The sequence below is a fragment of the Amblyomma americanum genome, chromosome 1 (genome assembly GCF_052857255.1).
Source record: "Amblyomma americanum isolate KBUSLIRL-KWMA chromosome 1, ASM5285725v1, whole genome shotgun sequence".
In the NCBI taxonomy this organism is placed as follows: domain Eukaryota; kingdom Metazoa; phylum Arthropoda; class Arachnida; order Ixodida; family Ixodidae; genus Amblyomma; species Amblyomma americanum.
Window position 1 is genome coordinate 279444173 of NC_135497.1, and position 144179 is coordinate 279588351.

General features: G+C 47.8%; 2 protein-coding genes across 3 annotated transcripts; both read left to right on the forward strand.

Moving 5' to 3' along the window:
* The first annotated feature begins 25649 nt into the window (after window positions 1-25649).
* Window positions 25650-76857, forward strand: Ass (argininosuccinate synthase). 2 transcript variants are annotated; one of them, XM_077649432.1, is made up of 14 exons: window positions 25650-25844; window positions 25912-26141; window positions 55600-55668; window positions 56480-56725; window positions 58119-58193; window positions 62218-62288; window positions 64279-64400; window positions 65965-66049; window positions 66808-66872; window positions 67408-67481; window positions 68208-68265; window positions 70953-71109; window positions 71806-71871; window positions 76532-76857. In XM_077649432.1, exons 2-14 carry the CDS (start codon window positions 26040-26042, stop codon window positions 76569-76571), a joined length of 1230 nt encoding a protein of 409 aa, XP_077505558.1. In that variant the 5' UTR covers window positions 25650-25844; window positions 25912-26039; the 3' UTR covers window positions 76572-76857. The 2 variants fall into 2 exon arrangements, with proteins under 2 accessions (XP_077505558.1, XP_077505559.1); XM_077649433.1 differs by having other exon boundaries at window positions 25650-25838.
* Window positions 33092-35486, forward strand: LOC144115183 (uncharacterized). Its single transcript, XM_077649434.1, has 3 exons — window positions 33092-33422; window positions 33518-33655; window positions 34074-35486. The coding sequence occupies exons 1-3, from the start codon at window positions 33230-33232 to the stop codon at window positions 34559-34561; spliced, it is 819 nt and encodes a 272-aa protein (XP_077505560.1). The 5' UTR covers window positions 33092-33229; the 3' UTR covers window positions 34562-35486.
* Window positions 76858-144179: the final 67322 nt, after the last annotated feature.

Below are 144179 nucleotides of genomic sequence, written 5' to 3' on the forward strand. Positions count from 1 at the left end.
AAACCTTGTATTCAGTTCCTTGTACGCAGTTTGTAGTACCTGATGTATTTGAATGCGTTAGCATTTGAAGCCCCACCATGAAAAAAGTGTCCGGTGTTGTCCGGCGGCATTGTGGGTTGTACACTTGACTGTCGCGACCTGGCTGGTGGAAAGAGCCACATGTCACTACCTTCCACCTGCCATGGTTGTCGTGGGAAAATGGGTAGGGAAAAGGAACCCTCTGCACTTGAAAGTTAGAAGAAGTAAGTCCAGAAGGTGGCTACCATGGGAAGGAAAAAAAAAATTGATACGAACTAGTAATGACTATAATAGGTCAGCAAGATTAAAAATGACAAACCACTGAACAAAGAGTGTGGCGAAGTTGCTCAGCAGTTTGAAAGCAAAGTATTAAAAACAATATACAAAAACATAGTCGAATTAAAGAAAAGCAAGGCGCATACCCAATGCTAGCGCACTGCCACCGCGTAATGATGAATAAGCGTGTCCATAATATTTAGTGTCGGGCTTATTGGCATTCCTTCAGAGCTAGGGGGAAGCACCTGTTTATATCTCCGTTAGATGACAGCGTGTCTGAGTGTGATTTGCCAAGTAACTGTGAAGTCCAACGTGGAGCATCTTCAGTTTCGCTGCACTTGATTGACGCCAAAAAGCATTGCAGTGACGCATTGTGCTTTCAGTTGTCCATGCATCAGAGGCCTCACTATGTTCTCAAAGGGAAAAATATTTTCTTAGTCTGCTGGATTAGCAATCCCCATAGATTGCTGGGGAGTTGAAGACAATCTTGGGAGGACAACTCTGTTCTTTTGGGCCAGATGTAACTCTTCTAAAAGAGCCCAACGTTCCCAACGGTTGCATTGATGATAGTGGGCTTGTGCAATGATTCGTTAATGTTATCATGCCTGCAGGTTTGTGGCAGCATCACCATTATAGAGTAGCAGCAATGTGCTGCACCATTCTGAAACCAGGAATGTAAACCCACAAGGATAGTGAAGTATAAGAAATTAGGGTGGTGGGCAGAATACAGGAAACTGATGCTCAAATAAATTGTCAGTAAAACAATAATAGCTGTAAGGAGCAGTTGCTGACTGGCACTTGAATGAGGATAAGCCAATTTTTAAAATGGCCTTGCACCAGGGCCTAGACCAGAAACTGAAAAAAAGGCATAATTCAGGGGGCCGTAATAATAAAAGTTGACTTCGTGGCAAACCTTTCAAGCTGTAGAAGGTTAACCGGAGTGAGTTTTGGTATACATGTCCAATGCTCTTGTACAATAGTTCTGAATATTGAAAAATTGTTAAATGCTGTTATGGAAAAATTCAAAATAATGGTTCAGTCTTCGGATGTGTAACAATCTTTCTTTTGGCGTGTTTTCATCGATCGCATTGAATACTGCAAAAGAAAATTCAAGACTGCCGTTGGGTGGTCGGCAGATGTTTTTTGATCGGGATGCTGGATTCCTACATTATATGAATAAATTGCGTTCGTAAACTTTTTCCTCACATAAGCGCTCTTGTCCAGAATTGTTGGGCATGGATCCATTGACAGATTTTTAAAGCCTGCTGTGAAGTATAACGGTTGTGGACGATTTTTGGGAGGAAACATTTTGAACTTATGAATCTCACCTTAACGCCCTTGTTTATGAACCTCACCCTTAACGCTCTTGCTCATGTAAGCGGGTAGATTGTCTTGAGGGCTGTGCCTGCTTGACCCCTCTAATAATCGCGTGGAATATGCATGGTTTAAGCAAGTTTATTGACGTAGTCGCCGCTCTCACCTTTCATGCGCCTAGCTGCAAGCAGTGCGGTTACCGCGTAAACGCGTGTAAGGGTCGCACCCGTGTATGGGGGCGCACTCCGTTTTCCCCAAGGAAATATTACCAAAAATATCCTTGTAAAGGCCGCACCCAAGCTTTCCGTGACCTTCGAAATGCACGCGCCGTGGCCTCGGCGATCAGCTCCGGCTGCGAGCAGCGGTGCGCATGATCGCGGAGGCTACGCATGCGCAAATGAGCATCCATGTACCGCTCACGGATGGCGCCCGAGGCGGCCGCTTATCACGGGAGCTATCCATATCGGCATCAGTATCACTAGCTCCATTGTGGCTCTCAGAGGCACGGGACTTTGTGGGCGCACCCGCCGCGGTGGCTCAGTGGTTAGGGCGCTCGACTACTGATCCGGAGTTCCCGGGTTCGAACCCGACCGCTGTGGCTGCGTTTTTATGGAGGAAAAGCGCTAAGGCACCCGTGTGCTGTGCGATGTCAGTGCGCGTTAAAGATCCCCAGGTGGTCGAAATTATACCTGAAGCCTCCACTACGGCACTTCTTCTTCCTTCTTTCACTCCCTCCTTTATCCCTTCCCTTACGGCACGGTTCAGGTGTCCAACGATATATATACAGATACTGCGCCATTTCCTTTCCCCAAAAACCAATTATTATTATTTTAAGTGGGCGCAAGTGAAGCCACCGGAAGCTGGATGGCATGTCCCGGAAGTTCGGTGTCTGCTGTGTATTTCAATGCAAAAAGTCGCGTCTTTCACCCTCCCGTCCTCAGTTTTTCGCATTGTTTTCGTGTAACGTCTACTGTAATATCAAAGGAATAAGCAAGCTGAACGTGATAAATGTGAGCATTGTTTGGGAAACATTGTAATTTCAGAGGAACCGAAGTGAACAGGCATGCATGTCTCACCATGCCGCGGTAAAGGGATACGTGCATTAAACACTATTTTCTGACCTGGTTCTTGTCTTCCGAGCGTAATTAGGACTAGTAGTGGAATGAAGATGAGCCTAGGTCATCTTAAAAACAAATTTTCGTGTAGCAAAGAAAAGGCAATGGCGCGGAAATCCTGACACTCGAAGAGCCACCCGTTATACAGCTGCCGCTGTTTCAATTTCGGGTTAGTGGCGGACGATGTCTCTTCTCATCGATGACATGTGATGTTTATCGCTTTAGTGTGCCATTTACCTTCCATACGTGCTTTTAATCTAACTCTATAACACAGCCACATTTCATCTACACAACACGAGAGAAACGACTGACGAGAAAGACGAATGCAGCAGCGCATGTAACAAGCGCTGTTAGAAGTCAACTGCACCAAGCAACGCGAATAAAAGCCCAATCAGGCATAATCTGCGACAGTACGAAACAGTACTTGATACGCTCTGTCGAAAAAGCAGTACCATATACACTTTGGACGCGCTAATGTGAATCAGCAGAACACCGACGGCAGCTCACTAGATTGTGGCCCCGCCCTAGCTCGTAGTGGTTCGGTCTCAACTTAATTCGGTAAAATGGTCACTGCAAAGTCGGCTGCCTAATGAAGGTTTCCACCTATTCTTAAATTTATCCCCCATTGATGGCATAACTTGGGCTTGGAGCGCGACAACGTGCATCACAACAAAGAGCAGAGTTGGAGACGCTAGCGCTACAGGACGACTCAGTTGAGCAGACGAGGCTCCGTACGTGCTGTGTGCAGCGACGTTCTGTCGTCTGCTAGTGTCGTCCCATAGCGATGCAATGGACCCTTATTTTTGAAACGTCTTTCCCGAGGATTTTGCTGCTCTCCTCATGCAGTTGACGGCGCAACAGGTAGGCATTGTCACGAAGAAAGACGAGAACGTCGAAAAGACAAAATGCTAAGCGGAAACGAAAACAAACTGAAAAACCGTGCTGAGGTCAGATTTCGTGCACTGCCAAAGGCTGACTTCCGGGACATGCCGACCAACTTCCGGTGGCTCACTTCGAGCGCCCGATGCGGCATCCAGCCCCCTAGTGGAGATCAGTGGTATCAAGGCCATTCGAGCGGTTTTGGCGTTTTGTTGTGATTAGCGCGAAGTTTAAATTCTGCCGACTTGAATGACGTGGTGGTGGTGGTGGTGTGCTACAACTTCATTGCCACAAAATGGAAGGGATTAGTTGGGGCTGGGGCGAGTCCAGGGTGGCCTCCAGTCGGGGGCGACCTCTTGAGATCGCGTGATAAGGGCCAGCTGCGTTCTTTTTCTTGAACTGGCCAAGACCTTGTCCCATTCCTCCGCCGAGATAGCTGGCAAGTTTCGTCGGAAGGGGTTTTCTAGCGCATTCCCATAATATATGGCCTTGGGTGGCGTGCGTCCCGTCACCGCAGTTGGGGCATGCAGGGTCATATTCACCGTTTGTGATTGAACATAATCGGTAGGGGCTAAGAATGGCCTTTGTTTGTAGGCGTCTGAGTGCCGTGGCTTGCGCCCTGTCCAAGTCGGGGTGAGGGGCGGGATACGTGCATCTTAGCTCTCCGCGTACGAGCGAGGCGCCTCCGCGGGGGCGCCCGTTCCCGAGAGGTCTCCCGTCCCCCGGTTGGTTGGTCGGGCTAGACGGTCGACCCCCTCGTTTCCGGAGTTACCCGCGTGAGCCGGAACCCATACGAGATTCATGTTGGGATCAAGAGTTCGGTTCCACAGAAGTCGCACTGCGAGCGCGCTTACCGAGTTTTTGGCGAAATTTTGAATGGCGCTCTTAGGTCGCTCAGAATAGTTTTGGTGCGGGGATCCGCGATGGCCAGTGCGATAGCTACTTCCTCTGCCTAGCGTGAAATGTTGTAGTGGTAACTGTTAGCGAGGGCTGACTATGGAGTGGCCATACATGCCACGTATGTTCCGCCTTTGATGTGTTGAGCTGCATCTGCGTACACTGCTCGTGGTTCGCTCTCGTACTGTTTTTCAAGGGCCTTCGCCCTTGCTTTCCTGCGGGTGTCGTGTCTGCCTGGCAGCATGTTCTTGGCTGCTGGTTTAACAACTAGTCTAATAGTAACGTCGACAGATAAATGTGATGTTGCACATACCTCCTCAACGGGGTGGATGTGGAGTTTGTCGAGAATGACGCGTCCCGCAACAGTGCGCGACAAGCGGGTCACTTGTGCCGTCTTATGGGCTTCGATTAGCTCAGCGAGCGTGTTAAAAATTCCCAACTGCAGCAGCCGATCGCCAACTTGAATGGCGTAGACCACCACTCAGCCTGCCGCCAGAGCATCAAGATCCACCCGAACCTGCGGTTTTCTTCAAAGTTTGATATGCCCAAGCATCTCCTCACCACGTCACTCAGGCAGAAAGAAATCGTCTGAGTTTGCGAGCTATGCACGCAAAACTACAAAGTATAGGTGGTGCATGCCCAAACTACGGCGGACATTGCGTCACGGCGAAGTTTCATCACGTGAATTTGGACTTCCTGGTCGTTCCTGCGGTTTTGTTTGTATACGCGTTGCTTGCAGACGTGCGGTTTCGACCTTTTTTTCCTTAATACCAACGCTCACATCGCTGTAAAAAGGGTTTTTTGCGCTGCCTCAAACTGCACCAACTTCACTGCAACGGAATGCAACATGTTCCGAGTGCCATCAAGTAGTGAACGGCGAAAACAGTACGCCGTTGCGATCCGCTGGCAGACTGCCTGCTACGAGCTCCATGGACAACTCTTGGCATTGCTTCGAGCATTTCGTTGGTGGTATTAAACGTTCCATAGCGTTGTGGAAGTTTTGGAATTTGGTTAAGTAGGCTGTGTTCTCTCCTTTAGGAGCACCAATTTCTCGGACAACTTCCCCACGTCCGTTCTCGCATGACGGCGGTAGAACCGCGCGGTCGTAGGTGTGCAGATATGTGCTATTCGGCCTCCGTCACTACAGCTCGACAAGATGTTAAAGGACAGAACGATTTATTCCTCAGACATTGTGCTGCATGCGAGTTGCTGGAATTGATAGCTAACACTTCAGGCCTATGCGATCGCAACCATCAGCTGCTGAAACGGCGACACCGGCCACGTGCACGGCGGGGTCCCGTTGCCTGACATTGCAGGTCGCAGTATATGTTTACGAGCACTTTCAGTATTTATAAATTGTTATATGAGAATATATTTGCTAACTTCATGCCCAAAAAGAAACATATTTTCACCAGCAGACCAGTCGACATGTGCACACAGCAGGTATGGAAGAATTATACGCGAGCTGTTACGTTAAAGACCGACAAACTGATCACATTACAAAGTGAGAAGAATTATTCACCACCATTCTTTTCATACTCAGAGGCAGTAAGTTATGAGAAGCTTCACTTCAGGATAACCGAACTCAAGAAAAAATATAGCATCCAACATAGTCTAGCTGTTTATCACCTTTCATTGCACAGCACGCAGGAGAATTGACATTTGAGACGAATGTTATAAAAACTGAACTGTCGCTGCGCAGCAAAGCATCATTTGAAAACTGTTATAGGTGATGAACATGAATGTGAAGTACATAAATGTCTGCGTCTCTAGCTTACGTGTGATGCATTGCATGGTTGCATATAGGAATATTGCACTGATGTTGCACTGACGTGACGTTGGCGATTTCAAGAAGTGCAGAATGCTGCAAAGACTGCAGAGGCTGGTCTGGTGGTCAGCCGGGTCAGTTATCCATAAGGATAAAGAGTAATAAACATGCTATAGAATTGCTTGTTTCAAAAGGCCAAGGAACACCTTGTGTTCACAAGCATTCCAGATTTTTTGGCATCACTAGTGCCTTAGGCCCGGTTTACCAAAGTCAGTTAACATACAATCTATGCCGCAGTTGTTCACGCCAAAAATAAAACTGGACGAGAATGCCCTTCGTTCAACAATGCACAAGACTTTGGTCAAAGGAACTTGTAGGAAATGCTGAAAACAACTCGGAACAAGCCTCTGTGTGTGCTGAAAAAGCCGAAGCATGGTTTCTTTAAGTTGTACTATGCTGTGACATTCCTTGGGTGTGCTACGAGGTACATTCCTTGTGTGTGCTACGAGGTACATTCCTTGTGTGTGCTACGAGGTTCCGCGTTCGACGGCGCGGCGTAGACGGAGACCCAGATGACAGCGGCATCAATTACCCAGCCATGCTCTTTGAGTGACGACCAGAACGAAGGGACCCGCCGCCGTCGCCGCGGGGAAACGGGCTTATCTTCCCCAATTGGCGTGGCGGTTCCAGGGGCGGCCCTCGCGAGCACATTCCAGGACAAGGGAACTGTCAGCGGGCCAGAGCGCGCCTTACCTTGAGGAGCGAGTGTCAGTTGATGGATGGAGAATGGAGGCCGGTGACCCGCGGGAACTGTCTTCGAGGTAGCGCATAGCGTCGGCTGTGGTAAGGCGCGCTCTGGCCCGCTGACAGTTCCCGCGGGTCACCGGCCTCCATTCTCCATCCATCAACTGACACTCGCTCCTCAAGGTAAGGCGCGCTCTGGCCCGAGTGTGATGACCCCCATAATGCGCAGGTCCACACGGGACGGAGAGGCAAAGAGACACCGTTTGGCTCAGTTTAAACAAACAGGTATATTCAATAATTACACATGATTAAGATTATACATCAGAGGCTGGGGCGTCCGAGCTTACGTGCCGACGACTTCATGGGGGCGATGGAGTGGCTCCGGAGTTGGGCTCGAGCGGTTGCTGGCAGAAGCTGCACGCCGTCGGGCTTCGGCGCTGAAGGCCCTCTTGGCGAACGATGTCGTCCTGAGCGTCCCCCTTCCGTACTGCTTCTCGATTTTTATATCCTCTTCTCCACACTCCCTAGGGTGAGGACTCCCACGCCGGAGGGGAAGGAGGGGGGCTAGGGCTTTCACTTGGGCGCACAAACATACCACCGCACTTATTTTCTCGCCCCCCTTACGTGTTGAGTCCGAGGGAAAGAAGGTTGTCTTCGCGGTAGCGCATAGCGTCGGCTGTGGTAAGGCGCGCTCTGGCCCGCTGACAGTTCCCGCGGGTCACCGGCCTCCATTCTCCATCCATCAACTGACACTCGCTCCTCAAGGTAAGGCGCGCTCTGGCCCGCTGACAGTTCCCTTGTCCTGGAATGTGCTCGCGAGGGCCGCCTCTGGAACCGCCACGCCAATTGGGGAGGATAAGCCCGTTTCCCCGCGGCGACGGCGGCGGGTCCCTTCGTTCTGGTCGTCACTCAAAGAGCATGGCTGGGTAATTGATGATGCCGCTGTCATCTGGGTCTACGCCGCGCCGTCGAACGCGGAACCTCGTAGCACACACAAGGAATGTACCTCGTAGCACACACAAGGAATGTACCTCGTAGCACACACAAGGAATGTACCTCGTAGCACACACAAGGAATGTCACAATGCTATTTATTATAATTTACTATTTGTCACTCAGATCTGCATTAAAATCATTACATGCTGTGCTGTATAAAATGTGCGTGCAAGAGTTATTGCAAGAGAAAGGTTATATCAGATGTTATTACCCACATTACAAGAAGAGTTCCCAGTTAACAGCCAATGAACTTTCTCATTTTGCAGTTCAAGAGTAAAGCTGCCTATGTGAAGAGTTAGTTCTGCTTTTGGCTGCGGCCTGCTTTCTGTTTTGTCTTTGTGCCTGACTTCGTTTGTGTTGTAGTGCCTGTAGCGAAGCTGTGTAGCAGGCTTTGATGCTTTGCTTTGGCTTGAGGTTTTCATTAAGAAAAACCCAAGGCAAGCTAATCTTGTGCCCAGCTGTTTGCATTATTACTTACCTACCTTACCTTGAACACTTTCCGTACAATGCATAAGTTTTATATTTCCACATTTATGAACATATGCATCAACAGCTGATGTATCCGCCATTGGGGGCATCTATCCGCACATTGGCTGGTGGTTCTTCTTTGACTAGGCTCCGGGCACTAAGTACACGGCAGCAAAATGGCTGCCTCTGTTTTGATGGGACGCCACATTGATTTACTTTCCGAAGCTAGTGAACATTCAAGAGATGCCATAAAACAAAGCATTTCTTTTAGTACTTCTTTTTCATCTACATAATGCAGCAACTAGCAATGGGAAATCAAGCACAGGAATTCCTACCATTCAGAGCTGCATGTTATATGTAAATGGCATGTAATGTCCCACACCACCATATGCACGCTGTGAAATGCATTGCGTGATTAATTCTGTGTGTGAGTGAGGTTCTTGTGCACGCACCAAAGCCTCAGTAAATGGGTGCACCTCTCTTAGTGCTGGAATACCTGCCATGTCACTTCCTCTATTCATGCCCTTGACGCACATTAGTAGAGGTTTTCAGCGACAAAGTCTCGGCGCATGCTCGCTGCAATTTCCAGTACTGGCAGAAAGAATACTGTAGGGCTGAAAATGCAACACATTTGTCATGCAGTTGCATTTTTGCATTGCAAACTAAATTCCAGTTGCTTGAGATAGTTGTTATGCATGCCAGCTTGTGCAGTAATTATTCCATAAGCCATAGCAAATATTCTACAAAGCAGTTGAGCTGACAAGAACACTAATCGACAGCAAAACGGAATGTGCACCTTTGCTAAGGTTTTGGGAGGAGCTCAACGCGCCGCATGTGCCAATTTTAGCTCAACTAAAACGCGGTCAACCTTGCTTGCAGGCAACGACAGCTCCGGTGATACCGCGTGGCAAGAAACACTTGCAGCTCCGATGCAGTGCACGTGAAAGCTTTTGTAAAGACTAGAAAATCACAAAATATTGCAAATCGCATGGTGTTACGTCTAGAAGCGCTCCGTAGTCAAAGGCGCCGGATTAGTTTAGACGGGTTCTATCACACAGCACATGGGCGCCTTTCGCACTTCGCCTCCATCGCAACGCGGCCGCCGAGTCCCGGATTTAACCCGTGTCCTCCGATTCGGTAGCCGAGTGCTTTAATCACTAGGCCACCGCGGATGGTGTAGAAAAAGCACCGCAAGTACTCAGAGGATTTGCATTATGCAAGCTCTTCGCCGTCGTAGCCACTCTGCTACAATGTGCACAGCAGTGCGCTCGTACGTAATGCTAAGCTACGGTTGCTGGTAGTCCAAATATTCAGCGCCTGGTAGCGTCAAACCTCTCGGAAATATGTACCCTAACATATGTGAGATCAATGTAGCAGTCTTATGATAATAGTAACAACAGGAGAACTTTTTAGCGAGTGAATGAAGCGCCCTAAACTTCTGCGCAAACAGACGACGCACGCCGAAAGGTTCGTTTTTTTTTGCAACGCTTTTTCGCCATTAATTCAAATACGGAACGTCGAGCGCGTACAAAGTAATGCACGTACAGCATGCTGACCTTTTTTACGACTTCATTCGCGCGTACTAACGCATGAAGTGCCAGATTCAAGCTTGTCAGTTCCGGCTTTCAAGCGAAGCGCTGTACACACGCATCTCGCCGAACGACCCGGAAGTTTGAGTACCCAGCATGCCTTGCGGCCAGTTAAGATTGGGCACCACCTAAGTATTGCAGCTCCATTCGCGTTTACCAGAAGCGTAATCAACCTGACGGTCCGCTGAGCAGTGGCGTCACCATAGGGGGGTGCGGGGGGTTCGGTCCGCACCGGGCTTAGAGCTCTAGGGATTGCAGCTGCAACAGAGGAAGGGGGACGCAGTGACTGGGGCGGTGACGCTAGGCTTGTCGAAGAGCCTTATTTTTGTCGGAATTAGCTCGGTGTGGTAGAGGAAGTAAATAAAGCCTTAGGAGCAATGCAAAGGGGGAAAGCAGCTGGTGACGATCAGGTAAAAGCAGATCTGTTGAAGGACTGAGGGGAGATTGTGCTTGAAAAAATAGGCCTTATGTCCTTGAGCGTACCAGAAGCTTGGAAGAACGCTAAAGCCGTCGTAATTCATAAGAAAAGAGACGTCAAGTCAAGTACTTGAAAAATTACAGAGCGATCAGCTTACTGTCCGTTGCCTACAAGGCATTTACTAAGGTAATCGGTAATGGTCAGGGCAACCTTAGAATTTAATCAGCCAAATGATCAGGCAGGCTTCCGTGAAGGATATTCCACTATAGATCATATTCACACTATCAATCAGATGATAGACAAATGCGCACAATATAACCAACCTCTCTATATATAGGCTTGATTACGAGAAAGCATTTGACTGAGTGGAAACCTCAGCAGTCATGTAGGTATTGCGGAACCAAGGTGTAGAAGAGTCTTATTCGAAAATACTGGAATATATCTATAACGACTGCACAACTACCATAGTCCTTCATAAAGTCCGCAATAAAATTTCATTAATGAAGGGTTCCAGGAAGGGAGACACGATCTCGCCAATGCTATTCACCGCCTGTTTACAGGGGGTGTTCCGAGGCCTGGATTGGAACCAGTTGGGGATAAGAGTTAATAGAGAATACCTAAGTAATTTATGATTCGCTGATGACATTGCCTTGCCCACCCAGGAGATGCACTGCAAAACATGATCAATGAGTTAGTAAGGCAGTTCAGAACGGTAGGCCTAAAAATTAATATGCAGAAAGCTAAAGCATTGTTCAACAGCCTCGCAAAAGAACAGCAGTTCACGATGGCAGCGAGGTGCTGGAAGTAGTAAGGGAATACGTCTATTTAGGGCAGGTAGTGACTGCTGATCCGGATCATGAGAAGGAAATAACTAGAATAACAAGAATGGGGTGGAGCGCATATAGCAGATTTCCCAGATCATGAATGGCATGCAGTTTACTAATATCACTCAAGAAAAAGCATACAACAGCTGTATCTTACCGGTACTCACCTACGGGGCAGAAACGTGGAGGCTAACGAAAAGAGTTCAGCTTAAGTTAAGGACAACGCAGAGAGCCATGGAAAGAAAAATGATAGGTGTAACGTTAAGAGACCGGAAGCGGGCAGAGTGGGTGAGGGAAGAAACACGGGTTAATGACATCCTAGTCGAAATCAAGAGAAAGAAATGGGCTTGGGCAGGGCATGTCATGCGAAGGCAAGATAACCGCTGATATTAAAGGGTAACCGAGTGGATTCCAAGAGAAGGCAAGCGTAGCAGAGGGCGGCATTACGTTGGGTGGGCGGATGAGATTAAGAAGCTTGCAGGCATAGGGCGGGCGCAGCTGGCAAAGGACAGGGTTAATTGGAGAGACATATGGAAGAGGTCTTGCCCTGCAGTTGGTGTAGTTAGGCTGATGATGATGATGCTAATAAAAATGGCAATTCCGGAACTCACAGTCTACAGTCTACAGATGACTACAGTCAGGTACAACTCAAGAACGAAGGGGCAAATGTCCTTCAAAGGAGTCCCTCCAGGCAATAGCGTCGAGCGATTCTCCCTCTTAACCGATCCCCTTGGATCTGCTATAGCGTGAAATCGCACGAGGTGTCAGATGAATTGGGTGTAACCACTACTTAATCTGACTAACCACGGCGTGATGAAAATCGGTCGACGCCATTGGCTGGAGGGCCTTCTTTGAGGGGCATCTGCCGCTGCGTTTTTGAGTTGCATCCGACTATAGCTGACTGGCAGGGCACTTTGCATCTAAGTATCTTGTCTATGGAGGCACCTCAAAGCAACTGGCATAGTGAAGAGGCAAAGCATTGGTCCGCATTGCACTTCGTCACAGTCATCACTGAGTGGGATTCTATTGTCCCGCACAACATTTTCACTAGACCTCCAAATATTCCTGAGCATATCTGTCGGTGGCATCATGAGAGAGGAAGGGGATTGTATTTTGAAACCTATCGGAATCTGCTTGGCATCTAGAATTGGAAAGCCTACGTTCTCAGGTCTTGCAGCATCATTAGTTGCTGAAAGTGAACAGGCAAAAAGCATTAGCGTTGAGGAAACGGAAAGGAAGTCCGGAAAAGAAGATTTTGATTTCCTGTAATTTTTCTTCCTGCATACATGCCTAGTGAGCGAGTATGTTCACCATGTGCGTCCGAACTTTCTACATCCTTTAATTCGTGACCAGGACAATACAAGGGGTGTCCACTAGGTGGTCTACTTGAATACGAATACAAAGTTTTAAAGCAGATTAAACTTACTACATATCAATACATATCAATGTAATCCCTCTTGACATCAACACACAAATTTCCACCGCGCTTGCTTCATAGTATGGTTGCCCTCACAACAGCAGGATACTTCTTGCTGTTGCGGGAAGCCTGTTTCTGCTTCTTTGACTGCATTATTGTCGGGAAATCGTTGGCCGTGTAGAAATTTGTTCAGAGTACGAAACAGAAAATAATCCCCTGGACGCAGTTATAAACAGCAGGAAGAATGGTTAAGCTCCATGAAGCCGTATACCCTGGTAGCAGCTTGTGATTTGCTCGACTTGTGAGTTGGCGCATTGTCGTAAGGCAGCAACACAGTTGTCGACAACTTCCCAAGGTGTTTCTCTTTGACTGTTGACGCGGTGCCTTCATTACTGAATAATAGGTGGTTCCAGTCATCGCCTTGTGTGGCATGCACTTTAGTAACAAAACGTCTCCTGTATCCTAAAAAGCTGCTGCCGTAAAATTTCCCGCTGACATCTGCACACGACATTTCTTTACATTTATTACCAGTCTCCTTCCATTGCATGGACTCTTGTTTGGACTCCGGGTCGTCAGGGTGGACAGACGTTTCATCACCCATAAGAATTCGAGAATAGAAATCTGCCGGATTTTTTTTATTATAAGTATGTCTGAATTCTCTAGGCTATAATTCTGGCGACATGCTCTCTGTTTTTGATAAGGTATAGTTGTTTGGGCGAGTTGGTTACTCATGACGGTAAATGTAGCACTCGTAAAACACATAGCCCATGTGGTGTCCTCTTCGTTTGGTCCTGCGTTACGAGCGGTTTATCGTCATAAGCTTTCTGTGCAGGCGTCAACTTTTGTAGAATCTGTCGGGAACTGACCTTTGACACCATCAAAACATCATGAATAACACTGGAAACCATGCCTACTGAAATGTCTAAATCATGAGCTATAACACCGTCGAGATTTCAAAATCATGTCCTCCACATTATGGCGATCATCTTCAATTGATTCCCTACCAAGTTTAAACTGCTTGTTCCAAAAATTTACTTGGTAGTAGGAAGTTGTATCATGGCCATGCGCAGCATTCATCCTTCCATAGATTTGTTCTTTTTTTCTTTCCTTTCTAGGGAATTGAACTGTCAAAAGGGTAGCGGATCGGGCTAGTTGGTGCAGATTTGACATTTTCAGAAGCGCTAAAACACCGAGGACGCGCTCGTCCCTGTCTGTTCCCTCTGCGTCCTCGGTGTTTTAGCGCTTCTGAAAATGTCAGAACTGTCAAACAAAGTTCGAAATCCCTTGCTTTCTTTCCCACACTTTACTGCGCCTGCCATACTGACACTTCCCGTGGTTTAATCATGCTGAACTGCTGCTATGTGTGCATTTCCGGGATTGTTTCAATCTGCACAGACAAACTCAGCTCTAACACTGGCAGAATATGCTCAAGTAGAAAACTCACCCAACACCCCTCGCACATGCGTCAAGTGACGTTCTGAATGTACGTGTTTAATTTGTCTTGTTAGATATTTGTACCTTTCCATTCTTGCAAAATATACTTTAAGTGTTTTCCGGTATCTGGGAAACTTTCCTTTATTGGTTGCTCGCACACGTAAAGTGACGTTCTGAAATTGTTTGTTTTGCCTAATAAATATGAACACGATAGTGTTAAAAGCCCCATTACCCAGCAAATCCGGCGTCGGCGGTCAGCGAAAAATCACGAGCATGGCTCTGGCAGCTGACATGGCCGGGCACAGATTGGTCGTAGGACTGTGCGACGTCACGCGACATGGCCGATTTGGGAGGAGCTGCCCACTTGGGGTTCTCAAATCAGATGGGAGTCTGAGGGGAATCGAACCCTCCAGCACCCTTCCATCCTGAGTCGTATACATGCTCCCCCTAGGTCACGCAGGCACGGTCGTATGGGGCTTTATATGGGCGTTAAACAACTAAAGCTATCGCGTCATACCCTTAAGGCGGAGCTTAAGTGTCTCCTCCAATTTTTTGTACCTTTCCATTCTTGCAAAACATACTTTAGCTATTTTCCAGTACATATGAACTTTCTTTATTGGTTGCTTATTTGTTTTTGGTATTTTCTACGGATATATTTTCAATTGTTTCCTGCATGTTCGAATGGGCCTTGTGCCATTCGCCACTTTGGTTGTCCTTGATCATTCCTGCGCAATCACCTCATGCGTTTTCACATGCTCTGGCAGTGTTTGCATTAGTTGATAACTGGTTTGTCTGTAGCCATTTCACCGGGTACCAATTAAGTTTTTCAGTTAATTTTCAAACAGTTTCTGGCTGGATGCCGTTTCAAACTCTTTCTAAATATTTATATTCCTTAGGTTGTAACCTTTATAAATACTGACACAGTACGTCGAAATCTTAAATACTGATTTGTTTTTCTTTGCTCTCCTAATTTTCACACTGTTAATCACCACATTCATTCATATCATAAAACATTGTTGTGCTTATCTCTTCATTAGTGCTTCTTTGTTCTCTGAACAAATTTCACGCGATTGTAGTTCTGCTTGTCCTCATATGATTATGGAAATACATTCATGAAAGGCTAATTAGGTTTCCATATGGCTGTTTAGTGAATTATCTGCTCTAGGGTATGTAGCGAGCTCCACATTCATGCAGAGCAGGCGAGGGTAGTGAACTGTGCTTGCAGCTGGGCTTGGCGCATATTCAGGAAAGATCATCAACCTGACAAAGATCTCTCCCATATCTTTCCAGTTAACGCGGTCCTGTGCCAGCTGTGGCCACCTTATTCCCGCAAATTTCCTAATTTCACCCGCACACCTGACTATATGCCACCTCCTGCAACGCTTGCTTTCTCTTGGAATTACCTTGAGGGACCGTCGTTCATCTTGCCTTCGCATTACATGGCCTGCCCGTGGCCATTTAGTCTTCTTGGTTTCGACTAGGATGTCATTAACCCGCGTTTGCTCCCTGACCCACCCTGCTATCTTTATGTGTCTTAACGTTACACCTAACATTTTCCTTTCCATAGCTCGCTACGCTGTCTACAACTTAAGTTGAACCCTTTTCGTTAGCCTCCACGTTGCTGCCCCATCGGTGCGTCAGGAAAGGTACAGGAGCATCCGCTCGCTTCGTCCGTGTCCCTTCTTTGCGCGCCTGTATTTTTCCTCAATAAAACAGTGAATTGGAATGGTAGGGGGAAGAAGGGCAAGGGGGGGACACGGAAGATACGCACTCTTTTGCAGCAAGGCAACACCAGCCAGAAGTCTATACACACATCGCTATAAGGGAGAAATGTGGCAGTACCTAAACACGAAATCGAGCTTCAACACCCGGGCGGGCCGGATTAAGAAAAATTAAGGCCCCGTAGACCCCCATCGCCCTCTCCATTTCCCCTCTCTTGTCACCCCCCACCCCCTGCTGCACTACCGGAATGTAAGCAAAGTTTCATTTTAACGGCGCCAAATAAAAAAAAAGAACAAAGTGCGATCAATGGGATTCATGCGACAGTAATGCCTTAGCTTAGTTTAGGGGGGTTTAACGTCCCAAAGCGACTAAGGCTATGAGAGACGCCGTAGTGAAGGGCTCCGGGAATTTCGACCACCTGGGGTTCTTTACCGTGCACTGACATCGCACAGTACACGGGCCTCTAGAATTTCGCCTCCATCGAAATTCGACCACTGGGGCCGGGATCGAACCCGCGTCTTTCGGGCCAGCAGCCGAGTGCCATAACCACTCAGCCACCGCGGCGACGCCATAACCACTCAGCATTATCTCTTTATCCTTTATTGAAATTCAACACAAGCATCAGAGAGCAGGAATCATTAAAATTTTACACAATACACGAAAGATTCGTGATATATTCAGTACTTAAGGCAACACAAACATGATAAAGTGGGCACTAGACTGCAGATGCAGATTTCTAACTCTAATTACAGAACATACTTGAAAATGCCTTCGTTGAAAATAAGACAAGCAAGGATGACAGAAAATAAACGCGGTTCTGACAGAAGGCCCTTTGTAATGAGTTGAAAAAGAAATGTCATGGAGTATCAGCAGGCTTAATACCGCAAGAACAACAACCAAGAGACAAACAACGAAGATTTTCATTTTTTGGACTACAGCTCAGAGTTTCATTGACACCAGGGAGGCTGGAAGACGCCACATAGAACAAGCTCATTGCAAAGCTTCATGTATAGCGTAGACAGTCCTCTTTTAAAATAGCATCTTCCGAGCCTTCACTTTGGCGAAATCAGATATAGTTAGTTCGAAATACCGACCGTGGAGAAGGTCACTTTATTTATTTATACCCTCAATGTATACAGCACTGGAGAGGGAAGTGGGTTGCGTGACAATTGGTACATCATATTGCCGTATTGCAGCATGCAAGTAATAACTGTGAATGCACACATAATAATAATAATAATAATAATAATAATAATAATAATAATAATAATAATAATAATAATAATAATAATAATAATTTCGTCCAGGAATTTCGTTGTTGCATCGTCTTAATCTATTAAGTGAGTGCTGTGTTTAGAAATAGTAAAAAGTCAATAATTACGACGACGGAAGAGGGAAGGTAGTTTGAGTTTCTCGTCATGTGTGGGATGAATGAATCGGATGAGGCTTTTGTGCGATTCGCATTTATGCCTACCTTATGCGCATGATCCAATCTTGATTACACATACGCAGGTGGAATGAACAGTTCACTGCGCAGCTTGCTGCGATGATAAACCTTATGAAAGAGGCACAGACGTGCAGCTTTGCGACGGGAATGCAAATGATGTTAAACCCAAGTTGGATTTCATGCTTGATACGCTGGATGCGCGATGACAGTTTCAGAACATGAAGCGTGCCACTTTATTCTGGAATGCCTCTAATTGGGTAATAAGAATGTCAAGCCCGCAGGTCCCATAATGATTAGGCGTACTCTAGTTGTGAACGAGTGATTTTTGTGTTAGTAGGAGCCGAGTGAAAGTTCTGTTTTAGGTACCCTCCATATATAGAGTGCGATTAGCCTTGTTAACGACGTGCTCGTTGTGTGCTTTCAAGGTAAGGTTAGAAGTGATTTGAATGCCGAGGTACTTGTAAGAGTCAACAATGTTCGTATGCTGGTCAACTGTATTGTATTGCTCAAGTATGTTGGTAAGCTCTTAGACCTGCGGGAAATGCGCATGACTTTACATTTTTAAACAATTAATTCCATTTGCCACGTTTCGCACCTCATGCAATGGCATATAATATCGGACTGCAGTGTGTCTGTGTCAGTGTTACTTGCTATTTCCCGTGAAAAAAAAAAACTGTCGTCTCGAAAAGGTGCATCGGAGAATAAAAGCAGTTAGGTAAATCATTAATGTAAATTAGAAAATGTAGGAGCCCGAGTATGGTGCATTGGGGAGCACCCGAAAGTACAGGATACGTCGAGGAGTTAACGTTGTTAGCAGGGACAAACTGCTGATGGTGCGTTAAAAAACGTTCAGTCCAACTAAGAACGTTAGTATCATTGTATGTAATTTTTGGTAACAAAAGTCGATGGAAAACTTTGTTGAATGCTTTGGCAAAATCTAAGGAAATACAGCTTGCGATCGAACAACGATCAAGAATGACGAGTATTTTGTGAGTGAATAAAAGAAGTTGCGTCCCGCATGACTAGGACTTAGGGAAGTCATGTTGAACACGATGAAAAAATGAATTCGAATGCAGAGTTAATGATGTGTCAGAAAGTAACATGCTCTAGAATCTTGAATAAGACGCTGGTGATGGATATAGGCCTGTAATTATGTGGTGAATGTTCAGTTGAGGATTCATGCACTGGGACCACCATCTCATTTTCCAACCGGCCGGTAGGTCACCGTCATCTAAAGACTGTTTAAAACTTTTACCTAAAATTATTGAGGAGTATAACCGAGTGCTTTTCAGGAACTTTGTAGGAATGTGGTAAACACCGGCGGCAGAAAATGTGTATATATGTGTCAATATAACTTTAGCATTTCCTCCAGGGTCAATAACCACACAGTGCGTCGGTAAATAGTTAGGGAAAAAACAACTGGAAAACACATTGTTCAAGACGCTCGCGCAGCCACTCTCTGCAATCGGCGCTCATTATGGCTTAGCAATTCGTGAGGTGTTCGCTGGATTAACTACTTTCCAATTATTTCTGGGGTTACTTAACAGCTTATTTGGTAATGCATTAGTAAAGAAACGTATTTTAGCAGTTCTGAGAGCTGTATTTTATACGTATTTTCTGGTAAGTGATATTGTCACAGGCCAGACGAAGAACAGTCGTAGACGTAGAGGGGGACCGCAGAACGGCCGAGGTTTTTAATCGCCCAGAACAGAGCCAGCTCGAGCGCGCCTCACGCGAAGGCGACCACTTCGTCCTCGTCACGGCTTAGCGCGCAGGTAGCTCGAGCCAGGTCCGTTGCATTAGTCCCCCGAAAAAGAAGGGCATCGTCCCGATGCGAGGGTATGTACAAAGCAGAAAACGAACACAGTTTAAAGTGGAGCGTCATCGCTCTCACGCGAGAAGTATGGCTTAAGTCGCATTACATGCACAATGTCAGTCCGTGGTTGCCGACGACTGGTAGCCACAGTTCCACGTGGAACAACCTCATAATCCACGTTTCCAACACGACGGAGCACCTCATAAGGTCCGAAATATCGGTGCAGCAGTTTTTCGGACAATCCCTTTTGGCGGACAAAGGTCCACACCCACACACGGTCACCGATGTTGTAGGTAACCTCCCTGTGGCGCCGGTTGTAACGTCTGGAGTCCGTGTCTTGTTGAGCTGTGATGTGCAAACGAGCAAGCTGGCGAGCTTGCTCGGCTTGTTCGACAAAGGAGCCCACATCTGGTGTCAAGTCATCATCCACGCACGGGAGCATGGCGTCCAGCATCATCCGCACTTCTCTGCCGTAGACTAGACGGAATGGTGTAAAGCGGGTTGTTTCTTGAGTCGCAGTGTTGTACGCGAATGTGATGTAGGGGAGTATTTGGTCCCAGGTTCTGTGCTCCACATCCACGTACATGGAAATCATGTCGGCCAGTGTTTTATTCAGGCGTTCTGTGAGCCCATTTGTTTGGGGATAGTATGCTGTCGTTGTTCGATGGCTGGTGTGACTCAGCTCAAAGATGTCGTGGACAAGCTGAGCTGTAAATGCCTTCCCTCGGTCTGTGATGACGACGGACGGAGCGCCGTGTCGAAGCACTATTGCACGCATAAAGAAGTGCGCAACTTCGAACGCTGTGCCTTGAGGGAGAGCCTGCGTTTCGGCGTAACGCGTCAGGTAATCGGTATCCATCTGTTTCCTCCCGACGACAAGGGAAATGGTCCGAGGAGGTCCATGCCGACTTGTTCAAAGGGTATGTTAGGAGGCATGATAGGTTGCAACATGCCAGGCGGTTTCAGAGGCGGCGTCTTCCTACGCTGGCACTCACGGCAGGTCCGAATATATCGCTTCACACATGAGGCAAGGTTGGGCCAATAGTAGTTCTGCCGCACTCTGGCAAGTGTGCGCGTGAATCCAAGGTGCCCAGAGGTCGGCTCGTCGTGGCAGGCGAGGAGGATCTCGTGGCGGAGGGCGGCTGGTATAACCAGAAGGTAACTCTTACCACTGGAGGCGGAGTTTTTCTTATACAACACTCCGCCTCGAAGACATAGGGATGGCAGCCTACGAGCCAGGTGGGAGGGTATCGAGGGATGGTGACCTTCTAGATGCTCCATGAGCAGCTTCAACTCGTCGTCCGCACGTTGTTGTGCGATGATGTCGGACGACGTGACTGCACCAAGGAATGCTTCGTCTTCTGCGTTACCTTCGTAAGGTTGCACGGGTGAACGCGACAAGCTGTCAGCGTCGGTGTGCTTGCGACCAGACTTGCAGATGATCGTGAAGTCAAATTCCTGTAAGCGTAATGCCCAACGTGCTAGGCGGCCACATGGGTCCTTCAAGTTTGTCAACCAGCACAATGAGTGGTGGTCAGTAATAACCTTGAACTGCCTGCCATACAGATAGGGGTGGAACTTTGTGATGGCCCATACTACGGCCAAACATTCCTTCTCAGTTGTAGAGTAGTTACACTCTGCACGGGAAAGTGCACGGCTAGCATAAGCGATTACTTTTTCGACACCGTTCGGACGCTGGACGAGAACCGCTCCAAGACCGACGTTGCTGGCGTCCGTGTGAATTTCAGTGGCGGCATCATCGTCAAAATGGGCTAGTACTGGTGGTGATTGTAGCCGACGCCGTAGATCGTCAAAAGCAGTTTGCTGCTCGGCACCCCACAAAAATGGTTCCTCATCTCGTGTCAAGCGCGTCAGAGGACTGGTCAGCTTAGCAAAGTTTTTTATGAAACGTCGGTAGTGCGAACAAAGGCCTAGAAATCGTCGGACGGCTTTTTTATCAGTGGGAACCGGGAAGTCATACCTGCTTCTTTTGTGAGCCTGCAAAATCCCCGGATCCCGAAGCCCTTTCACGGCGGATACTCGGAGGACGCCCAAGACTGGCTTGATCAGTTCGAGCGCGCCTCACGCGAACGCGACCACTTCGTCCTCGTCACGGCTTAGCGCGCAGGTAGCTCGAGCCAGGTCCGTGGCAATATAATGACCAGCAGTACGGAGTGTGTGATGGTGTTACAGATCGGCATGCGCGTTTTTGTCTATTTGACAAGCACTTAAAATGTTGCAAGTAATTACACGAACAGCTATAAGACTGTTAGTAAGCTCAGTAGCTTTCTTCTTGAATGGTGACCTATTGAGTTCAGCCCAGCTATTCTCGAATCCGACTATAAATATGGTGGAAAAAAGCGCGTGAAGACGACAACAGGACGAACCAGAAGGACGAGCGCTTACTCACGCGCTTTTTTCCACCATGCATATTAACAAACTCGCCCAACTTTCTGCTCTAACCAACCATAAACGATGTCAGAAATGGCTCAAGTTCGCGGTCAATTTCTTTAAAGTCAGCACGGTGATAACTGCGTAGTGCCTTAATACTCCTAACTGCTTTCTGCAAAGGAGCTGAAGTTGAGAAATTTAATGCAAGATCGCTTAATTTGGGGAGCTAAGTTCTTCAACAGCGTTCCGAACACGTTGTCAGTATTAAGTTCAATGTTCGCTGCTGTTTTTGTGACCCTGTAGGTTGAGTGACAATTTGTGTGAGGTTAAGAGTTCGAAAAAAACTCTTGGCTCACGAAGGAGGATTGATCCCCAGGATTTGCCGGAACAGACCAATTAATTACTAGAAGGTTAAATGAAAGATTGGAGATGTTGGGTAGCGTGTTATTATGGTGTCTATCGCACAGTGAAGCTCAGTGGAAAATATAGGTGAGGCATTACGAAGGCGTCAACAGGCCCGGCGCCTATGATATAATTCGCTCATAGCTTTGAGCAAACGCCTCGAGTCATTCACTCTGTGCCCTGGCGCCTATAGTATAATTCGCGGACTGTCGTTTCTTCCGTTGAGATGGCCTCATGATGGTGCCGACGCTGATGCATTCAGCAAGATGATTGACTGCTGCAAAATAGTTGCCGTATCCAATATGTGGGTAATCAGTGTTCTGAACACGCTCTCAACAGTTGTGTACTTGCGACGATGTCAACTGTTTCACCTTGCACAGTAGTGCCTGCATATTAGGGCTTGCATAGTAGTGCTTGTATAGTAGTGCTTGCATATTAATGCCTGCGGCATTAACCCGAAACACGATGCTAACTATACTCTACTACGGATGCGAGAAACTTCAGGCCTGTGAGCTTTCCGCAGATGGTCCGTGCTTCGCGTCTCACACCGCGGCCTGCTTGTTGTGACTCAGCCATCTCAAGAACTGCGTCGTGGAGCTCACCTGTCCGCATACTGGAGGTGGTATTTTGGGTCCGACTGCCGCAGCTCTTGAACGAGGGCAGTCGACGTGATGAGGGCGCCGTGATAAGCCATGCGAAAAAAAGCTGGTCATGAAGTCTAGCTAAACGCTTCAAATGAAAAGACGCGAAATGGCTCGGCACTGGTTTGGGGATTCGATAGGCAGTGTGCTGCACGTTTTCCGCACCAGTTTGCGTGCGCCTGCCCAGTCAGGCGGCGCCTTGACGCGTCGAGGAGGCTGTAGTCGGATACAAGTGAAGCACGAAGCGGCAGATTCCTCTAATAGGAGGCCCTTCAGCCAATTGCGTCGAACAGTTATCGTAGTTAATCCCCATACACTTGGTACCTTGACATGGTAGGGGCTGACAGGTGTCAGGGATTATCCACAGGTTAAGGGATTAACCGACACATCATGGCAATAGGCCGACGCCATTGGCTGGAGGGAGTCATATATTTGCATTTGCCGCTTTGGACCTAAGTTGTATCCGACCATAGAGTGTTGTGGGCTGAATTTTTCGATTACGCGCCAAACTGTCGCTTTGCGCGGCGTCTCCAACCTGACGTATGCGCCCTCCAACGGGACTTCCCTTGTTTAGTGGAAACTTAGAACGTGTGCACCTATATGCCAGATCGGGACGGCATTGGTTCGCCCGAATAAACAGTTTTGAGTTCTACGTAGGCCTACCTCCACGGTCAAGGCATATTATCCCCTGAAAACCCTGTGGTGGTACGAGACACTCCTTCTTCATCCGCTGGAAAAGCACCCTCTGACTTGTCCGTGAGACTTTAAGCACTGCGAGGCTTGGCGTACTGACTGCCTCATTATTTCGGTTCTTATTGCCATGCTTGCACTTGAGTTTTGTGAGAATTACGGCTCTACAGGCGTAAAACTTGCTACGGGAACACAGTATTTAGTACTGTGAGTGGTGCCGAACCACAGGCGCGCGCTGTGGTATCGTGCTCGCGACACACTCGCGTAAATAACGCGTTGCTGAAGAGGAGCAAAAACTGAATTTAGCTGGAGCACCATGCTGCTGAATATTTATAGAGACAAGTTCGGAAAGGCCCTTCAAAAACGGCGGCAGACGTCTGCGCTGACTCAGTCTCATACCTAGTTCTCTCACAGGTGGCGTGGCCATGCCAGCAAAAGCGGAAGCTTTTCGTTCGAGTAGGAAGATGCGCCTGAGAAGCTGTTATTAAAGCTCAGTGCAAGCATGCAACTGCGCTGTGCTTTCGTGTGAATGGTTACGAAGGAAATTCATGCACCAGCCAGCCCCAGAAATGGGGCAAGCCAAGTAAGAAGGGAAGTGGCGGCTGTAACAGGGTGTTCTCACATCCTGCTACTGTTTAACCGGTGCATCGCGTCCCTCGGTGTTGTCTAGACTGCTGTGGCAGCCCACGACGCAGCCCGCTGCTGTCGTTGAGAAAATGCCGCTTCGCTCAACCCGTGCACCATACTAGCGGAGCGGCGTCCCCTCGTGTGCCCCGACCGGACTGCAGAGCGGGTGCGCGTGCGCGCCGCCGTCAAACCGGCATTTCCCGGGCTGCGTTCCAATACTCTAGACGTCTAACAAGACGTATAGTGTGACGTCTAGGAAGCCGTCTACATGTCCATGTATTGGAACTTGTCTACAGCTCACGCCGCCTCGCGGCATAATAATGTAACTAAAGCATATGAACAGTTGTACTACAGTTTTTCTCAAACTGAGCAGTAACGATCATTAAAAACGTGTTTTCAACAAGTTTGCACATTTTTTTTTGCAATGAATTTGCGCGTAAACTGGACTGGCGGATGTGCCTATTGGTCAGTCTACTTGAAGCAGACCGGGCCGCTCTCCGAAGACGACGATAAAGAGATATACGATTAATTTTTCATTATTGATGCTAAACTGTACATGCTCCTCGAACGTGCTCGTCCAGACGGTCCTGTAAACATAAGAAAGAATGCGAAAGGCTGTAATAAATATGCGCGAAATGCGATACGGCTAATATACACTGCCACAGGAAAACACATATGCGTGCCATTAAACCTGCTGTCTGCCGTGCGTGGTACTCGGAGACGGCGAGAAACCTAAAGACAGCAGCGAGCTTTAATCCTGCAAAGACTAAAATCTGTTCGCAACATTCCGGTGTGTTTGTTCTGAGAGTGTAGAGATAAAAGAGAATGTACGCGAAAGAGTTGATGCAACTAATACAGCAACGGAAGAACACATTTTTTAACCGTCACGCCAGCCGTCTTAACGCCCGCCGAGGAACCCAACGACAGCGACGAGTATTAATCTCTAAATTCAAGGTGCCAATTAAATCCGGCATCTGACGATGCCGGATCACGTAAACAGACCACGTAAACTGACCTACAGCGTCCGCTGCAGTAGCAAAGCTCTCAACTGCACGATTTTCTCCTGCGTGATTCACTGCTAGGAATCGCACGTCCACGAAGATTAATTAGCCACTAGTTTGCGTAGCAATTAACATAATGAAATGACTCACATTTTTCATTTCCTATACTCCGTGTACAATCTGACGCCCGCAAGAGCACGACTCGTTCATCCGCGTACATCAGCTCCGCCATCTTTAGATAGCAAGTTAGCCTGCATCGATGTGGACTTCGGCGAAGCAAATGGAACGCGTCCCAAGGTGGCGGCTGTCCGGCTGGACGTCTAAGTAGCCGTCTACTTGGGAGTATTGGAACGCACCCCCGGTCGACTGCAGGTCGCCGCCAGGGGAGAAATGCGGCGCTGCCGTCGTGCGACAAGACTTGAGCTTTGGTTTCCTATGTAGTAATTGTTGGTTAAAGGCGAATAGTGTGTTCGCTGACAAATTGTAGCTACCTGCATCAGCACTTTCATCGTACCCCCTTTCTCTTTCAATGCTTCATCCCCTGGCACCAGCTGTAGCTTCCACTTCAGTGCTAACAGACTGCAGCCGCGTTTGCATGAATGCGACAGAAGTCGACTCCAGTCCACATTTTGAGGGAAAGAGCAGGTGTTGAGAAGGAAACACGTGACTCGTCCTCTACTCTCTTCCTCGGCGTTTTTGCATTTTTCCTCAAAAAGGGGACTGGGGTTGACTTCTGTCGCATTCATGCAAACGCGGCTTGGGAGATACAGTAAGGGAGTTAGCGGCCAAGTCGCGGCAATGGCCAGGTCGCTCGATCTTGCAAGACCTTCGGTACAAAGATACAAGCAACCCCGGATGCCTCTGTCTACCCTATCGCCCACTCTGTCGGCGGTTAGCGTTATCGGACTTGTTCAGATGTCGGCTGGAAAGCTGATTGCGAGACCAGTAAGAGTACGTCCCCGATGATTCGCTGTTGGCAAACAGCTGATCCCTCACTCTGCCGTTCTTTTGTCATTAGGTGGCCGAGGCTGACGAAACACTGCTGCTGCTACCGACGCTTCCATCGCGTGTCTAGAGCGTTTCCGTTTTCAAGCCGGCGGCTCATTGGGGACCCAGAGGCCGGGTAGGCGTACTACGCATTGCGCGATGTCGAAGCCGACGGTGGTGCTGGCCTACAGCGGCGGCCTGGACACATCGTGCATCCTGGCCTGGCTCATCGAACAGGGCTACGAAGTGGTCGCCTTCATGGTGGGTCTCCTTTGCAGTAGCGCACGCATTTATGGGCTTTCCCTCTCGTCCGCTTTCAAGAATGCGTGTGCCACGCGCTGTGGCTGAAAGAAAAATGCGTGACTGGCGAATAATGCTAATGGTGAGCGCAGCAATGATGACAGCTGTGTTTTTCTGTCCCTGACTTACGAAAATTCTGAAAAGGGGTACGCTGAAAAGAAAAATGTAGGAGCGGACCAAGACTTGCGTGCGGCAAGTTGGTGCATTGTTACTGAAACCCGGAAAGGGTCGGAAAAAGACAGCATGCTCTTATCTTTATTCGCACCTTTCTTTTAAAAAAAAGGAGGCCGTCTGCTGTTCACGTCTAAACAACACGAAAGAGAAACGTTATTTGCGTGCAGTCAACAGTTATCTCCCATTCATGCTTGAAGCGTACTATATTTTTTTATTAAAGTTATTCTGTAGGCGCAAGATCATTTCCATGCTTTCTGACGTTCGATGCGCAGTAAAAATGAATGTTGTTCTTGACTGCGAGCTATTTCTCGCTTTTTTTCGTGTTTCTAGCAACTCATACACAGCAATTGTGGACAAAAGCATTGTTCAACTGTAAAAAACTTTTGAACGCAATTTTTTCGTGTATTTTTAGATTTCACCATAAAAGAATATATCCGTTGACCTCCCGTCGGCAGGCTTGTATTAATTCGCTATTAGCGTTTTTCCCTTTGGTTTTCTGGGGCAGTCTTACTGCTTGATGCGAGCGATATTTTTCCATCGCTCTGAAATATTTTGCTACGCATCGGAAGATGAGGTCGTTACCTTCAATATTTACATAAGAGTACCTTATAATTTTCCAGTATTAATTTTTTTTCTTCAAAAATGCTGAAAATGGTAATGTATGCGACATGCCACCCCAGTATACCGCACCGCAATCAATTCAAGTGAGTTATCGCTTTTCTCGAACAATATGCGAAAATTTGGTTACGTTCCCAAAGGCACGGTTATGCAGAAGTCTGTGGCACCCTGCTCTTTCGCTACGTCTGTCAACTCCGAAATGCGAGAGCTGTGCAGGTTGGTTTCATGTAACTTGAGGGGTGTGTGGGGGGTTACCTACCGCCAACGTTAAAAATAAACGGCAATAATGATAGGTGGACACGAGAAACATTGGAAATCTCAATCGAAGTTCATTGACGTCAAGGTTGAACAAAACCGCACTACACGGCACTATACAACTGCAGCGAACGAAAACCTGAGAGAACCAGACGACGAAATAAAGACCGACCGAAAATCACACTTGGCGGAATTTTCGTTTTCGCTCTGCAGCCGGGAGATATTTGAGACACGTTGCGTTTTAACTGAAATAAATAGCTGCATTAGTGAGACTTTTGCCACGCTTTCCGAAGTCGAAAGATTGCCGTAAGCAGTCTTTGCCCCGCGCCCTCGCCAGAGAAGGAAACAAAAAAAAATTCTGGCGGTTTAGCATTGCTAACCACGAAATATTGTGCGAAATCAGGTTCTTGCAGGTGCACACCAAAGCCACGAATACCGTCTTTGTCAAAAGTAATCAGGCCAGGCGCGTACCGCCCAGGAGCGGGAGCGCGGTCGAGAGGTGGCATTGCGTTCAACGGCGCTTGCTGGCGAGATTACCGCCTGGTTACTTTTGACAAAGACGGTATACCTGAAAGCGCCTTTCCTTTCATTTCGTGACTTGCACACAGATGGAAGTTGCTGAACACGACGATGCACAGCGCGAGAGTGTGTTGCAGTTTAACACGAGGCGTGATCGGCTGCGGCGATGGCATAGGGCTCTCGTGCAGTGGCCAGCGAAGCTGATGTGTTCGCGCCGCCGCGGGTTCGAAACCCAGTCGCGGCGATACGCATTTTAGTAATGCGAAAGCATTATATGGCTCATGAGGCGGAAAATACGGCGTTGTCGTTGCCCACACCAGGCGGTCAGAAAACACGCGTGACCTTATCAGGAAAAGAAGAAAAATAGAATATCTCCCGTAGTGGGTTTACCAACCCAGGGCGGCGCGAACAGATCAGCTTAGCTGGCCACTACATTACAATAGTGCGCCATCCCCGGAGTAGAACGCCCCACTCGATAAACTGCCAGTCTCTCTCTAGCTCTCGCGCTGGGTTTGGATATCGTCGTGTTCATCAGCTTCCATTCGGGCGGCGCGAATTACAGATCAGCTTTGCTGGCCACTGCGTTCGAGTAATTTTTTCTCCAGGTTGGCCAAGGTCACCCTCATTCAAAGTTTCGTTTATTTCCCGCCACTTTCCCGCATCACATGACGAACTTCAAAGGCTTCACCACACACCGGAATTTTCCAGGTCAGGAGACCAATAGTGCTCTTGCACCAAAGACCGATTCAGACCTCAGTGGGACCTTTTCGTCGTCCTCTACTTTGCGATTCTCCCGCTCGGACCCTTTTTCACTCGTTGTGTTAGTTTGATGCTGTGTCATGGGTAAATTCGCAGGTAATAAAACTTCATAACCGGATTCCCCATTAACCTCCGATTCACGAGTAAATGGAGTATCAAGAGAGACCAAAACCGAGTAATGACATGTCCCAAACGTAGTAAACTACAAACACCTTCAACAACGAGCACTTTCTCGGGTGGTGTTTTGCCACGAAAGGTGTCACCGACTCACCATTTATCGGGACCAAACCTTTATCTGTGATACCGACAGTGCGCGAACTACGTCCCTCCTGGAATTCACTGCAGCGACCGACGTTCTGAGATTAACACGATCACTCGCCCGCTCTCCTTGCTTCACCCAAGCAAACCACGGTCCATTGTTTTCAAGTATTTTCGGATAAAGCTTTAATCGGACATTCATTTGGCGCACAGCGTGCTGGCCACATGCAGCGCTGGTAGTACCCCCCCCCCCCGCCCCCCCAGTCAAAATTTCCCAGGCTCCAAGATCTGCTTTTAAGCATTGTACTGGGTCATTGACGACACCCCTGACGCTAAAAAAATCTCTGGTGGTGGGGGGGGGGGGGGGGGGGGGGGGGAGGGAGGGAGGAGTTACCACCCCTGTGATCCTTAGTGGCTTTATTCGCATGAAGCGGGTCCGAGGACGGCCACGCTTAAGGGCAGATGGAATGGCGCCAAAGGTACGACCGCAACTGTTCTAAAGCCCGGGAACGTTTTGCGTACCCTTTGCGTCTAACCACGTGTTATCGTGAATGGAAGGGCTATATCAGCCGATCAGCTGACCAAACTGAACTCCCTCTCTGCGAAATGCTTTTTTTCTTTCGAAACAATGCTTTTTTTTTGTAAACGTTGCGAAAGGCGAGACACACGCTCGCATGATCGCACACGCACGCAGAGACAGATACAAAGGGCAAGTGCTGTTCCGGGGTTCGTGGTGCTTTTAATTTTTCATGCATATAGTTTCACGCTGTTTACCGTATAATGCACTCTTAGCAACTTGACGATAATGCAGCAACTCGCAGACTCGCCATCATTATGGAAGCATTACCCTATGGTTGCACATCGATTTCGGTCCAAATCGGCTAAGGTCAAATTTGGGGGGTGGCCAGGGCCAAGTTTTGGAAATGGCCAGGACCAAATTTGCTGTTATCTGTGTGTTATGTTTTATTTTTAACTTAACATGGCATCGCTGTTGCTGGGTATCGGCACAAGATCGGACGGCCAAGATTCGGCATTAAATGGTGGCCAGACTACAGTAGCAATGTTGTCAGACTGCATGACAGATTTCGTGCAGCCGAGTTTGACGACCACAGCGTTGCTGTTAGCGGCCGTGCGTTATTGCCGCATCCTCTCCGCCCGCCTCCTCAGATACCGCGTTTCATGCTACGTAATGCACGCGGTGTAGAGTTTGCCGCTACGTAAGGCTGCACTGGGCCCGGATTACGGAACTCGCTCCGACCGCTCTACCAGTGGCACTAACATCGGCAGCGGGTAAGCTCATGGAGCACATGGCGTTGCAGCGTTTGAACGAGCGAGTCGCGGAGGCTGATTTGTTTGACGAGCGGCAGACTGGTTTTCGCGCGATGCGGTGCACGGCCGATTCGATTTCGGATGTTGTCACGGCGCTGGAGCACGCTAGAGCGGCGCGGCACGTAGCGCTGCTGCTGCTACTGGACGTCTCCAGCGCCTTTGACAACGTCCTCCGAGCACCAATTCTCGCGATACTGGAGGGGGCAGGCGTGAGCGGGCGCCTGTTGCAATATGTTCGCGGTTTCCTGACCGGGCGCATCATGCGCGTACGAGTAGGGGGCAAGCTCTCCGAGCCTCGTCCGGTGGAACAGGGCGTGCCGCAGGGCTCTGTTTTGTCGCCTTTTCTTTTCAATGTGGCCATGTCGGTGGTGCCGGCCTGCCTCCCCGCGGGCGGCCGACACCATGTGTACATGTCCATATATGCGGACGACATTGCCCTGTGGTGCCGTGGGCCACCGGGCGAGGCGCTCCGCGTGCGTGGGTGCCTTCAGGAGGCGCTGACGGCAATTGACGCCCGCTTGCGCGGCCTGGGTCTGTCGCTGAGCGCAGGCAAATCGGTCGCCATGGCTTGCGTTTCGCGCTCGCGCGCCCGCCCAGCGCCACTGTCACTGGACGGGACTCCGATTCCTTGGCGAGAGTCGGTGCGGTACCTGGGCTTGGACATCGACTGGCGCCTCTCCTTCCGCCCCGCGGCGACCAAGGCCTGTTTGCAGCTGAAGAGGACCACCGCCGCCGTGCACAGGCTCACCGCTCGAGGCCAGGGCATCAGCCAGCATGCCGCGCTGCGACTCTACAACGCCGCAGCGCTGGGGGCGGCACTCTACGCGCTGCCACTCGTCACGGTGCGCAAACCGTGCTGGCGAAAGTTGGAGACGCAACATCGCAAGTCCCTGCGCGTGTGCCTCGGCCTGCCCAAGAACTCTCAGAGCGCCGCGACGCTGGCCGAGGCAGGAGCTTGGCCGCTCCAGCTCCAAGCAACGCGCAGGGCACTGCATCACATTGATCGCCTGCACCGCGCACCGGACGGCGCCTCGCTTCTGCAGCGTCTGCGCTCGCATCCCCACTCAAGAATGGGCGCGGCGCTGCAGGAGTACGAGCGCCTAACTGATGCCGCCCCCCCCTACGGACCCTGCCCGCCCTGGCCAGCTGCCTCGGAGATACAGCGAGACATCGTCGGTATCGAGGGAAAGCGGAGCACACCCCTCTGCGCTGTGCAGCAGCTGACCAGAGCCGTCATACACGAGGAACTCCGGGACTACCTCCTCGTGTATACAGACGGCTCAGTGGTCAGAGAAAGCTGCTCCCTCGCAGCGGCGGCCACCGTCCCCGCCCTGCGGCTGCACAGCCAGACGCACGCAGCATTCCTGGGCTCGTCCACCACCGCAGAACTGTTCGGACTGCAGCTCGGGGTGGACCTGTTGCTCACAATCTCCCCCCCGCCACCCAGGAGTGCTCTGCTGTGTGACTCCCGCTCCGCCCTCACCCGCCTGCAGTGCAACGGCCGTGGCACACCACTCGTGCAAGCCATCCGCTCCGGCATCGCGCGGCTCGCGCAACAAGGATGCGTTGTGCGGGCCCAGTGGGTGCCAGGCCACTGCGGCATTGCGGGCAACGAAGAGGCCGACAGTCTCGCGACCGCCGCACACCAGCTGCCAGCCAGTGACCGCCCCCTCTCGCTGGAGGATGTGCGTGCGGTGATCCAGAAACATCTCCGACAGCAGCACCCGGACCCGCGCATCGCCGGAGGTGAGCGCATACCCAGCCTCAACGGCTGCCGTGCCCTTTCGCGGCAGCAACGCGCAATGATCCTCCGCGCGCGCGTTGGTTGCGTGTGGCCCGGGGTACGACGGGTGCGACACGGAATCGCGACGAGTGATGTGTGTGATGGATGCGGTGCAGTGGAGACAATGGAGCACCTACTCCTACGCTGCACCGCGTTCGCTGACGCTCGTCGCGATATGCTCGCGGCCTACAGAGCGCTGGGCATCTTCCCGGACTCGCTCGAGACGCTCCTGTGGCCGCAAGGCAGTGCGCGCACCCGCGAGCGAACCTTGGTGAGCCTGTGTGTATTTCTCGAACAGGCGGGCTTGACGTCCCGCCTGTTCTGCGCCAGGTAGTACAGTGCTGTGACTGAACGCTTCGTGTGTGCTACCTCGGACGCTCTAACAGCTGGGCGCCCCACACCAGCTGTTGCGTGCAAAGTGCGGCGCGCGTGTGACCATTGACTGCCGAGTTTCCCGACATCAGCACACGCGCGCCGCGAAGACAACTGACTTTTTGACTGTTTGTGTAAATAATGTATATAGTATATTTATTTTGCATTTATAGTGTTTACTTTTAATGTTTTTATGCAGTGTATATCTATTTTATGTAGTGTACTATTTACCTCCCCCCATGTCTTTCTTCTGTCCCCTCACCTCTTTTATTTCATTTCTCCCACCTGCCTGCTATCCTTTATTTCCGCTGCCCCAGCTCAGGTGCCGCCGCACGTGATGGCAGATGCCGGGGCTAGCAAAAATCTTTTACCTTCCTTTTATGTTATTTTAAATAAACCACTACCACTACCACCACCGACCGCTCTACAATTGAGAGCGCTCTAAAATGCCCGCTCCTATTGGTCGCCGGCGCCATTTTGAAAAGTTGCGTCACGGGAAGCTGCAATGGCGTCACGGACAAGAAAAAACGCATGACGTTGAACACCTAATTATGCCCGCAGTTTTAGACTGTTTTTTGCGACCGCGAAGAGTCGGTCTACAGAGTTTTAGAGGGAAAATGGCGGCGGCGGCGGCGTCTGCTGTTTATTGGTGGCGGAGGCGGCAACGTCGGCGCCAGCAACGACGAAGGACGGTTTACGAGGACGCGTATGACTTGCCGGACGAGCTGTTCCGTCGGTTATTTCGACTTGATAAGGAGAAAGTGGAGTGGTTGTGCGGCGAACTTGCAGACGAACTGCGAGGCGTACGGACGAGCGCTTTGTCGGTGCGGCGTCAGGTGCTGTGCGCTCTCCGTTTTTTTGCCTCTGGGGGCTTTCAAGTGTGCGTCGGCAACGAGCAGACCGTCGGCCTCGCACAACCGACGGTGAGCAAGTGCGTGCGGCGTGTGGCTGAGGCCATCTGCAAAGTCGGCGCACAGAAGGGATGGGTGCGTTTCCCGGCGCACCCCGAGGAAAAAGCGGCAGCGAAGGCGACCTTCCTTCCCCGCGGCACCATCCCCGGCGTCGTCGGCTGCATCGACGGCACGCTGATTGCCATCAAAGCGCCGCGGGGAGACCCAGCAAACCGGGCAGCATTCTGGAGCCGCAAAGGATACTACGCGATGAACACCATGATCGTGAGTAGACTGGTTTTCTGACCGCATGGGTTCGAAAGCCGCGACCTCGACAGTGTAAGTTCACGTCCAAGATTGTCTGCCTGTGTTTCTCGCAGATCTGCGACGCAGACATGAAGATCCTTGCGGTCGACCCTCGCTGCCCGGGGTCTTGTCACGATGCCTTTTCTTGGCGCTACTCGCGGCTGCGTCGGAAGGTGGACACGGGCTGCTGGAGGATGGAGAGTTTCTTCTGGGTAAGCAGCCTATTGATCATCGGGCCACTTCTACAGCACGTATTAAGCTACAGCAGTGGCTCATACCTAAATGAGGCGGGTTATAACATGGATGACATGCAACAGTATGATGTATCGTATTTATTTTTTTGTATTTACTGTTACTGCTGGTGCAGAGGCACAAGAAACATTGTAATAAAGTGAATCGTATTTCAAGCGTAAAACACCAAGGCAGAAGAGGTGTGCAAATCGTTATTGTCTTGTAGGATATCACAGTACATCATTAACCTAGAAGGCTGTGCTTACAGAGGTACCCCTTAGTCATGAATCTTCTGCATGCCTATGAATTCTGGTTCAGCATACTGGCTTTGAGCCGCTTGATATGAATCATTTATTACATAGGCAACAACACACTTCACTGCAAATTTTGGTCGTGCAGGAGACAGTGGATATCCACTGGAGCCGTGGCTGCTCACACCAGTGTCAGGGCATCCTGGTGCAAACACTGCAGAAGGGCAGTACAACGCAGCACACGCCTCAATGCGATGTGTTGTGGAACGCTGCATTGGTGTTCTCAAAAGCCGCTTCCGGTGCCTTCAAAGGTACCGGACACTCCACTACGAGCCGGAGCGGGCGGTGGTCATCATTGCAGCGTGTGCTGCGTTGCACAACATCTGTCTTGAAGAAGCCCTGGCTGCAGACGAAGACGACACTACTGATGACCCTGACAACAATGGGCCACCTCTGCTTGCCGGGTACTTGGCGGGGACAGGATCCCGCATGACCTACCTGCGTGGTAGAGCCATGCGAGACCGTATCATTGGCCTCTTTGGCACAACCCGTCCGCAGAGGCAAGCACACCTGCAGATGGTGCGGCGACAGCAGCAGCGGCAGCAGCAGCGGCAACTGCAGCACCACCGGCAGTAAGCCCTAGACCATCTGGCAGCTGTGGCTGCAATGACTCGCTGTGCTGGCGTGGCGAGTTGTCGCAGCCACTCTTGCTACGGGCAGTGCCATTGCCCTGTGTTAGTGCGTGAGCCCCTGTGTGATATGATGCCCTTGGCCACTGGTAGCCACATTCCAGCATTTGTAAATTACTTTTTCTTACATGTGCTTGAAAGCCTCCAGTGGCAAGATATGTAGTGCGCACACCAACTGCTGCTCCACCGGCAGTGGTCACCAGTACGCCTTTCAGTGCATCAGCAAGCTTGCCGCACAGCTACTGCACCTTCTCCTTCTCAAGTCGAAATACACGCCGAAACAGCTCGTCCAACAAGTGAAATGCATCCTTGTACACCGTCTTTCGCCGTTGCTTACGTCGACGTGCCCATTTAGGCAAACAGTTGCTTGTGGTCACTATGTGTTTGTTGAATGTGCACGAGGAAAAAGTGTGGTGTGGAGACTGCTAGGCACCAGTAAAGCATTTGTTTTTCCACCACGTTTATTCATTGGTCACAATAATTTTTTTCGCCACAGCTGTTCATACTAGTTTCCCAACTGTAACACACAGCAGGGAAACAAAAGCATGCAGCATCAACAGTGATTTGCATATGCCTTGTCGAGTGCTGCGCAGAGATTGCACTAGAACAGTTGTATCTTACACTGTGTCCAAACGGGCGAGTTGGCTGTACATTTTTAAGGCGAACAGTGCGAAAGACATAGCCGGAAAGCAGAGGAAACACAGGATGAGCGCTCGTCCTATGTTTTCTTTGCTTTCCGTCTAAGTCTTACGCGCTGTTTGCCCTTAAAAAAAAAAGCTTCATCCTGACTGCCAGCTTGAATGCTAGTAATCACAGGTTTGGCATGTTGTGCATACTTGTAGGCCCGATGCAGTCCTGGTTTGCACTTTGCTGAAACACATTTCATAACTGGTGGAATGCACAGCAAGTTCTACACAAGACATTCCTCTTTGTAGGTTTTACTGGACTAAAAAACCATGTTACGTGTACAAGACACATGAGTATCACAGACGATGATGCCAACATGGCTGCGTTTGAAGTTGTAAAGAGACCCACAAACGAGAGCCATTAACATTGTTGCATCATACCTTTAAAGGCGGAGCTCAAGCGTCCCCCAAATTTTTTTTGCTTGCATTCAACACTAGTTCAGAAGTGACTTTGGACGAATGCTGGCAAGCCTCATTTTTCCTCGTGTCTATTGAGGATAGAACATGTTACAATGGACACTGTACGGAAAATCAGGAAAAGTAATGCGAAAAAAAACCGACTCAGGAACATGCAAAAAAACTTAATAGGCACAAAATCAAAGTGTTCAAAATTTATCCAGAATCTCCATATTATGATGCCCATCATAACTACAGTCACTTTAGAACAACTTTGCCCCACATATTGCACTTGCCCACATATTGCAATGAATGAAAACAAGCACTAGAAATGACACCTTGTGCACCTGCCACAGCTGCAGGTAAACATTTGAAAGGAATGGAAAATAAAAGAGTATAGGAGGCTTCCACACCTGGCAGAGCGCTTAAATTACATAATTGGATGAAAATAAATAGTGTGAAGCATCCGGGCCTGCAGAGCTTACAAGAAATAAAATAATGATGCCATGGCACATGGCAGAGATGATCTTGAATAATAGAAAAACAGAAACCTGACAGAGAAGCAAACAATGTAAATAAAAACAAGCATAAACCAGCACTTCAAAAACACAAACAAAAAATGGTATATCTCTGCAACTGGCTGAGAAGCAAACAATGTAAGTAAAAATAAACACATAAAACAAATTTTAAAATGCAAACTAAAAATATTTCAATGAGTCTGCACCTGGCAGAGAAGTAAAAAATGTTCTTGTATAAATATAAACATATGAAGCTCTTCTTTCATAAATATAGAAACACGAAAATAAAAATGAACAATTCAATGCGGTGCATGTGGGTCAAGCTGCTTTTGCAAGATCAGCGTCAGCATGTTGACGTTCTGGATGAGCAGCTCTTGCTGCCCATTTGAAGCCCGCACAGCAGCTGCCACATCCCGCATGCCCTGCATGTAAAACAGCCCCAATTACAAATTATTACTGTCAATCAATGTTGAGGTCTCGCTTAAGTTTTGTGTAAAAGGTCAGGCGCTGAGATATTTTGGACAAAGTATGGGTGTAGAAGACTCGTGTCACTTTCATAAACTCAGCTGTCCCAAACACGCCCAACAAGAGGCGTCAAAACAGAAGTAGAGGTGCTCAAGAGAGAGCACTGATATTTATGTTTAAGGTGACAGTTTCTACTGTGAAAAGTGCAGTGTGCGCAGTGAATACACACCTCCAGCATGCTCTGCTGAAACGCAGCGTCCTGGCGGTTCCGGGCCTCGGTAAGGTCCGCCAAACGCCGTGATTCAAATAGCATCTGGCGCAGGACCTCATCGGCCTCATCGTCTCGCCGTCGCTTGCCAAGAAGGCTAGGCGTGGCACGTGATGAGGGCTGCAGTCGGGGCGCTGGTGTGGGCTTCAGTGGGGGCTGAGGTGGGGGCTGCGGCGAGGGCATCGGTGTAGCTGTCAGGAGAGAAAATGTGCTCATCACGCAATGCTGCATGTGGTGGAATAAGCAAAGCATTTAGTACAATGTATTAGAGGACTTGACATAAATATACAGGACAGCAATCTCGGGCAGCATTGTTGTAGCATATTTCATGTGCACATTTGCTAGACTACTAGGAGATATCGCAGCCTCACTGCAAGAGAAATAAACATTCTGCACAGAGTGGCAAAGCCAAAGAGAGAGTTTTGTGGATAGTGCAGAATCACTGCACTTATTTGGCTACTGCTGTAAATGCTGTCAGAACGGATAATGCTATTACTTTCAAGCAGCTGCCAGAAAGGGTAGTATGGAGCTTGAATAATGGCAAGACAACTCACCGACTGTGGGGCTCAGTGTGTCTTGTTGACAACTTCCTGAGGCTCCCCGTTCATCTCCTCTGCTGTAACAGGGTAAAAGGTGAAGCTGGTTGGTAGTGGCAAACCATGAAACAAAAAGAGGACTAGCAAAAGAGAAGCAATCAATATTGCGCAACCAGTAGCTTATGCATTCCTGCACCTCCTCCGAGACTAAAGTAAATCACAGATGAAGTAAACAGTGCTTGTAAGGCACAAGTCACAGACATCATATTTTTAAAGGGTTCACCTACATGGGGTTACGCACGTAGCCGCTCGTCCCTGCTGTGCTTCCAACCGACACCCTGCTGGGCAGACTGGTGACGTGCTGATGGGGGGCGACTGGCGGCGTGCTCACGGGGTCACTGGCGGTGTGGTGCTGGGGACCGTTGGCAACGGGTTGCTGGACCCCGTTGGTGACCGGCTGCTGGCTCTCCTGTTGCAAGAAGCCATAGCGCCATAAACTCGTACACGAGTGCCTTAACATTGAATTGCCCATAACGTCATCATGGTTTACAAACAACTGGACGCCCCACTCCAGTTGTAGTCAACATAGTACTGTGAGCTTGTTTTTATTGCCTCATCATGAACTAATCCCACACGCAACCTGTACACTTTTCTTATTGTGTAAATAGTTTGTGTATATTACCTCTCTCCCTATCCTCTCTTCCTGTTCCCTCACCTCTTTCATTTCATTTCTCCATTCTGTCTGCTATTCTTTATTTCCGCTCCCCAGCTCAGGTGCTTCAGTACCGATGGCAGATGCCGGGGCTGGCAAAAATCTTATCCTTCCTTTTTATTATTATTTTAATAAGCCATCGCCACAACTACTACTACTGCAGTGTACACCCACCTTAGTTGTCTCACCATCGAAGAACGACGGCCCGACGCCCGTGGCACTGGCCACCAAGCAGGCCTCCTCCGGTGTGCCTACGATAGGATGCGGCAAGTGCGTGTTCAAGTGGCATTCCATAGAATGACGTTGAAGGACTCACCTGCCCTCTTGGTTTAGGCGCGCCAATTCTGCCCTTTTTCTGCAGCAAAGAACATGCCAGAGGTGTCGCCAACCGTCGGTGGTCTTGACGGCCGGCCCCTCGTTGTTGAGTATCGACGCGAGCTGGTTCCACAGCTCGCGCTTTTCAACAGCTGTGTACGTGTTGGTTAGGTCGGCAGAAGCCCGAGCCAAGAGCGGATGGCTCTCCATAAACTCTATTAATATCAGCTCTTGCTCGCTCGACATTCTTCGAGCTGGCGCCATTGCGAGACTAGAATTCCCGCGCAGAGCAATGCAGCAGCGAACACAGCGGGGAAAACAGGCAATAGTTTCTGTTTCGTTTTTCGAAAGCAGGGAACAACAGGGAGAAACATTTGCTCTGGGTTCGGGCTAATGTGTTTTCACAGGAACATATGCGTGTGCTGCGCTGCAGCAACTTGTAGCACAGCCAAGAACGAACTAAAACAAGCAAGGTTGTTAGCGTGCGCCCAACCGCCTTGCTTGATTCTTGCTCCTTCCTAACTGAATCATTTGTGCGTCAGACGTTTATGAGGCCAAAAAAGTTTATTTCACCCAACAAACCGTGCTCCGTGGTCGTCTTGTGTTTCCTAAAGCAAAAGAAACAGAACCCCAGTCACATACTTGGTATATGGCATCTTTAAACCAATAACACAGGCTTACCTCAAGTTGTCTTCGTCGATTTTCGGTACCGACGTTTCTTGCAGGTTCCTTTCTGGAGGCCCGTGGCCTTCACTGGCTTCGATAAGTGTTATCCGCGTATTTTGGACAACCAAACAGAACCGCGATTTCAGACGACGCGTAAGAAAGCAGGAACTAGCCGTGGGATCAGCTGTTTTCTTGAAGGCCGCCATGTTCACTGTTTACATCTGTCAGCGCGCCCTCATGGCAACAAAAGTTACCCACAAAAGCAGTTAATTGCAAAAGTGAATGTTTTTCTTCTTTTTCTTCATGTCAGTGAAAGTGAAATGCGTTTGTGTGAAAGAATAAAACAATATTTATTTTATTTGCTGCGTGTTCTTATAAAAAAGTTAGCATACGGCCCCTTGCCGTCCAAATAGGCTTCTTGTCGTTCAAATAAGCGCTTCCGGGGCGGCACCCTACTAGCCATTGGTTGATTCCGCGTTTCGTCACGCGTTGACGTCTCGCCTTGTCGTCATGATGTCGTCATTTTGACGTAACGCTCTACAACTTTATAGCGAGTTCCGTAATCCGGGCCCTGCTCTGACACGAATGAAACTTTCGCTCTTCGCGGCCGCTATACAGCCGGCATGCATACGTCTCCGGCAGGCGTTGCATAATTCTAGCACGCTTGCGACAGCCTCAGAGGCGTCCAATACCAGACAACACAAATACATCCTCAGGACATCCTGAGGAATAATTTTTCAGAACGATGTGTTGTCCTGACGATGTCCTCTAATGATCATAAATAAGTCCTCGCATAGACCTGTTGTCCAGCCTCAGTACGTCCTCAGGACATCTTCAAAATTCATCTCAAGGACCTTCTTAGTATGTTTTCAGGACGTCAGATGACGATTTAGCCCCAGAGAATGTGGGTCATTATATTGCTTAATTACTTTGGGGAGTGTGCATAGAGGCTGTCAAACAGCTTTCTTTTTCCTTCATTTGTCTTGGATTCTAACAAACGAATTATGCAAAGTTTCGTCGTGCTCAAGACTGGTTAGTTTGCCACATTTCTTGGTACATACAGGTTGTTTTTCCTGCAATATTTCCATACAGCGACGACTACAACTCTTTCAGGAGTTGAACTCTGCCACCTCATTGCAAAAGGTTTCTGGACTAATGGCCCTAAAAACTAAACAGTCCAACCCCACCAGAAGCATGCAGCACATAAGAGCGGGTTTAAAAGCCAAAATAACTTAAAATAGCTCCTCAAGGGTATATAGTTTTGTTCAGTCAGAATGGCTTCCTTCGTTATGTTGGTATTGTACACAAGTAACTTTTAATAAGCCGGTAGTTTTTAATCAATGAAAACCAGGTGCGAGGGATAAAGTTTTTTTTATCCCAGTTCAATGCACAAAATTGTACTGTGATAGAACGTTTGCAGGACATCTGAGGAATTTTCATCCTCGAGTCGCCCAGCGAAGTACAATCTGAGGACATCTTCATGAGGAAGTTTGGTTGTGACGCACTAAAAAAGTACTCAGAATGTCCTGGTAGGAATGAGGACGTTCTAACCATTTGAGGACGTCCTCACGACGTTTGGTGTTGTCTGGGATTTCAGCTGCACTGCTCTGACACGAATGAAACTTTCGCTCTTCGCGGCCACTGCATCCCAAGCCTGCAAGACGTAAACGGAGGTCCCCTGAATCTAGACTGGCACACGGTTAATCATAGCACCAATTTCGTGGACCCGGTGACAGAGGCCAACACTCAGTGGACTTAGAGTGCGTGGCAGAAGGTCAAGCGCAAGCTTGTCCGGAACGGGCAGAAGGCCTCCTGGTCCCTGCTGCAGTCGCACCTATCCTGGCCGTGGTGGCAATCCATCAACGGTTGCACCAAGTTCCAGGACCCGTTTCTGCTGCTAATGGAGGCCATTTCACGGCGCTACCCGCTCTAAACCATTACTACGCAGCCGCTGTCGCCGATCCACACTCCCTTTTGTAGTGGAGTGTGCAACTCCGGCTTCAGCGAAGGCACCCGCTGTAGCTATTTTTTTTTAACGGCTCCTATCGGAGGCGCCAAGAGCTGACTATGCTGAGGCGCCGCTGTCCGCTCCGCTCGAATTCTCTCTCATATCACAGTGATAATTTCTTGCGGGTCTAGTTATGCAATCTCACATCAGAGGCGAGTAAAACACTATTATTTTACTCTTAGTGCCTTGCAGGCTCGTTGGAGTGGAGTGGGTACACACAGAGAAAACATTATAAAATCACTAAATCGTGCATTGTATGCAATCTTACCTAAGCATCCACGAAACAAGCTGGCTAATAGCGCATACAAAATTTCCTGGCTTTAGCTGAAAGAGTGGTTAAAATGCCGTATTAAACGCGGCTCTTAGAAGTACATAAATTTTGATGGCCACTCTTGTTCCTAACATGAAGCGGCACCCGTATGCGTATACCGGATAGCGGCCGCGAATAGCAAAAGTTTCAGGCTGAAATTGGGCGCTCCCAAGGCCGTCGGAAGCGTGCTAGAATTATGCAACGCCTGCCGGACACGTATGCATGCCAGCTATAGCGGCCGCGAATAGCGAATGTTTCAGTCGTGTCAGAGCAGTGCAGCTGAAATTGGGCTCTCCCGAGGCCGTCGGAAGCGTGCTAGAATTATGCAACGCCTGCCGGACACACATGCATGCCAGCTATAGCGGCCGCGAAGAGCGAAAGTTTCAGTCGTGTCTGAGCAGTGCAGCCTTACGTATACCGGAAAACAAGCTAAAGCGCGCACCTTACCTAGCGTTAAACACGGTATTTGAGGAGGCGGGTGGAGAGGATGCGGCAATGCCGCACGGCCGCTAACAGCAATACTGTGACCATCAAACTTTGCTGCACTAAATATGTCATACAGTCTGGCAACATTGGTATTGTAGTCTGGTCACCATTTAAGTTACGCCAGCCGGATCCATGCCCAAGATTTTTGGTCTGGGTTGGCAAGCGTAATACAGGCGCGCCCTGCCGTGCCCACCTCTCTAAGGAGAGAATCCGGCTCAGTCACACGGAACACGGACGAGCCATCCTATGCAAGATAGGATGGCAGATCGAGCCAGTACCCATCAAGGCGGCCCTTCCAGAGGACTGGAAGACGCCCATTCAGACCAAACCCCTTCACCGGATCATGACGCCGGGCAAGGAAGACGAGAGGCGCACCGCGCGGGCCAAAGCCATAGCCCGGAAGCTGGAAGAGTACCCCAGGGTCATCTACGCGGACGCCTCGCTCCGAAAACACAGTGACCGTGCAGCGGTGCTGGTTACGTCAAAAGATAGGCTGATCGTCAGCGCATCCCTGAAGACAGCAGACCCCGCAGTTGCCGAAGAAGCGGCCGTGGCCCTCACACTCTCACAGCCGAGCGCGGACACCGTGGTCATCGACTCGAAGACAGCCTACGGAAGCTTTCGCAGGGGGTAATCTCCTCCGCGGCCCGAGCCATTCTATCCAACTGCAAGCCTCCGGGAAGAGCCATAGAGCTCGTGTGGGTCCCAGCTCACTCGCAGGTAGCAGGCAACATCATCGCCGGCTACCATGCCCGAAAAATGTCCATCGTGGCCGAGCACGAGCCGGAAGAGCTACTGCACCCGGTCACCAGCTGTAGGGACATTACCCGGAAGTACCGCCAGGAAAGGTGCAGACTGCCAGAACCGTATCCCAAACTCACCAGGCAACAACAGACTATTCTGCGTCGCGCGCAGGCTGGATCGCTTGCGCATCCCGTACTGATGAACCGCACGCACCCTGCGGAATACGATATGTTCTGTCCTTTTTGCAAACGAGAAAAGGGAACCCTGCCACACGTCTTGGCAGAGTGCAGAAAAGTCAAGACACCCCAGCCCCCCTCCTCCCCTTCCGCCAACACCCCCAATCCCAAACCCCTTGAGCGATGGGAGACCTTGTTATCCGGCCCCGCCCTACCGATTCAGCTCGCACTGACGGACAGGGGCCAGGAGCTGCTCGAAACATATGGGTCCCGTAACTAGGGAACCATCCCGTCTGCTGCCTGCGTGCACCACCGATTTATTTCGGGCCCCAATAAATATTGATTCATCATCATCAGGCACGCCCTGTAAACGCTTCCAAAGAGCGGTATTTGCGCATTCGGTTCGAAAATGAATCGGTTTAGTATTCTGCCTTCCTAATGTGACGTTTCCAGTTTTGCAGTTGGCGTTTCAGTTCCCTTGCTGGCGCTTCATTTGACGCTGGTAGTACATGTAGGCGTCGCTGGGCGCGCTTTGCAGCCGCGCGGTTTTCGAAAGGCGACAGCCCCAAGGATTAACTCGTTTTCGAGATTGTGAAACCTGATACGGCTATTGATAACCGCCAGCAACAAATCTGATTGCAACCAGGCGCGTAGCTGTAATAGTTGGAAAATTAGTTATTAAAAATTGGATAAGCGGTCAACTAGTTCACACGACTCCCGTATACTTTTTTTTATGTCCGCCACCACTGATATATCATGCAGCAAAAGCCACCTTTATAGCTCAAAAAACATATATTTAAAAACTTCGTAGCGGGCTTAATTCGCTGAAATATTTGGCATATGAACAGTGGTCCTGGCTAATTGCTGGGAGTACAAGCGTGTAACCATCGACAATAAATTGTTAGCAGGTAGGAAAACTCGCGCTTTTCCTCGCGCATAAAAAAAAGGCGGAGTCTTGGTTGCGCCGCTCTTGGTATGACGCTGGCTGCCTACCTGCACTGTGTAACTGATGCTCTACTTGAGAACGGTCACCTCAATGATGGGACGTATTTCGCAGTTTCAGAAGTTTCCATTATACTTGCAGACAGCCTTACACCTTAGAGGCCACGATCAACTGGTCACAGAAATCTAACATATATTCATCGTCCTGCATTAAAAAAAATGTTTTCTAGGGGCTGCCGGGTCACAGCATCATTATCAGCAATGACATCGCTGACGCAGTTGCTCTGTCGACCTATGGGAGAGCGCAACAACCCTGTATTGCACTGTAAAGAGCCGACGCTGTGAAGAGTGATTTCATGGATCACTCCGGGATACGCGGACCGTCGCCTCTTCCCCGCGATTCTTGTTACCGCGCGACATTGCCCGCGGCGAAGCTAATTGCTGTGTCGCCTGTGCTTGGAGGGGTCCTTTATAAACGCTTATTCTTATCTGATAGGGATGGCTGACTCTCCAACGTGTGGGCGCTGCAGGCGCGAGAAAACAATGGAAGGTCTACTTGGCCTCTGTCCTCATTTCGACAACCAGCCAGTGCCTCTCGAGACAGCGCTGCGGCGATTAGATTCACGTTCTCCCGCGGAGGCCAAGGTTTCAGAACCGCGGCCTCACCTTTCACCGTCACACAAGAACACCAAAGCGTTACTTAAAGCAACACAGATGACAGGGTCATGCTTATATCTCTTTTTTTTTTGTGAAATTTAACTGCGTGTGCGTCAGCCACACCCCCACTTCCCCCTTTCCTCTTTCTGCTGTACTCGTCGTAGTGCAAAAAAGGACCCCAGGATGGACACGTGACCCTCTACTGTATCCGCAGCAGTGCCTTTTGCGGTCCAATACGCCAGGGTACATCCTTATGAGCGCAAATAAAATTATTAAAGCGAAAGCTTTACTAGGCTATGTCGGCGGTTTCGTGTCATCAAAATGTGTCCGCAGCCATTGCGAGGAACTAGAAAGAGAGAACGTCTAAAAAGTGGTTATAATCGAAGGAGGATGATTTGAAGATACGGCGCAAAAAAAATTGGTGACGATCGGATGATTAGTTAATTAATTAGAGCCAAAAATGTGCAAAAAGTAGCCGTGGCGAGAGCAAAAATCGCGCCAAATGTGAAACGCCGAAAGTGTAGTACCACGTGACCGGAAGTGTCGGTTGAGTCAATGCGCGGCGCCAAATTTGAAAGTTTCGTACGAAGCATAGTGGGCTTTAGACGAATTGCACAAATTCTCAGGCAAATACGGGCAATAGAGGCAAAGAGGAGCAAATAGAGGCGACGAGTGCCGAGGAGGCGCCAATGCTTTCGCATTACTGCAATGCGGGTTGCCGCAGTGAACTCGAATTTTTGTTATTATTATTAATGAGTTGACTTTTTGGGGTTCTGGCGACGTTAATTCGGCAGCAAAATACGAATTTCGAATTAAAAATGGAGTGCTTTCTTCTCGCCTCTCGGTTGAAACTCGTGACGTTTGTGATCGCGACGAGAATATTACACTCAGTGACCGGTAGGTGGAAGCGGATGTCTGTATGGTCTGTAGCCTCACAGACGGACGACAACAAAAATATATTGACGTCGCCGCAGTTAGCTTATGAGAACGGCCGGTGGTGGCGATACCTGTGTTCCATTTGTTGGTCTTTTCCATAGAAATGCTCCATTTTCAGTAAAAGTAGCCTCTTTGTAGTTAGAACGCGGCAATCGGTGGATATCGACCGACTAGAATTTGTCCTCAAGGACACTTAATTAAATATTTAAAAGTTACAGACTTAAACGATCACTTATAGGTAAACTGTGCACACTTTTCTTATTTGCCACTCCCCGCAGGGGGGCGCCTGCAGCTTGCAGGCGTCGCGACGGTGATTGGCGACACCGCGGGTTCCCGAGCATCCGCAGGGACATCCCCGCAAGGGGATGATGGTGAACTGTGCATCACCACGGACCCGAGCACCCACGCTTCGCCGTGCGTGGCATCGCCGTGTCCGGGGAAAAGGGGATCCTGGTGGTTGAGCCGATGCCGAGCGTTTGGACCTTTAAGGCCCCTCGGCGGAAGCAACACACCACTTTGGCCCCAGCTTCACGTAGACGGCACCTCCGGCCTGACCCGACCGGGGGAAATCGGCAGTCGCCTTTTCCTATCCTCCACTCTGTCTTTCACTTTCCTATTTCTTTCTTACAACTCTCCTATCTCCTACTCACTTCTTAGTTTTTTTTTCACTTTTCATAGGCGGCGAGGGTTAACCTTGTGTGGCCAACCACTCTGAGTTTTGTCGGATTTGGTTATAGTTGAGGTGTACAGCTGGCGTGGGCAGGACTTGCGTTCAAGTTCCAGTCCCGTCCCCTTGTTGGACTCCATGGTGGGTGGCTGGCACCATGACTGAAAAACTTCATTTTTTATGGCTCCCCCCCTTTCAAAACCCGATCGCTCTCTCAAGAGAGGGCGGAACGAAGCAGCAGACTTTTTTTCAAAAAAGAAACCGACATTGACATTCACCAAGTTCTATGTTATCCACAGCGAAAGTAATGAAAAACAAGCAAGAATAATTTCTCCGTTCCTTGTGTCTAAATGCCTAACAGATACCCTGGGCCCTGGTTACAAGGTTTCTAAAATGGCCAGCGGAGACTTATTGTTAGAACTCCTTGACAACACCCAGAACTCGAAAATCGCAAACATTGCATCCATCGGAGGAACCCCAGTTTCCATAACAGCGCACCGATCCCTAAACTCAGTCCGTGGAGTCATCTCTGAAAACGACTTCATACACCTAACCGAGAAAGAATTGCTGGAAGGCCTGTCTGACCAAAATGTCACAGATGTGTACAGAATCAAAATCCGGAAAGACAATAAAGAAATAGAGACAAAACACTTGGTCCTAACATTCAATACAAATACATTACCAGAAACCATCGATGTAGGATACTTAAAAGTAAATGTCAGGCACTACATTCCAAACCCACGAAGATGCTTCAACTGTCAAAGGTTTGGCCACGGCTCACAGAGCTGCCGCGGCCGCAAAACGTGCGCAAAATGTGCTTCCAAGGATCACGTTTCTGAGGAATGTGACGCAGCCCTGCGCTGCGCTAACTGCGAAGGAGAACATGCTGCATACTCCAGGGCCTGTGCGTCCTGGAAGAAGGAAAAAGAGATTATCACGATAAAAACCAAGGAAAACATTTCATTTAGAGAAGCGAGAAGGCGATTTGCCGTTACCAACCAGTTCTCCTTCACAGCAAAATCCAGCTTTGCTGATGTGGTGCGCAGGGGCGGTGCACCACACAGCACCCCGGTCGCTGCCGAGGCCACTTCCATCGAGCCAATGGCAGGACCATTCACGCCCCAGGCAGGGTCAGCGAAAGCTGCCCTGCCAGTGTCAAAGCAGGGAGCGCCGGTCCATGCGTCGGCATCCCGCAGGACTTCCCCCTACCGGGGGAGGACTGAACCCCACAAACCCGCGGCTTCCCCGCGGTCCTCCAGCGCCTCTCGTGAGGCGATGGATATAACTGCCACTCCGCCTCCACTACAGAGGCGGAACAGCTCTCTTGAGCGGAAAAAAGACAGGCCCCTAATAACGGGCCCACCACATAAGTAAATCCCCTTTCATTTCCTCTCAAAAACATAAACATGGCTTTTTTAATCCATTGGAATTGTAGAGGACTTATGCGGAATTACAGCGACATAACACATATTTTAGGGTCAATGTTACCCACAGCTTTATATCTTCAGGAGACCAATCTTGGTCCACAACATGTACATATCCTGAAACATTATAAAACTTATAGACGCGATCGAGAGCAGGCAAATCGGCTATCGGGAGGCGTCGCGATAGTCGTTCAAAGCGGTGTCCCTGCTCAAGAAATTAAACTCAAAACAAAACTTGAGGCGGTTGCAGTCAGTATCGTAAGCTACAAAACACTAACAATATGTTCCGTATACATTCCTCCACATTTTATGTTAACACTCCATGATCTACAGCAACTGATCAGAGAACTTCCGGAGCCATATCTGTTACTTGGGGATTTTAATGCTCACTCCTCCCTGTGGGGAAGCGAACGCTGTGACGCTAGAGGTCAAATAATCGAAGATTTTATCCTGACGAATAATGTATGTCTTTTAAATACGAAAAAGGCCACATACTGTTCCACAACATCTGGGAAAATGAGCAGTTTAGACCTGTCTTTTTGTTCACCTTCTGTTTTTAGCGATTTTAAGTGGGTCGTTTTAGACAACCCGTTCGGGAGTGATCACCTACCAGTTTTTATAAGCCTATCATCCTCACCTGCAGTCATCCCTACCAAACCACGGCGATGGAAGCTACATCTAGCTGATTGGGCGTTGTTTAGAGAAAAGGCCAGATTAGAGGACATTTACTCAGAAACACTTAGCATAGATGAAATCAATGAAATTCTCACAAAGTGTATCATCGATGCTGCACGGCTAGCTATTCCCCTGTCCACAGGCGTGGTGCGCCAGAACCACAAGGTATGGTGGACGCGAGAATGTTGGGAAGCCAAAAAACAACAAAATAAGGCCTGGGGTGTATTTCGTAGGTATCCTACTCACGAAAATCTAATAGCTTTCAAAAAGGCAAAAGCTAAAGCCCGATATATACGGCGGAACGCGGAAAAAATGTCTTGGCAAAATTATGTGTCTTCCTTAAACAGCTCGGTAACATCAAAAAAACTGTGGGAGCAGGTCAGAAAAGTAAATGGCAGCTATTCCCCATTCACCCTTCCTCTGCTGACGGATCCTGGTATTCAGACAAGTATTAAAGAACAAGCAGACATTTTGGGGCAACATTTTTTATAGTTTCTAGTTCTTCCCACTATACACAGTCATACTTAAAATACAAAAACACAGTTGAAAAACAAAGACTCCCTACGGCAGGCAGCACAAACGAGCCTTACAATAATTTGATTACACTTCAAGAAATACAGAGAGTATTGTCTATAGGTAAACAAACTGCACCAGGCCCCGACGAAATTCATTATGAAATGCTGTCCCATCTATCTGAGCAATCTGTAGAAGTTCTGTTAAAATTTTTTAACAAAATATGGGTCGTAGGGAAAATACCAGCTGCTTGGAAAAAAGCCATTATTGTTCCATTTCTAAAACCAGGAAAGCCACCAACCTCCCCTAACAGTTACAGGCCTATAACCCTTACAAGCTGTCTTGCCAAATCTTTTGAGAGTGTTATAAATATTAGATTAATGTTTATTCTAGAATCCCGAGAGCTTCTTGATGTCCACCAATGTGGTTTTAAAAAAACATTTTCCACAGTCGACCATTTAGTCCGCCTGGAAAACACAATCCGAGAGGCCTTTATACACAGACAACACTGCCTTTCAGTTTTTTTCGATATGGAGAAGGCATATGACACGACCTGGAGGTTCGGGATTCTTCGCGACCTGGCAGAGCTTGGTATCCGCGGGAGGATGCTGAAATATTTGAGCGACTTTTTATCCAACCGTTCTTTCCAAGTTCGTCTCGGCGCAACCCTCTCAAATAATTTTACTCAGGAAAACGGCGTTCCTCAGGGATGCATTTTAAGTACTACATTGTTCATAGTAAAAATGAATTCTTTAACCAGTATAATTCCACAGTCCATTATGTACTCGGTCTACGTTGATGACCTTCAAATTGCGTGCACATCTTCTAGCCTGGCAACTTGTGAGAGACAAAATTAGCACTTTGGGCAGACAGAAATGGATTTAGGTTTTCTCCACAGAAAACTGTTGCGGTTCTTTTCTCGCTGCAGAGAGGACTGCAGATTGATCCCACCCTCCACTTGAACGACACCACACTTCCAGTAAAACAAGAACACAAATTTTTAGGCTTAACTTTTGACAAGAAGGGGAGAAACAGCGCAAAGAAACACGGACACACGAAGAACGGACACACAACCATTACCAACTAGCCCGGAACCTTACTCTTTTGACAAGAAGCTAACGTTTCTACCACATATAAACACCCTAAAAAAGAAAGCCACCCATTCCCTGAATATACTCAAAGTACTCTCTCGGAAGCGTTGGGGATCCGATAGGAGGTGCCTATTGCACATCTATCGCTCTCTAGTACGCTCTTCGTTAGACTATGGATCCATAGTGTATGGGTCTGCGAGGCCATCATACCTTAAAAAGCTAGATCCAGTACAAAACCTCGGGTTGCGCCTTTCAACTGGTGCTTACAGAACATCACCCATAAATAGCCTTCACGTAGAAGCAACTGAACCGACCCTCACCAACAGGAGAACAATGCTTACCTGTGCATACGTACTGAAAATAAGGTCGCTACCGAAACATCTTTGTTACACCATAGTCGCAAAATGCCCATCCAGAACACTGTTCACCAACAAACCTCAAGCTGTAAAACCATTGCTCCTCCGCTTTGAAGAAATATGCCAAGAAATAAACATACTAGATGCACTTCCTGATGTTGCCCAGAGACCCGATAGGTTGCCACCTTGGTACTTGTTTCCTGGTGTATGCGATTTCGCACTGACACACATTCAAAAAAGACATACCCCACTTGAATATATACAGCAAGAGTTTCTAGGAGTAAGTGAAAAATACAAGAATTGCACAGATTTCTACACAGATGGCTCTAAGACAGCACTCTATGTAGGGAGCGCGATAGTGCAAGGGAAATGGGAAAAAGTAGTCAGGCTGCCTCAGTGCGCTTCAATCTTTACAGCAGAATGCTACGCCATTGCTCTAGCTGTAGAACAAATATTGAAGAAAAACATACAGAACAGTGTTATCTACAGTGACTCTCTCAGCGTAATTACAGCAATAAACCCCAGAAATGCAACTGAACCCTTAATAGGAAACATAATACATAATGTAATACAAGCTTATTCACAAGGACATACAATAAAGTTTTGCTGGGTTCCCAGTCACGTGGGCATCAGCGGAAATGAGAGGGCTGATGCAAGCGCCGCACTTGCCCTTAACGAAAAAATAAAACCAGTAAACATACCGCATAAGGACTGCATCAAGTCAGTCCAGAATAAATTGAGAGAAAAATGGCAGGCCTCTTGGGACAACGAGGTTAACAACAAGCTGCACTTTGTAAAACCTGTCCTGGGTGAATGGAAGACCTGTAGGCACCAGGAACGATTTATTGAAGTAATTTTATGTCGTCTCCGCATTGGACATACACACATTACACATAATTTCTTACTAACGAAACAAGACAAACCTCGTTGTGAAAGATGTGGAGACGAACTAACAATAAACCATATTTTATTCTCTTGTGCAAAACTCGAAAAACTAAGAAATAAGCACTTTACGAAGTTTTATAATGAATACATTCCTTTACACCCAGCGCTGCTTTTAGGCGAAAATGACATTGTTAACATATCTTCCGTTTTTAGCTTTTTAAAAGAAGCAGATGTTCTTCAGAAACTGTAAACTTTGATCCACAGCTTTGCTTTAAAATAAGATGCATTTCAGCCATTTTCTCATTCCATGAGAAGAGGGCTGAGGTGGTTATTTGAATGGTTGGGAGCCTCAGGATCCTTGCCCAGCCAAGGATGGCTACTGAGGTTATCTGACCTTCTTGAAAGCGTTTATTTTTAGCCATTTATAAAATTTCTTCTTTCTCTTATTACTACCAGAACGAAATAGCAATTTAAGTCCTCTACACAACCATGTTTCCTCCCACCTACAGAAAAGTGTTCATATACCTTGAGCCTGGTGCATGATAGCCTTAGCTGCTTATGTGCCATTAAACCCAACACAACACAACACTTATTGGCCACGATGGACGCATGACCACGATGGACGCAGGATGGACGATGGACGCATGGGAGGTTAGCTGCTTTGCACACGGCGGACTCAGCTTTCCTTTTCACTTCTTTTCCACTACCTTTATCCCTCGCCACGTGTAGGCTAGCCAAGCTGGCATGATGCCTTGCTAAACTCCATGCCTTTTCTTCCTTCCTTTTTGCTCTCTCTCTCATTTGGTGGTATGCTTATATACATTTTTTTCGTTCTGCACCAACGCAACCAATACATTGCCAAGGGAAGCTCCACAATTTTATAGCGTTAGTAAATCTCTCTACCTGAGCAACAGTATCCGGTAAGAATCCTGACAAGGTGGTGGATAAATTTCTGAGAGTATTGGTGACTGTTCAGTTTGTTTATAGAATCGCTGATTGAATGGACTTTGTTCAGCTCAACATTTCGAATATTAGCCCCTTAAGGTGCATTGAGATTAATCTGCGGACCTTGTAGTCGACCCTGTTATACGTGTGTGTCGTCCTGCTTTCGATGTCACTCGGATTCCGACAGCAGAGCAGAAATGGTGTGCACTTGTAAGAGCTCTGGTCGGCTCGTTAATTTCAGCAATGTTTTTATCGGACAGTGTAGACGTTTAATCGCATCTACGCAGACGCTAAAAACAAGTTTATTTTTTAATTCAGACTTCTATGTGTGTGTCATGGGCGTATATCGTTGCTTGGCCTTAGTCGGAATACCTGTTGTTTTGATTCCGGCGGTGAGGGCGTTCGGCAAAAGCACTCGTAACTTTTCAACTGCAGCAGACACGCTTCGAGCGCGATGGAAGCCGCGGTGGCTACAGATACCAGCCACGGCAGTGCTTCATGTCGCCGTGGTCCGCACTCTCATTGGCGGCCTCGTGAAACAGTGCGAATCCGGACGCGCTACCAGTTGTGATCGGGAGTCGCTTTTCGACGCCTTCGACGAAACGGTCATCGTCTCCGTCGCAGGATCCTGCTTGATTGGTAATGACGTACCACGGAAAAATGCGAGAACTGATACACCGAGCCGCCATTTAATAAAGGAGAACTCTAGTTTGGGCTAGTTGGTTCACGATCCAGAAATAAAACGGCGCGAAATACGGGGACAAAAGAGAAACAAACACCTCAGGACCAGCGCCAGTGTTTGTTTCTCTTTGGTTCCCGTATTTCGAGCCGTTTTCCTTGTGAATCACGAACCAACTAGCCCAAACTAGGCTTCTCCTTGAATATATTTCTCCTACAGTGGGCCCTTTACTTTTTCGAAGCTCTCGCATTGAACCTGCCATTATATGAGTCAACCTCATCGCTGTGGCTGCGTGCCAGTCGCGAGTTGTTTCGTACTGCTTGAAAAGGAAACTGGTTTTATTGGGAGTTCAGTCTCTATGTGGTGTTTTGGGGCCGGACTTGATAATTTTGTCTGCAAAATACTCAAGTCCGAGTATTGGCGGCAAGTCCGAATGTTTCAAGACTGGCTTCGTCTCCTTGTTGTACTCGGAAAAGACCCCGTGAAAGAAAACAGGCGCTTTCAGGAGTTGAAGCGGCTGGCAGCTAATTCTACCGAATTTCTCTGGCAACGGGCGCTGTCGAGCCTGATACGTCATTCAAAGGGGCCTTCTGTTGAAAGTCCTCAACGGGTGACCGTGCTAGGAGGCGCAATTCTGCCTAAAGAGGTCGAGCGGATTTTAGAAAAAGGACCAAAGTTCAGCATTGCACCTTCTGCTCAGCGTCAAGAACTTCTCGCCGTGTTTAGAAGAGTGGCTAGCCATGCCACGGGCCAAGCACAGGACAGGATCGTAAGCGACGGTGTTGCCTTCTTGAAGACGAGTGTTGATTGCAGTCTTCCTAAAAAACCGCATCCTCAGAAGGTTTCAAGTATTCTGAAGAACAACGACCTCATTGTGCTGCAGGCTGACAAAGAGGGTGGCTTTGCAGTTATGCCGTCCGGATTATTTCTTGAGAAGGCTTTGACTGCAATTCATAAAAACTTCAAACAGGTGCCGTTCAAAGTGCGGAAGCAAAGAAACCCAAGCGCTGCAGATCCTTGAAGACATGCATCTAGAGGGCATAGAAAAGTTGGCCCAGGAAGAAAAAGGAAGGTCTCTCGAAGTCTTCTTCACTGTGAAGACCCACAAGCCTGGTTGTCCGCTGCGCGCCATCGTTTCGGAAAGGGGGACGTGGCAGCGTCCTATCAGTTGCTACCTTCAAATCCACTTGGGATCCCTGGTGGGCGAGGACCCTTTCCTTGTGCGCAGTTCGTGTGAGGTGCTAAAACACCTGGAGCCTTTGCGCCCCAAGAAATACACAGGGTTCTGCATCGATATTGAGGAGCTGTTTTATTCAGTTCCCCACCAAGAACTTTTAGGGGCTGTCAGCGAAACCATCCAGTCCAACGGCGAAGTCCGTTTCCAAAATGCAGCAGGAGTGAGCGTCGTCAGTTTCATTTCGTTGTTGGAATTTTACCTCAACTCGACCGCTGTAAAAAAAAAAAAATGGCGCTGGTCCTGTCGTGTTTCTCTTTTGTCCCCGTATTTCGTGCCGTTATCTTTGTGCGCCATTTAATGTTACTCTGCAGGTGTGTCCACGTGCACATCTGTAAACGTTCATTTACATCTCTAAGGAACACTGTATACGGCGAGAATACATAAGAAGCGAAATCCGTCACCGAGGGGGCGCGGGTTGGACCACTTAACGTCTTTTCCAAAAGTAACCAGGCAACGAGGTTTGCTTCTCAGACATACAGTGGAGTCCAAATACAGTATCCCTAAAAAGCAAAAGGTCTCGAAAGGTAGGGACAAGGGTTCTTCTCACCTTACACAGATTTAGATCTTAAGGGGTGTCATATGCGACTAAGAAACAAACCTTGTTGCTTGGTTACTCTTGGCAATCACGGTGCGTTAATCGAAATGCGAATTAGTGGTTACAAGGGTCTATGCAGTGTCGACATGCAAGGAGACGGGAAGTCTCCAGTTATGCCGTAGTCGTTATGCCATCCAGTCATGCCGTCATCACGGACAACTAAATAAACAAATAAAAAACTCCTGCGGTGTTCTAACTTCGTAAGTGAAGCAGCGCAACAGAACACAATGGGAGGGAAGGCCACGATGCACAATGCTTGGCGCGCGTGTCTTTTTTTCTTCGTGCAGCGTTTTGTGCACTGTTTTTGTTTCGATACGGATCCAAGTGACCTTTCCCAACTCTCCGTCTTGTTAATTACTCCAACGTGAGGAACGCGCCATGCGCCTTTTTTTTTTATCGTCAAGCTGCACACAAGTACGCAAATGCGAATTAATAGCTTTCCCAATGATCGCCGTTACGCCAGAATCACTCTTTTCTAAAAATTCTTGATACTTACGCCCGACATCTGCATAATTATGCGTTGCAATCTTTTTGTGTTCATGGTGTGCACATTTCGAAAACTTTTTTTCTTTCTGCTAAGTTGAAAAGACTCACTCATTAACCGCTTTTCGTTTTTTTCGTTTCAAAATATACCCGCCGCGGTGGCTCAGTGGTTAGGGCGCTAGGTTACTGATCCGGAGTTCCCGGGTTCGAACCCGACCGCGGCAGCTGCGTTTTTATGGAGGAAAAACGCTAAGGCGCCCGTGTGCTGTGCGATGTCAGTGCACGTTAAAGATCCCCAGGTGGTCGAAATTATTTCGGAGTCCTCCACTGCGGCACCCCTTTCTTCCTTTCTTCTTTCACTCCCTCCTTTATCCCTTCCCTTACGGCGCGGTTCAGGTGTCCAACGATATATGAGACAGATACTGCGCCATTTCCTTTCCCCAAAAAACCAATTATTATTATTATTATTATTCGTTTGAAAATATGGGTTGAGTCCGACAGATTCCAAAGGTAGTTCTTTCGGCTTCACTGCGCCGTCAGTACGTGGCTGTGACGCCTGCGGCTACCGAATTGAATGCACGATACCCTGACGATTCTTCTTTTGCTCAACGCAGGCAAACGTTGGGCAAGAGGAGGACTTCGTTGCTGCGGAGGCGAAGGCGAAGCGCATCGGAGCCAAGAAGGTGAGTCTTGCACGTTCCATAGCAAGCCTTGAAAAGAGCGCAGGACACTGCGTTCGATTACGGGTTATACTCGCAATAACGGAGCGTGTCTCGAATCGAAGGCTGCTAATACAACAACCTTAGAAATGGTCTATAGACAGCCTATAGACTTCCTATAGCATCTATTGCCCTCCTATAGATATATATTTTTGTCTATTCATAGTCTATAGGCTGTCTATAGACAAAAGTCTACTAAAAGTGTGTGGCCATCAATGTATAGATTCTCTATAGACTGTCTGTAGGATTTGTATTGCCTTTGCACGGTCCTCTAGGGTTTGTCCATAGAGACGCTATGGACATTATAGACAGAAGTATATTGACAGTCTGTAGACTGTCTAAAGAAATTTTTGTAAGATGCATGCAGTGAGGAGGCGACTCACCTCTTGGGGCCTTGATCTTTATTCTTAATGAAGTTTTTCTGACTCACAGGATGCCCTGCCGTCAGCGCAGAAGCTGCCTCGCAGTTACCCAGCCCAGCCACGTTCTATGCAATCCGTTCGTTCGTAGACACGATGCGGCCTTTTATCTCGGTTTTAATGCAGCTGTGGTTGAAGCTTGCGATGGTAACCGGTAACGCAGCAACTATATGTAACCACGAACGTGCTTGCCGGGAAAGCCTGAATGAGAGCGAGGCTTAAAAAAAAAAAGGAGAGCCGAGTGGGTATTGCTTCTGAGGGTTGTGACGTTTCACTCCCTGCGTGCTGCGCGTGCCATTTGAGGACACACCGAACGGGTGCGCACCTCACAGCTGGCGCTGGCTCGCTCTCCGCAGGTGCTGGTCGAGGATCTGCGGCGCGAGTTCGTGGAGGAGTTCGTGTTCCCGGCCCTGCGTGCGGGGGCCGTGTACGAGGAACGCTACCTGCTGGGCACGGCGCTGGCCAGGCCCTGCATCGGCCGCGCGCTGGCCGAGGCGGCCGCGCGGGAGGGCGCTGCCTTCGTGTCGCACGGCGCCACGGGCAAAGGCAACGACCAGATACGCTTCGAGCTTGCCTGCAGCGCTCTGCGACCGTCCGTGCAGGTGCGCACGCTGCGAGGTGTTCAGCATTTCCCCAAGGACGCCGTCGGTAGTCTCAGATGTGTCTCTGTGTCAGGGCACGCGTCCTTCGCCGAGTTTCGCTCGCCTGAGGTGGTACTAATACCTTGCACATTCACGGCCAAGTCACCGGTTTGATTCGCGTTAATTCGCATCGACATTTTTCGCGTACGCATTTCACGACCTTTCACGAACAGGGGAAGCTAAGCTGATCAACTGTGTCAATGAAATTGAGAAAATGGACTAAAAGAACGCAAAGCCGTGTTAGTTGCTATTTGTTCGTGATTCCAAATACCTTGGCACCGAACCGGTACAGAAATAAAAAGCTACGAGCAGCTTTGATAAACGTTTATTTTCTTCACGTAGCTTGGAGTAAAATCTATTTGTGCGAGGAGGGGATGCGCTGTGATTATCGCTGTCTCTAGTTCTTCCTGGAAGCCTGAAGAATCTTCGAGGATGAATAATAAAAGTAATACCCGCGGCGTTTCTTCTTATGCTCTTTGTAAATTTGTTGTACATTACAATAATCACATTTTCTTAAATTGATCTTTTAGTATTGTGTGTGTGTGCGTGTGTGCGTGTGTGATTTGTGTGCGTGCATGCGTGCTCGTTGCCACAGTTTACGTTCGCACATAATCTTGTATGATATACACCTGAGCAACTACAGATCTTATTTCGTCAACATGCTTGTGCCATGACGATGCGATATGAAGTACAATTCCCCAATATTTCACTGACGCACTGCATCAAAAAGGGAATACGCGAGCAATTAGTGCAGTTTTCCGTGCTCAACAGCACTGCTCTCAACAGATGCAGTTTTTTGTGATACTTGTCTGCTTTTTAGTTCGAGGAATATGTGAATGAACATCGCCACCAGCCTCGTACAGTGCTTTTTCTTTGCCCTGTCATTGTTCACCTGTGCTAAATTTGCGATCACCTGCAGCCAAGCTGATTTTGTTGCTGAAAATTGTTAACAATTATACAGTATGTATACTCTTTCGGCAGTTAAATTCTATGCGATTTCAGTGTTAAAGACTGTCATTAACGTGTTTGAGATGCGCCAGGCAACTGACAAAGGAATCTTCTCGTGTCATCAGCGTTTGACTCGCGCCTCCAATGCCGCCACGTTCCTCCATGCAAAATTGACCACTGCTATTGGGTTTTCTGCCCCTAACTTTGTCGTGATGGAGAAAACTAACGCATGACGGCGGACAAAGGTAAGGACACCACAGAATGAGCGCTTGTCATCGCCTTATGCGCTGCTTCCTCCATAATGAATTCAAACCAACAGGCCGAGCTTTCGGTTCTACAAAAAGTTTTGTTATTGTCTCGACCACTTCCCCTGTAATATGGCAGATTCACTTTTCTTTTCTTACAGACTATTGCCCCTTGGAGGATGCCCGAGTTCTATAAAAGATTTCAAGGACGACAGGATCTGTTTGCATATGCCAAGGTAATGGCTGTGTTCTTACCCAACTAACTACCTGCAGCGTAAGTAAGTAATGTCCAACCGGGAACGCACCGGTGGTGCGTTCGGTACAAGCTTTTTCCTGGCCTGGTGTTGAGCTTATCTGGGGTGAAAAGCTTGGAAAATGAGTCTTTTGAGCAGAGCGAAACGCGTTGTGGCCAAGCTGCCGTCGCGCCATAAAATTTATCACCATCATCAAGTAAAAGTCACCAAGAATTTAGTTGTCTTAATAAAATAATGTATTAAATAGTTGAACGAAGTTTAACTCTTGCCTTACATGCACTATTGGCTTAGTTGTATCGGTATATTATTCACACAGGAACGCTAAGTCAGAGGAACATCAGACACACGGCTTTTGACACTGCGAGAACTAACTCGTGGTCTTTCATTACGTGCCTTCGGTGCTACTAAATTACGGTCTTTTCCTACAATCATCGTGTTTGCTTACCGTAGAAAGACGTTTTATGCGCTAAATAATGTCAAATTAAAACCATATTAGCTGGTTTGTCACTTTCGTAGCCAAATCGTTGAGATCAAGCGCAATTTCATATCCGGCCGACCGTGACGTAGTTTCCGGGGCAGATTTATGGGTCACTCTTGGAGGGGGCGGTATTGGGGGTTCCATCCGAATCATGTATTTCTTTGACTTTTTTTGGCCGAAATGTGGGGTTCGGCGTGATTTTACTATGTAATAAATCCACCCCTGCTAAGGTTACTGCAGCAACTCACAATTAAGGAGGCTGGGCTGTCGTCTCTCATCTCTGCCGTCCGCAACTCCAGCGTTTCAAAAATCGGTCGTGCCATTGCATTTTCGATGAGAGCTGATGACCGCTGGAACAAAGGGCTTTCAGAGTTCTGCAACTTGCGTGGGCGCAAGCAAAGACTACTATGCAACGCTGCACTATACGACCTGCTTTTTCCGTATACTGTAATCCTCGCGATTACCCGTGGTATTTCGTCGAGAACCAGCCCAGCTTTTCTCGCAGCAGTATTTTCTTAACACGTACTGGAGAAACTCAGATAAAGTTTTTCGTGTGTGTGTCTAGGCAGTTACTCGAGCCCTTGCTGTGAAACGTTCCGCAGGTGAAGGATATATGCACTGTACTCTGACATAACTGCACGCGAAGCAGACGGAGCTGCGAGTCAAACACGCACCGAAACGCACGAACTTTCAACATGGTAACCGGACTGGTAGCAAAAGTAAGAGCACGTCAGGAGTCAACGTTGTCCAATTTAGGTGTAAAACTTGGTCGAATAGAAACCAAGACGCATACCATTTCAGTCCGCACACCCACAGCAGTTAGAGCCGTGCCGACTACGTGCACGGGGTGTAACCTCCGAGAGCGGCACGTGGCCTATGCGGGACGCCGTAGTGTAGGGCTCTAAATTAATTGGGGATATCTATGGTTCTTTAAAGTTCACTGAGATCGCACAGCACACGGTCGTGTATTCATTTCACCTTCATCGAAATGAGACCGCTGCGGCTGGGATAAGATCCCACGAACTTGTGCTCAGCAGCCGAACGCCACAACCACTGAACCAACGCGGCGGGTCTAGCCATTGTTGCTACTTTCCTGCGTTCCATCCGCTAACACGGCGTCGGGTGGCGCAATTTAATTCTGGAGCTTGACATTGGTGCTGCATTTTTCCAAAAATGCCTGTTTTCATCTCCTATGCCTCATCCATTTTAAATCGTGGTTTAACGCTGTACAATGTTTCAAATTTCTGGTTCCTAACTCGCTGAACTTTAGTATTTCCTGAAAATTTGCGAGCCGAAGCGAATCAAGTTGCACACCACTATTGCGTAATTTTCTTTGGGGCCGAAAAGAGTATAATGGGCCCCTCAGTGTGTATGCATTTTCTTCTCTTCTTTTTTTGTGCTTTTGCTGCGTTAACGAGAGCTCTATTAAGGGTTCAAGAGGGACGTTATTGCCGAATATCTATCTCCGACCTACCTTCGCGTGCTTTTGTACTTTTCAATTATGTAACTATAGAATCAGCTACAAAAATCGCCATCTAGCCAGCTGATCGTTTGATAAAGTTGCGAAATGCAGTGGAGAAGTGATACAGCTTTAACAAGGTAACCATGTGGGCTAGTTGGTGTGTATCATACATAACTTCACCAGCGAAAGAACGGGAACACCAGGAGGAGAAGGACACAGGACAACGCTGGACTGACAACTGAAGTTTAATCGAGAAACGGCCTGGGTCACCAAACGACGCATGCGTAACAGGCTCACCAAAACCCCTAAAAGACAAAAAACCTATGTGGCGAATCACCTATGAGAGGATGCACGCACCAAAAATTGGGAAACAAAAAACAAACAAAAAGCACAAAAGCACAAAAACACATAATTTGCCTGTCAACCTTGCACTCGTACACTTTTGTTTAGGAATCTAAATTCCTTGTCAGTGAGAAATAAAGACGGTGCACTGACGCATGTGTCACTGCCTTGCAACCTGATATGGTAGGCCTCCAGGATTTCCCTCTCCTCCCTGTTTTTTCCTTTTCCGATGACTGACATGTTGTTAAAAGCTGGAACGCAGTCTTTGCAACTCCTGCAGTGACGTGGGAGATTATTCTGATCAGATAAATTTCTCAGGGAATTGTTATGTTCTCGTGCCCGGTCATTAACGCATCTGCCAGTTTGGCCCGTGTACACTCTACCACATGATAGGGGTAACTTGTAAACGACACGAGTCGAACAAGCAACGAACTTGTTGGCATGCTTCACAGTGCAGCTCTTGGGCTTCCTCCCCTCACTAGCCATCGAGATACGTGAACATAAACCAGACTTCTTACAGGGTGCAGAGAAAACTGCCGTCACGCCGTGCCGTTGTGCCACTTTCTTCAGGTTATGCGAAACACCGTGAAGATAGGGCACCACTTCAACTTTCTTCCCCTCCATTCTTTCATTTCCGGAATCACGTTTGTTATGGTTTTTATCTTCTGCAGCATCGACTCACCAACTGCAGTCAGCACGTCAGCCGGATAACCCGCGTCACCAAGGCGGCGGATTTGCTGGTAGAAGCTGTCAGTCACAGCATGTGTGCAGCTCTTCTGCAAGGCATTCCTTAGGCAAAGGCTAGCTATGGCTCTTTTAATCAGTTTAGAGTGCGATGAACCATACGGCAATAGCGCTTTCTTAGTTCTAGGTGAGTAGCTCCAGCAGATATGGCCTTCGTTAAAGGTTAGCATTAAGTCTAGGAACCGAATGGCATTGTCACTGGGCATTTCGTGGGTAAAATTCAGTGCATTGGCACAGTCATGAAAAACACTCAGCACATTGCTGACAACGGTTGTAAGCGAGTCACCAGGTGCAAGCTTAAGAACAATTAAAAAATCATCAACATATCTGAACACACGAAGAACGTGGCCGTCATTTAGGCTGCGTCGAAGACAGTTGTCAACCTTAGCCAAAAAAATTTGGCACAAAACCGGAGCTACACTAGCACCAATGCTAATGCCATTCTTTTGCACGTACTTTTTCCCTTGAAATTCAACAATAGTGGACGACATGTAAAACACCAGGAGCTCAATGGTGTTCCCGTTCTTTCGCTGGTGAAGTTATGTATGATACAGCTTTTAACGACATATTGGTTACACAATGAACCCTCGGTATACGACGAGAACGTTCTAACCGTTGAAATGCCTACCCAGATGCAGCGACACGCGATTTTTGCCATAGCTTCTGTTTTGAGAATCGCTGCGAGAAGACTGCAGTGTATATGGCTAGTAGTGTATTTGAACGGCTAAGTAATCTGAATGTAACCGCCTTTTTCGTCATAACTGAACATTGCGTCCTAACCGCCGAACTCGAATCAGTCATCCTTTTAGTGTTTAACCTCGGACAGTGATGCACTGATGCAGTTATGCGCATTCATGCCACGCATCACTTGTGACCCCTGACAGGCCGCTGGATCGGCTTCGTTAATGTCGCTCTAAGCCGTCCCAGCCCCAATGCTGGTTAAGATGTGGCGCGGTGAACATAATTTCGTGTTGTTGCAGGAGCACGGTATCGAGGTGCCAGTGACGCCAAAAGCACCGTGGAGCATGGACGCTAACCTGATGCATGTGAGGTGAGGCGGGGAATGGGGTTAATGGAAGAGCACGGACTCTTACCATGGCTTACGAGACTGGGCCACACGGATAAGGTGTGGAAAACCTGAATTCGAGTGCTTGCCTCGAAACCGCCATCATAACACTGGGTGGCTTTCAGCAAGCATCGGAATTGACGGCGGATGACATCCTTGACGGCTCTAGTTATTTTTCATAAGAATGAAGATGGATCGATGCTGGTGACTGATGTTCGATGGTGGTGGTCTTGAAGTATGGATGGTTCGGTAATGTGGTGACACATTGAAGAACAGAATGGACGACGTCTTCGGGACTTGTGCAACTTCTAGTGAGATTTATCGCAAGGTTCAACCCTACACTACGCTAGAGTGGTACTAGCGCTTCTGTGCCTGTTGCAAAGCCTGGCTCGCCCGTTACTTTCACGCCGAAGCGAGAATGTCTCTTTCGGCATTGCGCGAGTCCCCTCCGCGTCTCCTCTTCAGAATCCGATCTCCCCGATCCTTTTCGCGCCACCTTTAAAGCCATTTGCCCAGCATACTGGGGGTTCGTTTCAGTAACCAATAGGAAATGCGCTAGTCAGAGCCAGTCCGGAGAATTTCGTTCAAACTGAATGATCCACTAGCACGCTGATGCTCACGAGGTTGTTTACTGGTGAGCGCGCCTCGTGGATTCCACGAAGACGTTACGTATTTCCACTTGCAGTTAAGGCGCAGAGACACACAAAAGCGGCAAAGAAAACACAAGGAAGGCGAACACACAGTCGTAACCGTACGCACTGTAGTCGCGCTCCCACCCTTCGCTGCCCGTATCTGGGACATCCGGTCCGTCACGCGATGTGCCGTCGAAAGCAATAAATTTACGCGCGGACTTCCCAAACTCTAGGGGTCCGCTTCGCGGCCCGAACGCGACCTTGCAAAGCCTCGTCTTTTCGCTGCCGGTTAGGCGTCGTTGCCTCATGCACTTCACCGCGTTTGTTTTAAACCACATCCTTTCGGACGGTGCCGGGATGGTGGCTGGCCGAGGAGCCCGAAAAAAAAACTAAAATCGAAAAACAAGAACTTAGCTACCGGCTTCGGGGTGCGCGCCGCCCGATGGCGTCGTGCGCAAAAAACCGCCTCGACAAGTTGCATGCAACAAACGAAGAAATGTGAAAAGGTAATATACTACAAAGCAGCGTCAATTAATGAAGTCAATGTTTTAGCAACGAATCGTCAAGTTAAGGGCACCATCTGCAACAAATTCTCTTTTCGGTTAGCGTATCTTGCTAGCTTTTGTACGATGTCACCATGAAGCGATCACAATTTAGCGTAGCCGTTAGCCACTGTTGAACGGCCCCAGTTTGTTAAATATGCGTGAAATATTTGATTCAATCCGATATAGTAAACGCGTATCTGTGGTTACGTAACGGTATTCAGTAAAGACGCCGGAGGCCAGCTAACAGGGTCGCCGGCTCGTACCGAAGTACGACATGGTGCACTACGCCAACGCCCTCTAGAGAATTTTAAGTACTCCAGAAGGTGTTTCTCCTTGTGCAGGAGCAAGACATAAGAGATGATAAGAAATAACAGGACATGGAAGGAGCAATCCCACATATTGTATTGTATACTATCCCTAGGCAAGAAAAAAAGAGTAGAGAAAAGGGATGCATGCGGAGCATTCTTGTGACGTCACAAAGATTGGTTCGTGGAAAGTAAAGTTTGCTGCTTTGCTGCGAAGCAGCTCGAACGAAGCTCTTCTTCGCTCTCTTTTCTGAAATGTCACATCGTTATTTCATTTTGGTGACGGGGGAGAAGAATTCTAGCTTGCTGACCTCTGCGGGTCTCTTTTGCTGATAGAAACTGTCGCTATCTTCCAAAGGGCTCGAATTCATCTTGTTTTGATCTTGGATCACCATGGTGTGAATGAAACTAGCTTCAGATGGGTTATAACCTTTGCAATGAATGACACGTTATGTAGATTTTCCTTCTCCATTTTCTCATGCCTTCACCGCAGCTACGAGTCTGGAATTTTGGAGAACCCGGAATCGCCGGCTCCCGAGGAGATTTACTTGATGACGCGCGACCCCAGAAAGGCACCCGAGGAGCCGGAAACGCTCGAAATCGAGTTCGAGAATGGTGAGACCCGTCTGGAGCCTGAGTTTAACAGTCGTGTACGAAGTTGCATAATTCCGACGTTCATTGCGGCCGAAGCACTGCTGTTCCAACTAGCAACCAGCAACGTAACCTAGCTTAACCGTGTTAATTTCGTGTTGCACTTGATCGGTGGCTTTCCGGCAGATGAATTACGACGCCGAGTAAGTGTGCGCGGTTTATGCAACTAACGACTCATTTGATGATCGTGAATCCGGCGTGGTCAGCACAGAAAGTGCATGCTTTAAGTGTGGACTTTACAACGTCAGATTGTACGCGTTGGCCCTCATAGAAAAGCCTCCGGCCCCTTAAGAGTAAAACGCGCGAGCGGACTCGGGGTGCTGCGCTTCACGTGCGCGAACAGAAATTGAGCTGCATAGCGGAATCACCTCACAACCTTTAAAACAGTTCTTATTTAATTATTACACTAGTACGCGTAACCTCAGAGGGTTGGGCGGGCATTGCACAGAAGAGACGTGAGATATTTTTATATTTCTCGGTTAGCATTTTTTTGTCCCGGGCGTGCCATGCATCTGTTAGGTTGTCGCGAGTGCACCTGTAACGCGCTATGTAATTGGCGTGTTATAGACAAGTATTGAGCCCTCTCAAACTTCTGCTGCACAGAGAAAGAAAATGAAAAATGTGAAAATTAAGATTCTCGGCAAGTTAAGGTCGCGTGCTGTTTGTTACAAATGACATGCAGTGTTTCCTTGTTTCTAATTATCCGTAAGACGTTTGCATGAATGCATAACCATTTGGTATTCTCCTACGACCGGTAACGAATTTTTAACAATTTTTCTCTCAGGCTGTTTAGTTTCAGTTTGAACAGCCGAGTGGTAACTATGACGTCAAAGTTTAGTATTGGTCACCTGAGGCATCAAGTACACTGCGATATAATCTCTGCATCATCGTTTTCACTTACTAAAGCACTCAAACCAGCCTGCTTCAAAAACTTGAATGACAGTATTGAACAAGCAGCGACTCTATCGCAGTTTCTGATCCGTCACGTGACGTATAATTAACTTTCTCATCACGGCCGTTGCTTTGGTGTTGAAACCGAAACAGGTTGAGAGAAAAAATCAAAATCCACGCGGTGATCCATGTATACTAACGTCTTACTCACCATTTCAAAAAAAAAAAAATGCAACCCAAACTTGGGTGTCTGTACTCATGTTTATGGAAAGACTGTTTTCCCAGGTTCCATGTTCTGTGTTAGTGTTAAAGGAGGTTTTCTGCGTTCGCTTAGGTGTCTGCTTCTTGCTGGTGCAGCATGTATTATCGTCTTAAATGTCGCTTAAAATATCAGCCTATCCTTGTTGCACGATGCCGACGTCTCCCGTTTACTTTTTTTTTTTAATTTCGGAGCAAGGTACTCGCGGATTATGCGACGTTTTCGCGTCTTCGTTTCTAAAGTGTCCTGAAGTTTTGGTGTTCACTTTGAGCCCATGCCTGTCGGCGTATTGAGGTAACCGTCGATAACTGCGGAAAGATATTATATACTGCTTTTGGATCGTCTGCTTTACCTTTTTCCTGTTTCTTTTTTTTTCAGGGAAACCCGTTAAGGTTACAAACGTCTCCAACGGCGTCCAGAAAACAGACTCCTTAGAGTTGTTCCTGTATTTGAACGAGATCGGGTATGGACATTCATGCCGTAACATGCGTGCTGCTTCCCTCAGCCTCTTGCCGCCGCTTCATTAGCACTCCCCGAGTTTGCGCACTTTTCGTTATTGTCACCAAAGGGTGCATCCAAGAAAACCGCTACGATTGGATGGGGCAGCGTGCACCCCGTGTGAGGCTTGTTTCAGGACAACACTCTGTTGTTCATCATTTAGCAGAGCAGTTGAGATAATTGCGGTTTCTGTCCCTCGCGTCCGCTTATAGCAAATGCGTGGGCATGCTATGTCAACGGCCAGGACGGGAACGCTGCCAGGCGTGTGACGTGCGAAACATGTTCTTGATGGAAACACGTCGGATTTCGGCCTATTCTTCAAAGCGAGGAAAACAATTACCACGACACGAGTTACGCCGTTTGCCGTTTTTCCTGACGAGCTACAGCTTTCTAGGGCCAATTGGTTTTGCGCGCTTGGAGTGATTTAATTGTGCATAATTTTTTCATATACCGTGAGTTAAGAAATAATTCGCCTTCTTCCATGCTACCGCTAGCTAACAGCTCCATTTCCACAACCCGTGCTATATTTTGAATGCCCTTTGCTCACATTAACCGTGACGCCCTTCATATGTGAATGCCATTATCTAAATAGCGAGAATAGCACCGGCTTAGGTGACATTTCTTCTTAGTTGCTTTTACTTCCGGTATGCGTATTACAAGATCTCTCTAACGCTTCACGTGTGCAGCCAGAATGAATCCGTGACTTTCCTTCCTTTATTGCAGAGGCCGCCACGGCATAGGACGTATTGACATCGTTGAAAATCGGGTTATTGGAATGAAATCTCGCGGTAAGTTGCCGGTTTCCTTCACCAGGATTCTTGCTCGCGGGCAACCTGCAGTTAATCAAGCGTGGGACGCAAATGCACTTGTTGACACGCTGCGTGTTGGCAACTGTAAACAAAAGAGAAGCACGAAACATTGAAAAACCCTAAGGCAAGCAACAATGGCGGCGCATGCATCAGTACCTCTTCCGTATATTCTCGCGCGGAAAGGTCAACGTGTGTGTCCTGTGTTTACTTTGTCCAATTGTCTGCATTATTGCTCTTCCGTGATCGAATATTTGTCGGAATTGTCGGAACACGGTTGATAGGTTGTTACTAAGAGGTTTAAAGACAGAAGACTCAATTCGTTTTTAACAGGTTCTGTTAACGTTTGTCTATAGAATTTCTAAAGAATGTCACTAAAATTTTTCTAAGGGTTGTGTCTTATGACTTGTCTAGCCTTATGACTGGTCTTATGACTGGTCTTATGACTGGTCTAGCTGTGTCTTATGAGTGGTCGTGATATGTTCCCTGTCCTTTTTTTTCTGGACCCGCGTCGCAGGTGTGTACGAGACGCCGGCTGGAACTGTCCTGCGCGCGGCTCATCTGGACCTCGAGGTCTTCGCCATGGATAAGGTGTGTGCGGGGCCTTCTTTTTAGCAGGAGCCACTGGTTCTCGGTTGCCAACCCGGCTTTACGCTGCGTTCCCGAGTCTTCACAGCGGCAGCAGCGAATGCGTTCTGCTGCTGAGCCTGAGGCTGCGCGTCCGACACTGAGGCCGTGAGGAGAGCATTTTGACTTAGAGAGAAATGGAAACATCTGCGGATTGGCATTCCGGTGTTCAGTGAACATACATTTCTGGCCAGTGCTAACCTACAAAGCGCACTTTGTAAGAACTAGACGTCATTAGCTTACTGTGCCAAATGAAAACAAATCTTCGATACATATCCGTGTGCAAATTTTTGGCCTTCACTAGTGTAATTAACATAGCGCAAGTAGAATTAACACATTTCATCCGTAACAAAAAATACTGTTAGAATTCTCGTTTAAAATGCTCTATTGTCTTCTGGAAGATCACGAGGTTTTCAGAGGTGGCATTTTAATGTATTGCATCAATACCCAACGCACTTTATTTTCGTACCGTTCTTTCTATGTTTTTTTCTCGCTGCGAAGAACACTTCGAGAGTTAAGATACAATTGATGGTTGCGTGGTCTTTTAGCCTACTTTCAACAATAACGACTGGGAGCATCTTTGTTTGAAAACTTATGTCTATCGTGCAGACCTTCGCTCGATTTGTGTTTAATGTCCGGTCATTAAATTAAGGCTCATTAAACAAAGTTGTTCGCCCTTCATTCTTGCAGGAAGTTCGGAGGATCAAGCAGGGACTGTCCTTAGAGTTTTCCCGCCAGGTGTACGCAGGTGAGAAATCCATTTTTGTCATATTGCTCCTGACTTGAAACCAGGTCCAGAATTCTTGGACAGCAGCTTTAATTTTGAGGCGACTGTGGAATATTGCCAGGTATACTGTTATGGAAATACTGAAGGTAACGGTGCATTCTTCCGATGCGTAGCAGAATTTTTCTTTCAAGTTTCTCCATCGTTCGCATCGAGTAGTTAAGAGTGCCAAAAAACCAATGGGGAACGTGCATGTTTGACGACAGCAAAATCGTTAATAGCAAAAAACTGCAAGTCTCCCGAGGGAAGATCGGCGGATATATTGGTTGTAATAGTGTTACAATGTATCAGATATTGCGTTCATAAACAATTTCTCGTTGAAAAAAGAGCTTGTCTGGAATTTTTGGGTTTGTGGGCTCATAATCATACTTAAAGGTTTTTAAGAAATAACTTCAAGAACAGTTGCCGTTACTCGCCGGAATTTCAGCGAGATAGCTGTGGCTGGTGGTACGCGCCTGAAGCCTTACGGTCGGGGCATTCAGGTATTTAAACATCATTTGAACTCTAACCCGTTCGGTAAGCGACATACCCTCAAATATGCTGCCTGTACCTGTTCTGTGGTATACCTGTACTCTTAATCGCCTCATTCATCTGTAACATGGGGAGTCAGAGTTAAGCGACTAATTCGCAGCCTCTTCGATGGTCGCCCGGTAATTTTTACAAGCACTTTGGTCATTATTTTCACTATCCGCTCTGCAGGATTGTTTTTATTTGCACAGCCGCCACAACTAAAGCCCGCACTGTATGCTGCTTACGAGTTAGTCATTGCACTTGGCACTACAAATGAACATCACCATCCAAAAAGCAAGCTCGTTAAGTGTCGCATTATTACAGTTAGTCTCCTGAACGGTACTAGGATGTCCAAGTGTGCCTCACACCTTGCTTCCTGCTTCGGTCGTACATGGGGCAGGTAAGAACACTATACTTTTAAAATGGCATAGCGCGTTAAGCCTTCCTGCGCGAAGCAATTTCCCACTGTGTACCAGCGAAAATCGCACCACGAGGCTGTGTGTCAATTTTTTCTTTTATTTCGCTGTCTCGTACAATTTCCTGTGATTAATTCAATAAGTTTTTGACGCCATATAGGTGCTTGTTTGTCTCATACGAAGTGCTCAGTGCTAAGCATTTACCGGATCTAAACTTTTGAACTATATAGACGTTTTCACAATCCTCGGAGCAACCGATTTTTTCTGGCTTTGGGGAGAGCGTAGAGGAGCCTAATCCTCTAATCCTTCCTGTTTTACAAGCACAGACCAGTGCTCAATATGGCGGTGTCCTTTTACTTCTTTTTGAAAAGGCAAAGGAGAAGGGCCGTATGGTGCCGGTTGTATCGTGCGCAGAATCTAAGTTGTGAAAATGACGCCCGAAACGATCTGCACAATTCAAACTCATTAAAAAGGGGGTCTCTATTATTCATAACCCGTGGATATGCGGGACAACAGACTACCAAGATGCCGAGGGTGCACGCCTATGCCGGTTCCTCCAGCCGAGTGTAAGCCACCGCAAGAGCGGTGAACGAACGAAACACAAGGAGAGAGGCTCGCGCGTGCGTGGTAAAACAAAAACACTTCTGTTAGGCCTAGTTGGTGCATGATACACACATGATAATACATGCATTGTTGCGCCTGTCCTTGTGTTTCGCTCGTGTTCGTGGTTCGTCTAATGTCTTGCGCGCATCCATCATCTGTGGTAAAATACCTGACCAGTACGGCCCCACCTCCTATGTATATTTCAAGGCTTGGTTGTTTGTAGATGAGCTTGCGTATACACCAAGAGTGGAAGCGAAATACAGGCAACACGAAAACAAATAACACGCACGTTCGGCCCTCTTGGGTTAAAACCACGCATGTATCTTAAACTCTGTACACAACGACGAAAGAAGGCGGCGCAGAGTCTGGTCGCATTCGTATGCCCTGACGTACTGTCAACACGAAAAGTTAAGGGGCCATGGAGAACGACTTTAAAGTTTTATTGCAGCACAGCTAAACAAAGCAGTGAGAAAATGATGAGCGCGACAAACGTGGTCTATGCCATGTGTAGCATCGACTGACATAGTAAACCGCTGCAGCTGTGCCAGGTTTCAACAGATGAAATTTTAAGCCCACTTCCGTGGTCCATTTGCTTTTCCTACAGATAGTTCATTGGTTTGCAAAGGCAAGTTTCCTGGTTTATTTTACGGGATATACTGACGCACATACTCAACCTTTATTGTATGCATTTGTGCCCTTCGCTGCATCTCTGTCACCCGGATGCTCTTGCAAGCACAACGTCCTCGCCGACGGCTTCACCGAGTTTTTGCAGTCGTGGCCCAGTCGTGGCCCAGTGCAGCCCAGTATTGCGACCCGAAAAAGCTGAAAGATGCACTGAATTTGAAAAAAAAAAGCTATTTTTGGCGTGAGATATTTTTGGCCGAATTTTAGCGTCTTGTAACACTATAGGCTCTTTTCCAGCTTTGAACGGAGCGAACACAATGCGGGAGTGCCAGTTACGCGCAGGCCGAGCAACATTACAAGTATGTTTTGTGCTGGAGTGAGAGTTGTGGGGAGAGGGAGTCCTTGAGTTTTATCGTGTCAAAAGGCTTCAGCGTGCTATGGAACTGCATTTTTTCTTACGCTTCATCTTTGTTCGGGCTTCGTGTCCCATGAATGCAGGTCTGTGGTTCAGCCCAGAAGCCGAGTTCACGAGGAAATGCATCGAAATGTCGCAGAGCTGCGTGACTGGCAGGGTCCGCCTGGATCTGTACAGAGGCCAGGTCTACATTAAAGGCCGCTGGGCTCCCAACTCGCTTTACAACCAGGAACTGGTTAGGTGAGCTTGCGAAACCATGTCCCTTTGTTCCAGGGCATCACGCGGGCAAACGCAGTTTATTTTTGGTTCTTTGCAAAGCCTTAACATGTTAAATATTCCACGACATCACCTTCGGCGTTTTACACTGGAGCGGCTCTGTTGAGAATGTACTCGGCGTATATTCTGCCGTGGTTACCCTCTAAACGCATGCGTAAGTCGAAATGTAGCACATTTCATGCGCACGATCGTTATTAAGGTATCTGAGTCATTTAGTCACCTGGTCTTGTTGCCACATTCATGTACAGCCTCGTAAAGCTTTAACTGTGTTTATTCTGTAGTGGGCTTTTCACTGTAGATATTTCTGGTCTTGCGTATCCAGACAGTTGGCAGCATTAATCCAGGAGGCTAATTTCAGGAACACTGAAAAGCGGAAATATACGCAGCAAACCCATGGCACCTGCAGTAACTTCCTCTGGTGAAGGCCACTTTTTCCCATCGAGCTCAGAGATTGTAAGCTTGGTGTAATGAAGCTGTGTTTCAAAAGACAGTGCCCTACTGGCTTAATCCCTTATTCTTTCTCGAGAAAACTTCTTGATGTTACGGTTCGCCTTGTAATAGTCTTGTGTTTTTACTAAGGCAACCTTCAGAAGTGCAGTCTCAGACTACACCTTTAAAGGTTCGTCTTGGCACTCTGTCAACTTGTTCTCTCTTTGACAGCATGGACGTTCAGGGAGATTACACACCCTCCGATGCTGGCGGATTCATCAAGATCCAAGCTCTCAGGTGAACCATTCTCTTATGTATAGCATAAGTGCCGTTTTAGATGCATCGGACAAAACTGGTATGAGAATGTTTGCCCCAGGAACTGAAAAGTGGACAGTCGATGCGAATAATGTGTTCAGAACGTCACACCTAATCCGAAAAAAAAAAGAAAACAAAAACCAAGTAACGATATTTTTCCTGGCTTTGTGCAGGGTACCTTTACCCAATTCTGTCGAAACAGGGGGGGGGGGGGGGGGGAGCGTTAACTTGGGGCTTCTGTCATTGTTAATAGTCCGTTATCAGCATTTCGATCAAATGCTGAGAAGGGCAGTAACAGCCGCAGTCTTTTCGGCGTCAAATGTATTCAACACGCGATAGTCATGATATACCCGGCCCATTCTTTGACAGTATCACCTGGGTGTCGATTAAATGACCTCACAGCGGTCTGTGATGAAATGAGGTGGCGGAACGGGCGAGAATACGCATATGCACGCAAAGTTCAAGCCGTTATCGGCCTGTTCTCCTGGTCCGTTTTGCCACAAAGCGCTGTACGACAATTTATTTGACGCTCGAGTGATACTGTTAAAGAATTGGTCGAGTGTACATGAAGGCCTCCGCATACAGTGGGCTCCAGAAATTTTATCAAAGAAGGTAACAAGTTCTGTTCTATACTATAGTACATCAAATTACGACCCCTATTGTCGGTCACTTTTTAGTCTAATTTTTATTTTTTGATTCCACGTTTTAATGCTTTTTTTGCATGTTGTTGGCTAATGTGCTACCTCGGCGTATTTTGTCATGTAGCTTCTCGCTTCAGCTTTCTGTAAGCTCGTACCCCTATTTTTGTGGACATGAAGAATGTGGGCCACATTTCATCGAGTCATATGGGTTGCAGCATGAGCCTCGAGCCCCGAAATACTGCCCTTCACGTAGCTGACGAAAAGTGGACACTCGGTCGAAAGTGTATATGCTTTGCGTTTTGCGCTCACGTACACGCGCGCAGACGAACAAACGCGACATTTACGTTACTTGCTTTCGTCAACAGCTCGAAGTTGAGTGGCTTTTGTTCTTAGTGCGCTAGCACTAGATGCCTCTCTAGCGAAAAAGCCATCCTCTCTGCGGGTGAAGCCTCGAAATAACTCCGGTAAGCTAGGGTAAGCCAGGGTGAGCTCGAAGTATCGTCGCGCCATCTGCAGCCAATAGGAGGAAGCTTCGGTAAGCTCGGCACCCGCTCATTCATTCCTCCCTCCCAGGCAACGGTTCAGCCCACAACGCCCCCCGGGAGCTGGCGTACCGGGCAAAGGGAGAATAGGGAGACACAGGCCTACCGACTTAGCCGTAAACAATATTCCGCCGGCCATAAAGTCCTAACTAAAGCCTATGAACACACCTGGTGCTGATTACAGACAAATACGTACCCACAGCCCACAGCCCACAATTTACTCGCAAATTCCCTCAGAAAAGTACACGGGCACATGTAAACTCTGTCCCCAGCCAGCCAACTCACGCATACGATGTGCGTTTGCTCAAATCTTTCCAAAAGACACAGAAACTTTGAAGACATGCAGCAGTGGGAGGCACTGATGCGCAGCTCAGATCCAGCCGTCCAAGTGGGGGCATGCAAGTAGCCTGGGGAGGCCGCCGGGGTGCAAGGGCTCACGTATGCCTGATCCCATCGCCCTTCCCGTTTAAATCTTTGTGCAAATAATCTATTTAATAACAACAAAAAGCTCGGAGGAGAGTCGTTGTTGTTGTTGTTACCCTCATACAATGGCACATGTCCACATAGGGGGATTGGCCAAGAATTGGGGGGGCACAGAGAGTTTTTCAGATAAATATTTCCGAGACGAAAATGAAGATGAATTGCGAGAAACGCGGTTGCGTGCACATGCAGACGCCAGAAAAAAAGATAAAAAAATGCGAAGGATGAAGACACCGGAGGAACGCGCAGAGCAGCAAACGGTAAATCACGGACGAAGCCGGTCCTTCGGAAGATTCCGAAACCGAACAACCTGCACGGCGAGCTAGCTGAACAGCAACGCAAAAGAAGAGAGCGCCAACGTGGGTCGACCGATCCAGTGGATATAGCGAGGTGGCAAGCCGAAGCAGGGCGGCGAAGACGGTATAACCTTGCTGAACGGGATGCGGAAGCAGATGAAGAGCGAGAAAGGAGAGGCGAATGATGAAGTCGCCGGTGGAACGGGCAGTGGAGAGGCGTGTGCACGTGGCTTCAGAGACCGCCTAACGGAGGGGACGGCGACTCGAATCGCAACGAGCAGCTCAGGCGGCTCATCGCGAGAGGAAAGCCGAGGAACGACGGCAAGAACACTTGGCTGCAACTCAAATTTTCGAGCTTATAAAAGGCTAAGCAAAGGTAAACATAGCTAAACAATGGAATACGTGCTAGCGCACATGAGTCGCATTCACCTTCACCAGCTCGTAAATGAGGGCAAATTTGTTTACTTGGCAGATGAAGAGGAAGCACCGGCGAAAGCGCAGGCGGGCGCTTTGCAAATATATGTGTGCGTGCATTTGTACAGGTGCGGTCAAAAGTGAACGGAGCATGCTATTGACTTGCTAACATTTTTCACGAGTTCCCTAATTGAAGCTACGAGCTATGGTATGTGCATGCTGGGACGTTAGCGCGCTTTCTTATGAGCAAAAAATGTTTCATCATCTCCGATAGGGAAGGAGTGACTGCTCTTTGAACGGAATAGCGCGCTCCGTTTACTTATGGCCGCACCTGTACATCAACTACTGTCGAGAAGTTACAGGTTTATTAATCGCTAGCTAAACCATTATGGGCTCTTCGTTTTATAATGCTTTCAGGGCGCGTGAAATGGGAATACAATTTTGGGGTGTTTCGCAAAACACCCCTAATGCGGGGACCGCCGCGGTGGTCATTGTCAGGAATTCGGGACACGCGCTTCTAGTTCCCTTAGCTGCCACCACGTGGCGCATGCTTTGAACATTCAAAAATAACGCGCTGACGTCCTCAGTGACGTCAGAAAGAGAACGACCGAGTGACCGCAGAACGTGATAGGGCACGAAGCTTAGCGGCACTGGCTGGCCGCTGTCCCGAATTCCTGATAATGCACTGGTCATGAACCACTTTTGCTGGCTGCACCGCTAAAATACCGATCGTGGCAAGAAGGAAACGAAAAGCCTAATGGCGGCGATACTCCACGCGCTGCGGCTTCCAGTATTTCCAAGCGAATTTCCTTCAACTGAATTCATCTAGCGGAATATTTTGCTAAAATAATCTTTGTTTTTGCACTTTCTAGGCTGTTATCCTGCTGTCCGTTGGCATAATGTGTAGAAGAAGAACAACGAGGCAATTGTGCAGTCGCGTAGGGGTGAACACACCGGGCTAACATTAATTATCACTGGCAGCCGGTACACGTGACACCTCTCGGCGACTTCATCAGGGAGTGCTAGCATGTACTAGCAACAGCTCTCACTTTAAAACTGAGATCGTGAAGGCCGAGGTTGTATTCCCTACGTTTTTTTTAATAAGTCATGGAGGTTTTGCGCAGACTGGATGACTAACAAAAAAGAACACGTTCCTAGCGCAACTCGGAACTTATTTGTTCGAAGGCCGTCCCCACCAGGTACAAGTGCAGGCAGTGCAGGAACATGGCGCGTGCGCCGACGGCACAGAAGAAGACAAAAAAATATAACACTGGCGTTTTTTACACGGCATGACACTTATACAAAGGCAATTTCACTTGCGCAGAATACTATTGACGTGTCACTCATACGATCCGGGCCATTTTTCTTATTAAAAAAAAACCACTAGTACTCGTGCTATTACCGAAACGTCAGTAACGTTGCATAAGGGAAATCGCCTTTCTAAATGCATTGCCATGAAAAAATAAAACAAAAGATTACTTGCTTTTTTTTTGTTTCCGGCTTAAGCACCACGCTGTCTTTTATTTTGTTTATGATCTCCTTCGAATACATAATTTTCGAGTTGCGTTCGTCCTCTTTTCCTGCTTGTGCTTCAGAAAACATTCGTAGTTTACTACAAAAAAAAAATATTTCGCCAACCAGGCTGACATGTTTTGCTCTATGACAAGGCATAAAAGAATTAGCCGCATTTCTGAGCATCTGCCACCTTTTGTTGTAATGAGCCGCGGTAAAGTAAGGAACAGCAATGGACCACCTATGTATCCAGTCACTGTAACGTCTTGACGAAACAATCACACGCCCGCCACGATGGCTCATTGGTGATGGCGCGCTGCTGAGCTAGAGTTTTGGAGTTCGGACTCAGGCAAAAAGGAAGATGTAGAAACACGTCGCGGTGGCTTATGGCTATAGCTTTCGGCTGCTGAGCTCAAAACCGTGGAATAGACTCTCGATTACGGCGGCCACGTTTTAGTGTAAGCGGAGTACAGAGGACGCCTGTGTGCTGTGGCGATGTCAGTGGAAGTTGAACCCCAGGTGATCAAAGTGAATCCGGAGCCCTCTGCTACACTCGCACAACCCACGTACGACTAAGTGGAGGTCTTGGATGTTTTTTGAACATTAAATCCTGTACAGCACACAAAAGCGTCTCCTGATATATTTTTCGTCTTAAACCGAAACTTGTCACCAGCAGCTGAGTTGCTTTTGTGTTCTCAGCAACTTGAACAGCCAATGATTCCGTTACTGAACGGTTCTTTCTTTTTGCTTTTTGCAGGCTTAGGGAATGGCATCGTGTCAAGATTGCGCAACAGTAGTCTTCAAGGAGTGTCAGCGGCATGCATGGCCATTTGGAATGCAAACATTACAACAAATTACACATATACTTTCTTTAGCATAAAAGCTAGTAATTACCTCGAGAGCACAAAAACAGGCTTTTCACGTCCATGTTTGTTTAGCGTAATCCCTTGCTTAACGAAGTACGACCGACTTTCCCAACAACGTACCCTCTTGAAGTAATTACCTGTATCGCTGAATGCTTCACAGCCGCTTTCATGCTAGCAACAACATGACAGACACATTGAAGGTACTCGAATAAAGAGAAAAAAATGAAGTAATTTATAGCGTTCAGAAATACAGCTGCTGACTAGAGCCATTCATTCGGGCCACAGCAGTAACCTGCCGCATTTTCTGCCACTTTCTTCCAACGTGTGCCCTTAAAAAATAGCAGTTATTCTTATAATTTAGTCCCTAAAAGCTCTGCTTTTCTCACCTGTACGTTCGCAGGTGTCGATGACTGTTCATCTCTCTTTAAGGCAAACGGCGGGCAAACTGAGTCGCTTTCAAGAAGTTTAGGACGTCTAGATGACTCTTGATAAAGCCCAAAAGTGCGTCATTTGAGAATGTCTTCCGGGGAGGCTCAGGAAACTCCGGGGCGGTACTAATCGTCCGATACTCACACGTTGCTGTGCAAGAGCTGGATATACCGAGAAAATATGGGTCTTATCCACTTGATGTAATTTTACAGCGAAGCCATTCGACTTCCATGACGGCGTGGGGCTTCAGCGCTGGCGATCCTGCCTTCCAGCTTCAAGTAGCCAGCTTCTTGGTAGAAGGCATGCCGGGAGTCGGGCATCGTCGAGGCGCCTTTTTTACAGCGGGACGCAACGTGACTTACATGTAGATCAGTGAAGCGTAAGGCATTCAATCGAAAACTGAGCTTAGCTCTTATTTACTTTATACTGTGAAGTTTACGAATGCAACAGCCTTTAAGATTGCACCGCTTTAAAGGAATAGTTTGTCTTTCCTTTCTCATTAGTGTCAAATATGTAATTTTTTAATTTCTGGATCTTTTTTTAGAATTTCGGACACTGTTGTCAACTATTCACGTCCAATGTTTCGCTTATTTTTGTGCGGATATCGCTCTGGTAAAGGGCGAGGATCGAGGCGGTTCAGGGCACAACGCAGCGTACGTCTTTCGGTCGCCAAGGCAGGGCACTCACACAGGAAATGTGCAATTGTCTCTTCGCAGCAACATCTTTCAAAGCAGGGCTGTCGGCCATCTCAATCCGGAACGTGCATTGCTTTGTAAATGCAACACCGAACCATAGACGGCAAAAGCCTTGTTCCTTCACGACGTGGTTTATTGTGGGGAAGACGAAGGCGCAGTTCAGGATCCAATGCCCTAAAGCAACGATTGAACAACTGGCCAGTGTTCCACGCAGAAAGTGTGAGCTCTAGCGCCAAGCTGCGTAGCTCACACTCTGCGTCAACTATTGATACAGGAATGCTGAATTGAAGTCAGTCATTGGGGCAGATCGGGCAGCCTCGTCCGCATGGTTGTTTCCTTTGATACCGAGTGTCTTGGCAACCATTGAAAAATGATGTCATGACCTTTCGATTTGGCTCAGTGGTACACCTCGCGAATCTCTGCAACCAGTTCTTAATGCGACCCGCGGTCTAAAGCAGCTTGCTGGCCTTGAAGGGCGGCTTTGAAATCAGTGAAAACTGACCGTCCATGTAGAGGTTCTTGGCTAACTCAACTGCAGCCGAAAGGGCAGCTAGTTCTGCACGAGTTGAAATAGTGTAGTAGGCCGTCTTCACCTCCGTCAAGACGGACCTCGCCGGAATCACCTCGGACTCCACGGAACTGGTTGAGTTGACTGAGCCATCTGTGTAGACATGAATGCGGTGACTGTGGTTAGAATGCAGATTCCAACGTTATCTGTTTGAGAGCAGCCATTGATACGCCAGCTTTCTTCGTAATTCCAGGAATAGAAAAGGTGCACACGAAGTATATGTAGACTCCATAAGGGAGAGCAGGTTCTTGAGGCAGGGGTGAACTGCGATGGAAGATAAATGCGATGAGCATCAATGGCTTTGACAAATGCAGTACGCGGCCTCAGTTCCAGAAAAGTTGCGAGATGATGACAGGGGATCCGTGTGAGTTGCCGAATAGGCACTCTCATGGCGTCAACAGCAATATATGCAGTAATCATGTTCCCGGGCGATGACGAGTTGCTGATGTATAGGCACACTTAGGCAGTCCAAGGCAGACACAGAGAGCTTGCAACGTCTTTACATCGAACTTCGCGCGGAGTCTCACAGGGTGGGGTGCTGAGCCCAACTCTCTTCAACCTCGCTCTCGTCGGCCTGGTCGACTTACTGCCGCAATCTGCTCAGGTCTCCATTTGCGCGGACGATATCTGTATTCGGGCTTCAAGCGTGACTCGTCCCCAAGTTCGTGCGAGACTACAGAAGGCGGCATCTATAATGACGTCTTACCTTCGTCTGCAGGCCCTCAGTTTTTCGACCGAGAAGTGTTCACCTGTGGCGTCCACACGCAAAACATTGTCTCGTTGGGCCATATGCATCTGTTGCAAAGCTGTCCCCTATAAGAGAAGCCATCGTTTCCTTGTTGTAGTCGTCGACAGGAATCTCTCGTGGAGCCCTCATCTACACAACATGAGAAAGAGACTGATGGCGATTGTCCATGTCCTCTCCTTCGGGGGAAAGTCCTGGGGCGTATCACTGAGCTCGATGCCACAACTGTACCGTTCACTATTTCTAGGCTACCTGCGGTACAGCTTTCCAATATTCAGTAACAGAAAGAGAAACGTCCCGACTCTACAAAGCATGCCTTTTAATGACCTCAAATGAGGTCAATGTGCACGACCACCCGAAGTTACCTTGATCAATCAGTAGCCTGTTCTCGAAGTATATATAAAGTTCTTGCTACGAGGGAGATCAGCCACCTATGCTGCAACTTTTTCACCAAGCGTTGAAACAAAGGTGTTGCATTCGAATTAAATTTGGGGATGTCTTCTTTCCCAGAAGCACATGGCTTTTGATATATTCCGCATCAGCGGCAATGCTCTTCCGCCACCACTGCACTAGTCTTGGCGAGCCCTCGAAGGAGAATGAGGGCCACCGTTGACGACGCGAAGGTCGTGACACAAAGCGCGTAACCCTTAGGTGCACTTTCACCATGGGGAACAGCCAAAAGTCCAGTTATGCGAGGTCAAAGCCGTAAGGTGGGAAACGCACAAGAGCCGCTCCAATGATCCTACAGCAGCACGCAAAGACCGGTGCAATGGAAGAGCACCACGACTGGTGTGAACTACATTAAAATTTATCAAGGCGCCCTATTCTCTTGCCATGGAATTACAAGCCAGTGTAAACGACACCACATCTCTGCCTGCAAAACCTTCATACCACCAATTTAATCTTTTCACAGACTCCCAAGAGGCGATGAGGCACCTTAAGAAATTCCGCGGTACCCTTCAGGTTGCCCAGTCCATCCATGCTGCTTGTCGTTCTATGCCCTGCGTCCATACGTATTCACTGTGTGCAGGTTCACACAGATCTGAACATTATACAAGCTGGTATTCTTTTGCGTAAAACACATCTCTGACCCCCTCCCTTTTTGCAACCCACTCCGTACCCATATAACTGCCCCCGCCTCCATCAGACAAAGTACTACAAGCGTCTGCTTTCCTTCTTGTATAGTCGTCCACACACTTGTCTAGAGCGCTTGAGCGGAGCGCCCTCTAGTAATCGCATTTATTGTAATCGCAGCTGCTTGGCAGTCCCAATGCATATTTTAGTGACATGAGGAGTGAAACACGATCCACGAGAATGTGCATGCACGATAAGCCAGGTTTCTAGCAGTCGGCCACTCGTAAATGACAAAAGTGTACTCGCTCTTACGCCTTTCGAGCGCTCTAGACGTGTGTGTGGACGACGGTACGTACCCTTTCCTCGCAGTCTCCCTCGTGTAGAGGAAATCTCTCAGGCGGCTGAGGGTCCGGGTGGCTGTTTCCCCGGCGGTTTGCCACGAGGGGCGCAAGCGAATTCTCCCTGAACCTTACCGATGCCCTCATTGTGATGCATCTGGGTGTGAGGCTGACGTGCGCCACCTCCCACGAATATGCCCTTGGGCTTCAGCAGTGCGCACCCGGTTTCTTCATCAAGCTGGACCGTGCGAGCTTCATGACAATCATTTCCGCTTCTAGATAGTGGACGAAGATTGCTAGCGCAGTTTGTTTGATTATTTGCACACAGCTTGGCTGCAGACTTACATTTAACCCATTCTTCTTGTCTTTTGCCTCTTTGTTGTGCCATGTGTGGCGTACTACTCGTATATTATAAAAAGAGGATTACATTAAAAATATGATGGGCTTTTGGGAAATAGGTGGGAAAGAGGACATCATAACATTTTTTATGTCACATATTTCATGATGTGATGCAAAATTTCTGGGCAAGAGAGAACCTTTTCGGAAATTCCGCTTATTGGTGTTTTACAACTTTCTAATTGGAACTTTTCACTTATCTCCAGTGATTCAAATAGGATAATAAGTTTCATCTCAATCTTCTGTTAAAAAGAAATAAAAACACTCTGGGAGTTCAACAGTTAAAATAATATTAAATTTTATCAAAATGAACAGGCACAAACGTTTAAACGTTTAAAGCGCTTGTTGTAGCCCTGAGTACACTGCAGGAATCGCTTGTGATTGCACTGCCATAGCATCTTCGTGATGTGATTGTATACGTCGCTTGCGCCCCTCAATTCAGGCCATAGAACGGAGCGAATTTCATCTGATGTACTGTTAGTCACTTGACTATTGGACGCTGAACCCAAAGTCGCCGTTTTTGTTTAATTTAATGGGCTGATCGAGCTGCATGTGTTCACTTTAAGCTTCTTCGAAACCAACAACATATGCACAAATTTCTCTGAAACAACATTTTAGAACGGGAACTAAATTCTGCTGTAAATACCCTCTTCCAGCAGTCTATAAGCATCAAGTAACAAGTTCGTGGACGCGGCTTTACAACACAGCATAAACATGCTACACCCTTACATTCACCTGCCTCAAACCTGCGTGCTCGTGCTCATAAACTCTGAAGTGCGCACTTCTAGTATTAGGGGTGAGTTTCTCTTAACCGCAGATTTCGAAAAGAATTTCGGCGCCATATGGACGCAATCTAGGTTGCTATGTTAGTTAAAAAGTTATGTTACTTGAAGTGAGTTATTAGTGCACGAAGAGGGAAAAAAAGTACAATTCAGTTCTTGAAATCGATGTTTCACGTGGACTTCTGCTTGAGTTGGGCTAGTTGGTTGAAAAAAAGCGCAAGAAACGAGGGACCAGAGAAAGAAAGACAATAGACAAGCGCTGACTCGCAACTAAAGGCTTTATTTGTTAAACCCTTCGTATATAAAGGAACTCTCAAATACATGAAAATATATGATAGAGATAAACCATGAAAACACAGCAATAAAAATCACCCAGAGATGCGCGCTACCCTCAAGCATCCTCAAGGAAAACAATCTCTATATCGCTTAGAAAAACCGATGTTTTGCTGACGCACTTCTGTTGGTCCATAGCGATATGGAGAGACTCGACCACTTCCCGCATTGTCCGGTCCTTGTGGGTGTAAAGTACACGTGCCTGGCGAAACAATGCAGTGCACTTTTTCTTTTTCTTTTTCATCACCTCACACCCTAGACAATGCTTCACCAGATATGATAGGCCATTTCCATTCTTTAAATTTTTTTCTATGCTCTTGTAAGCGCTTGTTCAGGCACCGCCCGGTCTGGCCGATGTAACGAGCCCCGCAAGAAAGGGGAAAGGTATACACTACACCTGTGCTGCCGGCAACGCGCTTACTGGTGGGCGCGACGCTGCACCCTTTACTTTTCTTGACTTCTTTCTTTGTTTGAACAGCTGGGCATACTTGCTTTAGCTTGATGGCAGCTGAGAGAAAACACCAGCATTATATCTGCTTCCTACGTTTTTCCGACCATGTGAGATGCAGTGCACGCAGTCTAAAACGACAACTTTTTTCTTTTCATGGCGTGCTGAGCGGCCTGTCGCTTTAACGACTGTAGTAATCGGGAGCACGCACCGGTTATCACTTGGTCTCGATGCCCGGCATTCTTAACACTAGACTACTGTGACTGAAAACTATCTCCAGTGGCATGGTGGCACGATTTGGTCAAAGTACTTCGTAGTCAGGAACTAATTATGCTGTTTTTTTGCTAATTTCTAATGGTCTGAATGGGAACTAAAAAGTGCCTTCGGGTTGTATTTCCAGCATACATGGTCGTGCTCGAAATGCAGCCGCAGGTCGAAATACTGCAGTTCTTCGTCCACTGGCGCCTCGAAGGTGAACTGTAAACCTGTCCCACACTCCCTGAACACATTTAGAATGTCATACGTGCGAGCCGCAAAACGCTCGCGTTCTACAAACACAGATAATCGTCACCATACCTGACGGTCTTAAGGTGTAGACTCGTCAAGTTTGTTTCCAAATCCTTGTCAAAGTACATTAGAAAAATGTCACTTAAGACAGGGGCGACGCTGGACCCGACGAAGACTCCTGCTTTCTGTGCTAACAGCTTGCCTTCCCACCATAGGAATGTGGAAAGCAAGTAAAATCGCAGAAGTTCGAGGAAACTTTCCACTGACAGTCCACATTGTGCGACGAACGCCAGCTCGTCATTATCTTCAGTTCAGTACTTACACGCTTCAGCAGGCAGTCATGCGGGAGGCTGTAATACAGGTCGGTGACGTCAGTACCGAAAGCCGCACAATTGCTAGGGTAGTGTTCCTTTAAGAAGGTCACGAGGGCATTAGAGTTTGGAATCCTCAGAGGGTCACGGAATTCAGGGACGAAAGGTGCCGTTGTAGCTATTTTGACATGTGCTGATGCCATGTGCTCTCTTCTGATACAATCGCTCTGATAAGTACGCCAACCTTGTGGGTTTTTGCAGTGAAAAAAAAAAACTTCCAAATGCAATTTCTTGCACTGGCCAACCTGCGTACACTATCGTTCGAGGCTGAGGTCGCTGAGAAGGGAGACGGCTTGTTGCTTGACCGCGGTTTCTTTCAACGGGGACACCACGAAGTTCTTCATTACCGCTGCCACGGCTTTATCATAGAACAGGCGTTTCGAAATGATAGTAAAGCAGCATCCCCTGTCAGACAACACGACTCTTGGACCTTTGGAACACATCCACTTCGCTACCGTGTCGACAGGACTGTGTCTGATTGCTTTAGACTTGGTGGACTTCGTAGTGCAGCGGGACCTATCTTTTTCCTCGACCTCTCTTGCTGTATTGATCTTGACATAGCAAGCTTTTCCGCCTCGCCTAGTCTAGGCTCGAAGGAATGCTTGGGGCCTAGCTTGAGAATGCTACTGGATGTCTTCAGGAACCTGCTGGTCAGTAAAAGTGAAAGCTTTGCCTTCATGGAAGCCCCTCCTTTTCTTCTTAACCGAAAGTCAATGTATCATAAATACTGCTGAAACGTTCTACTTCGAGTTCTACTGATCAGCTTTTTATTTAGCTTTTCATGAAAAAATTGAGCTGTAGGGAAATTATCGCCGAACGAAATTATGAGATTCAACTGACCTGCCGACAATTGGCTTCCTGCTTACTCACATTACATTGAGGCTAAGTTGACCTGTAAGCAAACGGTTTCCTGCTAAACCATATCAGTAGAGAACGTTTCGACACCTTAACGAACGAGCTCAATAAAATTTGAGTTTTTATTGAAATGCTCTGGAATCTGCAAGGACTCAAAATGCAGTCAATTGAAACTCAATGTGCATCTCTGTAAAGGTAGTCTACGGCTAGAAAAGGCGAAGCCCGTTCTTTTGACCTTCCCAACGCTTGTGGACGGCGACTAGCGCACCCGGCGTGGTCCAGGCACGCGAAGTTGCACAGAGAGTAAGCAAGCACACTCCGCAGTGGTAAAACGTTCCGTCGCCGCACTTCTTCGTTGAACTAGCTGACATCCTTTCGCGCCGCCCCCCTTGCCTCATTTACACGGGGCCGCTGCTGTGGCTCTGTGGTTATGGCTCTCTGGTGCTGACCCGAAAGACGCGGGTTCGATCCGGGCTCAGGCCATCGCATTTCGTTGGAGGTAAAATTCTGGAGGCCCCTGTACTGCGCGACGTCAGTACACGTTGAAGAACCCCAGGTGGTCGAAATTATTTGGAGCCCTCCACTGCGGCGTCCCTCATAGCCTGAGTCGCTTTGGGACATTTAGCCCATGAAATCAAAGCCAAACCAAACCATCATTTACACTGTATCCTGTAAGTCGATTCTCCGCGTCCGAGATAATGAACCTATTGCAAACAAACTGCATGGTGGCACAACAGTGAAGAAATAGCGAAGGGCCGTGATGCGCCCATATATTGTGCCCTTGCATCCTTTGCCGGCGCATCAGGTGCTCTTGGATATCCGCAATGATTCTCCTCGGGCAAATCTGTCGTGTTCTCTTCAGCCCACCATTCGGTACGAAGCCCAGGCCGTGCATTTCTTCGATACCAGCTACGATCTAGACGTGAAGTAATTTTCTTTTACAGGAAGGAAAGCTTGTACAAAAGCAATGTCATGGATGCTTCCTCGACAAATGTTAGGTGGTCGGCCTTTTTATTAGTGTTTTGCTCATCTTTAAACTATGCTGTGTTACACCATCAGTGCTAAGAGATACAATTTTAGAGTGCCTAGGTTCCCATGACTGGGATTTCTAGCATCTGAAGATCTCCTGTAGGACGAAAAGCTGGGCGAGTTGGTTAGCATTCATACTGCAACTGCGCGAAAGAGGGAAACAAACAACGAAGCAAGACAAACACGGCGCTGACGATAACAATTGAATGTTTTATTCTTAAGGAGCAGTATTTGTAGGCTGCAGAAAAAAAAAACAAGACTAACGAGCATAATCAACAAACACCCCCAGAAGTTTAGAAGATGACAATGAAAGGTTTCAACAAATACGAGCGTGGCAACCTTGCAAGCGCCCGCGTCTTTGAAACAAAAACACAAGGTAAAGATGGAAAAATGCACAGTCGTAGTTAGTCATGCCTTGCAAGCACAGATGGCAGGAACACAATCTCATTTTTACGCAGGCTCACTGAATTCTCTGCCACACAAGCTGTATACGAATGTAGCGGGGCGGCTATAGCTTATAAGGCGCTATCTGTAGTAGGGCCGTCCAGGACAGTTCCCGCCACTAGATTTTCGAGTCGTTCCTGCTCTTTTCTTAGATTCTTGCGCTTGGTTAAGCTGCACGATGCGCGTTTGACGCGCAATTTTGCTGAACAAGCTGTAATTTTTGGCGCTTTTTGACTGGTGGCGTGCATCCCGGAGTTTCCGTAGCTGCGAAAACCTCAGATGGGTTTAAGATGTAAAATTGAAACGCCAGATCAACTGATCATATACGCTGGCGATAGCATCACTTTGCGCTCCAGTTCAGATTCAGGTGATTTAGAAGAACGGTGCAATCAAACATTACCCCGCGATCACAAACAGCTACAGAAATATCCTGGCCCATGCATTTGCTTAAGCGCGCCCAGCCTCTTTGCATTCACCATCAGTCGCGCAGGTTTACTCACGCCAAATCCCGAAAAACTCGCATCATCCGCATTTCTTTCTTCATCTTTCAAAGCACACAGAGACAGCAGTGTTAGCTTTTTTCTGTTTTTTTTTCCTTTCATGCTGCCGCGAATTCGTCGTGCGACGATCGGACGCAAATGTTACTGCAACGAATGACCGTTAAACGCTATATCCTTACGTGCACATGCAATCGCACGCGTGAAAACGATGGAAAACGGCTGGTTTTCGCAGCCACCGCTCCGGCCTTTATGTCGTGCCGGCCCGAACCTAAACGAATCGCCTTTGACATTCTCGCCGTTCCTAAACAGTTTATGGAAATCGAAGAACACACAAATAAAAGTCCGGTAGGAAAACAGCAAGTTCCCCCGAGGCCCAGCCGCAATCGTGTTTGCGGTGCGGTGTCCGCGATTGTGTTTGGAGCGACGACACACAATGCATAACAGAAGTGTTGACCAACTCGCGCCCGCGGAGCGAATGGTCGCTATGAACGAGGCTCCGTTCGAGTGACGGAAAAGAAGAATGTGTTTGTTTTTCTACGTGCAAAGCGCGACCCCTCCCCCTCGCGTTTTGAAAGCGACTCAGAAGCTCGAGTTACAGCGGTACGGCCGTAAATCGTCCGGTCATCGCGCTCGTCGTTTTATGCGAGGGCACTGCGGACGATGGCGTATAAACGGCCGAACATTCCCCAGGGCGGCTTCAGAAAGAGCGGCCTTTTTGAAAGCCTAAGAAATGAAACTGTCTCGCCGCTGTGACTCCTGCGAAAGCGCTGCTCGCGCTTGGTGCCTTGTAAATGGCGAGGACCAGTAAATTGCACGGCACGCGAACCCACGAAGCCTGGTCTCAAAGCGCGAAAACGGCTCCCGCTGCTAGAGATGTAAAAGGCTCGCGTGTGCCGTGCCCCGCCGCTCAACTACGCAAATTTGTACCGACTGCGACAGTAGGAAAATAAATAGTGACGGCTTCTCTTTCTTTATTACGTGCGGCGGTTTCGAATGGTCCAAGCACAGGGCACAAAACGTGCCGCGGACACTCCGCCATTGTCGCCTTGCAGCTATGGGGATAACCGCGGAGCGGCGGCTCTACATGGAGGCTGGATTCGGGTGGAACCCGCCACAACAGAGAGGTCCGTGTCGTCAACCGGCCCCTTTGAAGCATGCGGAAGACAGGGACCGGTGCTGTTGTACACGGCAGTAAAAGGCCACTGCGGTCTGAGGAGTCTAAAAGCGCGTACCGTGCGTCACTGTGGTGCCATGAGTAGCAGCAGCAGCGGCAGCAGTGAGATTAGACTTACCCGCGCGTGAGCGGGTGCGACAAAGGCAAAAAGCACAAGCGGGAGGCTAGCGGGCAGCGAATCAACAATGGAATGCACGGAGGGACGTTCCCGTTTTCCAGTGCGTCCGCGACACGGCGCGCGCGAATCGTCACGCCTCCTGTCAGCGTACAGTGAACGCTTTCGCCGTTTCCATAGAGCCAGGAAAAAGGAAGGAAAAAAGGACCCCCCCCCCCCCCCCCTTTACGTTTGTACGCGAAACGAGTAGAAGCGGATACGACAGTGTGCGCACGCAGCCACCGCTCTTAGTCGAAGAATGACCAGTGCCAACTGAGCCCCGTTACTCCCATTCCCCTCCGAAGGATTTCTGCGGCTAGCGTCAGCCATTTAGAAAAGCCGGGCAGAGGCGACTCATGAAATGCGCGCTCTTTCCTGATCAGCGCTCAGTGCTTGTCCACAACCATGGCAAACAGACTCTGAGATCCACGAAAAAAAAAAAGGGGGGGGGGGGGGAGCTGCACAAGGCTGCGGCATTTGTCAAAGCTTCATTTTGCGCCTGGGCCACAAGCGGCGATCTTTTGCGCGCATTGGACGGTCGGCACACCTCCAAGAGATAAGCACTCAGAGATCGCCATGATATCGAGGACTAAGAGTTGCAAACTGAGGCTTTTAAGCTTAACCCTTTCACGCCCAGTGTTGTGAATTCGCGGCATTGCACGCCGTGCATTACTCATTACTACATGGAGCTTGCATACAAATTCTGATGTCAGTATACGTACTGAGTAGCGAGCGCTTTCTGACCGAAATATTTGGCGGACTCAGAGGAAGGTACGTGGAAGACGCGAATGTGCGACTTTTAACCAGCGTTAAACCAACAGCGCCGCTGGGATTTTTTTTTTTTTCAGATGGAGCCCATGGTGCTTTCTTGTATCAAGTTGGGAGGGGGGCTTGGATACGTGCCCGCGTTCAGCGACTCCTATTCTCTTATTTCGTGATAACTGTTGCGGGAAGAATCGGAAAGAAAAATTGTTGTATAAGAAATTGGTTACACTCCTCGGGGCCTTCTACGTTGCCTTTGCCGAAGCCGAGCGCTTCAAACACTTCTTTTTGTTGCATAATTTGTTCATTTCTGGTTTGGCCCGAATTCGCGGCATTGCACATTGGTGCCACTTTGTATCTGCCATAGAAAATATACAGAAACTGAATCCGCTGGACAACTGTCACGTTTCTCCCGACACTGTAGCACAGGCTGCTGCGAGTCCAGTAAGTTAAATGAGGCGTTATTTTTTTTTTTTCAGAAAATACGGTGCAACAGCAAAAGCTTGAGGTATGGAATGAAGAGAGGAAGTCTTAATTCGCTGAACAAGGAGCCAACTCATGCATGGAAAAGACCACATGCCGCCGGTGGGTTTTCTGCTGCTTTCTTATCAATTATCTTTAAGCCATAAAATAATTACACTGTTACTTTCGAAGTAATCAACGCCACAAATTGGAAAAAAAACACCCCCTATGCTCCTGGGTTTCAGTGGCTGTTGGTTGCCGTCATATAGGCTATGACAAGCTGCTTTCTTATCAATTATCTTTAAGCCATAAATAATTACACTGTTACTTTCCAATTATTCAACCTCACAAATTGGAGAAAAAAAACCTGTCCCCTATGCTCCTTGGTTCCAGTGGCGGTTGTCTTCCGTCATGTATGCCATAACATGCACCTATTTTTTTTTCCCCCTGTCTGCTGTTTACTGCGTGGCAATTTTCCAGCGCGGAGCTCCGTCGCTGGTTTGTTGGTCACTGAAAGGGCCAATGCGTGCCCTTTCACGCGCGCGCGAATAAGCGAAGAAGTTTTGTTGGCAGCTGACTAATGGCACTGCGGTGCTTGTTAAAACTGCACCACTTCGAGAGTTCCGCGATATTCAATGATTCAAATCTATATAGGCTGCGGATAAAGCGTGCCAAGGTTTTTTGCGCTAGCATTTAAAATGATGACGCAGTGTTTAGGCTTCTTCTCGTAGCACCAAAGAATTGCGGAGAAGCTTGGTGTGACGTCGCGAACTGTAGTATTTCAAATTCCCGTTGCCGTCAACCGCACCCTGCCGTGCTTCGTTGGATGCTGCTAAGCAACGCTGGGCGGGTTTTGCCTTCAGTGGTGTTGGTTTTCTTCCTTCAAAGCAAGTGTTTATGTGTTGAAAATGTACCGGTACCGTAGATGACGTCACCATGACCCCCCCTCCTCGTGCTCTGCGCTGCGGAGAAGCTTGAATGTTCGTCGTGATTTTAATCGGCGATTATGTCACCATTTCAAACGCTAGCCAAAAAAGACTCTGTGCGCCTTACCTGAAAGTTTAACAAATTAGAACCCTTTAAGGTCGTCGAATTCTAAACCTCTCCAGCTGACAGGAGCAATCGTTGAAAGCAGCTTTCGACATCAAAGTATGCTGTCGAGACAAGATAAGGTGTTTCGTTATCGCATAAGAATGTCCCTCAAGACCCCCAGGCTGCGACTAAGCAAATATGCAGATTTATTATTATTATCCTTTTAATTTTGCATACACAGAACCGAGATATGCTCGCTTCTCGCGCAGAAAAAGATGAACGCGTTATAAAGAGGAAAGAGGGAGAGCCTCTTCGCCCCCAAGGACGCAAGAACAGGCATATAGCACGAATGGCCCGGCGCCACCATTTAACGGCCTTCTATCCCTAAGTAAAGCCAAGATCATGTCACCACTGGAGGGCGGCGCGTAAGCCTAGTCACCTGCTCCATTCAAGCATGTGCTCTCGAACGGAGCGCTCAGTGTGTGGACAGCGGACTTCATCAGTTACGATAATCTGTCAACGTCAGCCGCAGTGCTGGCCGGTGCGAGGCCTTCCCTCGCTGCGGGGACGAAGCGCTAATCTGCGGAAGCAAATGGAAACACGGGGACTGCATCCAAAGGGCTCGGATGTTTATCCACTGTGAATCAGCGCGCCCCTATCGAACGCCGGCTTGAAGCTTCCTCCCTTGATTTCCCCCTCGCTTGGTAAAAAACAAAAAAAAACACTACGGCAACGGTCTGTAATAAGTTCGCTTGCAGCCGATCCACGCACACACGTCGACCCATTCGTGACTTTTGCCCATTATAGTGAGAAGTCCAGGGTAGAGCACTGCATGGGCTAGGACCGGCCCGAAAGCCCGGGCCGGGCCGGAAAATGCGCTCTTTCGCTGGGCCTGAGACGGGCCTGGGCTTGAAGTTGCGGGCCCGCGGCGCGCCGTGCTCGTGACTGTATATATAGGCCCTGTGTGCGACTTTTAATTCATCGTTGCAGGCTGAAGTACACTTGGGACGTTCTAGCAAAGACACGAATGAAACAGGGCCATGGTATTGGCTGAGAATAAAAAATTACCAAACGCTTATTTACTTACTTTTCTGGTGTCTGCCAGAGCTGCATTTTCCTCACGCGAGGAGAATTGCAAAACAGTTAAGCTCTTTTTGCTTGCTCCTTGGCACATCTTTGAAATGAAAGAATCCCGGCGCTGAGAGCTCTCATAGAGTTATTCGTTCACTCGGAATGGTAGAAAGCTTATCTACGCCATTTGTAGACCGGAGTTCATCAGCGTCGCTGTCTGAGTGACTTCGGACGTACTACATGCCCGACCCCGTTGAATGATACAAAAGAAGTTAAATGTCACTTTTCACTGATTGAGGAGCAGCAGCGACAGTGCACTCTCGCAAGCTCTAATGCGCAAAATCCAGCAGCGGGCTGCACTACTGCAGCGTTCTTAGTGCAGCCATGTAACTCCTCGCACACTGCTCATTTGCACGAGTGCGTTACACTATTAAAGTAAACAGCTCCACTAGTTTGGGCTGTTTCAGCTAGCAGCAAGCACAAGCCTGTCGGTTCTACGACAAGGCGCCCCCGCATCTGTTCGGTTCTATGCTGCCGCTCGCGAATGGACGTTTGAAGCTTCAGAAACCGCTGTAGAAGGAGCTTCATTCGATGGCTCGACCGGCAATCCAAGTTAGTTCCAAAGTCATCAGGTTGTGTGTGTTCCCAAAATCCCACCTGTATGCTTTTAGAACCGCCACCGAGGAAGAGCATATTGGCTCAGTCCACTTTGATTCAGTCTTCTAACATTACTCCGCAAAAAATAGGCGCTTTTGCATTTGGTCTCCATTGAAAAGCGGCCGTTGTGACCATGAATTCAACCCGCGAAATTGTGTTCATAAAAAAAGAGAGAAATGTTATTGCTGCGGCTGCAAGGAAGTTTTAATATGTAGACAGCGCTGGCCATAAATTATGAGGGATTAAAAATCTGAAGGTAACGCGAAGTAGTTTGTTACGGGCGTATGTAACTATTTTTATTCGGTTCTCGGAACCTCGGAGCTGCTCACAGACGAGATCGTTGTTCCCAAAACCGTATGGGCGAACCTTCCGCATCTTCGCTTCTTTTTATGTTTAATGAGTAATTTTTTCTAACGTTTTAGCGATCTGAGCGCATTTGCTGGCCACTTCTTTACTTGTGTATAGTACGAGTCGACTTGCACACAATAAGCAATTTACCTCTTCCTCTGCTGCGGCAACGGGCCGGAGACGGGCCTGGGTCGAGACTAGCGCCAAGATTGGCGGGCCGGTGTCTGTAAAGTGACAGTTTAGCGGGGCCGGACAAGGCCCGTACTCGGGCTTTATGTCTCGAACTCGGGCTCTAGAATTAGGCCCGTGCAGTGCTCGTTGCTGATAACGTGTTGGTAAGCTGCACTTAGTGTTAGGTATAGCAGTGTGCGGACAATGATGCAGCCGATAGGTCCATGGAAAGTAATGCGCACTTTCAACGTTATTACTTATAGTGACTAACAAGAGCATGGTGAGACAAATTCTATTTCTTGCCGTTCCACGTTAAGCGATACATTTCTTATAAATGCTCGCCTACTACATATAGGTGATTATTCCCTGACCCACAAATTGTAGGCACTGCTGGACAATTTTTATGGCGGATATGGCACTTCAAGTTTACAAATGCAACCACTGCTTCGTCTATACAGCAGCTATGAACTTTACAGACGCGTTTTGCATCCCAACTGAGCGCCCGAAGACGTCCACTTCCGTCGCACATCTCGCTTCCCAGGCGCTGGCATTGTGAAAAGACGGCAGAAAAGTAAGAAGCACTCAGCGCGTCCCTTCGTTAGGTGTCCGCACTGCGAGGCTGCGCTCCGCCAAACAAAAAAAGAGTGCCTCTCCTTTGTCCGGCGGTGCATGCCTGGCTCGACGGCACGGAAGTAAGCAGAAGCTAAAAACCAAGAGATCCTACCAGGCTCACGGTTGGCACCAAGGACGCAAACGTGACAAGCGGTGCCTTCGTGGCTTTGCACCCGTTCGCCCGCCCGCGCGTCATCCGAGCACATCGGTAACCCGACACCGGCGCCACCGCGGACGAGGCGACCTTTCTATCTGCTGCGCCCTCTGCTTGACAAGACGTCGATGGGCGCTGAATGGGGGAGCTCTGGGCTGACGCGTAACTCGACACTGCGCGCACGTACGTCGCTGGGGGGCGCAGGCTCACGCACCGATTCACGGCGAGTCAGCGCGGTCGTGGAGGGAGAACCTCATCGTTGCCTTGTTTCTTTCACCCCGACCGTGTCGCGCCAGACGACCGGAGAACGGGCGTGAGCACGGAGGAAGGAAAGAATTGGCGCAAGCGCTCGTCTCGGGGGCCGCTTCTTTGAGCGAGCTGCAAAACATTCACCCATCGGCAGGGGGCTCCGCAGAAATTGAGGTGCGCTGCACCGAGCTAGCGGCCTAGAGTGCGTGTACTGCGACGCTTCTACTTGCTCGCCGACTGGAGGCATGACGTAAAGCATTCTACTTTGACAATGGCACGGGTGCACATCTCTCCTTGTGGTGTTGCGGTTGGACGGCATTGAAGATTGGAACGAGAGGGCGGGCACGCACACGGCTACTGGTCGGACGCTACGAGGAAGACCAGCGGAGGTAAATGACAACTACTTGTAGCTTCGTCTGAAGACTGCTGTTCGCCACCTTGAACGTTGTGAAAGACTACACCTTAGTTCTAGCTGAAGCGCTGTGCGACGAAAAAAAACCTGCGCTCGTAGGTTCACCCAGACCCCGAGTCCAAGAGTCTTGTCGCTTCATTTACAAAAACACAGCGAATCCTTAGTTCGTGGTGCCGCTATTGTAAACTGTAAAAATAAACTTTTTTTCTCGATTGCCCGTAGATAGGTAGAGATACCGCACTTAGACATCTAATGACACGTATAGGTTGAAGCTTTTCCAGCAAGGAGCCATTTGCGGCGTTCCGATATGAGTTCTGACACTCTAGGTGCATGCGATGAAGGTGCTGGAAAAGCGAAATAAGCTTCCACTTGTGTGTGAATGCGATTTTCGCTAGATATTCAACACAATTTGTCCAATAACTCTTGATTTTCCTGTCACTTCTATAGGCAGAATGGTTTATGCATCGTAATGATAGCGGTGAATCCATCGTTCATAATTCCAAGCATGCACAACGTTATGTAAATGAATCGAACGCCCGAGGGGAGAGTACCTAGCCTAAACTAGGCGCTGACACCCTAACCCAGCCACCCTAATGCAACTTCCCTAATGCAGCCACCTTACCCAGCCTTTTCTTCATTCCCCCTCGCCATCTCTGCGACAGACTGTGCTGCTTATGTCTCTTTTTCTTCTCTTCGGGCCCTCTTTCCGCCTTCTCGCTACCACAGCGACTGCGCCTTCTTCGGACTTCCCTCTTCACGCCCCTCCCCTGCAAAGTCCTTAATGTAGTTGCGAATCTTTTGTTTTTCTCCCCAGTAACGGCTATTAACGCCACAAAAAGAAATGAAAAAGCAAACAGGCCTGTAATTTCCCAAATAAAAGCACTGACGAACCATGCACACGTCTCGCACACAGGGGTGAGACATGTTCACGTGAGTCACGGCCAGCAGCACCAGACTCGGCACTCTGCAAGCAGACTAACGCTGCGCACGCCGTCGAGAGTTTAAAAAAAAATAGCCCAGGCTCTCACTGAAGCGACAAACCCGGCACATGTATAAATACACATATGGTAATTGTTCTGTTTCCTGCAAAAGATTGCTGTTCACCGCGCCGTTCATAAACCTTTGCAACAGACTGCAATTGACAGCACAAGAAATGGTGATCTATCAATGAACCTTTTTCACGCATTCATGATGAGTTGCGCGGGATACGAGAGCCAAGGCGTATGGGCGTACGACGAAACTGCGACATGGTGAGGATTTTTTTGCGTCATTTTTTATTTAACGCACCAGTACTGTCTGGTAGCGGAAAAATCTTCGGCCGTCGCGAGATGTTACCGCACCAAGACGCATTTTATTGCGTAAGGAGTACCAGTGTCACAATACAAAATGGCGGCGTCCGTCCGTCCCTCCGTCCGTCCGTCCCTCCGTCCGTCCGTCCGTTCGTCTGTCTGTCTGTCTGTCTGTCTGTCTGTCTGTCTGTCTGTCTGTCTGTCTGTCTGTCTGTCTGTCTGTCTTCTTACCCTCCGGAAGCGCCACCCACCACCAACCCACCAATCCACCTACCTCCACACTTCACAGGGCCTTTACCCACTAGAAGCCCACTCTACAGCCGAACGAAAAAGCGACGGCGAAATCGAATTCAAAGACGCATTGGAAAAGCCGGTTGCCCTCCAGAAGTACCACCTGCCCAGGTTATATCCGCAGGTGCATGGGACGCTCATTCGTCGATCGTTATAGCTACATTGGCGGCGAACGGCGCTTGAGGACGAACGAGACGGAAAAACCGAGCGCAGACGCAGAAAACAACTCAGCCGTCCACCGACCATATTTGTTTACTTCGAACTAATTCGGCACGGCTCACGATCGGACTGCTTTCTGTGACGTCAGCAGAACACACACACACACACACACACACACACACACACACACACACACACACACACACACACACACACACACACACACACACACACACACACACACACACACACACACACACACACACACACACACACACACACACACACGCGCGCGCACGCGCACGCACAGACACACACGCACGCTCGCACGCACAGACACACACACACACACGCACGCACAGACACACACAAATAGGGGCGATCAGTTGGATTTATGCAGAGGAAATGCGATCACATTCTTCTTTCGTTCGCCAATCTATTCCAATTCTGATTCTATTTCAATTCCGACTACGCAACTACTCAAAATATGTCACATTGTTAGATCGCGGCGAGTCCTCATCACACTCTCGACTCAATGGCGTAGCGGTTGAGCGATGCTGCACTGGACCGGCAGGGGGTCGCTCCAAATACAATCACTGATGCGACTTGTGAAACCCGTGTTGCTCTTCCCGAGCAATTCGAGAAAAAGTAGATCCCGCAAGCCTCATTTTTGCACAGATAGTTCTTCGAAAGGCTGTCAATTGTGCACACAGACCTGCTATTGTCCGAGTCATATTATTCTTTGCCATTTTCATTTCCGCTGAGCCATTCTTCGTCCGGCGTCTCCCTCCTCTCCCCTACAAGTGGAGAAGGGGAGGAGAGAAGGGGATGAGATGGTATGGGGGCCGGTTGGCAGATTGCAAACAGAGAGAGGGAAATCCCCTCAAACACCACCTGCTACAGTTGGCAGGTGGAGGCCTCATGCAGACGCCGACCTTCTTGGAAATTTGTCGCTTTCAAGATCCTCCTTATGCTATGCAAGAAAAGTGAAAGAGTCGTGAAATTAACGAAAATGCCGCTGAATGAGTATACACCGCGGACATAGGCGCAGTAAGGAGCGTTTCATATCGTAAAGAATGATTTGAGGAACGCAGGCTAACTTTTGAACTTCAAACCATGCGTGAGGAACACCCCTGAAAAAGCGGTAGAGTGTCCAAAAAGAAAAGGAGGCGCCAGTCAAGGGGGCAATGCGCAATATTTGAAAAGATACGCTTAATGTCCTGGGCATTCCGTGTTTCATTTGCTTCCTTCAGAGCAAGGAAAAAACTTCGGAGCCTAGCTAACTCACGAATTTTTTTTTTCATTTCGTGTTAATAATTGGTTTTTTGGGGGAAAGGAAATGGCGCAGTATCTGTCTCATATATCGTTGGACACCTGAACCGCGCCGTAAGGGAAGGGATAAAGGAGGGAGCCGCCGCGGTCGGGTTCGAACCCGGGAACTCCGGGTTAAACCCGACCGCGGCGGCTGCGTTTTTATGGAGGAAAAACGCTGAGGCGCCCGTGTGCTGTGCGATGTCAGTGCACGTTAAAGATCCCCAGGTGGTCGAAATTATTCCGGAGCCCTTTACTACGGCACCTCTTCTTCCTTTCTTCTTTCACTCCCTCCTTTATCCCTTCCCTTACGGCGCGGTTCAGGTGTCCAACGATATATGAGACAGATACTGCGCCATTTCCTTTCCCCCAAAAAACCAATTATTAAACGAAATGAAAAAAAAAATCGTGAGTTAGCTAGGCTGCCGAAGTTTTTTCCTTGCTCTGAAGGAAGGAAATGGAACACGGAATGCCCAGGACATTAAGCGTATCTTTTCAAATATTGCGCATTGCCCCCTTGACTGGCGCCTGGATATACGAGTTCTGTCGCGTCACTAGTATCGCGAGACTTGAACTTAAAGGAGGGAACGCCTTGGACCGCTTTTGTGACGCACTCAAGTAGTCGCAATCGGCGGCCGCAGTGTAGTGTGCTTGCAGAGCTTCGAGCACATTGGTCAGAACTGGCAAAAGAAACGACTAAACAAACAAAACTAATGAACTGTGGAAAAGCCTATTTCATGGTGATATACGCCACGGAGGGCTTTTTTTTCGCTCTGCAACATTTTAATTGAAAATCTTCAGGTATATTCAACCGTTTAAAAGTAAACGAATTTATTTACGAAACTACGTTTGCACTAGGAAACCGCGAGCAATGTTGTGTAAATCCATTTCTAGCGACATGTAGCACAATTTTTCTTAATCATCAGCACAAGCTGCGTGTATGCAGCCGTAAGATACCTCACAAGTACTACCGAATAAGTACTCATAAGTACTAGCCACTCCTGGGCCTCTCCCGAAAAAAAAATTCTGGCTACTTGCCTGATGTGAACGTACTGTTGCATCAGCCCTCGGAAGGAAACGCATATTCGGATTACGCACGCATACTCACGACATTTTACGCGAGCTAATGCTATTGTGTACTAAAAAAAAGAAAAGAAAAGGAATCTGCAGAAAATGTTGGATGCACAAGGGATACAGGCGGAATAACACGCGACATGTCGTGCGCGCGCAAGATATGCACCACACAAACAGAATATGGGTGAAAGGCTGGAGCACAACGTGTTTTGAGCGCACTAGGAAAAAATAAACAAAAACGAAAAAGCAACTAAACGGCGAAGCTAAAAGGGAAGAGGAGAAAGGGGGCAACAAGATTGGACGGTTGGCGCACCACTGAGCTTTTGTTGTGCAACCAGCCAAGAGGCGGGTTTTCGAGTGTGCGCATGCTGCGCCGCACGTGTGCGCAGTTCCACAGCCCGGCGGTCAGCGGCAATTGAGGGCGACCCTCGAAACTCCCGCGCGCGATCATCAAGCATAGCGTGAACAAGCAGCCGCATCAACGGCGAAGAGGGGCCATGCCACTAGGGGGCGCAAGTATGACCACACTGGCACGTCGTCCGTATATGTGTGCGGCCGCAAAAATGGACGCTGGCGCGCGTGTACTTACGCACACACCGGGAACTACGATGGGTGCCCTGGGCTTTCATACACTTCTTTGCATTGCACTTCAGATGTTGCATGCAGCAGGGTCCGATGGTGTAGTCGCGTTTAGTACGTTCCAAACAGTGACGCCGTTCTAAAAACTGTTGACGTCCCTCTCTAGGTTGTGTTGCGCTTAATGAGAGCTGATACTTCAGAAATGCTCGCTATGGCTAACGCACATACACAAAAAACGCAGACGTCGAATCGAACCCTTCCTCATTTTGAATTCAACTTATGATATCTTGGAGTGTAAATTTACGATTCGGGGTTGGATTTGGTAACTGTATTCCGGACTGCGGAAAAGGTAGCATTCTTCCTCATAGTCGGCGCCGTTTGTGCTGCACGCAAATAGCGACGAACCAAGGAGCACGAAACGCAACGCGTGCTCTCTGCACGGCCTGTGTTTCAGGTTGGGCCGAAAAGCTCGGCTCGGCGGGCATTGTTGATCGACTGTTGGGGTCAGACAATGGTCACGCTTTGCCGACCACCGGAAGAAGACGGGACCGGTAAACAAGTTGGACAGGGTCACCGCAGTGGTTTGTCGTGCGCCCTCCCCCTCTCCCAACTTCTCGTCGGGATTGATGGATCAGTCAACGCTTGCGCGGGAGCAGGGAAGAATAGGCAGAGAGGTTCAAGGGAAACGGGATGAGGGGTTATGGAAAGGGAAGACTTCGCCTCATGGACACATTCTTTTTTTTTTCATCGTGCGCACGCGCTGTGGTGCACACAAACACGCCAACAGCACGCTCACTACCGTGAATATATGAAGCATAGGAGATCAGCCAAGTGAGGCCCCGCAATGGAAAGAGCCCGACAAACGCGACAAGCATATCTGGTCACGGGGAGTGCTGCCTACCCGTGATCCGGCCACCGGACAATGAGCTGCAGCGGTCAGAAGTGTTTCCTGCGCCATACCACCGAATACTCTTGGCCACAGTGACAGAAATTTTTCTTTTTCAGTTGTGCCACTCACTCACATAACGAAGCCGCGGTAGGTACGTTCGTAAATGTCTGAAAGCCTGAAGAGGTGAAATAAGAAAAGCCGCCCACATCAGAAGTGTTTGTATCTTGTTAATGCGGGAAAGAAAGGCTATCAGACCGGTACGCAATCTGGCTTTGAAGATCGGTAAGCGTTCGTACAAAGCGTTCGTACTCATACAAAGGTACATCACGTCTGCGAAAGTTTTCGGGAAGATCATTTTATGAGGGAGACGTTAGAAATAAAAATAGCCTTATAAGCCAGAAAATACGGCACCGTTCTTGGAAGAAAAATGAACTGAATGACGCGAAACCATATTCTTCTGCTGCTTCCTGCGTTTTAGCGCTGGAGCGCACGCTGTCATTTGTTATTTGCAAAAGGCTAGAATTAAAGCGCGTTCTTAAAGAGTGCAGTAGGTTTTTTGTCGGGGCATTTCCTTCAACTTGCTTGAAGCGTGCGAAGCATCCTCCTCGATCGGTCACTCAGGGGAATAAACGGACGCATATTGAGTGGCGCTGACCACAACATGTCAACAAGGATTTATCGGGAGCTGAAAAATGATCCACTGGCAGGTTAGTCGGCCGGATGCGCTTTGTAATGCTAAACCGTTTCATATCCTTTCTTTGGAGAGGATGTGCGCTGTATACAGATGAGCAGCTGCTTATAATTCGGGCTTTATTTGTTTCTTTCATTACTAACTAGTCGAACTGCGAAGTGTAAAACCAGAAAAGATCTGTTTTTGTAGTAGTGGAACTCTTCTGCCCAGTGAGAAACACACATCGCAAGACTTAATGCAGATAGAATTCCATTTACTATCGGCGACAAAAGTCTCTAGGAATCTTGCAAAGCGATTCAGGCCCATAGGCGCCACGTTTATCAGCGATAACATCATTGCACTACAACAGATTAAAGGATAGAAGTTTGATTTTCACCTTCACAAGTATGTTTTCAATCCGGCGGCTAATAATAGAGCTGTCGGCTTCATTTTCGGCTCAAGCGAGAAACCTTTGTCCCTTGTACGTATGGGTAGACACACGGTCAAGCCAGTCGTCACTCTCAAATGATGACATTGTCATATCCTTTTTTAAAATTATTCAAGCCCTAGGGTCAAATAACAGGCAGGGTGTTTAAATTATGAACAGAAGTTTCCCACAGACATGCAAAATCATGTATGGTGACACTTACGTCCTCAGTCTTCCGCAGCAGTTGTTTGCTTGCGGTCATCGTATGGCATCCCGTGCTTGTAAGAACTGGTAATATTATGCCAAAAGCACATTTGATGCAAAGAGCACTCAGTGATTGCTAGGCTTCGAAACACTGATGTAACACCTGAAGTCAGGCACGCCTCCAGGAATTTTTTTTAGGGAGGGGCCTGTGGTATAACTTCGCATACCGGGGGGGGGGGGGGGGGGGCGGAGTGTGCATATTACAACACTTGCCGATGTGAATTAAGACACCGGAAATGGGGCGAATTGATGCAACACGTTCATGTGCGCCACATAGCTGATCGAAATGTGCGATACGCAAAAGCCGTGTACTTTTGTTTCGATTGGTAACATCTACCTGCTTCCAGCTGTTCATTCTATATGTGTATGGTTAAATTCCTATGTTTATAACGGACGTATCCAATGCTACATCAAGGAATGAGTCATGTAGCATCGCCGGACAATAGAAGCTGATGTAGAAGCGGCTCATTTCTTCGCGACACCACGTGAAGTCTTTGTGCAAGTCTCACACTGCGCGCATATGCACTTCACGGTGGCGATCGATGCATGCCGTAAGTGCTAAACGGCAGAATAGCGGCGCCGCACAATTCTGGTGCAGGGAATTTTAGTTTATGTATACGATCTGAAGGGTCAACAACACTGGGCCTTAATACCAACTCCGTTACTTTTTTCAAGATGGTGAAAAGCGGCACGCTCTCCACATTGCAATGGAAAGTTTTTCGGTTAATACCTTGTGTCCAAGACATTAGAGGCCAAACAGGCTCTCAGCATACCATTTCAGTGCCACTGTGGTTGCATCGGGGAGGGGCACTTCTTATTGAACTTCTTATTGAATACATTTTCAAACCCGCAAATCATGGGAGTATTTACTCATTAATGTCCACCAGGAAACAACCATACGGCTACAAATAAAGCTCCTCAGTTTTCTTAAATATTTATAGCTGAAAAAAAAATCATCCTATACCGGAGTTTTAAGTGCGTGCTCTCTTAAACAACTTAAAGCTCTTCAATGCTCCTATAGACACTGTTCGTGACGCACTTTCTGCGGCGAAGAATCTTTGAAGTAGGGCTCAGGGCCTGTGTTGCTGACGTAGAAGACGGGCGTTCGCCCCCATAAAATAAATTTGGAAGTGATGGTGACGTAAGCAAGGATCTGTGTCCAAGCAAGATCCAAGAAACCAATTACAACAATTAAACGCAGTTGCATCAAAACACTTGAGTGTGTCTCGTCTTAATAACCATGTTTAACAAGAACAATCAACAGTGTCCAGCCCCTTGATAGCTTCTTCAAGCCCCTGACTGGTATCGTGCGACAATTTTTCGAGCTAAAAGAGGGCTGTAATACCGAGCAAAGGTTTATGGTGGAAAGGATGCTGTGCAGAGAGGTTACAGAAGCCTAAAGAAATAGGAAGGCACGACACTCACAGGTCGCGTCCACCTGTGTGTGTCGCCTTCCTTCTTTGTCCGAGTCTTTAAAGTCTCTGCGTATATTCCAAGAGGAGCAAATGCCAGCTAACCAGAGCAAAGCTTCGCTGAAGCTTTGCTTTGTCAGTGATCTTGCACTTTACGACTAGTCCTTGGTGATGACATGCTTTAAACGAATTATAAAATCACGCACGCATGTTACACATGTCTAACATGTGCACATCTTAGTACATTATCAGTCCCCCTCCCCCGTAAAATTCTTCAATGAATATAATCGGCAAATGCGTTCATACGACGGTATACCATTCTATACTTCATTACCGGGATTCGCGCTGTGACTCATTAGTTTGAAGCCTTCAGCGAGCCTGTCATCGCTTCTCTCGAGCTTGGTGCTTCTATCGAATTTTGGAAATTGCGCACACGGGTTGACTGAAGGGCAGGTAAACTAAAAAAAAGGGAAAACAAGATAACTCCGCACACTTATGGCCGACTAAGTACTGATAATGGGCCATTAATGAAACGCAGACTACCTTAAACTCGCTTTACTTCAATGCCAGCGCTTTAGGGTCGAAGCAGTGGTCAACGCACTTCTGATTTCACTGGCAGAGTGTCACATATATGCAGGCGCGTTTTCTCTTTGTGTCAAAATCCAGAAAGCAACGACTCTAGCGTACGAGAGAAGGCTGAAGCGCCGAAGCTGTTATTAACATATTTTTTTTCTCCGGTCAGTGGGAGGCACGAGCTCGCTGCGGGGGTCACAGCTGCAAAGGAAAACGGCTAAAGCCCAGCGGGGTGCTCCATTCGAAGGAAAACGACCGCACGCTGTTGCCTCTGGGTGCAGTCCTTTGTACGCGAGAGATATGCGCGCCCAGTGTGCGGCAGTTTAGCTGTTTAGCTGCTTGCTTCCCTGTTCCAAGCATACAGGTATCTTACACGCAGGAGCTCTTGCGGTACAGTGAATTTCTCGGTACTGCTGCGGCGACGAAGAGCGCAGTTATGTCCATATTCGGATTTAATGTCTTCTACTTCGACGTCAGAAAGAATAACTTAGACCTGTCTTAGCCGTTCGGAGGCTTTTCAAGTATTGAATAATGACAAAGTGAATTTGAAAGGCAAAATTGCTGACTGCCCTTTATTATTCGCGCGGGGCACGCGCTGACTTTTGGCCAAGTTTTGAAGGCAATTAGTACTGTCGATATTTTGACCTTATGCTCTGACACAAGCAGTAACATGTTTCCAAATACTGTGGCTCTTAAAAGATTACGGCAAAGAGTTTCAGTGTATTCACTCCCAAGTTTTTTTTTATTTTGCTGTAAACGTTATGAAGAGCTACTCAGCTTGCTTGAAGGTGCCTTAGCAATGTGAAATAAACTGATTCAGTGAGCGATCATGCTTCTGGCATACCTTTCTTTCCACGGAAGCAATTTTGCACAATAAAAGATGTTATTTCCAAGGTGCTTTCGTAACATGCTGCATTTTCGGAACGTGACAGTCGGGTTAGTAGCGCATTCGTCGCGATGTCATAAAGGCAGCGAACATCGATACCAAGGAAGTTCCGAGTTCACACACCTTGGCCGGAATTTCTCTGCCGCCCGGTCTGCGCTTGCGGTGGCATTTGATGATGTTTTGTAGCTAATAGCTTATGACTGTGCATTCAATTTCGTAGTACTCCGCCCATTATTGCCATGACAGACAGGGGACAATCACAATGAGTCATTTGCGAAACGAAGGAATGAAACATAGACGCGTAACACCAGCACTTTTTTCGAATACTTTGCTGAGAACATTGGCACGGGTGGTGCACCACATGACGCATACTGCTTCAATGCGTGACGCGTACTGCACCTTGATGAGCTCCTGTGAAAAAAAAACTAGAAAATAGGACATGAAAGCTGAAGAAAATGGTCCGCTATGCTAGCGTATAATTTGCCCCTTATAGAACTGTCGAATATCGAGGCTTTACGGAACCGCTGACAGAAAATGTTCCTATCACCGTTCAAGGAATTCCACACTTCTGCGTGTGCTTGTGCCGCACATGAATGACCACGCCAGGAGGGCGATATGAAAGCGGAGTTGAGCATGGCCTGTGAAGGTTTCCCCACCACTGTTGCCTTCCCTGGAAACATTTAGACATTACACAAATGAAAGTTATGTGAGCGTCACCTCCAGTCTTCTCACCCCTGACTTATGATGTTCACAATGAAACCTCGTCATATGGCTGACAGCCTTTTTGAAGTTAACTCTGATATACTGTGCATGGCGCAGTATGTAGTCTTTACGCAACAGACAACGGCCGCGGCACTTCCAACTAAAGAGGCGATCTTTGAGCATATATCTTTGAGCTGTGCATCACTTCAAACATGCCAGCCCAGTAAAGCTTAGAAAGTAATACCACCTGAGTACCACGTGACCGACCGTCCTATCCGGCTTGAGAGGTCGTCACTGCCCAAAAGAACGTCTCCTACTTGGCCACGTAAAGCAGTTATTTTTTACAATACAGTGTGATTTTTTTGCCTTTTCCTTTTAATACATATAATTTTCGATATTGAAAGCATAATTATGATGCTCTATGCTAGCAGTTATTTTATTATGTACAGCATTAGGCTTTTTGCTACGAAGACAAAATAGTCATTGCGTTTTCGTAAACGTAGCTATGAAGATGCAACCTGCAATTTTACTAATTAGCACCACTCCTTTTACACTATGTCTTAATGGCTTACTCCAAAAGTTCCGTGCTCTAACGTGTGCAATTAAAAATGCCGGGATATTTAAATGCAGCTCTTCACTATTCGTATTCTGTTTGATATTCGAAGCTAATCAGTCGTCGTCGATTCGTATCCGAAAACTTTGATACTCGCACACCTCTGGTTTCGCTCTTTCCTTTTCTACCCGGCTGTAAAACGGAATCAAACCTCGCCCGAAAATCGCATTCAAAGCCTTAATTTCGGTCCGAACCAGAACATTGATAAAATATCCACCTGTGTCTCGCGCTGAAAATCTAGCTTGACGTTTTATGTAGTGCGTACGTATCCACGCTACTAGCTGTAAGAGCGAGGCAGCAATGGCAATGACGACGAAATGGGTGGAGGAGCCTGTATTTGGCTCGCTAATCCACACAAGAAAAGATGGCATAAGGGTGACGGGACCATAAAATATGCCAGCTACAATGGCACTGGACTAGTACAGTTTATAAACCATAACTAAATTCTTTACACATATTTTAGCAAAATTTTGCTACAAGCAAAGTTTTCATAAAATCGCGCTATGTCTTGAAGTAGGATACGCAGTCGCCAGTGAATGAAACGCGATAATGTGAGCGTGCGCCCCTCGGTCAAGCGTACAACTCCGGCCAAAAATCTTCAGGCCGCAGAGTTCTCTTTCAAGCTCTGTAGTAGAGCATTAAAGACCGCCCTCATGCTGTGGAATTCTATAAGGCGAGAATAACTCTTGTCCTATAGCCTTTAAAAGCCCTTTAATCTTTAAGGGTGCCGTGAGTGCTCCACAATGTGGCTTAAAAGCACTGTGTGGTCCAGAATATTTTGAACTAGAATGTGCATACTTCGCGAGTACAAGCACGCGAGTCGACCACGCACTAACGGCCCTTTTGTTCGGCATCAACGTTTAGTGAAAAGTTTGCACGGCACTCTTATTCGCCTAAGGCCACGAGCTCGTATTTTCGGGCTTCATTCGCGTACGGCCGTACGTTTTTAGCGCCAGTCAATTATTCACATTTGGGCCACACCGAGACGCACAATTCGCGGGATACGTTATGAGGGCTCCACAATGTGGCTTAAAAGCACTGTGTGGTCCAGAATATTTTGAACAAGAATGTGCATACTTCGCGAGTACAAGCACGCGAGTCGACCACGCACTAACGGCCCTTTTGTTCGGCATCAACGTTTAGTGAAAAGTTTGCACGGCACTCTTATTCGCCTAAGGCCACGAGCTCGTATTTTCGGGCTTCATTCGCGTACGGCCGTACATTTTTAGCGCCAGTCAATTATTCACATTTGGGCCACACCGAGACGCACAATTCGCGGGATATGTTATGCGGGCATTCCATCTATTTTAGAGGATAAATTTATTGTTATTGCTTTTGTTTACCTTCACCCTCATTTTCTAAAAGGATGTTTCAGCATGTGAGAGAGCTCGGATCGCAACACAGGCAACAGCGCTAACGAGAGGCAGCGTCGATGCTGGGAGCTGTGCGGCAGACGTTGACAGATGAGCGTGACTGATGAAGCTCCCCCATACGCCGCTCGGCGCGGGCTCAAGCACCCGCGATGTAGCAGGTGGTACGGATTAACCGAAGCCCCGTCAAAGTGACGTCTGTTTGCGCATTCGCACGAGAGTTATGGAGTGCTGCTTACACCCGGTGCCAGAAGCCCAGGATGAACAGAAGAGAGTCGCTTTCTCGACGTGTTGATCAGCTTCGCACACGTCCGGCGTGTTCCCCTCTGCGCACAACTGGGCAATGTTTGCGGCCACGTCCACAGTGCGGGCCCTGAGCTCTTGAGCTGCGAGGAGCTGGGTCATCCAAACCCAGGAGTGGTGGGGTGCTACACAGGGCTGCCAACTCCCATGTTCGTGTCTTGTACACGTCTGGTTGTCGAATTATCTATTGCTTAGTGTTTAAAGACAAAATGGAGTTCAGTTCCTCGATATGAAAAAATGATTTTCCACAAGCCGTTAAAAAGGCTAACGCAACATGAAGTCAATCATGCAGCACCCAGTACAGCGATTACAGTGATTTCAAGTTGATTAACTACAGAACGACTCCTATCTGCGCTACTATGTCATCGTCTCCTTCGTTTGCAGCTCGCTTAACTTCATCGCTCACAGTTGTAACACTTGCTCTTTATGTTGACTCTGTAAGCGGTTTTCAACATTGTGCAAAAATTTATTTTAATTTTCAGTCATTAGTTCTTGGCACCTCACTCACTGAACTTTCATTTCCTTCTTCCAGTTTCGAACCTTCCTTCGCGCCTTGTCCCCAAATCGCAGCCCTTGTTTCGTTTGACTCATAAGCCCATCGTACACGTTAGAATTTTTAAATCGATGCAAACGTATTGTACACCAACTAAGCATTTTGGAAGTTGGTTATTTAGTCCTCCCTTGGCTGCATGAAAGTTTTAGTGATCACAAGTAAAGTTTATTTCCATGTAGAACTCGACACGACACCTTTAAAGCGAGGCTTCTCTTTGTCTTTCATCATGCATGAAAAAGCGTATTAAAATGATTTGCTCACCGACCGAATGTTTCGCATAGTAGCTGTTTATGGGCTGCCATGCCATGCGAAGCTGAAAAATTATGGACATGGTGCCACTTGGAGGAAAACAGGTCACATAAGCTATATCTGTCTGATTTTACTTGGAAATCTTGCGGTAAAAAGCAACTGGAGATGTGTAAACTCACACAATTATTTCCAGAAAAAGTTTATATCATTCACGATGAAACGTCCTCGCTGCGTTATGTAAACGACAACGACAGCAAGTCCCGGAATGGATGAACCTCATAGGCTCTATTTGAGAGAATATCATTTTTTTAAATACATTTTATTCAAATCAAAGATACTTCGTTATTCCGCGGGTGTAATAGTATTTAGAATAACGAGTTATTCTGCCAATGTAAAGAAATAGGATTAAACAGATCCCGACACGAAGAACGCGATTTTTATTTGAACAAGTTTTTATTGTGTTCTACGGCTTGAATGGCTCTGAAGTTTGAACAGTAACATTTCAGTAGTATGACAAATTTGTGCAAACTCCTCACCCCACGCGTAAGACTGCTGCATTCGACTCGTCCAAGAACTGCTTGAACGCTCAGTTTTCGGGCCTCACCGCCGCATGCAAAGTGCGTGTATTGTATCATAGCCAGTCCCACTGCTTCTACGCTGTGTTGGCATCCAAATCCACGGTGGATGCATGCGCATGCTGAATCTACAGGACGCCACGTTTCATCCTGCTTTTATGGACGCGAAATCCCTTTGGTTTCACGCAGAAACCGTCGTCGTCGCCAGCGGGGGAGGCTTCCGAAAGCGTCTTTCAAAAAACATACCACGCACCAAGAGCGAGGAGGGGCTGTGCTGTCCCTCCAAATGGAAGAGTGAACTCGCGGGACGTAACTAAAGGGCGCTGTGGGTGCCTGCCGGTTGAAGCAAAAGAAGCTACTGCAGTGGCACCCACGAGTCCTGTTGTGTGGCCCTGCGGGACAAGCAAACAAAGACGCTTTCACTTTCGTAACACAGGGACGTCGCTACTGAAGCACTGCTGGGTGCACGGGGGAATGCGTGACGGGTGCATATGGCTCGAGAGCTGCCACTCAGCCTTTCCGATACCGATCGGTACCCCTCCCTTCACCCCCAACCTTCTTTTTAGCCTTCTTTGAGCGCGTTCTCCCCCGCGATAAGTATCGGCATTGTAAATGGCGGCTGTCGATCGTGCGATTACTGCCAAGAAAGAAGGCAGCGTTTCATTTTCGTTGATGCTATATAGTTGCCGTGCATAACTCTGCTAAAGCACCGAAAAACTTTTCACTCGCAAAGTTTTTTTTTTTGCAGTTTTAGTGGCAAAGCAGAATATTGCTTTCCTTGTTTCTGGAGATTTACTCTCCTCAATTGTTCGCATGTACATCCGAGTAAAATTTTTGTCTGTTTGCTTCGAGAAACCATGGCGGCTTCTGTTCCTGAGCCGCCGTGTTTGTGTGCTGTATAGTGTCCCTGTGGGGCCGGTTGGCCGTCGGCTACTGATGCCCTTACCCCTTGGTCTTCACAGGCAGCCTTTTCTCAACGCTGGACGCTACAATGCCTATCAAGTCACTGCTCACGAAGAGCATCGATGTCCGCTCCGCTCCTTTCTCGCTGTGTCCCACACGCACGGATACGAGAAAATACAAATGCAAGCCTGCGTGGTGGTCATTTAGTGGAAAGAGACGCTATAATTGCGAGGCCTTGTATGTGTAGCTGCTGCTTAATCTTTTTCAGGAAGAGTAGGCTGGGGACTACAGCATGTTTTCCTACTTGTAAAGAGCAGCGCAGATACGGACGCGAATACTAACGAAGAGATCAGTGCAACAAGCGCTGTAGTTGACAGTATTCTTGTAATTTTTTCGCACCTATGGGATGCATATCCTTCTACCTGAATACGTCCTGTCAGGACCAGTATGACTCTGCGTCACAGCTGCTTGCTTCTCAAATACATACGCTACGGCTGTATGGTTACGTATGCAGGTCGGCACTGTCTTTTAGTGGCCCGGCCGACACCGAGAACCTCTTCCTAGGGCGCCGTTCGCAGATCGGCCGACATTCATGGATTGGCCTCGGAAGCAGGCTCCCCGTTTCATTTGTTGCCGAAAGGGTCACAAAGCAAGGCACACGCCGGTATCAGAACGCTTAAATGCGTGGGATCAAAATTCAACAAATGTGAATGCAATAAAAAGAGATGAAAGTTGAGCCTTCGTCGTGGCAGTCATTATTTCGCTATCAGTAGCTCCAGGCACTGACCGCAGCGCCAGGTGCACGCAAGCCTCTTTTGTAGCTTTTTGTTGTTGTTTTTTCGATGGCCTTCGCAGCTCGAAACTTGTGTGGGCGACTGTGTTTTGACGCAGGGGAAGCGTACGAAGCAACAGCGCTTGATTCGAAGGCACCCGCTTTACTTGGGAACGACCTTCCTTCCAAACTGCCACCGTTCTAGGGGTCAATTTCGGGCGCCTCACAGCCACAAACTTTACGGCGAGAAAGGCGGCGGCTGCACGACGTGTTACGGTTACCGCGTGCACAAATGAAACGATCGCTGCGTCTCTGTTCACGGTATGCTTCCTGCGGAGAGCGTTCTTTGACCGCGTCAATCGTCAACCCGGAGGGCTGCTTTTGTGCTGCGCCGAAGCACTTTTGAGCGGTGCAGACCACTCCGCAAACATATATAAATTGTGTTCAGGTTGCAAACTGCATGGTTTGGCTTTCTGGAACTTTACGGGGCCCTTTCAGACGACGAAAAGAAAAAAAATACAGGAGGTTGTAAAGAGGGATATGAGGCACGGGTAGAAATAAAATGGCCGGATATACGGAGACTGTTGGTTTCACGTCACGTAGCACGCGACGCTTTAACGTGTACAGGAGGTCGCTTCTTAAACAACCTGGTGGCGGCGTTAGTTATGCGAGCCGCCAACCACAGTTAACAGCGACCGTATACGCGTCGTGCGTCATCGAAACGAACAGCGAATTCCTTCAAGCAAAGAAACCGTGCAGGAATGGGCTGTGCAAGAATATCGAGCTGGGCTATAGTCGGCTCTTTGCAGAGTGGATGAAGAAAATGGCGTAAAACGTGACGTCAGAAAAGTAAGGTAAAGCAGGATTTTAAAATTACCCCCGGCAACCAGCATATTCCTATGTACGAGTTTTGCAGCGCGAACAGATCGAACCAAAGGGACAATACAGGCGCTTTGCCTCGCTTACATCAGCGGCCTACTGTAGGAGATAAGTGTCTTGTATTACTAGATTTTCTTCATAAACCATGCTATAATTCTAACCAACTATCCCCTTTGTTCATCGTTTTACACACTCAGATGACTGTCGGGTCATCGTTGCTATAGTCATCTAATAAAGCTTCTGACAGCACCGCTGGAGCCGAGTAAACTGTGGGTACTTTGTTCTCCTTCTCTTTTATCATTAAAGCGTATATTGTTGGAGCATTTTTATTTTTGAGCATTTCTTGTTAATTATTTTTAACCACACCTTCCATTTCCAGCCTCTTCCTCGTATTGCGCATTTTTACTTCAACATGAAAGCAAACAAATAACAAAACAAGCAAACAAAGGAATGCCAGCAGCGCTGCAAAGATTTGTGAACGATTTTATCTATGTATGTACCAGTGTGATGACCCCTTTACTTTTTTTATTGAGTTAGCACTTGTATAAGGTTGTAATATTTTGTACATGACTGAGCACTGTAGGGTGACAGGGCCCTCGTCAGGCAGAGAGCATCTGCCTTTGCTCTTTCATCCTAGACCGTTTGTGTCTGAAAGAATGTTACAGATAAAAAAAATAAAAAAATCCAGCTTATAGGAAAAGTGATAATCGTCATCAGGTTACTCAACATTGTAGGAGGACCGTTGCTGTGTTGGAAGGCAAGCGAAAGAATAACAACATAATGCTCCCATGCCCCTCAGACTCTAATATTCCAACTTGCACTCTCATCTGTGAAAGGCAAACGGTGAAGGACTACTCTGCCATTGCATTTCCCGAAAGACGCCACATTATCTTAACACGGCAAGCGAACTTTATTTAAATCATCAAGCTTCGCCGACTTCGTCAAACGCAGCTGTGCATGATAGAGATCTCTCAATGAGCGGCAGTAGCTATGTATATGCACTGCGTCGAACCATATGTGAACCTCGTATTAATGAAGAACAAATCCAGCCTTAATTGGTAAGGCCTTTCTATTTTGTTACATGTGTCTGTTCGAGCGACCACATATTTTGAACGCCAATGCTGAGTCATGGATGAAGGCTTTCATCTGTGTCACACTAATTTTCTGTGTCAGTTAACAAATAGTCCGGCTGTCATATTGAAAATTTCCACAAAGAAATTCCGGCGCATTTTCTCTAATGTTCCTGATGGCAAAGCCACTGAGTAGCACGGGGAGTATTGTTTCATAATATTACCATTTTAAGCAATGCAGTCATTGGGACGACCAGAGATGGGCATCCTCACGAGGGCGTCCTCACCCTCACCTCGTGAGGATTTCACTCGGTGAGGTCAGGGTAAGGGAGGGTGGCCGGATGGACCACTGGCTACAGTTCTTACTGAAAAGATCGGGATGGTAGAGGTGGAGATGTCAGCATGCGGTTTAAATCACCCCTGTGAATTTTACCAATGACTGATGTACCCAATGTAGAGTGCATTTTTTGCACAACGTACTATGGAAACGTTAGATATATTATTGTAACAATCTACAGGCACCCCAACTCTACCATTGCCATGTTATAGGAACTGAAACAATATATGTGCACGAATGTTAAACCAAATAATCGTATTATACTGTCAGGATATATTAATTTGTCTGAAGTAGACTGGTCAATTAATTCAGTTAAAAAGCACGACCCCCATGGTGAAGCTATGTTAGGTATTGTTTTTGGCTTCGGCCCATTGCAGATTGTAGAAGAAAATTCCATATTTCAGGGAAATTCTCAAATCAATGTTCGACCTCTTTTTTGTTAGAGGATCAATTACGGTCAAAACAACTAGCCATATAGTAGATATAATATCGGACCACAAAGCTGTACTGCTCACTACTGCAGACGCCGTTTTAACTAAGAAACCTAAACATTCATCCTATCTAAACTTTTCTCGAGCTTTTCTCGAGATACATTGTAAATCTCGGACTCTTGATCACTAATGACTTCACTTGGACTAAGCACGTTGATTACATAATGGCTAATGTTAAGCGCAAGTTGTTCTTTCTGAAGAGAGCTTCGAGTCTTCCTACTCCTTCTGTCCGACTGCTCGCATACAAAAACAGAATTCTGCTGATACTAGACTGTGCATGTGTTATGTGGGAAACTTTCACTAATACTTACACTAATAAGATAGAAATGGTGCCAAGGAAAGCAGCTCGCTTCATTTAAATTAGATTTGGACGTACGTAAGTTTTTGTTTATGGGGGTTTAACGTCCCAAAGCGACTCAGGCTATGAGGGACGCCGTAGTGAAGGCCTCCAGAAATTTCGACCACCTGGGGTTCTTTTACGTGTACTGACATCGCACAGCACACGGGCCTCTAGAACCTCGCCTCCATCGAAATGCGACCGCCGCGGCCGGGATCGAACCCGCATCTTTCGGGCCAGCAGCCGAGCGCCATAACCACTCAGGGACGTTCGTAAGTGACAGAACTGTTAACCAAAGCGAACTTGCCCCCATCAACGTAAAGAAACCGTGTGTCACGACTAAAATTGGTCTTTTGAATTTATTAATGGTCACTATAAAATGTATATCACGAGAATAATTTCTTTTTCATCTGGTTATGCCACTAGGCAAAGACGCACAGTAAGGCCATTTACCACGCGTAATAACCGTTTAATGTATTTTTCCACGAACAGTAATTGAAGGGAAACTCTTAACCAATGACCACGTTTCGAAATCCTCTATGTCGACATTTATTTCCAGTATTGTTTAAAATCTGTTGTGCATGCTTATTTTCCAAAATTTTCAAGCTGCGATATTGTACTTTGTTCTTGTGTTTATTGCCTGCGTTATTAAGTCGTGTTTTCTTATCTGTATCCCATCCTTTTAAAATCCCCAGTGGGGATTGCAGTATAAGCAAAATAAATATAGATTGCAATGAAATGTTATAAGTGCAGGACACATGTATGCATGCAGTGCGCGCCAGAAGTAAAACCAGAGTGATATCTTAGGTCCAAACTCGTAACTGTCTCGGTTTTGTCTCACGTATTAGCTCAAACAGCTCACACACACACGTACCCGCACACAGACAACAGTATAAGCATCTAGCCTCTCGTTCAACAGAGCCTTGATGGCTTGTCTTGTATGTTTATTACTGAGTAATAACGCCAGAAGTTGCAGTGAGGGTGAGGGAGGGCCGACGATGTGAGGGTGAGGGCGAGGGAGGGCCAGCAAATTTTTCGAAGTGAGGGTGCGAAAAAGGGAGGGCCGGATAACGTTTCAAAATGAGGGCGAGGGTGAGAGAGGGTCATGGATTCAAAAGTGAGGGTGAGGGAGGAAAAGTAACAATGAGGGCATTCGCGCACCTTTGCTGCCAAGCGGCTGAAGGCTCACGCCTACAGCCAAACCACCTGCAGGAGGAGACCGAGCGATCGGTTGTTTCCTGGCCGCACGGGGAACTGCATAGGCGGCAAAAAGTTATGTAACACGGCTAGAAACGGCCTGGCGTCTCTTACGCTGAGTACGTTCCGCACACTGGATAGGCAGTGCGCCCATCCTGGAAAGTGGCAGTTAAATTAATGATTGATCGCGAGAGGTTGGTCACCCAATAAATGCTGCGGCCTATTGCTGCAGTGCCGCGTGTCTTTCACAACGTTGTCAGCGCTAATGCATGCAGCCCACATCTCTCTCTGACCACCGCCTCATACCTCAAAGCGCGATGGCGGCGTCCACTGTCCCAGGGAGTGAATTATGCGTCTTCCTTCCCTCAAAATCATCGGAGTATACAACGTTGTCAACGCCAGCGGCAATGAGCACAATTGCCCCACGATCTATAGAAAATAGATAGTTTTAGTTTCACGTACGTAGAGGGTTCACGTACGCAAACGTGAGAAGTCTACGTAGCCTGCACGCAGGTGGTTTGAAACCCTTATAGTTACACGTACGCGAAACACGCCGCGCGTTTCGCCTAGCGCCATCTACTAAGAAACACAGACACTGGTTGTAGCCAAAAATCATCCAAGACAAGTCATTAAGCGAAGCCATTCATAGCGAGACCGTTGCTATGACGACGACCAACGCTACTTGGTCAGGCTTAGCAGCTGAAAAATCGCCCTTCTGTCTGAAAAACAAAAGCTATTTGTCGCTTGAAACCTAATGCGAGGGTAAGAATGGGCAAATCGAAGGCGAATAGAGCAGTTTAGAACACCATATCACCTCGAGGGATTAGCGACGAAGCTGTTATTGCCGTGAAGCGGCGGGCAGGGTGCCGCCATGTTTGTCAACGCTACGTACGCAAGCAACGCAAAGACCGCAACGTAAAAATCCGAGTGAGTGAGTGAGTAAGAACTTTATTTTCCACCGATGTAAGAGACCCCCTACTCCCCATCCCCGGCACGCAGGCCTGGAGAACGGGCGCCGGGGTCTCCGCGACTAAAGACAGGCGAAGCGACAGTGTTTCTTCGCGGCTTTAGCCGCCAGGCGGATGGCTTGCTGCTGGTGGGCGAGGGACTCGCTTCGCAGCATCAGTTCCCAGGCTTCTCTACTTCTTATGTTCTCCTTGGCGCCCGGGGAACCAGGGCATTGCCAGATTATGTGGTCTAAAGTACCCCTCTCTCCACATGTCGCGCATTTATCGTCGGCTCTTTCCTCCACTTGCGTGTGGTAGAGCCAGACGGGGTTCGGGAAGTTCCCAGCTTGCAGGCGCCGCCATGCGACTGCCTCCCTGTTTGTTAGCGCTCGGTCCGGTGGTGGCAGGGACCGTCTACCAAGTCTATAGTGCTCTATGATCTCTTTGTATGTCTGCAGCCTCTCGTCCATCCCTTCGCAACCAGGCGGCTCTGCGGCTGCCCGGAAGTAGAGTGCTCGGGCTAGCTCGTGCGCCGCCTCGTTGCCGGGGACGGATTCGTGCGCGGGGGTCCAAATTATTCGAACTCGTCTATCGAGTTTTCCCTTTTCCAAGATTTTGACTGCCTCCTTCGAGACCCTCCCTTTTCCAAAGTTCCAGACTGCTGTTTTGCTGTCGCTAATGATCGTACTGGCTTCCGTGCCAACGCAAGCGAGCGCTATTGCAACTTCTTCGGCCGTGTCTATGTTTCGACTTCTAACGGAAGCGGCGGCGACGGGTACGCCGCGGCCGTCAACGGCCGCAGCCACCGCCGCCCCCAACTTTCCGCTAGCCGCGTCCACGTAGGCGACTCCTTTCGGCCCTATTTTGTCCGCGTTTTTTGCGAGAGTCTCGGCCCTCTTCCGTCTCCTCTCCCCGTTGTATGTGGGGTGCATGTTTTTAGGTAGCGGGGGCACTGTTATGTGTTCGCGGCATCCTCGTGGAATGTCCGCGTGTTGGCATGTCCCCCTGTCTGACTGCAGCCCCACCCAGCCAAGGATGGTTCTGCCCGTGGTAGATTTGCTTAATCTTTCCAGTTGTGCCATGCGCACAGCCTCCGCTAGCTCCGTCCAATTATTGTGCACACCCATTTCGAGGAGGCGTTCAGCAGAGGTCGAGATGGGGAGTCCCAGAGCCCTCTTCACGCATCGTCTGATGAGTGCGTCTATTTTCTGCTTTTCGTCCGATCTGATGTTTAGGAATGGTGTGGCGTAGCATATGCGGCTAGTGATGTAAGCCTGCATTAGTTTCAGGAGGCTTCGTTCTTTAAGGCCTCGACCCTTGAGTGCGATTCTCCTGAACAGACCCATGACTTGCGTGGCGTACGCACTCAATTTCTTTATCGTTGTATCACTGTACCCGTCCGCTTGTAGAAATAGCCCCAGGATCCTAATCTGCTCGACTTTTGGCACTGTTTGGCCCTCTACTGTTATGTTGATGTTTATCTGGCGTTTGTGCCTGAGCGCCTTCGGATTGTAGATAAAGAGCTCCGATTTTTGGGGAGCGCACGAGAGGCCCCTTTCAGCCGCATAGGACACTACGGTGTCTGCTGCCGTTTACTCTCTGACCAATATCCATTTGCTGATAAAGTGCTACACTCTTAGGTGGTAAATGCTATAAATATATATACACAGACTAAACGATACCGCAAGAACATTTCAATGATGTAATTCCCTTGCAATGCAGACGCTGGAAGGAGAGGCATGACCGTATCGTTCTCGATGTATGAGACTCCGTTTACCTTATACGTGCACTCCCTCTACGGTGTCCCTATTACCAAGCATGCACTCCCAATATATCAGCGGCTTAATCTATAAAAAAACTGCAGAGGTACACTGCCCGCGTGCTCATCCTCTTTACCTTGCGACGAGAGCAGAAACGCCACATCTTAGGGTTGAAAGCACAATGACCCCATAAATGCCTCGTATTTCTAAGAATAATGGATGTGATTTCGGCTGCACTCACCTTTCCTCGCTCCACATGGTTACCACATGGGAACGATATTAATTTTATATATATGAGTGCAACGTTCCGAAGCGACAGATGCATATCTCGGCTTGGGAACTTAGTGTCTTTTCGGTGCGTTCAACTCAACAATGTAGAATTTCACTTCGCTTTCCTATGTCTCTCCTTTCGCCGTGCCTTGCACTCTCCTACACCCTCGAGGCTGTGAGCGTAACAGCATTTTCGCGCATTATGCGATGGCGTATACAGCTCGTTTGGTCGAAAAGCTGTCGGCGTAGTAGTAGTCGACACAGCGTGTCGGAAATAATCGGGGGCTGCGTAAAAAAAATCGTAGTAGGGTAATCTGTGGTTCTAGTGATTTATGATTGATTGGTGTGTGATAGGCGATGACGAGTTAATGAAATTGTTGTAATTTATTGATTAATTAAGGAAATAAGAAAATGGCAAAATTTAAAAAAGGTGGTTAAAAGGTACCAATATGGTAACAATTAAAATCCAATGCTTGATGATGCTAATTAAAAAATTTAGTATGTGCAAGACATCGATTAATTAACGGAAACAATTTTACGAAATGAAAAATGTGTTCAAAGGTGTCAAACTGCTCAGGATGGAAAGGCTAACGCACTACGCTATCGCGTCATACCCTTAACGCGGAGCTTAAGTGGCCTCTCCAATGTAGCGTTAAGGAGCTCGTTGCGCAGAAAACACGGTGTCGTCGGCGTCTTTGGCCGTGAGCGAAAAATGGCTCATCTCGGCGGACACCCGTACCGCGCCGTGAGGGATTGAATTTTCCTTCCCTTACGGCACGGTACAGGTGTCCAGCGAGAACTGTGAGACAGGCGTCATTTCCGTTCCTAAAACCAATTTTCATTTCAATTATCGACCGCGGCGGCTGTGTTTTTATGGAGGCAAAACGCTAAGGCGCCCGTGTGCTGTGCGGTGTCAGTGCACGTTAAAGATCCCCAGGTGGTCGAAATTATTCCGGAGCCCTCCACTACGGGCACCTCTTTCTTCCCTTCTTTCATCACTCCCTGCTTTATCCCTTCCCTTGCGGTGCGGTTCAGGTGTCCAACGATATATGAGACGGATACTGCGCCATTTCCTTTCCCCAAAAACCAATTAATATTATTTCAATTTCCTTTCCTTACCGCCCGGTTCGGGTGACCACCGAGATATGTGAGACAGGCGTCTTTTCCTTTCCTTAAAATTTTGTTTAGTTTCCTCGCCTTACGGTGCTGTTCGGGTGTCCACCAAGATATGTTTCCTTTTCCTTAAATTGTCCGAGCAAGGGCTGACACCGAAGGACGATGGCGTTTCCGTGGATTTCTTGGCAATGCTGCAACAGGCTGTCGCATCCTGCTCTTAAAGAAGCTTAAGCGTCCTCCAATTTTTTTTACTCACCAAAGCGTCCAGTACTTCTTCCAGACATGAAAATCTAATTTCAGATTAAATTTAGAAGCGTCTTCATTATTGGAATTGGCGTAATCCTTGTGATTCAGAATGGCGCCTCCCGACCGAACGATCAGTGTCGCCACCCTATTAAAAGGATGCTTCATCGAGGCAACGTAACAAATAAAAAAAACAGTTTTTGAGGAAAGTAAATGGCGTAGTAACTCTCTCACTTCTCAATGCATACCTCAACCGCGCCGTGAGGGATAGGATAGCAGGTGGAACGTCGCCGTGTATAGCAGCGAGAAAGAAAAGCGCAGCCAGGAGGGCAGCGTCGTGCCACTCGGCCCAGCAAGTAAAAAGAAAAGCTGGAGAAAAGATACACTTCTTTCTATTTACATTTTACACTACTGTCTATTTTAATTAACAATTTAGTGCAGCTCCTTGAGGCCAGCAATTCTGATTGCAGTGCCCGAGCCTTCGTTGTGGATTCCAAGGACACTCTGCCTAAATATGTTAGCTGAATCAGCAGACTTTTTAGCGCTGAGTACTAGGATATACCGCACAAAACTGCGGGTATGACGGCGCCTTAGCGTTCGTCCATAAAAGTGTATGCTACCTCTGTATAAAGTGCGGTAGCAGTCCGCAAAAATTGACAAATGAATGAAGAGAGGTGTATCATTCCGCGCTGTTATGTGGCCGTGTGCTCTAAGCAGAGTTGAGCAAATGCCCTCATTTTTACTTTTCCTCCATCACCCTCAATTTTGACTCCATGGCCCTCTCTAACCCTCATCCTCAAATCCAAATATATGCTGGCCCTCCCTCGTCCTCGCCTTCACATCATCGGCCCTCCCTCACTATCAGTCGTTTTAAAATTCGAGTTATTTTGAAGCGAAAAGCTTCACAACGCTAGTCAACACCGCGCTTCGCGCGAGCCGACGTATGTCGTCGCACGAGTGACGTCACGCACGGCGCAGTTTTTTTCTCTCTCTCTCTCTCGCTCCCTAGTCACTAGTGTGCATGCGCCACTAGTAGCACCGAGCCACTGGTGTACCGCCGCTGCGCAGCGGCGCGCATTTCCTCAAAATCCAACTTTCGATTTTCAGTTTTCTCTTTCCTCTTTCTCTCCCTCCTTTATCCCTTCCTTTACGGCGTGGTTCGGGTGTCCACCGAGATATGTGAGACGGTCACTGTGCCATTTCCTTTCCTCAAAAACCAAACAAAATAAGTGAGCCGACGGCGTTCATAGAGTTCATTGGCGTTGACAACTTTGCAAAGACCGTTCATTTTCACGAATAGAAAGGCGCACAACCGGCTCTGTGGGCTACTTGGAGACCTCAATCTCGCTTTCGCTTTGTATATTCTGGATTAGCTGGGCTAATATACATTATTTTTTTTTTTGTTTTCGGCAACTTGTGGCGTTATTACTGAGTAATAAACATATAAGACAAGCCTTCAAGGCACTACTGGACGAAAGCCTACATGCTTATATTGTTGTGCGTGTACTATCGCCATGGAAAGAAATGCGAACAGAGCGGAGCCCAGGCGCTCCGCTGTTTGAATTTCTTTTGGTGGCGCTTTTACCTGGGTAGCACGAAAACGATATGTTAGAGTTATCCTAGAATGACTGACGGACGACTCTAGCGTCTTCTTCCTGCCACCGAAGTAAAACCGCGATGAAAAGAAATGCGGACAGTGGAGCGCCTAGGCCTCGCTCTGTTCGCATTTCTTTCCATCTCCCCTGTACGTGTGTGTAGTGTTGTTTGAGCTAATACGTGAGATAAAACCGAGACAGTTACGAGTTGAGCCCCAAAATATCACTCTGTCTTTACTACTGGAACGCACTGCATGCATGCATCTGCCCTGCAGTTATAACGTTTCATTGTTATCTATATGCACTGCTCAAATGAGACAGCGCGTTGTTGTGTCTGTGTACAAAAACTAATGTACGCCAAGAATATTTGCAAAACAACGCAGTAGTGTTTGCCAATACAATTGCAATAAGTGCTAAATATAGAATAGACTCACAACAAGGAAAGTTTGTAGGTCGCTTAATTACCCTTACCCGATGACATTGCGATTGCACTGGGTCTTCTGAATTTCACTGCTTCTAATCTCCCGCCATTTTGTGCGGCATGCTCGCCTGACTACGCTTCCACGCGCGCTGATGAAAGGGGATGAAGACGACACTTTCAAGCTACAGCATGAGAGACTGGAAGTTTAACGCGCGTGAACGCGGGTACGTGACGAAGACGACGGCATCGCAGGCACAGCTTGAGATCTTGGGAGTTTGTTCAGGCAGGATGTTAAGATTTCTTCCAACTGATTATTCAGTTAAAGGAAGTGTATGAACCAACTTACCTTTAACAGGAGTGGCATTCCCTCTTGGTGATGTGCTCAGCCTTACCTCGCGTCTAGTGCTCTGTTGCTCTCTTTTTGCGATGTGATTCGTGGCATTCCCTTAATGGTTTGGAAATTATTTAGTTAATGTAAATGGAATATATTTTCAATGTAATAGATATCATGGTTTAAAAAAAGTTGTGGTGATGGCATATTGGACTGAAGCAGCGGTCAGCGGAACTGATTTTTTAGCGCTGCCGCGGTTTAGCATCCCGCTCCCCCAGCTATGCAGTTTTTATTTCTTTAGTGCCTTTTCCCAGTGTGATGCCGGCTTTCCGCTGCAGAGAGGCTTTTATGCTGTCGCTTAAAGTAAAACTTTATTCAGGCCACTTCAAAATCAAATGGATCGTTAAATGCAGGAGTTGGGCTGAATAATGGTAATAACTAACTCCACGAGTCTTGAATGAACAAATCCTGTGGTTGCTATTTTAGTGCCCTAGCGCTTCCACTCTGCCTAAAAGCGGTTGTCTGTCTGTCCGAAGCCTGCATATAGTACGTGGGCCACCTTGGTCACGTGACGCTGTGAGGTCATTACAAGCTGCCCCGAATTGTCGGCAAACTGCCCATCGTGGCAGTTCAATTAGTGATTAGTCGCGAGAAGTTACTCAGGAACAATGCGCGTATCACAAGCCCCACCGAGCAACTGCTATCGCAGGGCAGTGACGCGTAGCTTAACTGTTGCACCTCTGCGCTGGGAGCGGAATCAAGACTCGCAGGGATCTGTGATTGTAGGGACTGACCAATTCTACCACAGTACAAGCCTAAAATGATGCAATATCATGCAAACTTACATCATATGACATATCAACCTAAGTAAGCCAGTTCAGGTCAAGCAAAAGCATAGAAAGTGAGGATAAACCGTGAAAACTCGGGGCTAAGGGCGCTAGAGCACGATAATTTGTGGTTAATCCCAAGCTAAAACGCCCGTGATTTTTTGCTTCCACGTCTACGCATTATCCAAACCCTGAGTGCCAATTTTCTACAATGCCTGCAAGAAATTTGGTTCATTAAACAGGCGCGTGATTACGTTGCTACAGCCCTTACCAGGGAGAGAAATAAACCAAGAGATGTTCCTGTTATTTGGAGAGCAGCGCAACTTTTTTCTTTTTTAGCACACCGTACGATGCAAGGCGGAGCGAGCGATGATTCAGACCAAGGTGATTAAGGTGCTGCTTTATTTTCATGGTAAGACTATAGTGGTCGCCCTTGCTCAACACATTGTGGCACCGCTTTCCTATACTGCAATTCCAGCGAAAATAGACAGATGATACGACTGTACTGAACAACTTACCGTGTGAATTAAAAGTTCCACAGCGACGCCGCCAACACGCTTTGATTTGACAGTGGAATTTCGTAGAAGCATTTTTTGCGGCGCAGCCAGTTCTTTGACACCTCACAAAGCTGAAACCGGGCTTGGTTCCGGGAAACAAGGCTTAAAACTTCGGAATTCAATAACCTTACGAGGCATAATTTCTACATATTTTACTCCCAACTCTGATCATCTGATAGACTCGGGGCTGTTAATGAAAATGCTGACTGCGGTACCACGGTTCCTGTTGGAGCGGCGGCCAACCGCAAGGCCCGGCAAGTGCCTCCTTGTTAGCGCACTATACAGGGTGTTTCATCTAAAACTTTACACAATTTTAAAGAGTAGGCTCTGAGTTAGAAGAGCGCTTTTTTCGGCATAGCATTGTCAGCGGTGTAGTACAACGGCGACGGAGAAGGCGTTCGGCTCCCCGCCTTTCGTGTTCACCTCGTGTACCTCCAGTCTGCAGAAACTGCGTCTTCCCCGGGAGCCCTCACTCCAAGAACTAGTGCTTTAGAACGGGAATTTATAACGTGCTGCACAGACAAAAAACTTTAGCCAGGGGTATAGTTTGGACCACCACCCTCGCCCTCACCTGATCATCTCCTCCCTTCCTCGCCCTCACCTCCCCATGTCTTTCCTTCCTCACCCTCGTACTCACGAATTTTCCTGCGCCCATCCTCCCTCACCCTCAACTCACCGAGTGAAATCCTCATGAGGTGAGGGTGAGGACGCCCTCATGAGGCTCGCCCTCGTGAGGATGCCCATCTCTGGGGACGACACATGCTAGGCTCACGCCAAGCTTCTTTGAACCTCTAGGTGGCGTAAAGTTTAAAACTACAAAACTCTGCTGCAACAACACAGGTGAACAGCCCATTTCTTGATGTTTGGCCTCCGCACAAACATTTTGGCAGGACAGCTTCATTTAGCGTAGCCGAACAATCGAGGCCAATGACGCCAAACAAGAACGAAAAAAAAAATAACTGACTTCAATCCCAAGCCGAGGAATTGATTCTTATAAGAGGACGCCTTACTGCTACGTCTAATCTTAGGTTGTTGTTGTGCATTATGAATGTGGTCTGCGAACTTGAACCTCTTCCATCTGTGCATACTATTCTCTGTCATCGCCCGTCTTTGTTCTCGTCCATGGAGGAAGTAAATAATCATGTTCTCACCGGTGCGCGCTGTACATACATACCTCGAGGTGCTTTGGGAACAAAGACGTTCGCTTAAGTGCTGGCTCACATTATGGCGCTGTGCGCGGCTGGGATGTAACCGGAGCCCGAACAAGACAGCGGCTTGGCCAGGATAAATTTTCTATGAGGGGCAAAACACTCGGCATATGAAGCATCGGCAGGAGTACTCTAATATCAGCTAGAGCAGGAAACATAGGATCAGCCGAGAAACAGGTTTTTTCGCAACACAATCGTATCAAATATCAACAGCATTTCGTTTCGCCATTCTTTCATGAAACGTGACAACTCGTGGGGCATAATTGTGGACTGTGTCAGCGGCCCACAAAGAGTTTTCAGCGCATAAGCCCTAAGAACGCCCCACGAAGTTGTGGAGAAGTTGGTATAGGATATTAAGCGCCTAATGCGCTAAGGGTTCCTTTTCGAACAGGGGACGACACGCTGCGCCGCTAATGCAATGACGTCGGATTGAGATAGCGGAGAGGTGCATATGTTTAGCTGCCTGTATTCGAAGTTGACATCGTTTTGGGGACGTGACGGGCTCCGAGTTTTTCTGTCCGAGTATCAGCGGTTTCCTGTCGTCGCATCGGACTTATTGGCTTATGCCTCTCGCCTGCCTCGCGACTATTCTTACTTTTTCTTTTGTTGAAAAGCCGGTCGCCGCGAGACCAGACATATCGCCAGAAGCAGGAGCCGTGGGGGCATAGGGTCTGGACGGGGTCGTTTCACGGGACAGCGCGCGCAAGGAAACGCACCGAAGCGTATAATCACCCTCTCGAGAACCACTACCCGTGCAAGAAATGCCGCTGCCCGTGCCGGCCAGGTAAGAAAGCGAAAATGCTGAATGCCGGCGGCGGGCTCTCTCCTTCTTGCAGGCGAGCCGCTGCGGTTCCTTAGTGCGGCGGCGGGGCGGGGGCAGGCGCACCACAGTCCCCACCAATACGGCACCATCATTGGCACCTATTTTGTCTGAGCACCGATGAAGAGCCCTGGTCCCTCTGTGCGGGCCCGCAGGAGGCTCTAAAGAGCGATCCTTTTCTCGCGTTCTTCTTGTCACGCATGCGCAGGGCGCACACACTAACAAAAAAAGGGAATGCGGTGAAAACTTCTTTTCAACGTAGTCATCATAAGTGAAAAGAGTTTTACCGCTCCGTACCTCATGCAGGTCCCGCAAGCCAAAGAACGCACTTCTGCACTACAATTGATGCATCCCGGCACGCATACGTGGCCGCGGCAGTGCAACAGGCTGCCTCTCTGCCTTTTCACCCTCTTTCTTTCCTGCTGCGAAGTCAGGAGAGCTCTTTGGCGCCTCAAAGCGATGCTAAAGCCTGCTGCATTGCCCGCATTCGACTTATGCAGAAGAGAGTTCGAGAGCGACTAAGTGACAGTGAGGACATATTAAGGTTTTGAACTGCCATATTTTGGGACTAACACAAAAAATGACACCGGCAACAAAGGTGGTCCCCTTGTAGGCGGCTTCTTTTGCGGTCTGCACAATCCCCATTCAGCATTTGGTTTCCCTTTGCATGACAACTGCAAGTTCGAGGAGCAGAATTTCTCAATGGTTCAGTTCCGTTCCGCTGGGAGGGCCTATACGCAGCCCCACTTTGCGGTAAATGGCCGCCGGACGTCGGCTTGAAAGAATATTGGTCGAGCAGGCACTGCGCGCCATTGCAGGCCGCTTTTATGCTGATTCTATTGGCGGTGTGCTGTGGCAGGAAGACCTTATAGTAGGTGCGAGCGCGTGTCGGTGAACGATGACTTTCGGACGCACGGGTCTTGGGCTCCTTTGTATAATGACCAACCTCAGACCTTCTGGTTGAGGCAAGCACCAAAGATGAAACTCGGTTGTTCAAATGGATGTAAGCGGCTCTTTGGCGCGCGCTGCAAGAGTGCGAGCGAGGTTCAGGAAAGGGATGACCTGAAGTGCTGGTGTGGTCCGCAGAAGCGGGGGAGGGCAGTTGGAGAAGTCCGTACTCTTGTGCGACACGCTCTACCATTACCCTTCTCATTCACGGCGTGTGAAACAGCTGCTGAACGCGTTCTGTCTTCACAGTGACAAAATAACTGATCCTTTCTGAACTTCCTTCACATTGCCTGAGTAAACAAAAGGCCCATTCGCTGAGAAATATTAAATTAGTGAAAATTCTTATTTATTCGAGTCTGGAGGTTTTAACTACGAGGTGGCGAAACCAATCAAATTGTGGGGTATAGTTCCGACGGCAAATCAACAAGACAAAACTTTCTTTCGGTGCCAGATTAGAGCCCAGATCTTCGGTGCGGTACTTACGTACGTGGTGCTTGCGAGTAGAATAAGCACCAAGTGGCGCTCACGCATGAAGTTCAATCAACCGCTGGGGTCTGGCGCTGCGAAGGCGTGGATATAACTCCAGCGAAGAACACATTTCTTCGACCTATTCGAATAAAAGAAGGTATGATCACCCAGCTTAAGTAGTGACGGTGGGCTGGTTTCTTGATAATGACGTAGCCATCAACTTACATGTAAATGGCCTTAAGTTGCAGAGGGTCGTGTGTTCATGCGCGGCAGTCGAATTGCACGAAATAGTATAGCTGTCTGACGGAGAGCGGAAAGTCTTAGAGTTTTTTTATTATTAAAACAAAGTAATCGCTTATTCTGAGCCGTTCTTCTCAGAGTGCATGACTTGGAACGTTACACTTTTTCTTTCGCCTTTTAGTGATGTGGCTGTTGGGACTTTCCTTGATTAACACGTACAGACAGCTTCACACAATAAAGTAAAAAAAAATGGCCCACTAGGGCAGTATTTTTAAAAACATGGTTGTAGTTTGTCTGGAAGTCCTATGAGAACAAGACAGGCGCGACGGAATTGAGGGGGAAAACAAGAAAATGAAGCCGGTCGCACACGCTTCTGTGGGTTACTTATGGGACAGAAGAATATAGACCCTGGTTTGGCGCTCAGAGTCTTTTGACGTGTTACCCCACAAAAATAAAAGGGACACTGAGGAAAATGCTATAATTTTTTTATATATAGTAAAATCCGATAATTCGGCATTTTGTGGCTGTGTTGTCGCTCGTCCAGCATCAAAAGGTGAAGTTGAAACGAAGTTGAACACGAAGTTGAAAAAGTTGAAGTTCAAGTTTTCCCGCAGTCACGATTCAAACTCTGGACTCTCTGAGGACGAAATAGGAGAGGAGTGACGCAAAGAGGCGGAAACGGAAACTAAACTCCGTGATTGCTGGGAGCGAGCGCTGTGCACCCTCCTAGCAGCAGCCGAAATGAAAACTATACTTCCGGCCAGACGTTTAAGGCCTCTGTCAGCCGTCGTCGCTTCGTTGACGTTTGCACCAGCGTTACGATGGATCCCGTTCCCGATTCCGACAACTGCATTTCAGCGACCTCAACCGCGCACAGCGTGCGATGCTTTTCAGGGCAGAGGCTGCGGGTCGCGCATTATGTCCCGAGCGCTGAAGACTAGGCAGTGCCGCTGTCACCGCCGAGCCCCCCTCACGAGCCCCCCTCATGAGTAGCGATTGGTACGTGCGGGCATATTTAAAATCGGCAATAATAGTCCTCGTAGGGCTGGTTATGCAGCCCAGCGTCTTGGTACGTTTATGAAGCGAACACGCCGAGCGGTGCGTTTGCTAACGTGGAAACGCGTTGAACTTTGCTTATACAGAGCTCTTTTTCTTTCTCGCAGTTGCGTGCCGTTGAGCGAACTTCGTCCGAGGAGCACTTAGAGAGGCACTTGGAGGTTCTCTGCTGCTGCACCCGTGTAAAACGAGGCGCATAACGAAACCATGCGGACACGCAGAACGCATAGCCGCGAAGCACCCCAAAACATACCGGAGATCAGCTGGCCGCCTGTTGCGCCGCCATTTGCAGGTTTTCATTGAATTCCAACATTCAGGTTGTCTTTTTTTCCGTCTTGCTCGTGTTATAAAAGTGCAGTGGTGGTTTCAAAACAAAGCTTATATACTCCAATATCGATAAAACGCGTAACCTTCATGCACGTTTGTCAGCCTCAGAGATCTGTATGTCGTTTCTCCTATTTCATCATCACGCTTGTACTTGCGAGATTGGCCTGTGGCGGCGATACCTGTATTTTAGTTTTTGTTTTTTTTCTATACCTTACAGGAGCTTTATTCTCAGAAATAATGGTGGTTTTGTGTTTAGGAGCTAGTATCCTATCGATACCAGCCAACATCAATTTCTCCTCAGTGTTCCTTTAGATAGATAGATAGAACTTTTATTCATGTCAATTGCCAGATAACATAAATCAGGCCTACCAAAGCCTCAAAGGGCTTGAGTGGCAGCGCCTGGCAGACAGCGAACGTTGGCAAAACAAAGGAAAATAGAGACGTTGCAATGAACTTTGCAAAAAAGAAAAAGGTCACCAAACATAGTGAAACAAATATATAACTATTACAACATCAAGAGAGATTACAGTAATTTGAAATTAATACAGTAAATAGATGAAATAACTACGGGGCAGGAAGCAGCGCGGAGACATACCGCAAAGTTTTTTTCAGGGTGTATTTAGTTTTCATGCGGAGTACAGTAGGTGGCAAGCTATTGAAACAGGCAGGTACATAGTAATGGCGTGTGCGCTTTCCGTACCGGGTTGAGGAGCGAGGAATGCAATAGCGGTATTTTGGTCTTAAATCCCGAGCAGGAACATATGGAACGGTGAACTGACTGTACCAGAAGTGTTTTAGCACAATAGTTTCTGTTAATAAAGAGTTAAAACTTGGAAGCTTTAGTCTTCTAAAAATATCAATGTCATTACCAATGGACAGGTCGTAAGCAATATTCTTTAGAAGCAAACGCAAAAGCGAATTCACCCTGTGTTGCCAGCGAACCGTGCAATGACCATAAACAGTAATTCCGTACCTAAGTACACTATAGGCTAAAGCATGTGCAACACATTTACGGACAGAAAAAGGCATAAAATATCTGATGTTATACAGGACACACGATACAGCACGAAGCCTTTGGCAAACAAAAGAAAGGTGCGAGTTCCAAGAGAGATCGCTGTCGAAGATCAGGCCAAGATATTTGACCGAATGCGCATATTTTACTGGTACACAGTTGCAATTAAAACAAGAGGAAGTATGCAAATAAACAGGGTCAGTCAATTCAACTTGTTTTAATGGGTTATGAAAACAGATCAGTTTTGTTTTAGAAGTATTAACATTAATAAGATTAAACTTAAACCAGTCCATGACTTTAATAGCTGCTATCTGTAGTGCTGTAACAGCATCAGTGTATTTCTTTGCACATGCAACAATAACAGTGTCGTCAGCATACTGAAACAGCAAAGGTGGCACACTGGTAGCAAGGTCGTTAACGTAAAGATTGAATAATAAAGGACTCAATATAGAACCCTGCGGGACTCCAGAGGTAATTGCCGTGAAATCGCTATGGAATCTTGAAATCGACACATATTGGCGCCTATCTTGTAAAAAGTTAGTAAGCAGTTCTAAAAACGAACCTCGAAATCCCAGCGCAAAAAGTTTATCAAGCAAAAGAACGTGGCAGATGCTATCAAAAGCCTTGCTTACGTCCAGAAAAAGAGAACATGCGACTTGATTCTTATCAAAAGCTGAATTTAGCACGTCAGAGAATTCTTCAAGAAGAACCGTTGTTCCTTTTCCTGCTATAAAGCCGTACTGACAAGGTGATAGAACACTGTGCGTATTCAAAAAATTCGTCATGGTGAGTAATAGATGCTTCTCAAAAATTTGGCCAATGCATGGTAGAATAGAGATAGGTCGGTAATTACTCATAATGTTTCTGGAGCCACCCTTGTACAAAGGTATAACTTTAGCAGTTTTCATTGAAGCAGGTATTATACCAGTAGAAATGATAGTGTTAAGGATAACTAGTAGAACACCTTTAATCACTTCAAAGTTTCTGCACAATTCAGAAATCGTGAGGCCGTCATGACCAGGAGATTTGCTACGTTTAAGACTGAAAAGTATACACCTTAAATCACTTTCAGTAAAATCAGGAAGGAAAGCAGATTCCATAACACTGAGAGGCATAGGACAGTCGGTAGGAGGGGTTCGAGATGCACCAGAGACCATAGAAAAAAAATTGTTGAAATCATTCGCAATGCTCTGTCCATCTTTATGAAAATGCGAGATGAAATATGTATCATTGTAGATAGCAGCGCTCCCTCCTTTCAGACTATTCACCAATGACCATGTTTTCTTGCTGTTAAAACGTGCGTCATTAAACTGAGACCTAAAGTGGTTGCGCTTGGCCAGACGGATCATGGCGTTGACACGGTTTCGTTCACGTTTAAACTGCAGTCGTAGCTGAGAACAGTTTGGGGCACGTCTTGATCGAGCCCAGAGCAGATCCTTCTCTTTAATGGCTTCCAGTATTGCGGAAGACATCCACTTATTGTCTAAATTTCGTTGTTTAACTGTCACCATGCGGGAAGATTCTGCTTTGTGTGAACGAAAAACATCGACGAACCTGTCATATAAGTCCGCAGGGGACACACTGTGTATAAAAGAATCCCAATCATGCTTGGCTATTCTTTCATCAAGACGCTTATAATCAAGTACTGATACCCTTTGCTGGCTGTGCGTAGATGCAGGATGGCTGGAACTATCTGTTAACGAGCAGCAAATGAAATAGTGGTCTGCAAGCTTGACCTCAACCACAGCAGACCGCACCGACAGGTTTTGAGAACGCACGTTGATGTGGTCGATGCAAGACGCGACAAGCTGCCCAGCTAAGTATTCCTCACGTGTAGCGCTGTGGATTGTAGTCGCTAGTCCCCACTTTGATAAAATGTCCAGATAATCTGCGACCGTTGACACAGTGGGGCGTAGAATATCGATATTCATATCACCGATAATGCACACGTGTTCTTCGCGGGAGAACGATGATATTGCAAAATCAAGCTCAGCTAAAAAGATTCGACCGTTACAACACGGAGGGCGGTAAATTGTGAGAAGAACCAGCGACAACCAAGGTGTACTTAGGCGGAGCGCAACTACTTCTGCTTGAGTGAAAGGAACACTAATTTCAGAAACGGACCAAGAATCCTTAACAAAAACTGCGATTCCTCCTCCCATTCTTTGTAAACGAGTGTAAGAATATAACTGGTAGCCTGGCAGCGAGAAATGTAGTAACACGTCTGACGAAGCGTTCACTTCCGTGAGAGCAACGACGTCAAAACTTGAGTGAAAAGGGCGAGTTAACGCACAAAAATGGTCCCAGTGTTTCCGTATACTGCGAATATTAACATGAGTAAACTGAAATGAATTGCCTGTCTGATACTGAAAAAACTTCCGGACTTCAGAAAAATCGGAACACTTCACGAAACATGTATCAGACATGGTTATGTTAGTTTCTCAAGATCCGAAAACTTGTTGATGCGAATGAGAGGTGCGCCTTCGGACCGCTTTGCAAGGACCTTCCCATTTTTGGTCCAGACGAACTCAAAACCCTTTTGTTTGCCCCGAAACCTTGCTAGTCGGAACAGCTCGCGATTAACCCGAGACAGGTTATCGTTAAAAAACAGCCGAGGAGACTGGTCGTCTTGCACCAAATCAGGAAGGCCCTTCCGAGCTCCGAGCCATTTCTGCTTAACAGAAACCGACTGAGTCTGTACTAGGATCGGTGCGATATAGTCGCCTCTGGACGGCAGCCGATGGACTGCCGATATATCTGCTGGTTGAAAATCGGTAAGATTTAGTTTGCCTGCTAAGGTACTTAAGAAAGTGTGCAAGTTTTCATCAGATTTGACTGGAAGGCCGCTGACGCATATGAAAGTAAAATTTAAGTTTGCGCTTGCAACCAAAGGCAGTAAATATTTTATTCCCCTTAGGAAAGCGCCACACGAGAGTCAGAACGCGGAAGCGTGGTCTATATTATTCTTTCGGCGGCTGTACGTGTACTAAGAATGGTCCCCTTTGCTACCAGGTGCACCCAAGGCAACAAGAGAGCTCGAGCGCTCTTTTACATGGTCTGACAACTCAAGCGATAAACTGATTACTGCAGGAAGAGATCAAGACACAGGAGATATACAAATAAGACATACATATAAACAACGCCCACATCCAGCATCTTTTCTTGCGCAGTGCGCTACTAGATCTGGGTATACCAACGCACCAAAAAAGACATGGCTTTATCATGGTCCATGTTGAAGACTTGAGAAAGAAGCCAGAAATCTAATGGAATCTTCCTGTTCTTTAAAATTTAAGCACAACTAGATTTACCATAATGTCTGAAGCAACACAAGATATTAGAGGAAGAAGGATCCAAAAACAGTAATATATTCTTTTTTTTTTTCGTTGCTATACTTGGGTGCTTTATTTTCTAACCTTGCGCCTCGAGAATAGCCTCGCCGTGTGGGCTCGTGGTCCGAATGGCACTGGAAACCGCAACAGGACTGCCCTCCATTGTTCGCATTCTAGGCGAGCCAACAAAACCTCAACTGCATAAACGCCCTGACCACCCAGCAGCATTCTGACCCCGACGACAATGCGCCTTCAAAAGGGACGCTCTATTTCGCATTCTCTCCAGACACATTCTGTTCGGTGCGGGATTGTGGCCGACGGCGAAGAGGGAAGCGGGACGGCAGAGGCACCTGACGTTTCCCTGAAAGTGCGTCGCCGTGCGTGCAAAATTTACGCAAGGCGCGCCGCCGCCTCGATATCGTGGCTGCCGGCGAATAATTCTTCGCCGGCAAGAGCGACCGCGCCTCGCCGCCTTTGACCTGCACGTCTCGCCGAGGTGAACTCCCCCGCACCCGACGCACACAAAGACAGGCGGCTCCTCCTCGACCTGCCTCCGGCAGTTTCTCCTTCCTTTTCTCCCGTTCAAGACCTCAGCGTGACCTCTGCTGTGACCTCAGTGTAATACGCGGAGACCTCTAGCTCCCTACAGCACTGAGCGCCAAATCGGTAGTCCACGCGTTCGCTTTTTAACGTAACTTCATTTGGACTGGTATACAGCTTTGACTCGTTAAACATTCATCATGCAGGTACTGCAAGTACAGACTGACAAAGAGGGCGATCTACTTAGTAAGGTGTGGGTGTGGGCTAGTTGGTAATGCATTGTAAGGATAGCGCTGGTCCTTCGTCTTTGTTGCGTCCGTGTGTGTGGGTTTTTTTTTTTTGCGCTTTTCGTCTAACAAGGGAGATCTACGGTTTTCTACCCTCAGTGTGTCAAGAAGCGAGAGTTGTCGGACTTTGTAGTTGTTTGTACTTAAGAGTTCCCAAACAGCGGCTAGTAACTGGACCGTACCCGGTCCCCCAGTCACGGCTTTGCAAAGTCTTTGTGAGGCCAATTAGAGAGAGACACTGACATGCCGGTATTCACATAAAGTTATTGCGGATGCTATTCACATAACGTATCGCGTTATGGCGAACTGTCCTACCGTTACCAGGAATTCGCGACAGCGGTTTAATTCACTAGTTTTGCCCCCACGAGGAGCATGACAAGAAACCCTAGGAGCACTTCTCGTTGGGCGAGTTGGTGCATGGTTTTAAACTGACAATAAATTTCGCTAGCACACAAGACGTACGCAGGAGACGAGGTTGAAGGAACTGGCGTCAGTCCCTTCAACCTCGCCTCGTGTCTCTCTTGTGTTTTAGCAAAATTTGTTGTCAGTTTAAAACGATGACAAGAAATTAAAAGCGGCATTTTTTCCTGAAAAAAAAAAACGGCAGCAACGAAGCTTCGAGCTGTAAACCTCTTTATCAGTGCGGTGTAGGCTTAGACCACTCGGCCAAGGCACACCCCTGGCTTAAACCCGTACAGCATATAATGGGGCGACCGTGTTGAGAAAAGGCCAATTTTGGACAATTTTTTTGTTTGTTGCGACAAACACGACACTGAACTATGGAAAGCCTAATCCCTGTTCAACTTGAAGCCGCTGGAAAAACGCGATCAGAGCAGTTGATTCCTCAAAAATTGTTTTTGTCACGGAAAAAGGGCTCTAAATTTTTGTCATTTCCTTAGACACTCAATGTTTAAACTTTTAATGATTATAGAACGTATATTAGGCGAATCATCGAGACGCCACTGCCTTTCACGTGTGCGAGACATCATCTAAAACAAATCCTGCGGAAAAACCCAGTCGGTTTTCTGTGGGAATAGCTAAACTAAAAAACGCGCCTTTTCCCACTGAAGAGGCGTAGGCTGCAAGTTATAGCTGTGCGAACTAGCAGTTGTTCCAAATTAAGGATAAAGAGTCGACAAGAGTACTGTTCTGCGGGAGAAAATTAATCAACTTCTTGCCCTTTCCCGGGATGAAGAAGACGCAGCCATACTTGGACCGCAATGATTGGGCCATGGTGTAAAAAACTGGAAAGTTCGGCCACTTGGGGCATCAAGCCGCAATGGCCTTCCTTCGCACTGTCAACTAGCCCATCAGTTAACTCTTGGTGCACATTGTTACACGTAAACAGGCCAGAAACAGAGGGAGCCTCAAAAGAAACAGGCAACTCCTGTGGTTCTCTCTGCTTTCTGCTGGTTTATATGTAAAATTGCGCTACAATTATAAGCGACATACCAACCACGTAAATGGGAGAACGGCATAGTGCGCCCTCGAGCGTTTTCTAGTTTTTCATGCCGATAATGCACTGTACATACGTGCAAGCTAAATGCACAGAAGAGAAAAGGTTGGGAAGAGAGAGGAACGGTATGGTATGATATGGTATGGTATGGTTTAACGGCCAGAATGCTTGCACCTGCTCAATGAGAAACGCAATGATTTCGACCTCGTGGGGTTCTTCGACACGTGCACTGACACTGCTTAGCAAATCGTTTATGCATTTCGTCGCCACCGAAATGTGATATTTGTGGCCAAGATTGGGCCTCGCGACCTCGTGCTCATCAAGAGAAAACTTAAAAAAGTGAGAGGTTTGTTAGTCATTATAGCCGCTCTCTTCCCGTGTGTTTGCTACAGCCTTGTCGTCAAATCTAAACTCACACGGTTGCTGTTCCTTTAATTACATCTGTTGCTTCCCGCAGGTGGAAAAAAAGTGGCGCACCATTGCCTGACCAGATGCCACATGATCCTTACAGCAAGAAACGCGACACAGTAGGAGTTGGATCTGACACGCCTGGTCCAAATTTTACACAATCTGGGCCTTCCCAGCACTGACTCAAGCGGATGAAAAAGGAAAGGCTCAGAGACATACGGAGGACATGGGTTCGGGATAAGGAGAACGCTCATGCAGTATATGGTGTTTCTTGCACTTTATACATTACTTCTTCTATGCCCATAAAAATCAAGCCGCAATACGATCGCTTGAACGTCAGTGCGCATGCGTTGCAGACATCGGGTGTCATTCACGCCTCCTGCCATGCTCGTCTCGAGAAGGCGTCTTTCCCCTGCTTCGCGCTGGGTGCAAGAGGTCGTAAATTACGAACGGGTAGGCGAACCATACAAAGGACGAGAGACACGCTGGAGGCACGGTCGTACTTCTTGCGCCGGAGAAGTGCGGGGGGCACGGGGGAAAAGAAGAGGGAGAATTCGAGGATAGGGTCATTGAGTTAGTCTAGCGGACTCACAGCTTGGACTTGCTCTAGCGGCGTTCCGTTCAGAGCCGAGAGTGCATACTGGTAGAGTCGGGAGTCCCACTCCTGCAATATTTTGTGCTCTCCTATTCCGACCAGCGCGCAACGCATGCACGCGGAAAAGCTAAAAAGCTGCCCCCTCTGTTCCCTTTCTTGCGCCTTGTCGCTACATAGACCTACATGTGTGAAAGCACTTTTTCGCTGTGTGCTCAAGAAGCGCCAACCAGCTATAACGACGCCACGAACACGGCCTTCTCTCGATACACACCCCGACATATCGCTTCTTTCCGGGGTTTCGGTGCGGGCTAAACCTATTCATACCGAATGCGTGTTCTTCGTGTACAATTCATTCTTTATATTTTGCTTTCTTATCGCAGACCCGATGCTCGCTAGTCATCAGGTTCAGAGGATTGGAGAGGATTGACAGGGGGTTCGTATTTGCAATCGCGCTTATTCTTAGTTGCGTTTTACCAATTTCGACAGGTCGTTAAAAGAGAGGCCTCAACAGTTTAAAAAGAGGCCTGACAATTGAGCCGTCTTCGCTTAGGACGTATGTGAGCTCAAGCAGGAAGTGCATCCCTTGCATCGTAGACTGCAACACTGCGGCTTTCCGAGTGTGCTACTTTTGTCCGCTGTGGACGGCACTTTGCGGTTGCTGTCACGGTTCGCGAACACGCTCTGTAAAAATGAAGTCGCGGCGTTCTTGTGTCTTCCCACATGTGATGTTAGATGCCAATACGTACATGAAACATTCGCATGAAAATAAATATCTATAAACGGTTCTTCGGTTATCAGCCCGGGCACGTGAAGAGAGAGGAAATGTATTCCAATACGCCTCGCTGCCTACCTTCTTACCTTTATTTTCTTTCTTTTTGCTCAAGCACCGGTACTTCCTGGTCTTTTTTTTTAAATCCTCATAGCTTCTTCACATTTCTTGTTTATTTTTCATTCTTTCTTAGACTATGAATTTTATATTTAAAAAAACTATTAGCATGACTCTCATTCCCAGATACGCGCGTGTGCATTCGAGACTTGCGGCTTGCTATTTCGCGGGGATGGATAGCGTTCGTTTAATCGATCTATTTAAGCGATCCGGATTCCTAATGCCAGGAAAGATGACTTTTAACGAGATAGCGTTAAATGCCCCGTTAATCGGAAAATCCGTCGTCGGCGTTGTCGGTGATGTCGGCGTTGTGAGCGAAAAATAAGGTGGCGTCGGGTCACCGAGGTGGCCACCCGCCGGAGAGGCAACCTAGGGGGGCGGGAGCGGGCACCTAGGTCATGTGACCTTGTGGCGTCATCCCAGCCTGCCAACCAGATTGTGAGCAAACTGACCACCGTGGCAGGTGACAGTTAAATGAATGATTGGTCGCTAGAGGTTGCTCTAGAAGAGGAACTTGGTCGCACAAGCACCACCGGGTTCAGCGCCTGCCTTTGCACTGCAGTGGCGCATCTTTTAACCGCTGGACCACTGCGGAAGAAGTGGCGTGAGGACTATACATAGATCTATGAATGTAAAGTTGAGATTGACCAATTCCACATATATGGGTGTTAACTCGTTAGCGCTATATCGTCATATCCTTAAGGCGGAGCTCAAGCGTCCCCTACAATCTTTTGGCGTACCGACCTCAGGGTTTCATTTATGTTCTGCACATTCCTCTAACTGCCATGCACTCGTTCTTCTTAGGAAGTCTCGATTAAATTTTTTCCGTGAAAGCTTCGGCAAAGTTTTACGACTCATTTCATGCGGTCGTCATTTCTTTCCCAATTGCAATCGACTTTGAGAAACAAAGGAAAAGAGGAGAAAGAGAGGGAGGGAGGGATGAAAGAAAGAAAGAAAGAAGGAACGAAATATCAAAATAATGTAAGAAAGAAAGAAAGAACCGAAGAACGAAGGAAAGAAAGAAAGAAAGCAGGAAAGAAAGACGGAAGGAAAGGAAGAACCTTTGCTAAATCAAATACGGGCCACTAACTACATCGCAGGAGTCACAAAATTCCAGTGACGCCAAAATGCAGAATTTGAGAACTTATTCCAGTTATGAAGATGAAAAAAATAAACGCAATGCAAAATAGATGTTTAATATACGAGTATTATAATAAATGTTGCGGATACAACAGTATAAACATTAAAAGAAGTATACAACAGTATATAAAAAGTGCCCTGTAAAAAAAGTACAAGAACTTCTGCACGGAAAGCAACGACGTAGATTTATTTCCCTCGTTGCTCCAAGCTCAGTTGTTCTCATCGGTGAAAGAAATTATTACTGAAGATAATATTGAGGGCTGCCATGTTTAAGAAATATGAATCACCACTGATTCGTTCCTTGAAATAATCCGGTCTTATCCTGAAAGCCCGATTGTAAGGTGGAAAGGGAACCCCTATCGCCGGTTATCTGCCGTATGTATAGAGTGCAAGTTAACGACAGTCTTAAGCGATATCTACCTGAGCAACGTAGACGTGACTCTTAGCAAGATTTTGAGGGCCGGGCATCTCTGTTTTCTATTATACTGATGATTACCTGATCTTAGGCGATGGTACCGAAGGCGGACGCAGGAAGTCAGCTGTGTTAGAGGCGTCGTTTCTTTTTTTTTTAGGGGAGGGGGGTGCGGCGATGGGCTGCCTGATCTTCACTTGCAACTTCTACCTGCCTAAATCACAATCATCATGAGCAGCATCAGCAAAAGCATCATCATAATCATCATCAGCAACAACCTAACAACGTCCACTGCAAGGCCAAGGCCCCTCCCATTGACCTCCATTTAACCCAGTCCTGCGCCAGCTGCAGCCACCTTATCCCTGCAAGCTTCCTAACTTCTTCCACCCACCTGACTCTCTGCCGCCCCCTGCCTCGTTTGCGTCCTCTTGGAATCCACTTCGTTAACCTAAGGGAACATCGGTTATCTTCCCTCTGCCCTTCATCTCCCTCCTGCATAGCATCATTTCTTTTGTTTTGGGGTTATTTCCCTAGGACGGAATACCTTTACTACATTATGCCTACTGTCATTCCAGACTGAATGGAATTGCTGTTGTCATAAATGCATATTTGACAAAGACATGAACAAGTCTTGTTCACTGAGGGTTACAAGGACAGATTAGTCGGATGAGAGACGCAGCATTTTCTGAAATAGTTTTAGAGCGACGGGCGGATGATGACAAGCGAGTAGATGAGGATAGTCGGGGGTGGTAGTGCGCTTTCTTGGCGCCGCGCTTGCATTGGGACAACTACAGTGGAGGGGGAGAAGGGGTGTGACTGTGAACTGCGCATGCGACTGCACTCTGTTCACCAATGAGCGCGAGCACCAGTCTCTACGTCATACCAACGTCGTACTTTGAAATGGGAGGCGCGGCCGCCGCGGTGGCTCAGTGGTTATGGCGCTCGGCTGCTGACCCGAAAGACGCGGGCTCGATCCCGGCCGCGGCGGTTGAATTTCTATGGAGGCGAAGTTCTAGAGGCCCGTGTGCTGTGCGATGTCAGTGCACGTTAAAGAACCCCAGGTGGTCAAAATTTCCGGATCCCTCCACTACGGCGTCTCTCACAGCCTGAGTCGCTTTGGGACGTTAAACCCCAGTAAACCAAGCCATGAAATGGGAGGCACGAACAAATTTATATAGGCGCATGCTCAGGGCACTGGTGTATGCCGCATAAACTCAGCGGTGTGGATATGACATAGCGCAGGCGTCACAACACGGGCATAAGAAGCGGTGAGAGGAATTGTAAACACCAGCCGGCGCTCGGCGCTAGCGGCCTGTGCACAAAGCTTTCGCTCAGTTGAACGATTTACGCAGCGATAGCGCAAACACAGCACATTTTTTTTCCAGCAACATGCGATGGGGTTCAGACTACCTCAGAAGCACAAAGCGGGCGTGAGTGTGCACAGTGGGATATTCAGGAACATGGGAGAATTGCTGTTATCCCTAACGTTCATGGGATGTCAATGCTAAGGAACGTTAGCGGCAAGTATGGGGTTGGAGAGGTGTTTTCTTGGAATCCACTCCGTTAGCCTTAAGGACCGACCAGCGGTTTTTTGCCTCCGAAGTACATGCCCTGCCCAAGCCCATTTCTTCCTCTTGATTTCAACTAGGATGTCATCAACACGCGTTTGTTCTCTCACCCACTCTGCCCGCTTCCGGTCTCTTAACGTTACACCTATAATTTTTCTTTCCATGGCTCGCTGTGTTGTCCTTAACTTAGCTGAACCCTCTTCGTTAGCCTCCATGTTTCTGCCCCGCAGGTGAGTACCGATAAGATACAGCTGTTGTACACTTTTCTCGTGAGGGATGGATATTGGTAAACTGCCATTCGTGATCTCAGAGAACCTGCCATATGTGCTCCACCCCATTCTTATCCTTCTAGTTATTTCCCTCTCATGATCCGGATCAGCGGTCACTACCTGTCCTAAGTAGGCATATTCCTTTACCACTTACAGGCCCTTGCTGCCAATTGTGAACTGCTGTTCCCTTGCTAGACTGTTGAACATTACATTGGTTTTCTGCATGTTAATTTTTAGATCCAGCGTTCTGCCCTGCCTGTCTAACTCATTGATCATGATTTGCAGTTCGTCTCCTGAGTGACTCAGCAATGCAATGTCATCAGCGAATCGCAGGTTATTTAGGTATATTCTCTATTAACTCTTTTCCCCATCTGTTCCCAATTCAGGCCTCGGAAGACCTCCTGTAAACAGGCGGTGAATAGAATTGGCGAGCTCGTGTCTCCTTGCCTGCCTCCCCTCCTTATTTAAATTTTATTGCTGAGTTTATGGAGGACTATGGACTGTATTCTTCATATTAGTTGATTGGAATTATGAGATTTTAACGTCCCAATTCGACTTAGGCAATGGGGAGCCTAGTATTGGAGGCCTCCGGATAATTTCAACGATCTGGGGTTCGGTAACGTGTATTGACATCGCACAGTACACGGGACTCAAGCATTTCGCCTCCATCGAAATGCTACCGCCGCGGCCAGTATCGAATCCGCGTCTTTCGGGTCAGCAGCTCAGCACCATAACCACTGGACCACCATGGTGACTGTTTTAGTTAAATAATCCTACTGTTAACATATGTTCTGATTTCATTAGCGCAGACTGAAAAGTTTGTAGGTTTGCCACTCTCGTCCCTTTCTTTCCTGCTCAAGGCCAAACAGCTCCTTCCTTGCAGCTCCTTCCTTTGCGGACGGATGTGTGTCGGTGAGTCAAGGGGTGGGTTAATATTCGACTACGAGGCCACCAGCACGGACCTTTGCTGGCACTCTGTCTCGTGCCATTGCCACCCACTGTTTCAAAGCTGCGAGGTATACTTACTATATTCATGCATTCCAGCCAGTCTGTCTGGGAGTTGGCCGAGGCATTTCACATAACGCTTCGGGTGTTGGTGAAAAACATTTATTGTCAAAACACCCATGCCCGGGACAGTAGAAGGGAAGGTATTAATTGGGAAGATGCCTGCATAAGCCATATCCTTCGCTGCATCTGGCTGATAAAGAATTTAAGTTGCCAAAAGGGTGATTGCGGGTGGTGTTCTGAAGTCTTTTGCATGGTTCGAGCGAAGAACGAACCTGTTGCGCTGGTTTGTGCGCACCATGCGATGTAGATACGCGTCTTTTTCCCCCTAGTAAATCAGTTCCAAGTCAGCACCTGTCTAGTCCTGTTCTCTTCTTGGTGTTTCATCTTTTGTCGCGCAATTCGTCTACCATCAAAACTTATACTAGGGCAATTTTTATCATAGCCAATCATTGCTTTTCACCTCATGCTTTGTGCAATCAATAATGGCGTGGAAAAAGAGGTTCGGGAAGTGTAAAGATGATGCCGCTTTAGTCAATGATATTCTGCAAAAAGTAAGAATAGCTCCGCTAGCGACAACTGCACCAACGACATAACCTACCCCCCATGGGTTCGGTTCATTTCGAGACCGCATCTTTTGTCATCAACCGTGAGATGAACACACAAATCTACCGCGCCACGTGCGACGGAGGGTAGATCGGACACGTGACTCTAGACACGTGCCTGGAAACCACTCCCGCCAAGGGATGATAGCACACTGAGCGACTGCTTTGCAAACTGAGGGGTGAAACGCATGAGCGGAATCATATCGGACGCCAGGCATGAGCGTAGATCCCTTTCTCAAAAGCCCTACCCGCCACGTCCTCTGAATTGCCCGTGCACGGCACTTCAAGTGTTTCGCGCAATGGACGTAAGCGGCTATTTTCTGTTAATTTTTGTTCTGTGTGTTGGTTCTCGCGTTTTTTTTTTTTTTGCTTTTGATTATGAAGTCACTAGCCCGTTGACTGCTTCAAAATCTAAACAGAGTGAATAATGCACGGCGCGGGGGCGCAATGGCTCTTCGCGGAAGTCCTGTTGCGCTGAGTGCGCAATAGATGGCGCCTGTGTGCTTTCCCTCCTATTCCCTCCTGATGCACCCCCGTATATTTGAGGCAACGCTGGTGTTTCATCGCCATTCGCCGCCGGTGATGTGAAAAGCAAACATCCGTGGCCCATCGCGGGCCGCTGCGCTGGCATTTGAAGGATGACCAAAAAAGAAGTGAAAGCAAAATGGGGTAACTTTTGGAGCTCCAGAGGCCATTTGCTATTTTGCTTATGACGAAGAGCGGAAGATCAATAGGTGAGTATGGGGTTTTCGTGGGGAGATTCGGGAGACAGCGTTCATCTTGGTTAAACGACAACCACGTGTATGCATTTTCACATAGCAAGCAAACAAAAAAAAACAATAAACTGTCAACTGGCTGTTTTCACGAAAGCTGGGTCGAGCCCTTCCAGACCCTATTTAATTGCGACGAAATAAATATATGTCTCGCAGCCTTAAATACACATACTATCTCAGTTTCCTGAAAATAACAAAAATTATAAAGCGCTATCACTGATGCCTGAATAAAAATTAAAAATTTCGTTTCTTTAGCCCTTCCTCCTTCCCGCAACTCTATAGGTAGCCCTGGGCTGTGCCCAGTGAGATAATCGGGTTCCTTATTGTTTATGTGTCATTTTACAGAACTTCTGCATTTCGTAGAGCCACTTTTTTTTGTACAAACTACACTCGAAGCAAAAGGAGCCGCATTATTTATTTTTAATGAGACTTTTAATACTAAGCCAAGAGGTCCTTATCTGGTCAAAAAGAGCAATTTTTCCGAATTTTTGGTCGCTGTCCCCAGTGGTTTCACGTGCATGCAGCATATCCACACGGATAATCCTCTTTGCAAAGCGGCCAGGATGTGCACAGAGCAGCCGTTTAGGAAACTGACGCAGAGGACCTTCCCTGAGGACTAGTGACTTGGGCGTCCGCCTTGGACTGCGGGAGGTAGTCGGTTCAAAACTCACCGCAGGACACCCAGCGGTAAAAATGGGCACAAGTGTGCCCTGCGCCCGGCGCTTAGCTTCTTAGGGATGTGAGCTTGGAAGAGCCTCCGTAAACCTCGCTGCACCTTTACATGGGAAAACCAAGTTTCGAACATCACAGCCTGCCAAGGTTGTCCGTGTTATCGTGCTCACACGGGGTTGTTGTATAGCTTGCCAAAGGGACGGGTTTAAAGAGCAGCGCCCTCTAGGCGAGAAACACAGACTCACACATTTCGTCCTCTCCGTGAGCTAAGGCGTGGCAGCGTTACCGAAACTCTGGGAATAACTTTAACCATGGGAATCCTTTACGGCGTAAAGAGTGGGTGAAATATGAGGTGTCTATAACTCCTGCAGAAGGTGGTTTTGTACGCAAGCTGTGCACTTACTGGTCGCATTTTGCGCTCGTCGCGCGTGTCGCGCGGGAAGTTCTTGTGCAATACGTGGCTTTAATGTGTCTCTACACATTTATGACTGACTGCCTATATATAAGAGATACTGCTTTGTTTTAATACTGCTAATTTTTTTGTAGTCCTCACCGCCGAAAGGCAGACTGAAATTCTTGCCTCTATATTTCTCTGTAAACCTTAAATATAATGGTCGTTCTGTTCCGCGCTCGTGCCGACAAGCTTCAAGTGGTGAATAAATAGAGGAAATATAAAGATATTGTGGCACTTTTCAGTACATCGCTAAATCCTAAGTGATGTCTAGGAATCACGCATGGCGCATTTGACGCAGCGCGTAGTAGGACAGTGGTTGTGTCGCCATTTTCTCTACTGTTGTACGTCGTAAAAGTTACTGATGCTCTTCCTCATGCACTAATGCAGCCTATTTATTTTTGGAGGCGAGATCAGACAATTTTCTACGTGTTTCTCGCACTATTCAGGTCCCGACGATGCATCAAAGCCGTGTGATGCTGCAGTTTCGCAAAACTGCGTCTCGGTTAGGTTTTGGTCACGTATAGGCCGTTTCGCCGAACAGCATTCAGGCATTTTTTTTTTCTTCGTCAAAGAGACAGTGTTGCTGTGCCCGACTTTCGATAATTTTCGAAACACTGTAATGTGCTTTCGCATTTTTAGGCGAACTACAGTGTGAAGAATTTACGTCCAGACATTTAAAAAGACGAATTCTTGCAAGCGGGGAGTGCCCTGTGCCCCAGTGACAAGCGACTGAGCTCTTCGGGGGCGCATTGCCGTGACCGCCTCCTGCAGGGAGAAAACATTTACAGGATGCAGAGCGACCCACCTTAGTCCCTCTTAGTCCCACTGCGAATCGGGGCCAGAGGCATCGGGGATTGCGCGCGACCAGGTGTTCCCGCTTCCCGCCTCCGTCCCCTGCGGACAGTTCGTTTTCAGGCAAGACATGTGTAATCCGGTGTATACATTGCTAATCCCAAACGTTTTTCTTCTGCTGCTTTTTTTTTTTGCGTCTCCGTGCTGAGACTTCGTGGACGCAGTGATGACACGGCATAGGGTGCGTGCTTTTCGAAAGCTTATGAATTTGTAAAAAAAGAAAAGGGCGAGAGGGGGGGGGGGGGGGGTACCGAGCAGGCGCGGGTGGTCAGTTTCAGCTGGACACAACGTGGTCTCTGACGGGGGCGTTGCCAACTGGATGATCTTTCGGCGGATCTTCTGCCCATTGTGTTGGAGGCATGATGGATTCGTGCTTTTCGCTCTTCGCCTGTAATCTTGTACCTCAGCCACGCCGTGGCGTTGTTGGCGCCCCACCCTCGCAGAATACAATGACCGGAATTCTGTTGCCGCGTTTGGCTAGTGCACGGTACACCGTAACTCAAAATGCTGCCGTTTAATTTTCCGGACGATTATGTTCTCGTGGTTCGTCTTTTCTAGTTCGGGTACATGACGTCTTTCATTCGGCACGGATCAAAAGAGGCCTTCTCATACCATTCCGACTATGGGACATCATACGAAGAATAAAATAAAACAGCTTTCGCGGCTTTATTCCTTTAGTTGGTTCCCTGTGCCTCTGCATATAGAAAAAAAAAAGAACGTACATATCTCTTTTGGCCTAACTTTAGTGTCATCTCCTGGATTCAGATCTGCATTATTAAAGGAATATGCTCGTCCGAGTAAACTTCAGCTCCATCTTCATGGATGCACACGTTTTGTGAAGCACGATGCTTTGCAACGTAACTTTTTTTTTTTCTGATGCTGGCCTAACGACAGGGACGGAGTGAAACGCAGCCTGGCGTCCGCGTTCCTTCATCGAACAATGAGTAGTTTGCAGTTCGCCAACGCGCGGCGCACATTTCATCCTACACTGTTCTTTTTTTCTTCGAGACTTCGCTGCGGCTAGTGCATCTGTTATAAATGTGTTCGAAGGAACAAGGTCAACTGCAAGACCGCAGTTACTGAACCAGAAGACAGCCGGTCGACGCTGGTCTAAGTAGAGTTTTGTTCTGGGTGGTTTTCTCTGTTCTATTCTGGGTTATATATTTATATGCGGGGAGGTATGAACGCTGTTGTT

Coding starts and splice junctions, on each gene's coding strand:
- LOC144115183 (XM_077649434.1), top strand. CDS start 33,230: ATGGGTGCGTTTCCCGGCGCACCCCGAGGAAAAAGCGGCAGCGAAGGC. Junction 33,423..33,517: donor ACGCGATGAACACCATGATC/GTGAGTAGACTG, acceptor TGTTTCTCGCAG/ATCTGCGACGCAGACATGAA. Junction 33,656..34,073: donor GGATGGAGAGTTTCTTCTGG/GTAAGCAGCCTA, acceptor TTGGTCGTGCAG/GAGACAGTGGATATCCACTG.
- Ass (XM_077649432.1), top strand. CDS start 26,040: ATGTCGAAGCCGACGGTGGTGCTGGCCTACAGCGGCGGCCTGGACACA. Junction 64,401..65,964: donor CGAAATCGAGTTCGAGAATG/GTGAGACCCGTC, acceptor TTTTTTTTTCAG/GGAAACCCGTTAAGGTTACA. Junction 67,482..68,207: donor AGGTCTTCGCCATGGATAAG/GTGTGTGCGGGG, acceptor TCATTCTTGCAG/GAAGTTCGGAGGATCAAGCA.